The sequence below is a fragment of the Natator depressus genome, chromosome 8, assembly GCF_965152275.1.
Source record: "Natator depressus isolate rNatDep1 chromosome 8, rNatDep2.hap1, whole genome shotgun sequence".
NCBI lineage: Eukaryota > Metazoa > Chordata > Testudines > Cheloniidae > Natator > Natator depressus.
The window spans coordinates 74,478,925-74,623,103 of NC_134241.1; the positions used below are offsets into that span (position 1 = coordinate 74,478,925).

The 144,179-nt window shown below is 43.3% G+C and overlaps 1 protein-coding gene across 1 annotated transcript; it reads left to right on the top strand.

Moving 5' to 3' along the window:
- The first annotated feature begins 9,089 nt into the window (after positions 1 to 9,089).
- Positions 9,090 to 97,439, top strand: HFM1 (helicase for meiosis 1). The gene is made up of 33 exons (XM_074962353.1): positions 9,090 to 9,129; positions 10,085 to 10,144; positions 14,922 to 14,969; positions 16,483 to 16,553; positions 27,691 to 27,823; positions 31,997 to 32,148; positions 33,647 to 33,724; positions 33,875 to 34,036; positions 34,675 to 34,875; positions 34,965 to 35,053; positions 43,718 to 43,761; positions 43,855 to 43,956; positions 47,436 to 47,581; positions 55,989 to 56,083; positions 61,133 to 61,266; positions 67,403 to 67,450; positions 69,801 to 69,881; positions 70,443 to 70,534; positions 70,909 to 71,015; positions 71,105 to 71,152; positions 71,361 to 71,458; positions 71,540 to 71,671; positions 81,568 to 81,653; positions 86,579 to 86,662; positions 89,464 to 89,621; positions 90,545 to 90,648; positions 91,158 to 91,310; positions 91,912 to 92,007; positions 92,440 to 92,558; positions 93,522 to 93,607; positions 93,759 to 93,868; positions 95,170 to 95,412; positions 97,327 to 97,439. The coding sequence occupies exons 1-33, from the start codon at positions 9,090 to 9,092 to the stop codon at positions 97,437 to 97,439; spliced, it is 3,513 nt and encodes a 1,170-aa protein (XP_074818454.1).
- Positions 97,440 to 144,179: the final 46,740 nt, after the last annotated feature.

Genomic DNA, 144,179 nt, shown 5'->3' on the forward strand with positions numbered 1-144,179 from the left:
TGTTTAGCCCTCGTAAGGCCCCATCCTGCAAACATGCATGTGAGTAACTTTCCAAGTCATTTATCTGTTCTCTTGTGCCTTAATTTATGGAGTACCGGCACTGAACATCCGCTATACACTTAAATAAAGAGTTGCAACATATGGCCTACCGCCCATCGTGCTATGCATGAACAGAGCCCAGCTGAACCTGCTGCAAGGAAGGCAAAAAACCCCCAACTGCACATGGCCAATATGGTGGTAAGGGAAAAATTCCTTCCCAGCTCCCTGCAATGGGGCGGCTAGCATAATGCCCACAGTAGATATAGCTAATCACCCGGCAAATTTCTGACCTAAATAGGGAGGGAGGGTGGGTGCTGCCTAGTCTGCTCCGAGTGATGAGGGGAGGGTCCAGCCCCAGGCTGACCTTTTTAAACTCCTCATTCCTAGATGATGAGTGACCATGAGTCATCCACCAAGCTGACTGCTTTTCCAGCAGTTTTACATCTCCCCTCCTCTCCCCAAGCCAGAGAGCATTGCCTGCTTCTCCCAGCCAGCCAGACAACATCCCCCCTTGCTCAAAGTGCAGGGTGGTGATTGTCTGGCTATGCTGAAAGAATGACAGGAGTCATTAGATATGGGTTTAATCAGGCTGCAACTTTATTATTAGAGGTCTGGGACTAACCTGGCGGATAAAATGTGCAGTGCAGGTGAAACCCCCACAGTTAACTGGGAGGGGGAGGGCGGAGCGCTTTTACCAGCCCCCCCCCACCTTTCCGTTCATGTCCCTCTAACAGATTCACTGCCGGGAACCTTCAATTACAGCCAATTCTGGGGGGCGGTGTCTTCCACCAGCTTCCCCCTCCCCTTTTCATCCAGGTCCCTCCAGCAATTCCCTTGCCGGGACCTTACCAACCACTCCCCCTTGTGGGAGGGGTTAAGGTGGACTATAATGATGTGGTGTTGGCTCCCTGCCATACCAATCAGAGGAGTCCCTAACTGTCCCCAGCTCGCTCAATTACCAAACACCTCTCCTTAATTCCTTTTCCAAGCCATTTATCCATTCTTTTGTGCCTTAATATATGGAGTACCTGCACTGAACATCCGCCACAAGGAGGCTCTAGCCATTAGCTTGGCTGCCTCCTTCCCATACCCAGACGAGTTCCCAGACATCTCCCAATGCCCTCTTTTATATCAGCCAAAAATATGGAAGCACCTGAGACTGACAAGAGTACCCCATCCTCCCAAAATAACTGTGGTGCCCCATAGAATATGCCAGGATGTGAACAGTTGGACTACCTGAATACGTAAAGGTACTCGTGTTTAAGTGTTTATAAGATTGGTACAACATTAGGCCCAGGGCACATGATGCTAGGAAAAATGAGAAAATGGGAAGAACTCTACCACACCTCCCTTTCCCCAAGACTATTATCAGATGAACATATGCCTTATTTTTATTTCTTTTAGAATTTGATTGAAAAAATTTCAGACCATTGTAAACATTTTGGAAGTCCTTGAGTCTGTTGTTTCTGCAGATGATTGAATCAATAACCACAGTCTCAACCATGCGGTATATATCACTTTGTTTTTAATATTTAACAGGTTTAATGTTATATAGTAATTTCCACCACATGCAAGAAGGCAGTGGCAATTCATATTAGAGGTTAATGTTTTTCTTATTTCACTGAAACCATGGAGAAGGCTGAGCAAAGGAGACTGAGGGAGCAGTATCACATCTGTATCTCTCAGCCTAGTTCAGGTTGAGGTTTTTCTGCATCTAAAAACTGCTTGTGCAGCTTTGCTCAATTACTAACTTCCAGAGAAATTCTAAAGTTTTAACAGATTTGCATTTGGTAGGGACATGTATTATTCCATTGTTATGTGGATCACTGACCCATGACATTTTGATGTTCATGAGTTTCCAGTCACATTTCTCCAAAACATGCAGGTTTATGACTTATATGTGATCTCTATGAGCTGGAAAGACTCAAAGCATATGGCAGATCAGATGTTAGGCTTCGGGGAAATCAAAAATTAAACTGTCTCGGAGCTGTTGAGAGGCTGCTTTGCTATATATTTTATGTGATTTGTATGTGTGTGTGTGTGTGTTGGGGGAGATGCCACCTAGGGAAGGGAATCTAAAAAAAAAAAGCTTTAAAAAATGAGCTGTTTGTATTGTTGCTTTAAACTTTAAAGTCTGGTCAGCTAAAAGCAGATGTTGCAAACTAAAATGGAAACTTGCCTGAGGCCAGAAAAACTGGCGAAGGCACTATCTAATAGTAAAAAGGAAAAATGCTTTCTGGAATCAAAATACATTATATACATAAAATGGACACTTGAACTTTTTTTCTCTTTATATTTAGACAGATTAGTGCACAATGGTTATAGTTTCCTAATTTTATTTCAGGAAAATGATTCACTATAAATTCTGACTGGATTGTAAGTAGTTTACCGTGAAATCTTTTATTTTATTCTGCACTGGCAAGGAAGGATTCCAACTATCATACTGGAATAGGAAATATGACTGAGCTTACACCTTATCTCTGGCTGCCTCCCCAGTACTTAGATGGAGGTGGACTAGAGACTGTAAATACATGGTGTGGGTTTTGGCATAATTTCACATAATAGTTTTGATGCTCTGAGTCTGTTCCGGACAGAAGTTCTGTGATGGTAATAACTGAGAAACATATACACATAAGTGGAAGTGTGAGTATAACCTTTACTGTGTGTTTTTATAATGACCTGATCCTGTACAATATCTGAGGATATACTTACATTATATAAACATACTTTTAAGTCTTTGAAATAGAAAGTAAAACATTAAAGAATATTTTCAAGAAAGGGGAACCAAAAAGTTAGTTTATATATAAAAAAGCAATTATGCAAAAATCATAAATCAGTATTTGCTAAAATCTTCTTTTTCATCTATTTATGTATGAGAAAATACATATTTACTGTAGCTCTCTCTATAATATATTATTTCTTGGATGTCATAAAGCTTTGAACCAGTTTAAAATTTAGTCTGCTTGAGACTAATTAATTAATTTTAAGTTTATGATTGCAAAAATAAGGCTTTAATAGTGAAGCAACAACTGCAGTCTATAGTATTTTCTATGGAAAACCCCAAACTTTTGCAATTAAAAATATTTTACCTGATATCACTTCAATTTTAATAAAAGATTCAGAGGTTGATTTTCTGTTCAACCTCAGCAGCAGCAATAAATCAATCAATCCATTCCAGGATTAAATGAAAATGTTGCAGATCTTTGCACATTTCTCCCGGAGATATCCTACAGATCAACCTAATGAATCTAATCCAGGGGTTCTCAAACTGCATTGCACTGTGACCCTCTTCTGACAACAAAAATTACTTCATGACCCCAGGATGGGGGACCGAAGCCTGAGCACGCCTGAGCCCCACTGCCCCTGGTGGAGGGGTCACAGCCCAAGCCTCACCGCCCTGGGCAGGGGGCCAAAGCTGAAGCTCAAGGGCTTCAGCCCCAGGCAGTGGGCCTGCAACCTGAGCCCTGCCACACAGGGCTGAAGCCCTCGGAGTGTGGCTTCAGCCTTGGGTCCCAGCAAGTCTAAGCCAGCCCTGGTGACCCATTCAAAGGGGGTCATGACCCACTTTGGGGTCCCAACCCACAGTTTGAAAACCGCTGATTATCAATCAGTCTTTTTCTAGTGCAGCTATTACTGTAGTGTCTAGGAATTATTTTGCTAATGCAAACATTCAGTATGAAAATCACTGTGCTAAATTCTGCTTTCATGAACCCCACTGTAAAAAGGGCTTGTCTACAAATGGAGTTATTCAAGAATAAGCTGTTTCTGAATAACTCCCTCTGTAGAAAAGCCCTAAATCTACTGACACCAATGGAGTTACTCCAAATTCACAGATGTGTAACATTAAGCAGAATTTGGTCCTTCCTTTACTTCTCTTTCTTATTTCAGTTAGCACAATTTGTGTGTATATTACTCGTTTTTCTCTTCTGTGACATATTTCTAGGTAATTTCTCAGGCATTGAACTTGTGTGAAGGATTTGCAAAGAGTTTTTTTTTTTTTTTTTACATTTTGCCCTTAAGATGTTCTGCTTGATGGCCATTCCTATTTCTGGTAGAAGAGGATGCAATAACTGAGGGCCTGCTGTTGAGACAGCTTTGCCACCTGGGCCATGAGAGCTTTGCCACAGGCTCCATCAGATGAGCTCCTCTAACATACAAAGGTATATAAAAAAAAAAAAAAAGCCCCCTCCACCCCATACCTGATGACGCTCTAGATGCCCCTGAAACCACACAAGTTCTGCAGTTTCCAAGCCTGCCTATTTATCCTCAACCCCAGTAAAACCCAGAAAGGGGGAAATAACAAGCCACCATTTATCTCTGCCCACTTCATGAAGTGGGTCATCAGAGAAGGGAACAACTCCAGGCATCTCCTCCTTCCCGGAGAAGGAGCAGAGAAGAGGACATTGATGCCCAAATCTCCCGTGGCGGCGTGGGACCCGTTTTGGAGAGGATCTTCACATCCCAAGCAAGGTCTGCAACTTCCACCCTACGCCTCTCTCTACCTGACCAAAAGAGGTAGAGAGAAACAAGTTCCCTCTGCAGAGCCAGCAGTAGGGGGGGCGGGCGGAAGGAACCAGAAACGCCATGCCCATGCCCACGCCCACGCCCCCGCTAGCAGGAGGAGAGGCAAAGAAAATGCAGCCCTCCATTCTTCTGCGGGGTGCCGCAATGTTAGGGGTATCCTCCTAGTCACCCCCTCCTCCCTCTCGAAAGCGAGTGATTATAAAGGTGGCATAAGGCGTGATCTCTGAACGGGATCTGCTGAGGGAAAATTCAGGCACAAGCCCCAGCAGACCCGCCCCAGAGCGCCCCGCAGAGCAAGACCCGGGCGGCAGCCCCCGGAGGACGATAGATTCCTGAAGCGGCGAGCTTATCAATCGATCATTCGGTCAGCTTGGCTGGTCTGTGAGCCCGAGGCGGGAGTGGGATCGATCGAACCTTAAGGCGCTCGCGCGCTCCGCCCTTGCCCTAGTTGACGCCATTTTGTGCGGTGGCGGGAGAAGTGGCCGGACGAGGTATGATTCGGCTCCCTCGTGACTGGGGGTCGGGCGGAGTCGATGGCTGCGCTGTCCGGGAGTGGCCCGAATGACGTCACCAGAGTTCTGAAGGCGAGGGAGTCGAAGCCCTTTCACTCCTCCGAGCAGCGTCATGCAAAGGCTCCTCAGCTCCCCGGGCTCTGCTCCTGGGCCTCGGGAGGGGTGGCTGCGCTTGCTGCTATGGGGCCCGGAAGCTCTGTAGCCCAGGGGCTCTGGTGACCGCTCTGTTAAAGCACCAGGGCCCCCAGCTCCTGCAGGCAGACTAGGCTGTCGCAGTCAGCGGCAGGCATCGTTTGTGTGGCGGGTGGCGGAGCCCTGCATGGTGCGGTGTGTGAGGGTTGGCGGCCGGGGGAGGGGTGGAGTGAGTGGCCTCCTTCCCCTATGCTGCGGAGGGTTTACATCAGTGGTTCTCAAACTTTTGTACTGGTGATTAAGGTTGCCAACTTTCTACTCCTACAAAACCAAACATGCTTGCCCCACCCCAGGCCTCACCTTTTTGTGAGGCCCTGCACTGCCCTCTCACTCACTCCATCCTGTTTGCCCTCTGTCGCTAACTCTGCCAACTCTCACTCTCTTATTTTCACCAGGCTGGCTTGGGTTTCGGGTGTGGGAGGGGGTGAGGGCTGGCTGAGGCAGGAGGTTCAGGTGTGGGGAGGGGTGAGGGCTCTGGGCTGAAGGTGTGGGTTCCGGTGTGCAGCAATGAGGGTTCAGGGTGCAGGAGGGGGCTCTGGGCTGGGGCAGTGGGTTAGGCTGTGGAGAGTGAGGACTCCAGCTGGGGATGAGGGATTTGGGGTGCAGGAGGGGGCTGCATGCTGGGGATGAGGGGTTCAGAGGGCAGGAGGGGAATAAGGACTGGGGCAGGGGGTTGGGGCGCTGTGGTGAGGGATCTGGCTGGAGGTGCAGGTTCTGGGGTGGGGCTAGGGATGAGGGGTTTGGGGTTCAGGAGGGTGCTCTGGGCTGGGACCGAGAGGTTTGGAGCGTGGGAGCGGGATCAGGGCTTGGGGCATGGGAGGGGGTCAGGGGCGCAGGCTCTGGGTGGCGCTTACCTCAAGCAGCTCCCCGAAGCAGCGGCATGCCCCCCCCCCCCCGGCTCCTATTTGGAGGTGCAGTCAGGAGTCTCTGTGCACTCACTGCCTTGTCTGCAGGCGCAGCCCCTGGCTAATGGGAGCTGCAGAGCCAGTGCTTGGGGTGGGGGCAGCATGCGGAGCCCCCTGGCTGCCCCTACACGTAGGAGCCAAAACGGGGACACACATACACATTTTATTTGGTTAGAAAGCTTTCTTTGTTCTTTGCATGTATGTATATATACAACACAACTTTGTGCAGTGTTTTACAGTGTAATGAGAATTCATGTCTGATCTTGAGCAATGCTGAAACCTACAGCCACTGTCTTTTCATTGGATAATTTATTTTTTGAAAGACCAGATGCAAATCAAAAGTAAGTTTGTTGAATGATGTACTTTACTGGTTCTCAACCTTTTCCATATCTTGACCTCATGTTGCAACAGAGAAAAGTTTTGGAATTTCCCCTTCACCTCTAGCTGTAAATAAAAAAAAAAAAGAGAGAGAGAAGGTGTGATGCTAATGAGGGTTGTTAGTCCCAAACTGGGAACACATAATATTCTGAAATATTGGTTAAAGTACACTGAACAATGTTACTTTGTGCTTGTGTTTATACTGTATACAGTATGTACTTCTAAGACCTGGACTAACAAAAGTTTTGTCTTAAATTTACTATGACTTTTTAAAAAAATGATTATTTATAGGCGAAGGAACAATCAATATGGTACTTATAATTAATAACATTAACATACATTTGGTGGGAAATGGTTAAGGAATACTTTTATCTCATGTACCTTTGTTACAAGCAGATATTTAGAACATGAAGAGCCAAAAAATTGGTATTTTGCACCTGCTCCATCTGTTACTAGAATTCCAACCACTCAGGAGTTGCAGAAGGAATTGGAAAAAAATAACTGTCTAGGTAAAATGTTTGATATTCATTTTTAATATGAAATACACTGGTGCTCATGTGAAGTATTATAGACATGTAATTTAGAAAAATAATAGTTTGGATTCTGAGGGATGAGCATGCTCTTTTTGTTGTTCTGGTGGTGCAAAGGAAGTGAAAACCAGGCACGTCCTCTCTGCTGAGCATTCAGAGCCTTTACTTTAGGGGTTTCATGGTGGTCATGCGCAGCCCCTGGTATAGAGGTGTGGAAGGTGGTGGTTTGGAGGAGAGCAGGGCATGACCAGACTCCGTTTACTTTGGATTGTGGTAAGGTGCCATGGGAAGGAGCTGTAAGAGTATGATGGCCCACACATCAGCCCAGTGTTCAAGAAATGCAAAGGTGAGGTGGTATAAAGCCACCTTTGCCCTTCTGCTCACCACGGACCCCCCTCTGGTTATGCCTTCCCAACTGCCCCACTAAGGAGGCACAGCTTAGAATTTGACCTAAAGATATACAGTGAGTAATTATTTTGAACGAGTGTTCAGGGTCTCTACCAGGAGAAAATTTTCTCCTCAGATTCTGGTGTTATACGATCACAAAATAAACTTGTACAACTCTCAGCTGCTGTGACTGATAGGTTCTTTTTTTGTTTTGTTTTTGTTTTTTGAATTGTGGTGCTAAGGCCCATTTCTTCATATGCTTCTGTACATGAATAATCCTATTAAACTCAGTGGCACTACTCATTGAATAAAGTTACGTACATTTGCAAATGTTTGTGTTTAACAAGCTTAACTGGCCTTTGTATTTTTCACTTACAAACATATGACATTGACATTAATATAGGATGGCAACAATACTGGGCCAAATTCTGCTGCTCTTACTCATTAATTATACATATACCCCAAAATCTCAGTGACTTCATTGGGAATTTTTAGTGTGCAGGGAATACGGGAGAGGGTTCATAGTCTTTAATCTTACTAACAATTTAAGGATTGCTCCATTGTATCAAAAACCCTTAGTTTACTTCTGGCTGTTATGCAAGCATTGGAATAGAAGAAACAACCAACAAAGAAGTCCTTTAAAAGCAATACTGGCAAAGATCATAGGCTGAATTGGCTTCTGTGTAAGTTGGGGGATATGAAACTCCACAAGATCCCAATCCTGGTGTTTCCTCCAAATTGTTTTGCAAGAAGGAACGGGTTGACAGAAGTGGATCTGTACTCCTGAGTCATTGGGGTGATCAGAATCTGTACATACCTTGGGATATCTAGTAGAAGCCAAGGCTGTCTGTGTGGAAGCCCTGTGCGTGCACACTTGTTCCCACCTGTGACTCACACCAGTCATATTACTAAATTACAGTTTGCAGATCTCCTGCAGTAGCCTGGCATCTTTCATATGTGTGTTCAGTTTTTTGCAGTGAGAAGGTAATGTCTGATTTCTCCAGAGCTGCAAGATTCTTATGTATGGGGCTTGAAAGGTCTTTGTGACCAGGGGAAATCTGTCTTCCACCTGCCATGTAGTTTTGAGTTTTCTACTCCATTTTGTTCCCCTCTGTTTTATGTAGCAGAGGGTAGCAAGTAGCCCAATTTATGTCGGTTTTTGATTGACAACATGAAGATGAGATACATCTGCATTGAAAGACAGTATATATAATAGGGTACTTAAAAGAAAATAACACTGTCCATACGGACAATATATGTGAACTTGGTCCTATTTTATGCGGAGATTTAATGCACTGACTGAATATTATAGAGGGAATAATGTGTTGGCTTTTATAGATGAGACAGAGAGGCAGAAGTTTATACCACATTTTAAGAGGGCTGTTGAAGAACCAAATGGTAAATCATCAGTATCTGTCCATTTTGACATGACCTATAACAAGCAAGAAGTACTTAAGTTAAGTTTAGGAGAGGGAGATAAGTCATTTGCAACATGAAAGTCTGGAATTGGTTTCCTCTTTTCCCTGTTCTGACCACAATAAAGATAAAAAATGAAATCAGGGCTTGTCAACAACCTGGTAGAAATATTTCAGAAAATAAAATATTAATTAACTTTCAAAAAGATGGTGATGATGAAAGTACCAGCTCAAAATTCAAAAAAAGGTATGTGTTTCTAGTCAATTATCATAATTCATCAACTATCAGAATCATATTATTATTTTAGATACATTTGTCAAAGACTGAGTTTTTGATCCTTGAAATGAAAGTACTTAATAGAGCTCCAGGCACTAACGCTATTATTCTTTTGCATGTAATTAAAAACAGATATTTCCTCCTGGCAATATTTTAATACCTTAATTAAATTTTCCCTGAGCTCAACCCTTCTACAAGAAAGTTAAGCATGGAGTAGATTTTGTTATTTTAAGGAAATTACTGACTAACACAAACACCCCTAGATGAATGTAGCACTAACTTGTTTATTGCTGTATGAAATTGAAAGCCAATTGGAAGACTAGGAAAAACAGCCCTCCATGCAGCTTTATTGCTGCCTAAGAGGAGAGGTCATACATATAAACCATTCTTCTTTCATGTCCAGCTATTCCCAGTCCTCAGGTCTTTAAATTTCATTCTTTCATCTGTGCGGTAAGTGGCAATCTAGCATTAGAATCCAATATTTATTTTGCATGGCAGGATAGATGGGTTTAGTAGCCTGTCCATTGTGATTCAGTTCTTAAAAATCTGGCTAGAAAAGAGGACTACTTTCTAGGTAGACAAATTTCAGTTGGATCAAGCAAACTTAGACATGCTTATGAGAAGAAAAGATTTTGTTTCCTACTATTTATATTATCAAAAAAGTGTATTCTTTGAAAATATTAGGACAATTGTAATAAAATATATGAAATCTCTTATTAAGACTTTTGAAGCTTATTTAAAACAACTAATTATACATATACAAATATAGATTACAAAGACAGTTCTGTGATGAAGGAAGTTGACATTTATTGTAATACAATTAAAAAATATAAAAGATGAAAAAAGTTATGGAAAAATAATCATAGTATGTAGATATCTCAATATTCAGATTTTGGTGTAAATGATGTTTTTTCCACTTCTGAAGATGTAAAAGAAGTTAAAGTACAGTCATTTCCTGATGCTTCAAAGACTTTTGGCGTGGAAGGTAATTATAATTATTCTTTGTAATATTTCGGGAAAAAAATATTTACTACACTCTTGATGTGATATCTGTATTAATAATGTATATTCATGCTCTCAGATGAAGAGGAATTCAGGATATGTACAATAAATGTTAAAAATATTTGGGTAAGATGAAGTAATGAGGAGATGGTGAAGGTTATGTGTAGACCACCAAATCAGGAAGAAGGAATTAACTAGGTACTCCTAAACCACAAAAGTCACAAGGGCTTATAATAATGAGGGACTCTTATTTGTACTGTGACAATTGCATACTAGGTGCTTGACAGGCAAATATATGAAGACAAGGGGGTGGGATTTTAAAAAGCTCCTTAGTGTAGTCAGTGAAACTTTTGTTCTTAAGTCACTTAAGCACTTTTGAAAATCACCTGATGTCTTTGTCCCAAAGAGTTTGCAATCTTAAAGCCTGGTTCTTTGAGGTGGTAAACGCTTTAATCTTCCATTGAAATCAACAGGAATTGAATGGTGGCTGCTGAATAACTTGTGGACATGACTCAGTACCTCAGTGGATCAGGCTTTGCAAAGAAAAAGAACAGTGAAAAGGAAGCAGGAGAAAGTAGTGTGACAAAGCATTTTGATAAAATAATAAAATATGAGCCTTGTAGATTTTATAATTTTTGTTGATTTTTTAAAAAATCAATAAACTAATATCTTTTTAAAATACTTTCAGTTTTAGATTGTGAGCTTTTCAGGGAAAGGACGGTGTCTTTCTCTGTGTGTGGACAGTGCCTGGCACACTGGTTGTTAGTAGAATACAAATCATAATTAAAGATTATATTGACAGTAGGGCCGTCAAGTGATAAAAAAAAATAATCGCGATTAATTGCGCTGTTAAACAATAATGGAATACCATTTATTTAAATATTTTTGGAGGTTTTCTACATTTTCAAATATATTGATTTCAGTTACAACACAGAATACAAAGTATACAGTGTTTACTTTATATTTATTTTTATTACAAATATTTACACTGTAAAAAACAAAATAGTATTTTTCAATTCACCTAATATAAATACTGTAGTGTGGTCTCTTTATCGAGAAAGTTGGACTTACAAATGTAGAATTATGTATAAAAAATAAATGTATTCAAAAATAAAACAATGTAAAACTTTAAAGCCTACAAGTCCACCTGAAAGTGAGAGCAGGCATTTGTATGGGACTGTTGTAACCGGCGTCTCAAGATATTTGTGTGCCAGATGCGCTAAAGATTCATATGTCCCTTCATGCTTCAACCACCAATCCAGAGGACATACATCCACGCTGATGACAGGTTCTGCTCTATAACAGCCCTAAGCAATGCGGACTGATGCGTGTTCATTTTCATCATCTGAGTCAGATGCCACCAGCAGAAGGTTGATTTTCTTTTTTGGTGGTTTGGGTTCTGTAGTTTCTGCATCAGGGTATTGGTCTTTTAAGACTTCTGAAAGCATGCTCCACACCTCATCCATCTCAGATTTTGGAAGGCACTTCAGATTCTTAAACCTTGGGTCGAGTGCGGAAGCTCTCTTTAGAAATCTCACATTGGTACCTTCTTTGCGTTTTGTCAGATCTGCAGCGAAAGTGTTCTTAAAATGAACAATGTGCTGAGTCATCATCCGAGACTACTATAACATGAAATATATGGCAGAATGCGGGTAAAACACAGCCGGAGACATATAGTTCTCCCCCAAGGAATTCAGTCAGAAATTTAATTAACGCATTTTTTTTTAATGAGCGTCATCAGCATGGAAGCATGTCCTCTGGAATGGTGGCCGAAGCATGAAGGGGCATACGAATGTTTATCATAACTGGCATGTAAATACCTTGCAATGCCATCTACAAAAGTCCCATGCAAATGCCTGTTCTCACTTTCTAGTGACATTGTAAATAAGAACAGGTTTCAGAGTAACAGCCGTGTTAGTCTGTATTTGCAAAAAGAAAAGGAGTACTTGTGGCACCTTAGAGACTAACCAATTTATTTGAGCATAAGCTTTCGTGAGCTACAGCTCACTTCATCGGATGCATGCCTTATTGTAAATAAGAAGTGGACAGCATTATCTCCTGTAAATGTAAACAAAGTTGTTTGTTTAACGATTGGCTGAACAAGAAGCAGGACTAAGTGGACTTGTAGGCTCTAAAGCAGGGATTCTCAAACTGGGGGGTCCTGACCCCTCAGGGGGTTGTGAGATTATTACAGGGGGCTGCAAGCTGTCAGTCCCCACATAAGCTGAGGATCCATCTGTCAGCCCTGCAGAGGGCTGACAGATTGAGCCCTTCAGAGCTTGGTGGCCAGAGAACAGCGACTGCTGGCTGGGCACCCAGCTTTGAAGGCAGTGCCACCCACAGCAGCAGTGTAGAAGTAAGGGTGGCATGGTATGGGGGGGCCATCACAGCCTGAAATATTTTCAAAGGGTGTCCCATCAAAAAAAAGTTTGAGAACCCCTCCTCTAAAGTTTTGCATTGTTTTGTTTTTGGGTGAAGTTATGTAACAAAAAAAATCTACATTTGTAAGGTGAAATCTCTTTGTCGTGAAAATGCAATACAGTACTTGTATGAGGTGAACTGAAAAATACTATTGATTTTGTGTACAAATATTTTCACTATAAAAGTGATAAAAATAATATAAAGTGAGCAGTGTACACTTTGTATTGTGTTGTAATTGAAATTAATATATTTGAAAATGTAGAAAAACATCCACAAATATTTAATAAATTTCCATTGGTAGTCTATTGTTTAACAGTGTGATTAAAACTGTGATTAATCGCGAATAATTTTTTTAATTGCGATTACTTTTTTTGAGTTAATCGTGTGCGTTAACTGTGATTAATCGACAGCCCTAATAGATAGTTAATAAAGAATCATAAGCCTTTCTTGAAAAGTAGGATTTAAAGAGGTACTTGGAGAAGATGTTGGAAGTATGAATGGGAGTTATAGGTAAAGGGGACTTCATGGAAGAAGATGGACAGGCAAGAATAGTTGAAGGAAATAATGGGGATATTGGCTATGTAATTTGGTTAGAATTTGGTTGGATCTGAGTTACTACAGAGAATTCTTTCCTGGGTGTCTGGCTGGTGAGTCTTGCCCACATGCTCAGGGTTTAGCTGATCACCATATTTGGGGTCAGGAAGGAATTTTCCTCCAGGGCAGATTGGCAGAGGCCCTGGGGAGTTTTCACCTTTCTCTGCAGCGTGGGGCAGGGGTCACTTGCGGGAGGATTCTCTGCACCTTGAAGTCTTTAAACCACGATTTGAGGCCTTCAATAGCTCAGACATAAGTGAGAGGTTTATTGCAGGACTGGGTGGGTGAGATTCTGTGACCTTCGTTGTGTAGGAGGTCAGACTAGATGATCATAATGGTCCCTTCTGACCTTAAAGTCTATGATTCTAAGTGAGGAAAAGGGTAGACCAAAAGGTGATGTTAGTAGCCGGGTCAGTAGGAGACAGTAGACAAGCAAGTAAAAAAATAAGCTATGCAGGGCCTTGAAGTAAAGACAAAACTTTAGGGTCTGTCTTCATTACAAGCCTAACCATGCATGGCTATCTGACATTATTAGGGGTTTCTATGTTCTAATATTTATTTTTGTTTGGTTTGCCAACTTCAAAAAAGGGCTAAGAAGAAATATGTGAAGAATCAGTTTGAATCAGAAATACTGATTCTGCTATAATGGAAAAACAACATAATATAGTACATCAGTGTTAAATCTAATGCTATTTTTAGAAACATTGACTTGCAAAATTCACACTTCACTGTGGCAAAATATAAATGTTTCAGTTATTGTATATACTTATTGTATAAGCCTTTTGAAAATAGCAGATGGATGTAGACTCCTTTCCTGACTGCAAGAGACTTCAAAAATTTCACCGTATGCTTCTGTATTTTGTGGTCTCTTATTACAGGCTCTTCCGTTTGTATAGTACCTACATTTTTAATCTTAGTACTGATACAAATGCATGTTCACATGATAGGATGGCATAATACATTTTAATGTACGGCTCTGTTTTGTAGTAATTTGTGTGGCTCATAAGCCCTTTCTATACCTTGGTGCTATGAAGGAAAGTATAACTTAAAGACAGTGTGGTCTTAATCCTGTAGCCTTTCTATGCACGTAACCCCCATTGAAATTACGGAGCGTTCTTCATGGAAGAATAAAGGATTGGGTTGGTGCATAAGGGCCCATGAACAGGGACACTTGTGGAAAAAAGATATAGAATAGTTGAAAGCTTCAGAAGGGCATAAAACTCAAGACATAGTAAAAAGTTAAATCCTTATGTAGAGGAAACCTAGGAAAATAAATAAATGACCCATTGTGGTTGCATCAGGAAATTTTTAAAGGCCTGTAAATTAAAAGGAAATCACATAAAACTGTACAAAAGAAATAGCAGAGTTCAATATAATGTGATAGGAATGACAAATTCACTAAGCAAAGACACAAAATGAGCTATAATCAATAAAGGATGTTAAGGGGAATGCATATTCAAGTACCCCTTACAGTAACAAGTGACTAACAACTACTGCTAAACCCTCCATGACAAGTTTGTGACCTTCCCATTACCCACAAGCTGTGGAAACCTGTACAGATCCCTCCTAGTGACAAGCCCATGACCTCCCCCTCCCAGCTGTCAAATCCTCCCTTATCATCCTATGCCCAATTACAAGCCTGCAACTCTCCAAAGGATGTATATACAAGATTTAGGAAAATAATTTTTAAAAGTTATTGGTAGAAAACAGTGTCAGTTTTTATAAATCTGGTTTTGTTTCTTTAGGAACTGTAGAAAAAGATTTGGGGTTTTTGAGGGCTGTTACAGAAATCCGTATCCTTTTACTTACTGTTACGGGCTTAGAAGTTTTATGTTTTAAATGTATTTTACAGTATTACTTTTGATTCCCAACAAAATCTGGGAATCAAAGGGTAAAATATTCTTTATGCTTGGTACCTCTAAAACATAGTGAAAATAGGACAATGGGATGATAATTAATCATTCATTGCCTGAGCAATTTATTCTTAGATCATGTACTCATACTTGTTTATAAAAATGATACATTTAAAATATCAATATAAAATACAGGTACTTACCTAATTCAAATATAAAACTTCAAATAAAGCTGAAGCAAATTAGCATATAGATGTGTTTCACTTTTGCCATTTTTGGTTCTTTAATATTTGTTTTCTAATCCTCTGACACACTTCTAGGCTAAACATTTTCAAAAATGGGTGCCTAAAATTAGGCTTCTCAAATCCATATTTAGGCAACTAAGTGACCAGACTTCAAAAGCACTGAGGTGTCAGTGGATCTAATGATATAAGTGAAAGCTCCTGGATGCTGAGCTCTTTTACAGGCAGGTTGTTACATAACCTTAGGTACCCATTTTTTAAATTCTTGGCCCTTATTTTCCTAAACACTCAATCAGCATTACATACTCTTCTTTACTCAGTCTTTGATTACTCTTACATATTGATTGATGTTTCCTTTTCTTGTTTGGTGTTTTCCTTCAACTAGTTCTCAGAATAAAAACAATATTGAAACAACTAAACCTGTTGTTTTTGTTGTTTGAAAATATACAATAACAATAACAGAACTGTATATACTAATCAAAGTTGAGCAAAAGTATTTAAAAGTTGTTAGTTTTAAGAGACTGTATTTGAACCCCACATATGTATTTTTTAATTGGACAGTACCTATGCGTTCTTGCACTTTTGCCCTCTTTTGGCTTTTCTGGGCAACGTCCCCTCTTTTGTGTATGTGTGCGTTTGTGTTTTGTGGAGAAAAGTAAAGAAGCATAAAGCTACATATACAGAATAAAGAAAACAGCATGACATTCATTTTATGTTTATGTATTTTAAAAAAATAAATGTGAAGTAGAGGTTTTGAAACCTTGTTTTTAAAAAATGTTAATCAGTTTAATGCTTTTGAATCTGAAATGTACACTCTCTCTCTCTCTCTCTCTTCCCAGAGCAGGCATGGACAGGCAGTGAATACTCTACTTCACCCTGCTATACATGTTTTGTGGAGTAAAAGAGAGTTTCAGTCTTTCTTCAGAGGGACCACCTCTAAGGATTATTCTGTTTTCCTTTTAGTTCTTAGTCTCTGCCAATACATTCCTAAAAGTTACTGATGTGGGGGTTTTGTGAAGTGGACTCCTGTTCACAAGGAGTTGAACTGAAACCATCAAATCATTTGAGTTACATTTTGGAAACTGCCTGACATGTTTGTAACAGTGGAAATTCTTTATTTAGGTTTTAATAAAACAGCTATTATTTTCAGTTAAAAGAAAAGAAAGATATGTTTTACGTTCTTAACTGAATGGTTTGAACATGATCTTAAGCTGCTCAGTTTAGAAGTATTTTCAAGGAATTCCCATATTTTAACTACATACAGTCCAAGGCTTTGGATGATGTAAGTAAAGAATATTTCTTAATTATGTCTGCAGATAGTATTTAATATATTAAATATGTTAAATAAATTGAAGTACCATTTTGTTATTTACAAGTGTTACTAGATAAATTGTTAGTGAGGTACAGAGTATTGCAGCAGTACCCATTTCAGGAGCAGGTAAGCAGAATAGTAATGCAGCGCATCTAGAAAAAGATCCAGGATTAAATTTCTTTATCCATTTTGAATATAATATTCTAGTAAATTGTGATTTCCAGAGTAGTTTCACATGTGGACTCATAAGAATGTTTTTTCCCAGAACAAATATCAAATTTTGAAATTAAAATTTGGGAAGTCAATAACACAGTTATGTCTCAGGGAAGACAGTCTTTTAGAAAATACTTTCTTATCCTACATCTAGGGTTCTTCATCATTTAGGGAGTCTTGAGGATTTTCCAGTTTTTCCTTGCTTTTATTCTCCAAACCTCAAGACCCTAAATTGAAACAACTCATAGAATATAAGGGTTGGAAGGGACCTCAGGAGGTCATCTAGTCCACCCCCCTGCTCAAAGCAGGACCAATCCTGAACTAAATCATCCCAGCCAGGGCTTTCCAGCAGAGGAAGACACTATAACAGGTTTTGCAGTCTTGTGGTTAAAATGAGCAGAGGGGTTTGCATTGGAGATTTAGGTCCCAATTCAGTGAGCATTTTAAGCATATGCTGTAAGATGGATTGGAGTCTTAGGGGATAGCCATGCAGAACTCATATCCATTAGTTAAAATTTTCTTCAGAGCAGCTGATAAGATTGTTTTGCCTCTGCAGACACTAATCTTACATTTAAACTCGCTGCATGTGAACCTTTAAAATCATGGGGATTGGTATTCTTTTTACATTTGCAATCTCTTTCCCCTGTTTTTTTTCTCCTGTTGAAGTGCATGTCTATTTTATACATACCAGTTAGATGGCCTGTTGCTCAGTAAGAAACCCTTGTTAATTAATACTGATTCTAATGAGTACCTACAAGATATATTACACAATTTTTTTTCTTATAACTTTCATGAAAATCAGCCTTGCTTGTGGCCATACTTTGCCATTATTCTGCATACAGTACTTCCATTGAATTGAAATCAGTGGAAGGTTGCATAAAAACCATTAGTTCTTCTTTGAGTGCTGTCTCTGGGTGCTCCACTTAAGGTGTCGGTGCATCCTGGTGCTGTTGACTGGAGATTTTTGGTTGCAGTGTTTGGTCAGGATGTGTGTGCACAGAAGCTGTCTCGCGGCGCCATTGGAGTCTTGTCTAACGTGCACAGCCTGACCCCTTCAGTTCCTTCTCAACAGTCCTCAGCTGAAGACTGAACTTGGGGCAGTGTGTCAGCTTCTTCCCCTGTAGATTAAAAAAAAGAGAAAAACTAGTTAGATACCTTAGATAAGTTAGTTTATAGTTCATAATAGTTCGTTCAAAAAAATTTTGTTTTCCTGTTTCCTTGCTCCTTTTCAGAGCACTTTCTGAAGCATGCCTGGTTTCCCCAGGCTTTAAAAGTTGCGGCTCCTGCAGCGAAGCGATGTTGAGATTGAACAGACGCTCGCTGTGTGTGAGATGTCTTGGTGAATTGCACATACCCCAAAAGTGCGTTCGCTGCAGCAACCTGAAGATGAGAGCAACTGGGACCTTTGCCTCAAGATGATCTTAATGGAGAAATCATGACTACCAAGCCCAGAAACGGGCCACCAAAAGCCCCTCTCTAAAGGCTTTCTGACCAGGTCAGAACTGACAGAGCACGGCTCGATCCTTTAAAGAAAAGAGGTAGCGAGTGTCAACCTCTCTGCAGAGGGAACCACATAAAAAGGAATGGTCCTCTGCGAGATTGTTACCTTTGGTGCTGATCACCAGCTTGAGTCGATCAGCTCTCGAGTCAGCACCTCCTCCATGGCACCAACTATGTCAGCACGGGAATCGGCACCAGTACCGATCATGCTGCCACCTCCGGCACTGACAACAAACTCGGGACCACCAACTTCGTTGGCACCGCCACTTCTGGCAGCACCAACTGATATAACCACAATGGGACCACCGGTACCGACAAAGGTGAGCCACAAGGCGCTTGCACACTATTCAGCTCCTACAAAAATCACATCATCGGAACCCTCGGCACCACCACCATCGCTAAGTTTCCTGTAACCCGCATGGCTGCACAGCAGCCTATTAAGCACCGCGTAGGCGCTCAGGGAACTCGCCCGCCCGGGACCTGCCATGGCCAGGAGAGGGGTGTCCTTCCTCCAGCCCCAACCCAGGACCAGAGCTGCCACGGCCGGGGGACAGGAGCCCTTCCCCCAGCCCAAACCCAACCTGGGCCTGCCGCAGTTGGGGGAGGGGCACCTATTCTGTAGCCCAGCCCCGGAACTGCCACAGTGGGGAGAGGCACCTTTCCCCCCCAGCCCAGGTGCTCCTGTGGGGAGAGAGAGCTGGGGGGAGTCCTCTCTCCCTGCTGTAGCCCCAGGGCAGCCTGCACCCCAAACCCCTCATCCCCAGTCCCACCCCAGTCCCCACACCCCCAGCCTGAGCCCTCACAGCCCTGCACCCTAACCCTCTTCCCCAGCCCTGAGCCCCTTCCCACACTCTGAACCCCTCGGCCCCACCCCCACCACATGAATTTTGTTATGTGCACCAATATGGAAGTGGTGTGTCACACATCACCTCCATATTGGTGCACATAACAAAATTCATTCTGCACATGTGTGGGAAAAATTAGAGGGAACACTGCTCCATCAGCACCAAAGCAATTCCTCACACAGAGGGATATCTCTATCTTTGGTACCCCTATCACCAGTTCTTCTCGGCCCCGACAGATCTCCCCCATGAAGCATCACTACACAGCCCGCGTCTCCCATGGCACTGTCGGCACCAAGTGACAGGGCAGATGAGGATCAGGAGAAAGGGGTCTTCTCACCACAGCACTCCTCTCCTACTCACCGCAGACCAATTGGAGGAACACTTATGGTGGCTTTTGACCCTCAACACCCCACTCACCCATAGTATGGACAACCCTGGATGTGTTCCCCATGCAGTGGCTGCCATGGGACCAATGGGCAGCATATAGAACCCACTATGCCAGAACCTCATTGCCACCCAAAGGCGAACTTAGGTCTCCTCCACTATCCCCAGTGATTGCAACATCCATTGCCCCAGAGGATATAGCAGAGGAACTCGAGGAAGAAACAGGTAAAGAAAATGTATCACCAACTCACAGCTCTTCTTCATTTCCTGATGAGGCTGTTATGCCACCTCCACCTACAAAGGTGGATGATTTTAAACAATTTCAAGAACTGTTTAAGAGAATTGCGCTGAGCCAGGACATACCCACTGGAAGAAGTCTAAGAAAATCAGCATAAATTGCTTGACATTTTGCAAACCTCGTCGTCAAAAATTGCACTCCCAGTAAATGATGCCATTCTGGAACCTGCAGAAGCAGTGTGGCAGATGCCAGCCACCATTCTGCCTGCATGCAAAAGGGCCAATTGAAAATATGTGCCAGCCAAAGGAATGGACTTCCTCTTTTCCCATCTGCGACCAAACTCACTGGTAGTTGACGCAGCAAACCATTGATCCAAACAGCCTCACTCTAAATTCTCACCTCTCAATAAGGACCATAAAAGACTGGACCTCTTAGGAAGGAAGGTCTACACATTATCCACTTTGCAATTTATGGTCACTAACTACAGCGCCCTCCTGGCAAAGTATGACCACGACAACTATGGGAAGCTGTTCGAGTTCACAAATGATCCTCCAAAGGACAAACAAACACAATTCAAGACCCTACTAACTGAAGGATAATTCGTGTCCATGACTGCCTTACAGGCTTCCCTGGACATTGCTGATACGACAGTGTGTGCCACAGCAGTTGTAATGTGCAGAGCCCCTTGGCTCCTGTCTTCTGGTATCCCAAAAGAACTACAGCTCAAGGTGGAAGACCTCTACTTTGACAAAGAAAAACTATTCTCATTTAAGATTGATTAGGTGCTACACTTCATGAAAGACTCACGTGCAGTACTCTGTAGGCTGGGCTTTTATATACCGCTTGCTAAAAGAAAGCAACCTTCTTAAAAGTTACCAACCTTATCACCATTTTAGGGACACACCATTTAATTGTCAGAATCCCAGACCTTATGAAACCAACAGATAGAGAAACAGACCACAAAAACGTCAACCATCACAACCCTAACCAGTGGTGTCACAACCACCGCCTTATAAACAGCAATTTTGAATTGTTGGTCGAGGGTTGGAATGACCTCAAGACAGCGCCCATATGGCCATTGCCTGAGATCTTTTTAGCAAGCATAGAAGTCCACCACGAAGGACCGTTGGGTCCTAGAGATCATAAAATTGGGCTCTGCCATCCCCTTTATTTCTTGCCTACCTACCCAACCTCTTCCCCGTCCCTCTTCAGGGACCCTTCTCATGAGCACCTCTTAAGGCAGGAAGTAAGTCATCTACTGCAACTAGGTGCTGTGGAACCAGGACCTATGCAATACAAGGGAAGGGCTTCTATTCCCACTATTTTTTGACTCAAAAGGAAAAACTCTACAAGTTAATCTGTTCCCAGAAATTCAAGATGGTCACATTAGGCACAATAATTCCAGCGCTGGAACAGGAGGACTGGTTTTCATTGTTGGATCATATTAAAGAAGTTCTGTATTAAAATCACAAATGAGTTTGATTCCCCATAGTTTAAATTCCAGGGTATTACTAATTAAGAGGTCTCTTGGGTTTTGGTACTGTTTCTCTCCCTCTATGTGTGAAACTTGCAAGCTGCTAATTGTGTTAGTACATTCTAAGACAGAATCTGTTCTCAAAGCAATTCACAGAGACTCAAAGCAATACTCTAACAACAGAAACAGCACCCAGAGACTCCCCGCCCTTTTGTTGTATTAACAATTGTGATTAAAATAGAGATAGAGGATGTATGTGGACGGATGCTTGGTGTGGATAACAACTGAATGATCAGGGAGGTGCCAGCCTAAGAATCCAGTGTCCATCGGCTGAAGAAGGCGTCAAGTGGAAATAACCAGAGGACCCCCGGAGGGCAGACTGGAATCCACCCAACAGCCTCAAGAATGGGAGAACCAAAGAACAAGATAACTTCTTGGAGCCATCAGGAATGTGCTATCTGCTGATTGATTCAGCAACAGCATGATGAAGCAATTCCCATAGACTGGCATAGGAAGAAATTCCTATAAAAATAGACTCTTAAAAAGTGAGAACTTTGGGGTCTGATTCTGCAAACCAACTTCCAGGAGCATCAGATGAGCATCTGACAAGGCCCTGCTCCCTCCTCATGTCCAGGCCACCTGGCCAGTGGCTTGGCATGAGCAACTCTAAGGCTGGTAACTATGATGACAACCTTGCAGAACCTCTGTGTGTGTGTGTGTGTGTGTGTGTGTGTGTGTGTGAATGTGTGAATAAATATGAGATTGAATGGAATGTTATAGCTATAACTAACTGCTTACTATGATAACAACCTTGCAGAACCTGTGTGTGTGTGTGTGTGTGTGTGTTGTATGAATGAATAAAGATGAGATTGAATGGAATGTTACAGCTGTAACTAACTGCTTACTATGATTCTTTCTGTATTCACAATAAATGTGGTATTTTGCCTTTTTCCCTTTAATAAGATCCTGCTGGTTTTTAATTTATTGGTACAACATCATCCCTCAACCTACAAGACACATATTTCCCCATTACTGTACACTCAGCACACAGACAATTCCTCTGCTTTACAGTAGGGCATGAGCAGTACTAATACAGGGTGCTCCCGTTCAGCCTGTCCACTGCTCCTAACCCCTTGCGGTCATTGCCATGCACCTGCATAAGCAAGGGATCATGTTTTTCCTTTTTCTAGACAACTGCCTCCTATAAGGCCGCACTCCGATAGCGCTGACAGAAATCACCCAATGGACTTACTGCCCTCTTCCAAACACTAGGGCTGCAATTAAACATACAAAAATCAACGTTGATGCGCATGCAACAGCTAGACTTAATCGGAGAACACCTTGATTCAGTTCAAACTAGAGCGTCTCTACTACAGAACAGATTTCTGTAGATGATAAAAATCTCATAGAGATAGTTTACACCGCTCCACGAATCACAGCAAGAAGCTGTCCACAGCTGCTAGGAAATATGGCAGCCACCACATTCGTCGTAAAGCATGCCAGACTACACATGCACTGTCTCCAAGGCTGGCTGAGTTCAATATACAAACCCATCAAACACAGCCTGAACAAGACCTTAACGCCACCTCCCAGAGTCCTAGAATCCCTTCAGTGGTGGACAAAGCAGGAGAATCTCTGCTCAGGGATCCCCTTTTATCAAGAACCTCCCTCAATAATTATCACAACGGACGCCTCACTGATAGCTTGGGGTGCACACCTGGATCATCCTACAATCCAAGGCAGATGGTCAGCAGTGGAGATACATCTCCATATCAACTTACTAGAACTGAGAGCAGTACGGAACACCAGCCTCCATTTCCTTCAGCTCATAAAGAAGACGACAGTACGGGTGATTCATGCAATATTGCATGTATGATCTACATCAGTCGACAAAGGGAGAGTGCAATTCCATTCCCTCTGTACTGAAGCCATAAAACTATGCAACTGGTACATTCATCACTACAGTGACATCTCAGCCTCCTACCTTCCCAGATGTCAAAATAGCACAGCGGACACTCTAAGCAGATCGTTCTCCCAAGAACACAAATGGGAAATAAATCCCAAAGTCCTACAACATATATTCCAATGATGGGGGTTTTTCCACCATCAACTTATTTGCAACATCACCAAATCACAAATGTTCACTGTTCTGTTTGAGAGTGGGATTAGGCCCTTGATCCTTAGGGGATGCCTTCCTCACATGAAACACAGTGCTCCTATATACATTCCCACCAATTCCACTAATTCCCAGAGTCCTACACAATATTCAGAACGACAATACCAAAGTCCTACTGATAGCCCCGATGTGGCCCAGACAGTCCTGGTATCCTTACCTGATGCGCATGACAGTTTGTGCTACATGAACTCTCCTTTTGAGATCCGATCTCCTCTCACATGCCAACGGTCAAATCATCCAAACCGAGAATCTCCATCTGAAAGCGTCGCTCCTTCAAGGTTCCAGCAACATGAATTATATTGTTCGGAGCAAGTCCAACACATGGTATTGAACAGCAGACATACATCCACACGGAATACTTACCTACAAAAATGGAAAATATTCTCCATATGGAGTCAGAACAAACAATTCACTCCCACCACTATCACTAGTGCTAGAATATCTCTTAGAGCTAAAGAACTCCAGACTGTCAACAAGCTCTAAAGTACATCTCGCAGCGATCACCACTTCCCATCATGAAATCAATTGGATTCTCGGTATTTGCACACCTGACCACCAAGGAGTTTCTCACTGGCATACAGAATCTCTACCTAGAAGAATGCCAACCCATGCCCAGTTGGGATCTAAACCTAGTTCTCAAAGGCCTAACTAGACCACCCTTTGAACCGCTGGCCACTTGTTCCTTGCAGTATTTGTCAATGAAGGTGGAATTCTTTGAGGCTATCACCTCCGCAAGATGAGTAAGTGAGTTAGGTGTACTAATGGCCAATCCACCATATGCTGTCTTCTTTAAAGACAAGATCACGTTGCGACCTCACCCAAATTCCTCCCCAAGTAGCATCATCCTTCCATATCAACCAATCTATTAATCTCTCCACATTCTATCCCAGAACACACGGAAGCACGTAGGAGGCCATGTTACACACTGTAGACCAGGGATAGGCAAACTATGGCCCGCGGCGGATCCGGCCCACGACCTGCACCATGTGGCTCAGCCATGCTCTGGGCAGGGTGCTTGGTTGGGGGCTGGACCACGTGGTTCGGCCCTGCTCCGGCGCGCTGGCTTGGGGGGGCCGCACCATGCGGCTCAGCCCCGCTCCGGCCGGCGCGCTGGCTTGGGGGGCCGCACCATGCGGCTCGGTCCCGCTCTGGCCAGGGCGCTGGCTCGGGGGCCGCACCATGCGGCTTGGCCCTGCTCCGGCCGGGGCGCTGGCTCGGGGGCCGCACCATGCGGCTCCTGGAAGTCGCAGTATGGCCCCGCTCTGGTTCCTACGCCTTCCAATGGGAGCTGCAGGGGTGGTGCCTGCGGATGGGGCAGCGTGCAGAGCTGCCTTGATGCTTCTTCGCATAGGAGCCAGAGAAGGGACATGCCACTGCTTCCGGGAGCCACTCAAGGTAAGTACCACTCAGAGCCTGTACCCTCTGAGCCTCTCCCCAGGCCCCAACCCTCTGCCCAAGCCCTGATCCCCCTCCCACTCTCCAAACCCCTCGATCCCAGTGGTGCACCCTCCTGCACCCCAAACCTCTCATCTCCAGCTCCACCCCAGAGCCCACACCCCCAGATGGAACCTGCACCCCTTCCCGCACCCCTGCCCCAGCCGTGATCCCCCTCCCGCCCTCCAAACTCCTTGGTCCCTGCCTAGAGCACCCTCCTACACCCCAAACCTCTCATCTCCAGCCCCACCCCAGAGCCCGCACCCCAACCGCAATTTTTTGAGCATTCATGGCCCACCATAAAATTTCTATTCCCCGATGTGGCTCTCGGGCCAAAAAGTTTGCCCATCCCTGCTCTAGACATTCGAGCAATAGCATTTTACCTGGATAGAACAAAGTCTTTCCTCAAATCTGTGAGGCTCTTCATCTCGACAACAGAATGATCTGAGGGCTCAGCTATATCTGTGCAAAGACTATCTAAGTGGATCTCAAGCTGCATTTGCTTATGTTATCAAACAAATAAGGGAGCCACAAAGGAGATCAGATCCCATTCTACTTGCTCCATGACAGCATCCATAGCTTTCCTGAACAACGTACCAATCGCAGATATCGGCAAAGCTGCTACATGGGCCTCAGAACATACATTCTTTAAACACTATGCAATTACACAAGACTCCCGAGCTGATGTCATACTAGGCCTAATGGTCCTTTCCTCCAATATGCATGTAACTCCAAAGTCCCACCAACCATAGGGGTCACTGCTCTACAAACACCTGAAGTGGAACACTCACAGGGACAGCACTTGAAGAAGAAGAGAAGGTTACTCAACTTGTGCAGTAACTGAGGTTCTTCGAGATGTGTCCCCCTGTGGGTGCTCCACTACCCATCCTCCTCCCCTCTACTTTGGAGTCCTATACAAGGACTCTGGGGTAGAGAAGGAACTGAAGGGGTTGGGCTGTGCACATGCTGGACGAGACTCCAATGGCTGCAAGACAGCTTCTGCACATGCACATCCGGACCAAACACTGCTACCGAAAATCTCCGATCAACAGCGCTGGGACACACTGACACCTGAAGTGGAACACTCACGGGGACACACATCTCCAAGAACCTCAGTTACTGCTCAAGGTGAATAACCCTCTCTCTTTATGATTTAAGTAGTTCATGAATTTGGCTTAGTACTTTTAATCATGAAATGATTTAATTACAAAATAATATAGTTCATTTAGCGTCATATATCATAATAATAGTCATTGCAATTAACTGTATATTATAGAAATATTATGTTGAACTACAGAATATAGTTACTTGTTTTTTATCAACTGGCCGAGCTTGTAAGGCCTGATTCATCTTGATGACATTTTTCTGATTTGGATGTAATTTGATAACTCCTGAACATTTTATCTGATCAATTCTAAATTTTCAGGGCATATCATAGGCATCCATGGGCAGAACCCTCTTAATTTTGGTGACGGTCAGAAAACTAGAAGCGGAAAATGGGGGACACACAATGCTCCTGGCATCTGATTAGCGATTTTTGATTAGCTAGCACCTTCTACTATCTCTCTAATTGTCTATAGATCAAAGAACTATTCATTTTAGTTCTGCCCATCCTCCTAATACAATTTTAAAATGCTGACACCCTGAAAGAGAAAGAAAAGGAGAATAAGAATGTTGGAGGGGAAGGGGAAATGGGGAGGCATGGGAGAAAGGATGGAATGGTGATACAGGCAGAATCCCAGGCATGGAGGGTGGGGTAAAATGAGGGACCCTGGAATGGGGGGTGCACAAAGAGCCTTTGGGGTGGGAGAAATGGGGGGCACACAGAATCCCTGGTGGGAGGAGAATGTGGGGGAATGAGTAATGGGGGACTGAGGGTGCACACAGCGCTCATAGTGAGAGATGGGGGCAGGCATCTCTGGTAGGGAAGAGAATTGGGGGCACACAGAGGCCACGGCAAGAAGGAGGAGGGGATGGGGAGGTTCAGTGAGTCACTAAAATAGAGGGGGATGGGAGGATGGCATGCAGGTAGCTTGTGTGGGAGGATGTAGGGTTACAAGAGTTCCTGGTGAATGTAATGAGCTTGTTCTACGGAAGCAACAAAGTGTGCAACTCCCTAGTATAAAAATAGCAAGCAAGTTTTCCAACACTAATTTTCAGCAGCAAAAAGGTAACTGTTTTCCTTGATTCAAGTAAACTTAATGAGTCTGCTGAGAAACTTTCTTTTAATATTTTAAATGAATATGTGCCTAAATAGGGAACTATGTTCACTTATTTTCTTTTTATCATATTTGTCTCCATACAAGTTGTTTAAAAAGTCAGAATTCTGTTAATGTGGTCTTTTTACCAGTATAGGCATTAATAGATACAGAAATGATAAAAAGACTACAGGAATGTCTTTGAAATTTTTATAACAGCAAAATTAATACAACTTTATAATGAGCCTCTCTTTGCTAATAGTTGAACACTGACAGTGGTCTATTTGTACAGCAGTAATTTGAGTCTAGAGACTGGCATTTCTGTGTTTGTGACTACGGTACTTCACTACATCATAGTTATAGGTCTATGGTATCTCTTTAATAAATATTTCAATGGCAGCGAGAAATAGAAAAAGACATTCTTTATTCTTTTGCTATTATTTAAAGTTAAAGTTCTCCTCTAATACAAAGTATCTAATCTTTAGAAAAACCATGGTGTGTCATACCAGCAGTCATTCACTGGTACATATATCAATTTAATAATCCTTCCTGTGTAATTTTTTTCCTTCACAGTTCTGTCAGAATGTATGAATAGATACATTTGAATAGCTTCATTATATTTACTGCTTTCTAATTCTTTCCTAGATTCTTTACACAGATAGGAACTTTGTGATTTGTGCTCCGACTGGTTCTGGAAAAACTGTAATGTTCGAACTAGCTATTACAAGATTACTAATGGAAGTGCCGATGCCTTGGTTAAATATTAAAATTGTCTATAGTGAGTATTATGCTAATTTTAAACAGTTATTAACTAGTAGCAATGATAGAAAATTATTTCAACTTTTACATTTTGTTATGTACACTTAATGGTTACATTTAGTAAGCTTGAACTTAAATACGTGATGACAACTAAGGGTATGTCTACACTACCTGCCGGATTGGCGGGCTACAATCGATCCAGCGGGGATCGATTTATCGCGTCTAGTCTAGATGCAATAAATCGACTCCTGTACTCCAGTGCCATGAGGGGCGCAGGCAGAGTCAACGGGGGAGCGGCAGCAGTCAACTCACCGTAGTGAAGACACCGCAGTGAGTAGATCTAAGTACGTTGACTTCAGCTACGTTATTCACGTAGCTGAAGTTGCATAACTTAGATCGATCCCCCCCAGTGTAGACCAGGGCTAAGTGAGGCCTACTTCATAAAACTTATGTATTATATTGGGGTTGTTGTTATAATCATGTATTTGTATTACCATGGCAACTATTATTATTATTCTTTGTATTGCATAAGTGAGATTGGGAATTTATTGCATAAGTGAGATTGGGAATTTATTAGGCTCTGCATATACACATAGTAAAAGACTGTCCCTGCCCTGAAGAGCTTATAGCCTGAACAGACAGAGGCACTGGGAATGCTTTGCTCAGTGCTGCAACCAGGAATAGAACCAAGGTCTTCTGAATCCTAGTCCATTGGTCTGTCCACTGGACCACGAAACTGCCTTCCCATTAACCATTTCTTCTTATCTAATCTATAGGACAAAGCAGGCAAGGTTAGGAGTTATTTGCATTGATTTAATTATAACAAAAATAAAATGTAATTAGTATATTTGATGGTAGTGACATCTCTAGATCTGTCATTCTGTTTTTCTTTTTGGAGAAAGGAATTTTGTATCTTCATGTAGATGAAATGAGACTGGTGATTTTTTCCCCTACCCTTGATTTGTCCACATTGTAAAGCCACATGCAGTTTGGTACAATTCAACATATATTGGTAGTCTTATCTTAAATCAGGGGTTGGCAACCTATGGCACACGTGCCAAAGACAGAATGCGAGCCGATTTTTAATGGCACGCTGCTGCCTGCTGGGTTCCAGCCGTCAGCCCTGCTCAGCCTGCTGCAGAACCCAGGCCAGCAGCAGGCTGAGCAGGACTGGGGCCAGGACCCCGGCAGGCAGCAGCGTGCCATTAAAAATCCTGCACGCCCTGGCCCGCTCTTCTCCCCCCTGCCTCCCCCGCAGGGAGTGGCAGCGGGGAGAAACTTGGTCCTGCTGGCTACTACTGCAAGGCAGGCAAGGTCCCCCCTCCCCCGCCTCTTCCCCCAGCGTGCTGGGTTCCTGCCTCTCCTCCTCTCCCTCCCTGCCGCCGATCAGCTGATGGCCCTTGCGAGGGAGGGGGAGAAGCCAAGCTGCAGTGCACTCACTGTTTCGGGGAGGAGGTGGAGAAGAGGTGGGGATGGGACTTTGGAGAAGGGGGGTGGAATCAGGGCATATCCCCTCCAGCCCCCTGCCGTGAGCCGCTCTGGGCAGGGGGCTGGGAGCACCCCCATGATCCTAGCCCATGCCCCCAGCCCTCTTCCCTGACTCCGGCACCCCCCCAACCCCATGTCCTGACTCTTGCACCCCCCACATTCCCACCCCCACCCTGAGCACCAAACGGGAGCTCGTGCACACCCCACCCCCCCACATTCCCACCTGCACCCATTGCACCACATGGGAGCTTCCTAGCTAAGTACTCCACACCCAAACCTCCTGCCCCAACCTTGAGCCCCCTCCCTCATTCTAGCTCTTGGCCAGGCCCTAAACCCCAACCCCCAGCCTACTCCTTCACCCCCAGCCCTGTGCTCAGTGCACTCCCACCCTCAGCTCAGTGCAGAGAGAGAGGAAGAGAATGGGCTAGAACCAGGGAGAAGGTAGGTACCCACTCTGTGTGGGCAGGGCCATGATCCCAGATCAGCAGCGGGCTGAGCCGCTCAGCCCACTGCCGGTCTGGGGTCCCGGTCGCTGGCCCCGCTCAGCCCGCTGCTGGTCTGGGGTTCTGGCTGCCAGCCCCTTGCCAGCCGGGGTCCTGGCCGCAGGCCCCACTCAGCCTGCTGCCGGCCTGGGTGAACGGAACCCCAGGCTGGCAGCGGGCTGAGCTGGCCGGCGGCGTAAGATCAGCATTTTAATTTAATTTTAAATGAAGCTTCTTAAACATTTTGAAAACCTTGTTTACTTTACATATGACAATAGTTATATAATATATAGACTTATAGAGAGAGACCTTCTAAAAAATGTTAAAATGTATTACTGGCACGTGAAACCTTAAATTAAAGTGAATAAATGAAAACTGGGCACACCACTTCTGAAAGGTTGCCGACCCCTGTCTTAAATGGTCAACTTTGCATTTACAAAGGTTACTAGCTTAGCTGGGTGAGGTAATATCTTTTATTGGACCAATTTCTGTTGGTGAGAGAGATAAACTTTCTAACTTACACAGAGCTCTTCTTCAGATTTAAGAGCTCTGTGTAATCTTGAAAGCTGCCTCTGTCGCCAAAGGAAGATGGTCCAATAAACGATATTATCTCACCCATTCTCTAACATCTTGGAACCAACAAAGCTGCAACAACACTGTATACCACAAATGTAGTACTTTTTTAGATGTGTGTATTACAGTTCCTTACTGTCAGTAGATGGAGACAGCTCACTTGAAGTTTAGAGTTATGATACTGTTCTTTATCAAAGGACCTTTCCTTGTCACAATCAGTGCAAAGTGGATTTAAACTGTGGAGAAGGGAGTTCTCTGCTGGTGGAGATAGTTCTATTGCCTTCTGCACCATGGAATAAGGAGAGAGAGAGTGGACATGTCAGGGGCATAAGATCTGTGAGGGAGTTGTCCCCCTCTACTTCAACTGAGGATGCCTCTGGGTCTGGGTGGCTGAGGACTAGGGGGCCACTGGTGGCTCCTTCCCCCTCCCTCCCATTTCCCACCTCCTAGACTTGGGAAGGATGGAGAAACTGCACCTCAAAATTGTTCCTGGTAACCCGTGATTTTCCTGGGTTTATTTTTGCTTGTGGCTTAACCAGAATTCTGTGGTAGTGATTTCCTAGCAATGCAGACTACTGACATGCTGACCACTGAGTCAGGAAATAGATTTATCTGAACAGCTTTACTCTTGGTACTTGCTTCCCCCCATTCCCCCTCTCCTGCCTTGCCAGTTGATGTATATTGTTGTGGTTGCTTTTTTCCAACTGGACTCTGACTACCTAGCCTAGAATGCAGTCACAACAGGACAAACTTTATTACTCCTGCTTCAGTGTCATTGATGGATCACTTCTTTCACTGGTTAAAGATGAGACACAGCATTTTCTATATGAGCTACCCATCCCCATAGGCTTATATCTGTTGCTACTTGTATGTCAGTGTGGGGAATCAGGGACCTTTCTTTTTTGATATTTTAGAAATGAGCCACCACCTAGGGAAGGTATGGTTTGTGTTGGCATCGTCAGGAAAAACTGTCAGTGTTGCAGAACACTAATTGTATGAATCTGTGGTGGATGATGACTTCAAGGCTTGCTTCTCTACACCCCCATGATTGCAAATAGCTCTGTACTGAGTCTAGATGGAATCCTACAGGAAACTGACTCTAACTCTGGAGTTTGTGGATCATGTTTTCTATTATGAAGACTCTTCCTGTGTGTGTATTAAAGAGTAGCCCAGAAAAATCAAGCTCTGATTTGGAGTGAGATTGTCTTTTGTATATTAATCTATTATGTGGCTGCTAGGAGTGCTTTTCCTGTGTTTTCTTGTGTTTGTGTGAGAGTCTGGCTCTGTCAACAGAGTGTTTGTTCTCCTGTGGGAGTCAGAAAACAACCAAGGATTATGAGAGGGCACTAGGCATTTTGGTACAGAGAGCTGTGTTCAGAGGGATGTTCAAGTCTTTTGTCTCTCTTTTGGGCAGGGAAGAGCTATAACCCAGAGATCAGAACTGGTCTAGGCAGACGAGAGTAGTGCCATCATTAAATCAATGGGTAAATTTTAATATATATGTTAATTAAGTTCTTCTGGTTTTAGCTTTCCTCAAGAATTTTTTCCCAAAACTCATGCATTTAGCAGCTTAAGGAATACATTCAATGTTTTGTTTTAAAATCCTTTACTTTTCTCAGTGTAATCCCTCAATTTTGTATTCTTTTTAGTGGCTCCAATAAAAGCTCTCTGCAGTCAGCGTTTTAATGATTGGAAAGATAAATTTGGACCTATAGGGCTCAGCTGTAAAGAACTGACAGGAGACACAGTGATGGATGATTTATTTGAAATACAACATGCTCACATTATTATGACCACACCAGTAGGTTTCATATATAACTTGTTATTTGTTTCATTGATTTTTTTCTAAACCAAAAATCTGAAGAAAAATGTAGAAATAATTTGCTGCACGTAGTCTAGCTAATGTATGTATGCTTCCAGGGCTTCCCCTCATTTTATAGAGATTGGAAACTTTCAGTATAATTGTAAGGTCGTTTCGCTTGCCTGTAAACTGCCATGCATACTTTAGTGCTATATTTGTCCTGGGGGAATTCTGTGCCACTGCACAGGTGCAAAATTTGTGTCCCCCACAGATTTCTTTGTTTCCCCGCAGAAAAATGACTTTCTGACAGGGAACCAAAGGGAAGCCACAAGAGCAGTCATGCGACTCTCCCCAGCAGTATGTTTCGGGTGCCCAGGGCAGCCGGCAGAGAGGTAGATCACTGTGGGGCAGGAGGCAGGAATGGGGAAGACCTGGCTGGTGACTCCTATCCTGCACTGGGCTCAGCTGCTAGTCTGGGCTGGGCTGGGGAGGATGGGACTTCCTCTTCCCCTGCATGGTATCCGGAGCCGGGTCAGACCCACCCCCAGATTCCTCCCCCGGCTGCAGGAAGCTCTGCAAACTCCCCATCCCGCTTTCTGCAACCATCGCTCCTCAGCTGCAGGGGGAGGAATCCCTGTTCAGGTAGCTGCTCCCTCATCCACCCAACCCCCGTGCATCCAGAACCTCTCATACCCAGACCTTCCCACCAACCTGCTCCCCCCAGCCCTGATTAGCCTCACTCCTCCTGCACCTGGACCACCTCCACACTGAGACCCATCCAGACCCCTCCCCGCTGAACCCTAGCCACCTTCATTTGGACCCCATGCAGAGTCCCATTATCATTGCACCCAAAAAACCCCAACAAGCCCCTATGCATCCAGATCCCCTCCATAACTAGATTCCCCACTGAGCTTCCCACACCCAGATTTCCCCACACAGAACCCTCTCAACCCACACCTGGATCCCCCCACACTAAGCCCCTCCACACTTGAATCCTGCCTTGGTGAGCTTGCCTGCCCACAACTGATGCACCTGGCATGGAGGGACAGGGCCCTGTGGTATTTCTGGGGAAGGCCTGGTCCTTGCACTGTGTCAAGGTTGGGTGCAGCCTCACCACTGAGTCTGTGTCTGGGTGGAGGGAGCTGCACGGTGATCTTCCACCTCTGTGCAGCCAGTGGCCTGTGCTCCCCAGTGCCATGCTGGAGTCTCCACGTTTATTTGACAAATGAAATTTGCAGAATTTTAAAATATTGTGCGCAGAATTTAAATTTTTTGGTACAGAATGCCCTCAGGAGTACTATATAAACAATAATTAGTAATAAAATAATTATGTGTCAGATGCAAAATATATAGCATTAGCTCATCAGAACTTTACTGATTTTTTTTTTATCATAAGAATTTGGTCATGTTTATGGTCTGTCTCTGCTACTACTTCCGGAATCTGTTTTTCATCATTTCTTCTGCCTCTTCCTGCCCCCCCCCCCCATCTCTTCCCCAGGAAAAATGGGATAGCATGACTAGAAAATGGAGAGACAACTCTTTAGTCCAACTGGTACGACTGTTCCTCATTGATGAGGTACTGATTTTTATAGTCTGTTTGTACCTGAGGAAAAAGAAAACTTTTAGGAAGTATAACAAAGTTATATATTTATTTTAACACATTTGTGGGTTAGAATGCAAAAAGTAAGCAATGTTATTTCACAGATGTCTTTTATTATTTTAATAGGTACATGTTGTGAAAGATGAAAGCCGTGGTGCAACACTTGAGGTTGTAGTCAGTCGGATGAAGACTATACAGTCTTCCCTTTCGCGTATCTCAGAGAATCCTGACATGCTTACTCCCATGAGATTTGTGGCTGTTTCTGCAACAATCCCAAATGCTGAGGATGTAAGGGTTACATTTTAATTACTTTTTCAAAATATTTTTAAAATACTTGTTTCTTTGACATCAGTTGTAAAAGCAGAGGTCCTTTAGACTATTCACTTCATTTGAGAATCCTGAGGAACTTCATTTGAGAAACGTAAATAAAGAAAAGTGATGTAAAGCTGTAAAATCAGCTTGACATGAATTTTAAAATAAAGTTGTCATTTCTGGGCTGTCAGCTGAAGGCTGCTGTCTTGATGAACACAGATATAACTTTTGGCCCCAACAATATGGAAATATCAACCAAAAATTGAAAAAGTACTTCAGTTTTATATTTTTAATAAAAATTTTAAGGGTGAAAACACAAGTCACAAAAGCTTAGGGACAGATTTTGATTTCAATAGTACCAGTGTAATTTGGAACAGAATTTGGTCTGCTCATTAGTGAAGAAATTATTTTCAAGTGTATTAATTAGTTTAGACGTGGCAAAAAGGATTTAACATGTAAACTCTCTTTGTCAATGTCATAGGGCATGTGGGGCAGTAAAAATAGTTGCTTCCCAGTTCTTTATTATGTATGTTCCGTAGTTTGAAGAGAGCATGTATAGTAACAGAGGCATTATTTTCAAGCATCATTTTAACTTGTTTCCTTGTTCTTTAAAGATTGCAGAATGGCTTTCAGATGGTATGAGACCTGCTGTATGTCTGAAAATAGATGAAAGTCATCGACCTGTGAAGCTTCGCAAAATAGTTCTTGGATTTCCCTGCAATAGCAACCAAACAGAATTCAAATTTGACTTAACACTTAACTACAAAATAGCTAGTGTTATACAAACATACTCTGAACAAAAACCAACCCTTGTGGTATAATATGTTTTTCTCTTAATGCTTTTGAAATTCTTGGTTTTCTTCTTAGTACAATTAATACAAAAATGGTATTTTCTTATTTATAGTTTTGTGCCACAAGAAAAGGAGTACAGCAGGCTGCTTCAGTTCTTGCAAAAGATGCTAAATTTATTATGACTATGGAACAGAAACAAAGGTATATTTATATTTCTTGTAGTTGCTAATCATAGAAATGTAGGGCTGGAAGTTCGATAGGTCATCTAGTTCAGTCCTTGCACTGTGGCAGGGCTAAGTACTATCTAGACCATCCCTGACAGGTGTTTGTCTAACCTGTTCCTAAAAACCTCCAGAAACAAAGATTCCACACCCTCCCTAGATAATATAGTTCATGCTAAACTATCCTTATAGTTTAGGAAGTTTTTCCTAAATGTCTATCCTAAATCTCCCTTGCTGCAATTTAAGCCCATTATTTATTTTCCTGTCCCCTGTGAATATAGAGAACAATATATCACTGCCTTCTTCATAGTAACCTTTTACATACATGAAGACTGTTAGGACCCTAGTCGGTCTTCTCCAGACTAAACAAACCCATTTTTTTCAGTTTGTCCTCATAGGTCATGTTTTCTAGATTTTTAATATTTTTTGTTGCTTTACTCTGGACTTTCTCCAATTTGTCCATACCTTTCCTGAAGTATGGTGCCCAGAAATGGACAGAGGACTCCAGCTGAGGCCTTATCAGAGCTGAGTAGAGTGGAAAATTACTTGTCTTGCTTACACCACTCCTGATAGTACATCTGTGACAAAGTGTTTGGCAGCAGCAGCTGTACCAGAATTCTGATTACTGGATCTCCAATTATATCACCCTGGAGTAAACTTGAGGGGCAAATATTTGCCTAATTGATAGACTAGGATGGGCTGAGGAGAGCCCCAAAGGCTAATTATCTTAGCCCAGTAGGTAGAAAAGGCACAGACATGAAATGCTCAGGGAAGAAGAAAGAGACTGATAGGCTTTTGAGAGCCAGAGCCAGAAGAGATCTCTCAAGGGGAAGATATCTTCTGTCTCCCCGAACTTGGCTGAGTGAGTTAAGGGCTGTATGCTTGTAAATGTAGAGCTGCACAAGTTTGTAAAGGTGGTGGGGAGAACACTGTAAATAAATTGCACAAGTTGTTTGAACAGAATGTCTCTGAGAAGTTTGCATCTACAGGGGAGAAAGGAGCAGGATGCTACCGTGTCACAACATCCCAGAATGATGTTTGCTTATTTTTTGCAACAGTATTACATTGCTGACTCATATTTACTTGGTGATCCATTATAGCCCCCAGACCCTTTTCTGCAGTACTCCTTCCTAGGCAGTCATTTCCCATTTTGTATTTGTGCAACTGATTATTCCTTCCTAAGTGGAGTACTTTACATTTGTCTTTATTGACTTTCATCCTATTTATTTCAGACTTTTTCTCCAGTTTGTCAAGATCATTTTGAATTCTAATCCTGTTCTCCAAAGCACTTGCAACCCCTCCCAGCTTGGTATCATCCACAGACTTTGTAAGTGGACTGTCTATGCTGTTCTCCAATCCATTTATGAAGATACTGAATAGAACGGGACTCAGGGCAGATCCCTTTAGGACATCACTCGATGTGCCCTTCCAGGCTTGACCTATGAACCATTGATAACTACTCTGAGCACAGTTTTCCAACCAGCTGTGCAGGTTGGAAGTAGTAGGTTCATCTAGGCTATAGTTTCCTAGTTTGCTTATGAGAAGATCTTGTGAGATAGAATCAAAAGCCTTACTAAAGTCAAGATATATCACTTGTACTGCTTTCCCCCCTTCCACAAGGCTTGTTTCCCTATCCGAGAAGGATATTAAGTTGGTTTGACATGTTTTTCTGACAAAGCCATGTTGACTCTTACTTACCACCTTATTCTAGGTGGTTACAAATGGATTGTTTGATTATTTGCTCCATTATGTTTCTGGGTACCAAAGTTAACATAATTCTGGTCTATAATTCCGTTTGTCCTTATTCCCCTTTTTATTGATAGGTATTATATTTGACTTTTTCCAGCACTCTGTGATCTCTCCCATCCTCCACTAGTTCTCAAAGATCGATAACGGTTCAGAGATCTAACGGTTCAGAGATCTAACTTGTCCAAGGGTTGTGTCAACAAAACTCTGTAGTGTAGACAAGTTATGCCGACGATCAAAAACTACTATAATTACATCCCTTTTGCATGTTCACACAACGCTTCTTCTGTTGGCGGAGCACGTCTATAGTTGGTGCTCTAGCATTGACAGTGAGAGCAGTATGGGTAGCTATCCCACTGTGCTACTCGCCATCTTCTGCAGCTAGAAGTTTTGGGAAGGTCAAGTGAATCACAGTCCAAGTTCCCTCTAAGCTGTGCGGCTGCACAGCAGGCAATGAAGAGCTGCGCAGGCGGGGGGAGGCGCCTCTCCCATAGCCCCAGCCCCGGAGCTGCCGCAGCCAGGGAGAGGCACCTCTTTCCCAGCCCTGGAGCTGCTGTGGCCGGGGAGAGGTGCCTCTCCCCTGACCCTGGGTTGCTGCAGCAAGAGAGGACTGGGGGGAGTCCTATCTCCCCGTTGCAGCCCAGGGGCAGCCTGCACCCCAAACCCTTCATCCCTGGCCCCACCCCAGAGCCTGCACCCCAGCCAGAGTCGGAACCCCCCCTGCACCCCAACCCTCTGCCCCAGACCTGAGCCTCTTCCCCCACCCTGAACCCCTCATCCCTGGCCGCACCCCAGAGCTCTCACCCCCCCACCCCAACCCTCTGCCCCAGCCCTGAGCCCCTTCCTATACCCCAAACCCCTCAGCTCCACCCCCACCCCACATCACCTCCATATTGGTGCACGTAACAAAATTCATTCCGCACATGGATGTAAAGCATTAGAGGGAACATTGTTCACAGTGCATTATGGGTACGAACTTAACGTCCCATGATGCAGTTTTTTCTGTCCCATCATTCCATGGGCTTCTGACTGCGTTTTGTGCCATTTTTCAGCTGCTACTGTTTACTGTGTGCATGCCATGTCTGCCTGAAAGGGTGGATCCTGCACTGCTCTCGACTTTTGTGGTCACTGTAATGAACACTTTGCGGCTAGTCATGCCATATATCATGATCTCCCAGTCTGAACAGGAATTCTAGGTGCCTGATCTTCTGTGTGCCATGGAAAGAAACAATATCAGATTACTTTTGGCATTCAAATGTAGCAATAGTAAAAATAGGAGCAGCTGCGCACGGTGGACTGTCACTTTTGGACTCGGGAAACAAGCACTGAATTGTGGGATTGCATCGTTATGCGGGTCTGGGATGACAAGCAGCCACTGTAGAACTTTCAGATACAGAAAGGCATCTTCCTGGAACTGTGCATGGAATTTGCCCCAGCACTGCGGTGCAAGGACACCCAAATGAGAGCTACCCTTTTGATGGAGAAGTGTGTGGTGATCGCTGTGTGGAAGCTGGCAACTCCAGACTGCTACTGGTCACTCACAGATCAGTTTGGAGTTGGGAAGTCAACCGCTGGGGCTGCGTTAACGCAAGTGTGCAGAGCCATTAATCCCTGCTATGAAGGACTGTGGGATTCTTGGAAACGTGCATGAAATAGTGGATGGCTTTTGCGGCACTGGGATTCCCTAACTGCAACGAGGTGATAAATGGCACAGATATCCCAATTTTGGCCCCAAACCATCTTGCAATGGAGTACATCAATAGAAATGGGTACTTCTCTATGGTATTGCAAGTGCTTGTAGATCACTGTGGTCATTTCATTGACATCAGTGCTGGGTGGTCAAGGAAGGTGCATGACGCACGCATCTTCAGGACTGTACAGCAAGCTGCAAGCAGGGACTTTCTTTCCAGACCAGAAGATTCCAACGGGGGATGTTGAAATGCCCATAGTGATCCTGGAAGACCCAACGTACCCCTTACTCCCATGTCTCATGAAGCCTTACACAGAAAATCTGAGCAGCAGCAGCAAGGAGCACTTCAACAATAGGCAGAATGACTGTTGAATGTGTGTTTGGCAGATTAAAATCTTGCTGGCACTGCCTTTATGGCCGGTTAGACCTAAATGAGGAAAATATTCCCATGGGCATAGCAGCCTGCTGTGCGCTGCATAGTATTTGTGAGGTTAATGGGGAAAAATTCCCCCCAGAATGGAGTGCAGAGGCAGATTGTTTGGTGGCTGATTTTGAGCAGCCAGGTATCAGGGCTATAAGCGGGACACAATGGTGGGGGTGGGTGGGTATTCGAATCAGGGAGGCTTTCAGGCTCCATTTTGACAATGAGCACTAGTAATGTGACTTTCTATAAAGCACTCTGCCATGCTTTGTTAATTTCCCACCTTGCAAGAAAATTTTGATAATTGCTTCCTGACCATGATTTGTAGTCTGCAAATGTTACAGTTGCCACCGTGTATTAATTCTAGCAGCAACCATTGTGTGTAGGAGACAAATAAAGATTGATTATCTTTAAGAGGGTATGTTTTTATTAAATATCAATTAATACACACAAAACATTTGGTTGAAAGGGAGATAACAGTGAAAGGCAGTCTCATAGCTGTTTGTAACTCCAGCTATCATTTTGGAAGCCATCTGAAGGGATGGAGTGAATGGGGTACTGCAACAGGCTGGGAAGATGCAAGGAATGTGCGGGAGAAGTTTGGGGTGGGCATGGAAAGCAGTTCTGTATGGGCTGCAGGGAGGGACGAGCAAACGTGTATTAGGCCTGTAGTACAAATAGGGACTCCAACATCTCTGTATGCACCTCCATCACTTCTGTCAACTGCTCCTGACCCATTAAAATTTACTCCTGACTCTCCTCCTCCTGTCTCTCTATTTTATAATTTTCATTTACTGGCTCTTTCCATGCCCTGTGTTCTGTTTTTCTGCATCTGAGGATTGGAGCATCTCTTGAAATAAAGCAGGAATATTTTGTCAGCAGAGGAAGCATTGTAATGCGTATAGTTTTGTCAATGAAAGCTGGCTTTTGTCAACCAAACTCTGTTGTGTAGACAAGGCCTTTGTAATTCTTAACTTGTTCTTTCCCTATTTTAGCCTCAGATCCTACCCCATTTACACTGATGTGCACTATGTTAGGTGGTGTTGTCTGCTAAACTTTTTGGTGAAAACTAAAACAAAAAAGACATTTAACACTTAGACCATTGCTGCATTTTTTGTTATTGTCTTTTCCTCCTTGTTGAGTAATGGGCCTAACCTGTCCTTGATCTTTCTTTTGCTTCTAATGTATTTGTAAAATGTTTTCTTGTTACTCTTTATGTCCCTAGCTAGTTTAATCTCTTGTTGTGCCTTGGCCTTTCTAATTTTGTTTCTACATGCTTGTGTGTTGTTTTTTTTATATTCATCCTTTGTAATTTGACCTAATTCCACTTTTTGAATTTCAGATCATTGAAGATCTCATGGTTAAGCCACAGTTGCATCTTATCATATGTTTCTTATGCATTGGGATAGTTTGCTCTTGTGCTGTTATTAGTTCCTCTTAAAAAAAACTGCCAACTCTCCTGAACTTTTTTCCCCCTTGGACTTGCTTCTCACGGGATCTTACCTACCAATTCTCCGAGTTTGCTAAAATCTGCCTTTTTGAAGTCCATTATCTTTATTCTTCTGTTTTCCCTCCTACCATTTCTTAGAATCATGAACTCTCTGTCTTTTCTTGATCACTTTATCCCAAGCTGCCTTCTACCTTCAAATTCTAAACCAGTTCCTCTCTGTTTGTCAGAATCAAATCTAGAATAGCCTCGCCCCAGTCACTTTCTCCACCTTCTGTAATAAAAAGTTGTCTCCAGTGCATTCCAAAACTTGTTGAATAATCTGTGTCCTGCTGCATTATTTTCCCAACAGATGCCTGGGTAGATGAAGTCTCCCATCACCACCAAGTGCTGTGCTTTGGATAATTTTATTCGTTTTTAAAAAAGCCTCATCCACCTTTTCTTCCTGGTTAGGAATTCTATTGTAGATCCCTACTATGACATCACCCTTGTTTTTTACCCCTTTTATCCTTACCCAGAGACTTTCAGCAGGTCTGCGTCCCACTTCTACCTCAGCCTCAGTGCAAGTGTGTACATTTTTTATATACAACAGCTCCTCCCTTTTTTTCCCTGCCTGTCCTTCCTGAACACATTGAAACCTTGTTTTCCAGTATTCCAGTCATGTGAATTATCCCACCAAGTCTTTATGATGCCAGTTATGTCAGAATTGTGATTATTCACTATTATTTCTAGGTTTTCCTGTTTATTTCCCATACTTATGTTAGTATTCAGACATCTAGAAGGGAAATCTATTTCCTCTTGTCTGTCCTTTGTCCCTGCTATAATAAAAGCATACATGTATTCTAGTCATTCTGTGGGCCATGTGAAGAGGGTTGGTTCAATACAGTTTCTAGTAGAGAGGTATCTATATCTCAAAATCATTATTGCAGTTGGCCCCCTTGCTGGGAAATTTCACTAGTGGCCAGGGACTGAATGGACCATGCAGACTGGATTGTGGAATTTCTCGCCACTAGAATGATCTCTCCAGAATAGTGCTGAGATACATTTATAGGACTGTGTAATCCAACTTGCATTTCTGTTAGCTGAGCTATACTTATTTCCTCTAAGTAAAGGAATCTCCTCTTGAAGGATGTCTTTTGGGTACTTTTCATGAACATTAAATGCATTTAATATTTTAAATTACCTGTTTTTTGAAGAATAAAAACATTAATTTCCAGTGAGCATTCAAAGACTTACACATATGAATAGTCCCGTTGGATATGGTTTTGTTGAACTTATCACAGATACACGTACTTAATTTAAGATACTGTAAGTCTTTGTGGGATCAAGTCCTTAGTAAACACAGTCTTAACATCTGTTAGTGATTATTTATTTCACCAGGTAGTTATATCAAAGCTAAATTTTCATTTGTACAACTCCTGTTAGGAATAATAGGAGCTGTGTGTCTTGTTCAATCGCAAATGTATTCATTAGAGCCCAATTCAAGAAGGATGCTTAAGAACGAGTTTAATTCCCATTTTAAATCAATGGGATTTAAGCACATGCTTAAGTGTTTTCTGTAAAATTGATGGACATTTGCACATAGTTAAGTGCTTTCCTGAATTGAGGCCTACATGTATATTTTAAGACAGTACTTACATTAAAGTTTATTTGAAGGCTGTTTTTTTAAAACAGATTTCAAATTGATCTTGAGATAATAATTATGATACAATTCTGTGTTCAGAATTTCAGACACTATTAAGCAACTATTAGTAGCCTTCCTTTATATTAATGTCTGAGAAGTTCTTGAAACTCTGAGCCCAGTCATTATTATTATTATTATTACTATTAATCAGTCAAAACTCTTCATTGAAATCAGAGTAGTTTGAAGACGTGAATAGAAACTTTGCTTGAGAAAGTACTCCAAGATTGTGCCCATAAATGTTTCTTCCCCAAGTCCAAATTCATCAATATTCAAAGAATATTGACATGAATAACCCAACATTTATGAACAGGCTTACAATGCACTGTGTTTTTACTGTGGGAAAATAATCAAATCCAAATTCTTCAATAACTTATTCAGGGCCAGATGCTCCTCTTCACTTACGCTGATGTAGTGGAGAGAAACCTGCACACAGGAAGTGAGGTGCAAAAGAAGAGTCGCTCTTTAGCATTCTCTTTCTTTCCCCAAACCTATGGAAGCCATATTAGAGAACTACTGTGATGTTGGGACTTATAGTGAACTCTCATGAGGTTGGTTAGGAGGCGGTCTGATCTGGTGGAGCTGATGGGTAACTACTCGTGGCATGCTCTCCTCCCAGATTGATGGAAACATTCCTTACAAATCTGTAGTTGCTTTAATGCGACCCATTAGAAGCCCCATAAACTCATGTTGCTGCTGAGGGTGATTGTCATACAAAAGGCAGGGATCAGTGAATGAGGGACAGTGGCTTCAAAGAACAGTGTGAAGGGGCAGTTGCTTGTGATTGGTTCCTTGGCAGATACGCAGTTTGGAGGTTACTCTCCATGCTTTCTCCATGGCTCTCTTCATAGAGTTTCTGGCACTCCCTGTCATCCTCTTGTAGATTTTACCATGGGAGGGTGCAATAATGAAATTTAGGTTTTGCCTATAAGGAGGGTTATCGTGTGGCAACCTGGGGTGTAAATGTACAGTGCACTTGCCTGCTGTGTACTAAATTGTATGTGGATCTGTTGCTGTGCACTAAAACTTCCATAGTGCTCTTAAGACTTACTGCTGTTTGAATCAGCAGTAAGTGAAAGTGCTCTACAGAACTTTCACTATGTGGTAGTAGGATCCACACAGTCAGTTAGTGCATGGAATGCTGAAGTGCTGTAGATTTACAACCCAGGTTCCTGGGTATTAATTCTCTATCTAGACATACAGACATTACTCAAACAATGGGAGATTTGCCTGAGTTTGGATTACAGGATTTAGTCCTCTGAAAACAAATAGATTTTTGTTTCAAGTATCCAAAAGGTAATTATAAGTGAGAAAATTAATTAAAAATTATGCCATATACATTGACAGTGACCTTTTAGTATTCTAAAATGTAGATATGAAATAGGAGTGTATTGAAAAACACAAGAATATGACAGAAATAAGGACAAATGAATTTAAACAGAAGGACAAATGAATTTAAACAGAAGAATAAATCTTATAAACTCTTAATGAGTGTAACTGCTGGAATCAACGTTTGTCGTTATGCAGAGTTCTTCATAGGATATCGTTGTGCTTTTTTTAAAACACGTTGGTATGTCTTCATATTGTATATAAATAAGTAAAAATGCTTTATAATTTTTGGTTTAAAAACTACTTATTGTTTTTGTCTCTTTTATGTAGATTACAAAAGTATGCAAATTCAACAAAAGATACCAAAGTGAGAGGTAAGTACAACAATGCTAATTTTTGCCAACATGAATTAATAATATTTGCTTGACGAAAGGTGGTAAAGGCAATGGATATAATATTTTTTTCAGATCTTTTAATGTGTGGTGTGGCTTATCATCATGCTGGTATGGAGATATCTGATAGAAAAATAATTGAAGGAGCTTTTACTATGGGAGACTTACCAGTACTTTGTAAGTAAACTTAAACTTTTGAAAATCAAAATGTTGTTACTATATTTTTTCTTTTTAAAATAGTGAGATTCATATTTGGAAAAAGTAAATGTTATGATTCTTTTTCTTTTCTTTTTATGTCATGAAATCCATGATGATAGAGCAGAGGGGGGCAAACTATGGCCCAAGGGCCACATCTGGCCCCACAGGACCGTCCTACCCAGCCCTTGAGCTCCCGGCTGGGGAGGCTAGCCCTTGGCCCCTCCACTGCTCTCCCCCCTCCCACGCAGCCATGCCGCCGTGCAGGGAGCTCGGCTTGCACCCGCCCACCTCCCAGGCTTTCCAATAAGCCAGTCCTGCTGCTCTGAGCGGCATGGTAAGGTGGCAGGGAGCGGGGCGGGGGTGGGGTGTTAGATAAGGGGCAGGAGGACAATGATAAGGGACAATGAGCAGGGAGGGTTGGATGGGTCAGGGGTACTGGGAGGGGGCGGTCAGGGGATGGGGAACAGGGGGGGTTGGATGGCATGGGAGTCCTGGGGGCCTGTCGGGGGCGGGGGTGTGGATAGGGGGTGGGGAAGTCAGGGAGCAGGGGGGTGGGTCCCCAGGGGGCAGTTAAGGGTGTGGGTTGCGGGAGGGGGCGGTCAGGGGACAAGGAGCAGGAGGGGTTGGATGGGTCGGGGGTTCTGAGGGGGGCAGTCAGGAGATGGGAAGTGGGAGGGGGTGGATGGGACGGGGGCCAGGCTGTTTGGGGAGGCACAGCCTTCCCTACCCAGCCCTCCATACAGTTTTGCACCCCGATGTGGCCCTTGGGCCAAAAAGTTTGCTCACCCCTGTGATAGAGAGTATGGTTCTGCAGCCTGTATACGAGTAGGTCAATTTGCTTCAATAAGTATTTAGGACATTTTAAGTGCTACTACAGTATAAATGATACTAATACTCACATGAGGCTGCATGACTGGCTCTGTAATTTAGGGTTTGATCCTGCATTCTTCTTACATTCATAACTCCCATTAACTTCAGTTTTTCTTTTCCCTTCAAAAATAAATTCTGTTCAGAATATTACTTCTTCATTGAGGAAGAGTAATACCAGTTGAAAATGGAAAGCCAACTTTTTAGTTCTAATCATGTTATCCTATTCTTCTTAAAGAAAATGGACTAAACATGTGAAAAATATTATCTAAATATGACAAATTCTTCAAGTAAATCAATACACTTGTGATTTACTCAGGGGTGAAAGTAACTTAAAGGACTTACTGGTACGCAGGGCCACCAGGCTCCTGGGCAAGGTGTGGGTTGGGGGCAGCTTTGGGCCCTGGAAGGGGTGGGGCCTCGGGCGTAAAAGGCAGGGCTCGGGCAAGATTCCCCTAGCCAGCCCTTCAGTGCTGCTTGGCCTGCGCTGTCCGGGGCTCTGGCGGTGATTTAAAGGGCCTGGGGCTCTGGCCACTGCCGTGGTAGTGGCTGGGAGCCCTTGGCCCTTTAGATTTCTGCTGGAGCCCCGGGGCTCTTTAAATCACCGGGTCCTGGAGAAGCTGCCCCTTTTCTTCCCCCTCTCCCATCAGTAGCCCTGCTGGTATGGTGCTTAAAGCGCTGCCATGGCAGCACTTTAACGTCAGCTGTGTACCGGCCCATACTGGCAGCCACTTTCTTACCGGTACGCTGTACCGGCTTACTTTCACCTCTGGATTTACTAATATGTCTTTTGTGTTTGACACTGTCACAACTGTGGATAGGTGGCCAGACCTAGTAGTCAGACCCTAAAGTCCACAGTTACAAAACAGGAGTCAAGAATCAGTTGAGTTGGGATACTGGGAGATCAGAATCAGGAGACAAACTAGAGATCAGAACACGAGTCGGGAACTAGAGTCAGGTTGGGTCAGGATACCAGATGTAAGGAACCGTGGACTAGAACCTAGGTCTGCAGACCTTGGGATAGCTGACATTCTCAGAGTACCACAGGGAAGGCTTGCAGAGCCACATCCAGGGAGCATTGTGGAGAGTAGACATTGCCGGAAGTACCTCCCAAAGGATCCAGAGTGAGAGTACCCTGCAGCCCTCTGATTGATGAAGCGCACTGTATAACCCAGGCAGGTACCCCAGGAAGTTGTCTGGGCAACCACACAGACTTCTGGCCTGCTGCAACTCCAGACTTCACCTCATCTTCTGGTCTCTGATTCTAGCCTGACCCTGACTCTTGCTTATTGAACCGAGCTCTAGCGATTCCTCTGATCCCTGTTCATTGACTTCCATCCTTGACATGTGAACCCCAGCCCAGCTGTGATTGCTAGGCAAGACTGCCTACAGCCTGGTCCCTTACACCAGGGAGTCAGGAGCAGGAGACAAAATGGAGATCAGGAACCACCAGTCAGGTACCAGGAGTCAAGCAGGTCAGAATGCCAGGAGATCAAGCTGGGCAGGCAAGCAGGAGTAGGAAGGGGGTGAAGCCTTGTTTTTCAGAGGGTTTCCTGTTGCTGTCTTAAGTAGGGCCAGTGGACCAAACAGCCACTTGGGGACTCCACAGATCAGACATTAGGGGCAGAATCTCAGCATTGGGGGTGGGCTTCGTTGTTCTCATGTCGGCTATTGCCAGATTACTACCATGTGGAGGGTTGGAGCCTGGTTGCTCGTATTCAGAGTGGATTAAGCTTTTGTGGTGCCTGGGGCCCTGGGCCAGAGCAGTCTGCCCCCACCCCTGCACTTCTGCTGCGGAAATGGAGTTGGGGTGCAGGGGCTTGCCCCGCTCTGCCTGCCTGACATTCCTGCCGGGGAGTGGGGTTGGAGCATGGGGACTTCCCCTGCTCCCCGGCAGGAGCACCAGACGAGTGGAAAGGGGCAATTCTCTGCACCCTGACTCCGCTTCCCAGCAGGAGCGTGGGGACCCCCATTTTTCCAGGGCCCCCCTACTGGTCCATTGGCTAATCCACTATTGCTCTTATGAACCTTGTGGGCCTGAAGTTTGAGACTGGTGGGTCATGAAAAATACATTGTTGTGAGAATAATTATTTTAGTACTATAGATGTGCATGTCACTTTACAGGCAAATTAAAAGTCCCGAAAACAGTCTTTAAGTATACCAGTCACTACAAAACAGGATGAAGTCATGGCTATATTCAAACAGTTCCTGAACTATTTGTATTGAATGATTAGCAATTACTTCAGTGTGAGTTTTGGAGCATGAGGAATGAAAGATTGGACCCTGATTTACCTGTAAATGTTAACAAATATTTAAATACAAATACGTTGGATATATTTAGTCTTTAAGGGAGCATTTGACAATACAGAAATCATGATCAGATATACTGCAATACTGTATATGAATGTGTATACAGATTATGGGCCAATCCTATGAGTTCTTCAGTGCCCTTTCCTCCCATTGACTTCATTAGAATTGAGAGTGCTTAGGACCTCACAGAATTGGGCCATATATTTGCTGCTTTATTTAAAATCTTGCTAGTATACCGAATACTGTTTGTTATTAAATTAATATGCTTTAATCTGATTCAGTTACTACTAGTACCTTAGCTATGGGCGTAAATTTACCTGCACATCTGGTAATTATAAAATCTACGATGCACTATGTTGGAGGAATGTTTCAAGAGTACAGTGAAACAGATATTCTGCAAATGATTGGGAGAGCAGGGAGGCCTCAAGTAAGTTAACTGTGCATTTTATATTAATGCTTTCTAAATCTGGATTAGTAAAAGCTACAGTATACACTTGATGATGAGTAAAAAAAACAAACAAAAAAAAAAACAACCCCCACAATTTAAGGGATAGCATTTGCTTTTTAAAGATTTATTGGTAAGTGAATTATTGAGTTAAAATAATACTGAACAAAGAGAACTGTGTGACACTGTAGACAGATCAGTGATCTCCATTGATCTATGTGCAACTGTAGTCCAAAAAGCAAACAAGATGTTGGATTGCATAAGAAATGGAAAGTTGAATAATATGGCAAATATTATAATACCTTTTATATAAATCGTGCCGCTTCATCTGGAATAGTGTGTGCAGTACTGAGAAGGATATTGCATATTATTTAAATAGAACTAAAAGTTTTTGAAAATTATCTAGATTATTTGTGTGTTATGCTAAAAATCACACGGGTCATATTGTGTCTCCCTAAACCACTGGTTTTCAACCTGTGTTCTGCAGAACGCCAATTTCCAAAGGGATCCACACCTCCATTAGAAACTTTTAAGAGGTCTGCAAATTAAAAAAGGTTGAAAACCACTGCCCTAGACTGTTTCTAAATGGATTAAATAATGTATTGTAGAATGTTACACGTTAGCAGACATTCCTGTACCTATGATGGTATGATCTCATTCTACCAGAGCTGTGGCAGCCTCTTTTGCTTGGCTTAAGCAAGTCCCTGTTACTGAAATTTCCAGTGCTGCAACGTGGAGTTCTTCGAGTGCTTGCTCATGTCCATTCCAATGTAGGTAGTTCTGTGCTTGCCCTGAGCACCGCCACTGGAAAATTTTCCCTCGGTGGTATCCATCAGGTCATCTCTGCTGCCCCCTGGAGTTGCATGCTCCTAGCGCCAGTATAAAGGGTCCTGCCAGGACCCGCAGCCCTCTTAGTTCCTTCTTACTGCCTCTGACGGTCGCTGGAACTACCTTATCCTTGCAATCTGCAAGTACACCCTCTGTGGACTTTTTCAACCCTATATTGTATATAGTTATCTCTTGTTGTTAGTAGTTAAGTTTCTGTTTTTAGATAGATTAGCGGAGTTAGTCTCTGCCTGGTGCCGGGGCATGCCTCAGTCTCCAGGTTTTAAGTCTTGTGCCTCGTGCCACAAGCCTATGCATGTGAGTGACACCCATTCCAGTTGCCTTAAGTGCCTGAGGGAAGCTCACATACAAGAGCATTGTAAGATCTGTAAAGACTTCAGGCTCTGCACTGAAAAGGATAGACACACCAGACTGAGATTTATCCTAATGGAGGCAGCGCTAAGGCCTCCATCGGCACCGGACCACTCAGACTTGGCACCAAGCACTTCAGCCTCAATGAGAAGTGCTCTGGCTACTGTTCGAGATTCTCAGCGCTGCTCTTCATCACCGGCACTGAGAAAAGATGCTCCTTCTACCTATCAAGAGCCTTGGCACCATGCACCATCTCCGGTGCCAAAGAAAAGTGCTCTGGTGAGAGAATCTCAGTACCACACTCTACCGAGGAAGAAATAGAAGAAAACTGATAATGGTCCATCCCCATCCCCAAGGTTGGCAGGGCAGGGAGACACTAGTAGAGTGCGAGTACCGTTGAGTCCCGTACCAATGAACTCACCACTGCAGCAGAGCCACTGGAGATACTGTGTTGGCAGAACCATCGACATCAGACACGTTTGCTGCAGTGAGAGACCTACTCTCACTGCTAGTACCAGCATCTCCAGCTATGCAGGAGCTGACAGCAGCAGCACTAGTGGGAAGGACCTCAGCGGCACTGAGGGCCCAGGTGCCTTCAAAAGAGAAACGGGCCATGATGGCCCATTCCTGGTCTCCTCCCTCTCAGCACTGCTCGCTGGCACCGATCAGCACCGTTCCTCCCTGGTCTCCAGGAGGGGAGTTTTCGGAAACAGAGTCAAAGGACGAGTCATGCAACTCTTGCAGGAGCTAGCTCCGTCACTCCAATTAGCACTATCTGGCCATGGACCCAAGCCAAGGCATCCCATCCACAGTTTGGCTCCCGGAGCAGTGGCAGATGCAGTTCAGTGGCCATTCTGGAACCCCTGGGCTTTCCAGCCAATGCAGAGGACTCATTGCAGAAGGTCCTACTCCGTGGTGTCTGAGTTCAGAGCACTTCCACCGCTCCACTCAGAGCAGGACCCAAGCTTCAGTACCGAGGCCGGTGTCAAATACCAAGAGCCAGCACCTTGAGACCTGTCTGGTGCTGAGTGTGAAGAACAGTTCCCCCTACCAGTACAGGCTTCCTCCTCTTCTTCTCCTGATGAGGCTGTGGTGTAGGAGTGGATGTAGCACCTTCCTAGGATGACTACAAGGCTCATAAGAAGCTCCTTAAGAGGGGGCTCAAAACCTGGGGATCCAGGTAGAAGATATCAGGGAGTCTTCCCATGCCCTGGTAGACATTCTAACAGTCACAGCACATCAAGAATGTCATTGCCCCTTAACAAGGCCATTATGGACTCCAGCAAGGCATTATGGCAGGTCCCAGCATCTCTTCAGCCAACAGCAAAGAAAACTGAAAACAAATACTTTATTCCAGCTAAGGTTTGTGAGTTTCTTTTACACATATCCACCACTGGGCTTTTTGGTTGTGTCAGCAGCCAGTGAGCGGGGACAACAGGGGCCAACCCCCAAGGTCAAGGATGCCAAAAAATTAGACCTTTTTGGCAGAGATCTATTCAACAGGTGGCCTCCAGCTCAGGATCATGAATCAGCAGGCATTCCTGGGCAGGTACAGTTTTAATTTCTGGGACTCCGTGCTGAAATTTAAGGAGTTATTACCCCAGGAGTCCAGACAAGAATTTGCAGCTCCTGTGAAGAAAGGCAAATCGGTGCAAAAGCATCCTTGCAAGCAGCCTTGGATGCTGCAGACTCTGCAGCTCAATCTATGGCCTTAGCGGTGGCAGTGCACAGAAGCTCAATGCACAGAAGCTCAATCCTCGGGCCTGCTGCATGAGGTCCAACAGACCTTGCTGGATCTTCATTTGTGGGAACATCACTCTTTTCTGAGCAGACTGACTCCAAGCTGCACAGCCTAAAGGACTCAAGGGCCACCCTGAAGTCTCTAGGACTTTATACACTGGCGTCCACAAGGAAACATTATAAGCCTCAGTGGGCTGCTTGACTCTTCCCACTGCCTGCCTGGCAAGACTAGCACAGGGAAAGAGCAGGGGCTTTAGGAGAAGACCTCTGCCCCAGTCCTCGTACTCGTCTATGACTTGCTCTCCCTTCCCCCCCAACAGTCTAGGAGGTCCAAGCAGGCCTTTTGATGGGATGCTTGAGGACAACATACCAGGATAGAATTTGGATCCAACCTATCCAGTTTTTGTGGACCATTTATCCCATTTCAATGAGGCGTGGGCCCGCATTACAACAGACCACTGGGTGCTAAGCATAATAGCAGTGAGATACACTCTTTAGTTCAGTTATTCCTGCCCTCCCCATCCCTTTTCAGGGACCTTTCTCATGAGTAACTTCTAGCCCAAGAGGTGCATTCACTCCTAAGGGTGGAAGCCATGGAAGAGGTTCCACCAGAGTTAGAGGGCTGACGATTCTACTCCTGATATTTCATTATCCCGAAAGCCAACGGTAGTCTCAGACCAGTTCTGGACCTGTGAAAGCTCAACAGATACATGAAGAAGCCAAAGTTCTGCATGGTCTCCTTGGCTTCCATCATCCCTTCCCTGGATCCAGGGGACTACACAGCCCTTGATTTGAAGTATGCTTGCTTGCTTCCATATCTCGATCTTTCAGGAACACAGAAGGTTCCTCAGGTTCATCATGAACCATGTGCACTACCAACTTGCAGTTTTCTCGTATGGCCTGCCAGCAGCCCCTCGAAGTGCATGACGGTTGTTGCAGCCTTCCTGAGGAGACAAGGGGCTCAGGTCTACCATTACCTTGGTGACTGGCTGGTCAGAGGTCAGACCAATGGCCAGGTGGAGTCTGACATAAAGTTAATCCAGTCAACATGCAGGACTTGGGTCTGCTGATAAACGTGCAGAAGTCTACCCTCTCCCTGGTTCAGAGGATAAAGTTTATTGGGGCGATCCTCGACTCTGTCCAAGCCAGAACCTTCCTCCCAGAAGCAGGGTTCCGAGCAATTGTGATGCTTATAGAGGACCTCAGACATCACCCCATCACTACAGCGAGGAACTTCTTGAGCTCCTGGGCCAGTTGGCCTCATGCACATATGTGGTGCAGCATGTGAGACTTCAACTAAGACCTCTCCAGGCATGGCTGGCGTCTGTAAACTCGCCAAACTGACACCATCTGAACACAGTTATCACAGTTCCCTGTCAGTGATCACCTCTCTTAATTGGTGGTTAGACCTGCTGACCCCAACCATCAGTCTCTCTCATTACAGATGCTTCAGTGATGGGCTGGGGTGCTCTTCTGGGTTCCCTCAGAACTCAGAGCCTTTGGTCTCCGGAAGAGCTCTCGCTACACACATCAATGTCTGGTAGCTCAGAGCAGTTCGCTTGGCATGCCAGGCATTCCAGCCCTATTTGGCGGGCAAGAACGTGTCAGTTCTCACAGACAACATGATGGCGATGTTTTATATCAGTTGGCAGGGAGGAGCATGCTCCTCTCACCTGTGCCAGGAAACACTTCGCTTGTGGGAATTCTGCATAACCACTCGATTTACCTCCAGGCCTCCTATCTGCTGGGATCATAGAACGAGCTAGTGGATTACCTAAGCAGATCTTTCTCCAACCACATGAGTGGTCCATTTGTCCAGATGTTGTGAAAACCATTTTCCAGAAGTGGGGAACTCCCCAGATAGATCTGTTTGAGACAAAGTACAACAGGAAGTGTCTCCAAGTCTGTTCCCTCCTGTGTCACAGCCCTAGATCTCTCGCAGACACTTCCTCCTCCCCTGCATGGGTGATCTCTTCTACGCGTTTCCTCCCATTCCTCTAATACACAAGGTCTTGCTGAGAATCAGAAAGGACAGAGCATGGGTCATCCTGATAGCCCTGCCTGGCCCCATCAGCATTGGTTCGTCACATTGTTAGCCCTTTCGATGGAGATGCCAATTCTACCTCTGTATCCAAACCTGACCTCTTAAGACAAGGGCCACCTGCATCACCTTCATCTCGAGTCCCTTCATCTGACAGCCTGGAAGCTCCATAGCTGAACCCCTCAGAGCTAGCACGCTCGGGGCAGGTTTGCAAGGTACTTTTAGGGAGCAGAAAGCCATCCACCAGAGCTACTTACCTGACAATGAAGAAAAGGTTCTCGATCTGGTCTACACAGAAGGGTATCTCATCTATGCTATCAACAATACCATTTATTCTAGACTACTTACTACACCTAAAACGACAAGGTCTAAGTAGGTCATCTGTCCGTAATCTCAGTTTTTCACCCATGGATGAATGGCCATTCCGTGTTTTCAAACACCATCTGTAATTGGTTCCTTAAGGGCCTTGAGAGATTGTACCCCCAGGTCTGGCAACCAATCCCTCCCAGGGATCTCAACCTGGTATTGTCAAAACTGACAGGACCTCCATTTGAGCCACTGGCAATATAGTCTCTACTCTACCTGTCCTGGAAGGTGACCTTCCTGGTGGACATTATTTTTGCCAGAAGTGTTTTAGCGATCTGGGCCCTTACTTCAGAACCACCATAACATGGTATCCTTCAAGGACAAGGAGATGGTATTCTAACTCATTCTAACATCCTCATCCAGCTTTCCATCCAAAGGTGGTTTTTCAGTTCCATAGTAACCAGGATATCTTCCTAACGGTCTTCTATCTGAAACCACATGCCAACAGAGAAGAACAGAGGTTCCACTCGCTAGACATCAGATGTGCACTGGCTTTCTACCTAGAAACGACTAAGCCATTTTAAGCCATTCTCTCAACTATTCATGTCCTTTGCAGACAGGATGAAAGGTCTTCCCGTCTCAACCCAGAGAATTTCATTGTGGATCACATCCTACATCAGCACATGCTATCACCTGGCAAAGTCCCTGCCCCAGCTGCCCTGACAGCACATACCACAAGGGGCCAAGCATCTTTGGCAGCATTTGTAACACAAGTTCCTATCCAGAACGTTTGTAGAGCTGCAATATGGTCGTCAGTTCACACTTTCATTTTTCACTGCCCCATCACCCAACAGGCTAGAGATGATGCTGGATTTGACTGAGCGGTGTTGCAATCAGCAGGTCAATAAACTCTGAATCCTCCACTTGCAACTGCTAGAGAGTCACCTACATTGAAATGGACATGAGCAAGCACTCAAAGAAGAAAAATAGTTACTAACCTTTCCATAACTGTTCTTTGAGATGTGTTGCTCATGTCCATTCCAAGACCTTCCTTCCTACCCCTCTGTTGGAGTTGGCCAGCAAGAAGGAGCAAAGGGGGTTGTGGGTCAGCAGGACCCTTCATACCGGTGCTATGAATGCGCGACCCCAGGGGGCACCAAAACCAACCCAATGGATACCTCTGAGGGAAAACTTTCCAGAGGCGATGCTCAGAGTGAGCACACACCTACCTACATTGGAATGGACATGAGCAACAAATCTCTAAGAACAGCAGTTGTGGAAAGGTTAGTAACTGTTCTTTATGTTCACATATTTAGTAAACATTATTCTCTCAATTTGGCTTCCAGGGCAGATGTTAGATGGCACAGCAGTGCTTCAATCACTATTCAGTTAGGAGTCTGTTCCCTCTTTTAGGTTATTTTAAGTACTGTTTATAAAACTACCCGTGAGTGGGAATACACAGAGCCATTTGAACAAGAAATGAAGGTTACTTACTTGTAACTGGAATTCTTTGAGATGGCTCTGCATATTCACACTTTCCTCCCGTCTTCTGCTCGCTCTTAGGGTCCTATTGTTCTGTATTTCTGGGTTGGTGGCAGAAGGAACACAGGTGGTAGAAGGCGGTGCACCCTCTTATATAGCCTCATCCTTAGAATATTGAGAAATGTGGAGAGGAGTAATAGGGAGGGTTGCGTGAACATTCTAACAGACACTGCTTGGAGAAGGTTCTACTATTAGGCACCACTAGGAGGCGCAATACCCATAAGTGTGGGTAAGCGGAGCCATCTCAAAGAACTCCAGTTACAAGTAACCTTCACTTTTTTGAGACTTTGGCCATTAGTATATTCCACAATCCAGCCTCCTTCCCCTGTGCTATAGAGTCCTGTATAGTTGGAATTCTCTGGTGGTGAAAGAACTAAGTGATGGTTGGCCCACTCTGCTCTGTATGCTGTTGGTAAGGGGCATGAGAACACTTCGGGCATGTGTACCTCCCAGTGGATGCCGCTGGACAAAAGACTCCGGTTTCAAGCTTCTAGAGCGCACACAAACGCTATTGGAATATATATGTGGACAAGACGTCTTTAAGAACTCCAATTACTGTACATATAAGTAATTCTTCTTTCCGTTGTCCATTTAAAAAAAGGATACATGATTTTGCTGCTAGAGGTCCTGATTCAGAAAGATACTTAAAGCATATGCCTAACTTTAAGCATGTGCTTAAATTCTTATATTGAATCAGGAAGAGTTATTTGATTAAGGGCTGTTTTCATAAGTACCACATTCACCAATCCAAATGAAAAAACTAGTTGATTTTTGTATGGGAATTTTCTAATATACAATTAGCTCTATATTTCCAGTTTTGAACAAAGCAAGTGCGAAAGTGAAGGTTGGGTGCTGAGTACATGAGGTAACTTGATAGTGAGTAATGAAGTCAGTAGGGAATTTGGTGTATCTCTTAACGGTTCATTTCCATGCTTTTTAACATTTGCCAATAATTAATGAGATTATCAGGGTCAAGAATTAGTTTTCTGACCTTGTATTTAATAATCATTCATTTAAGAGCTGCTACCCACTTGAGGGAGGAATTGACAATCTTGCTAATCATAAGACTAATGTCCAGCACTGCAGAGTGCATTGAAGGACTACCAAGTGAATTCTCTTCAGTCCTTTTCATTCAGAAGGATTGTGGTGGTGACATGCAGCTTGGGTGAGGTGGGATGTGGAAATCACTTGACTGAGGTTAATAGATTTTTCCAAATGCGTATTTGTCCGCTGAATAAGTGGGATTCTCTTTTGTGTATGCATGGTATTGTTTAACAACTGTGCAAAATTGCATTGATCCTAATACCGTCTATAGTATATGCGTGTTACAGCAAATAGGTTAGTAGCACCAGCCCAAATGCAAACAATTATTTTTTTTAAAGTTCAGGTACTGGTCAATGTGCAAATGGATTTGTCAGGATTTGTCTTTCAGTTGTTGATGTCTTGGCATTCCTCAACAGATTAAACATAACATTTTAAAAATACGTTTTGAATTGTTACCAAAGATATGAAATGCATATTTTAGGTGTCTCCTGCTAAATCTTAAAGTACTTTTTTTTTCAGTTTGACACTACCGCTACAGCAGTTATCTTGACTAGGTTAAGTACAAGAGAGAAATATGTACAGCTGTTAAATGGTGCAGATACAATAGAAAGCAGGTAACTAAGTAATTTTGCAACAAGCATACTGATGAATAGAACAAACAAAATGTATTTTCTTGTTCTTTTGGCTTATCATCCCATGGATTATAAAAGACAGGTTTATGGGGAAATCATACAGAGGTATACCAGAGGTAGAAACTTCATTTTATCTGTTCAGTGTCTGGGAGAATACTAATCAACAAGAAAACCAAATAATATTTAGATGTAATCACAGAAGCTTTCTTGTAGTATTTTTTTTAGAATCAGTTTTTAATTCAGAAAAATAAATTCTGTAATTTGGGCATCTATCCTGTAAATTTAAAACATCACAGAAATCTACCAAACACACCAGTCCTGAGCCCACTCCCTTTCCAGTAGTCCAAGAAAAAAAGATGAACTTTGAAGTGTTCCCATATGTGATGGGGTATACCTACCCCGCACTGGGACGAAGGGGATTAACCCCATGCTCTGGGATGAAGAAGCTGCACCCCGTCACCCCAGCTGAGCATGCTCCAACTGGAATCACAGTAAAAGAGGGAGCGGTTCAGCTCAGTCTGGGCTGACTGAGGAGGAGAGTAGATATGTGCTGCAGGCTCCTGCCAGGAAGCTACTGGAGCCCCAGGCTGCAGAGGCTGACTGTGCTGAAGCCACTGCAGATACCCAGTTCACCGCCGAGGATGACAGAGAAGAGTTTGCTGATGCCGGGAGGCTACCAATGCTGGAAGTGAGGGTAGGAAGTGATGCAGGGAACGGAATGATTGCAGAGAGAGACAGAGCCTGAACACAGGAGAATCAGTTCCTCAGGGCCCTGGGTCGGGACCCAGTGGAGTAGGTTGGGCCTGAGTCCCCTTGTCCTGCACCATACCCACCACTGGATGAGGTCACCGCCCAAAGGAGCGAGCTGTACTGCCTTGAATCCAAGGGCAGCTATTTAGACTCTAGCCTCTGGGCCACGTTGCCTTGTACCAACTGTCAGCTGTTTAGACTCTGGCCAGTGAGCCTTGCTGTCCTAAATCCCAGGACAGCCTGACTGACTCTGGCCTTTGGACCATACCACCCTGAGAAGAAGGGCAGCTATGTAGATTTTGGCCACTGGGCATTGCTGTCCTGAACCTCGGGACAGCATGACTGACTCTGGCCATTGGCCCATATTACACTGAGAAGGACAGCTATTTAGGCTTTGGCCACTAGGTCTCACTATCCTGAATCCCAGGGTAGACCTACTGATACTAGCCATTAGGCCATGCTGCCCTGGGAAAAGGGCTGCTATTTAGACTTCAGCCTCTAGGCCTTATGGTCCTGAGGCCAAGGCTTGCCCTGGTGACTTGGGCCACAGGGCCATACCACCCTAAGGAGCTGATTGGGTATACCCGCAACACCATAACATTGACATAAATACTGCTGGCTGTTGTCGCACTGGATGTGTGAGGTGCTTCACAGTTACTTCAGTTACTGTCAGCAGCTTAATGTTAGAGGTGAGTTCTTCTCACCAGTTCTTTTGGTATATAAATTCTTTTGATTTCAAGTGATTAATTTTGTTCCTAATACCTATGATGTTCCTGTTCTAGCATCCTGGTTTTGTGTGGGGTAAGGAGGTTCTTAAGTTATCCCTGTTTTGAAATGTCTGTCTGTAGAGATGTAGATCCCTGCTAAAGTACAAGTCATGTTCCTTGAAAACAGCAGTATGACACTGAATGAGTTTCTGAATTTGGAGATTGAGCTCCATGTATTTTTCATTAGCTGGAATACTACCCATACCTATACCTAAAAAAGAGAGTTAGGTCTATAGTTCTATCTTAAACATATCAAAGGAAATTGGTTGTAGACACAGGTGAATCGCATCATACACGCATTTAACTTACGTGACTTCGAGTATATGTGCTTGGCAAAAAAAAAAGAAAAATAACAAGATACCTGTAAATAATGCGGGCAGTTTCGCCCACCATTCCACTCAATGCGTGTATGCTCCGGAGTGAGCGTGAGATGGACGTGAATCTGCTGTTCCCTCAGTCGGTCTTGGTTCCCACGTGCCTCTCATAGTGTGAGCATCTTGCCACGCTGAGTGTGATTCTAGTGTTTAAAGATACGTATTTTTCATACAACATGGCCCCTAAACGCAAGCCAACTACTTCATCTGGTGCTCAACTGAAGAAACAGCGATCTGTTCCAACGCTGGAGGAAAAACTGGCTGTGTTGGACTTATTAAGAGATGGTATGTCGGTCTCCAACATGGTGCTTAAATATGGCCGCAATGAATCTAGCATCCGTGCCATCAAGATTCGAGAGAGAGAAATTCGTCAAGCCGTGGCATCAAGTGCTCCAATAACTGCTAAGGTGACGAGCCAGGTGCGTGATAAGACTTTAGTGAAGACTGAAAAGGCATTAAACTTATGGCTGGAAGACATGAATCGTAAACGTGTGCCTATTGATGGCAACACGTTGCGAGAAAAGGCTCTTAGCCTCTATGCGCTGTTCAAACTTCCTGCCGAAGAGGGACAGCCTTCTGATGAGAAGGAATTCAAAGCCAGCCAAGGTTGACTTAACAGTTTTAGGAACCACTTCAACCTCAAAAACGTGCAGACTACTGGTGAAGCTGGATCTGCCAATGAACAGGCAGCAAAAGCCTACCCTGAACAGTTAAAGAAAATCATAGAAGAAAAGGGCTATATTCTGGAACAAGTTTTTAATTCTGATGAGACTGGGCTCTTCTGGAAAAAAAAATGCCCCACCACGCTTACACTTCGAAATCAGAAAGACAAGCCCCTGGCTTCAAAGCAGCTAAAGACTGTGTGACTGTGTTTTGTGGCAATGCATCTGGGCATTTAATAAAGCCGGGCTTGCTCTACAGGCTGCAAATCCCCGTGCCGTAAAAGGCAAGAACAAAAATCTCCTGCCTGTGTTCTGGCAATTAAATAAAAAGGCTTGGGTGATGGCAGCATCGCTTCTGGATTGGTTCCACAAGTGTTTCATTCTGGAGGTCAAGCGGTACCTCGACGAGAAAGGACTCGTTAAAGTGATGTTAAAGTGTTGCTGATCGTAGACAATGCTCCTGGCCACCCTGCGGCACTCTGGTTTGCACATAATGACATAGAAGTCATCTTTCTCCCCCCCCCCCCAATGCCTCCTCCAGCCTCTCGACTAAGGCATGATTCGCTGTTTCAAGGCCACGTACACGAGGCCTACATTGTCACAGATACGTAGCGCTGTGGATGCTGATCCCAATCTTAATGTGATGGAGTGTTGGAAGTCCTTCAACATTGCCAGTTGCATCACTTATATTAAACAGGCAATGGATGCAGTCAAGCCTGAAACAGTCAATGCATTTTGGCGAAACCTATGGAAAAAACGTGTGAATGATTTTAAGGGTTTCCCAACCATTTGATAAAGAAGTGAAACACATTGTTCAGCTGGCCAGGCAAGTGGGTGGTGATGGCTTCGTTGACATCCTTGAGGAAGAAATTGAAGAATTAATTGAGAACCATAGAGCAGTGTCTCCCAAACTTGGGACGCCGCTAGTTCAGGGAAAGCCCCTGGCGGGCCGGGCCAGTTTGTTTACCTGTTGCGTCCGCAGGTTCAGCCGATTGCAGCTCCCACTGGCCGCGGTTCGCTGTTCTCAGCTAATGGGGGCTGCAGGAAGCGGCGCGGGCCGAGGGATGTGCCAGCCCCCCTTCTCGCAGCCCCCATTGGCCTGGAGCAATGAACCGCGGCCAGTGGGAGCTGCGATTGGCTGAACCTGCGGATGCAGCAGGTAAACTGACCTGGTCCGCCAGGGGCTTTCCCTGAACAAGCGGTGTCCCAAGTTTGGGAAACACTGCCATAGAGAAACATTGACTAACGAAGAGTTAGAGGAACTGATACAATCATCTACAGAAGACGAAGATGATGACGATGAACAGGAAGAGCCAGCAAGTTGGAATCTTCATAAATTTGCTGAAGTGCTCCAAGCAGCGAAACACTTGAATTATTTAATTTTTGAATGCGATCCCTCTATGGAACGAAGCCTCAAAATCACGCGTAGTATTACGGACGATTTGAGACCGTATCAAGAAATGTTTGAGCAGCTCAAGAGACAACAGCGACAGTTGCCTTTCACCATGTTTTTCAAGGAAAAACGACCAGAAGCAGGTGAGCCTACGCAATCAACTTCTCAAGCTGAACCAGAGCCAACCACTTCGTCTACGACTTGCTCTCTGTCACTCAAGCTCTCCATCACCTCCGTCTCCTGGATCGACATCAAGCCCTGACGACCCCTTGTAATTATCCCTGTAATTAAAAATAGTCCTGTAAAATTATATTTTGCATATGTATTCTTTATAATATACTGTACATTACTGTATACATTATACATTTATACATATTACTGTACAGGGTTGTATACACAAAACCATGTACAGTATACTGTACTTTATGGGCGATATAAGGGATTTTCAAGGGTAATTTTGACTATATGCAATTTTCACCTTACGTGCTGACTTTAGAACCTAACCTCTGAGTAAAATGCGACTCGACTGTATGTGGTGAAAGTATTAAAAAAAAACCAAAGAATAGAACACAGAAAGCTCCCAGGACATGTCTTTGAAGTTTGATACAAAAGAGATTCCGGAAACACTAGCCTATAATGCTCAATTGATGGAAGGCCTACAGGAAGTGAGAGACATTTAAAAATAAGAACATTCAGAATTACAGTGGAATTTTAAATGCTAAAATTGAAAATCTTATAAGGTAAATCTAGTTAAGACTTAAACTCTGATATTTCCCATAATAACAAGAATATAATGCAACATGCAAATATAGATAGTTTTGTTTCTTGCCAACAGCCAACACCAAAAATCTGTGTTTCTTTTGCTAACTGGAGCCCATTCCATAACAAACAGCTTGAATTCCTGATCATTTAAGTATTTTTTACCTTTTTATACCAAGTACCATAAAAAGCCGCAGCAATAAGTGGACTGTTTACTGTAAAATATAATTTATTATTGTTTGTAAAAAAAATTGTTTGATACTTTGATTAATGCTTATTGTAATTTAATTTTATTTCTAATTGATTTATCTTTTGTTCCTTACTAGTTTGCACAAACATCTTGTTGAGCATTTAAATGCAGAAATAGTGTTGCACACCATCACAGATGTGAAAATAGCTTTGGAATGGATACGATCAACTTTCCTATACATCCGAGTTTTGAAAAATCCAGTTCATTATGGTTTGTGGCTTTGAAATTGACTAGAATATGATACTGGATTATATGTCATGTCTAAGATAAAGTAGGTTACAGTAAACTACCTGCATTTTTGGCAAGTAATTTTCTGTTTGTGAGAAATGATAAAAAAAGATTAGTGTTACTTGTTTTCTCTTGTCTTTTATGGGCTGTCATTTCAGTAGGGATTGAAGACAATGAAGTTGTTAAAGGTGACCTGGAACAACTTTAGGAAAAAGCATTTCAACCATGTTAACATAATTAGCAGGCATTTCAACATATTTTAAACTTGTACTACTTTTTCATTAACAGGTCTGCAAAATTTCAGCCTATGATTACCAACTTCCCACTGTGCTGAGGTATCACAGCACACACAAAGCTGGTGGCATATTACCATTGCTTTTCAGCTCTGAGTATTGAGTGTGCCTCCAAGGAAAAGGTAAACCAACTTTTATTGAATATTGAGTGGTTTTTCTTTTTAATATCCTTATTTTATAGAAGATAAAATGAGGATATTAAAATTCAGAAAACTGCTTCATATTGAATAAAAACACATCTATCTTTTCCCCCAAAGGCAGATTTTCTGCTTCAGCACTGATAGTACAGGCTGCTGACCCAACCAGCATAAGGCATTCTATGGTACTTAGCAAAATGGGATGTCTGTGATTGTGATTGTGGAACAGTTGCTTTGTGGCACTGAAAAAGAAAATAAATAATTGGTAAATTTAAATCTTTTTGGTTGACATGTTCTCAAGTGATAAGTGTTTGGACATTCAGCAGCTGTTAGTAAGGTACTCCTGACTCCTTTTTTTATATATATACATATATATATGTCTGTTTACACTTTAGGATATTGTTAATACCATTGTACTATCATGTGAAAAGCTATATAAAAATAATACGAAGATCACAATGCCCTGCAAAACCAAGGCCATTATTAGTTAAAAGTATTACAGTAGATGCCTGTCTCATTGGTACTATCATAATCCAAATAAATTATGTTCACCCAGATTTCAGTCTTTTGTTTCCTAGTTTGGTAGGAAATGCTCCTACCACATAAGAGATGCTCCTAACTTGTTGGGAGGAGGGAGGTTAGGAAAGCTGCATATTGTTGGAGGAAATTCTAACTAGGAAATTTTTGCTAGGAAGCTGTGCTGATGACTTTGAGGAACCCTTGCTCTTGTTTATGGCCGATGACTTCAGACATTTTCAAGACCTATTCTGCAGGATTGCAGACCCCCTGCAGATTCCTTTGGAGAAAATCAAGGATTAGCAACATAAGATGCTTGATATCCTCCACACTCCCTCTTCCTTCAAGATTATATTACTGATCAATGAAGCTCTTCTGGACCTCGCAAAAGAGCTCTGGCAGATCCCAGCATCCATCCATCCGACTTGCAAACCCGCCGACAAAAAGTACTACCTTCCAGTGAAAGATGCTGAATTTCTATTCTTGCACCCTACCCCAAATTCTCTGGTGGTCAGTTTGGTGCAAGAGAGAGGCCAATACCAACCCTGTGCTAGTCATCCAGACAGGGATTGGAAATGCCTAACTTATTTGGACGCAAGGCATATTCATCAGCCATGCTCCAGTTTTGAATCTCAAACTATGAGGCTCTGATGGCTAACTACTTAAACTACTCCAAATTGGAGGATTTCTGTCATGACTTCCCAGATGCCAAGAAAGAGCAATTTCAGTCCCTAATATTGGAAGGATACCTTCTAGCCTGTGCAGCCCTACAAGCCTTCTGTAGACCAGGGGTCTCAAACTCAGTTTACCTTAGGGCCAGTGCCAGTCCTCAGATCCTCCCAGCAGGGTCAATAATGTCACTGAAGATGGTGTTCAGAAAAGAAAACATTTATATTGTATTTTTTATTTCAAATTTCTTAGAAATAATAAAACTGTTGTACAACTTTATACAATTCTTCACCTCCCAGAGAGTTTTTAGTGTTGGCCACCCACCTGGCAATGCTTCAGTTCTGTCAGTTTGTTGGTGTTTGGCCTCAGTGACTGAGCAGTTGAAACCTTCAGGATTGCAGCAAGGTGTGCATCAGATAGTTGTTTTCAGTATTTTGACTTGTTTATATTCTTTGTGGGAAAAAAGTGATGCTGCCTCAATGGCTAACTCTGCCTGGCAACTAATGATGCTGCCTCCAGGGCTGACCGCCCAGCAACTAATGATGCTGCCTCCAGGGCTGACTCTGCCCAGCAACTAGTGATGGTATTTGCGTCCCTCTCCCCCAGCCAATGGGAGCTGTGGGGGGACGGCTCCTGTAGTTGAGATTGCCAGCAGCGTGTCTGCCTGCGTCTCTCCTCCATGGGCCGCAGTAGGAAGGTTTTCGGACCACAGATGGCCCACAGGCCAGGACTTTGAGACCCCCTGCTCTAGACACTGCTGCCCGATCCATTGCAACTGCTGTGGTCACGAGGCATGCATTATGGCTCCACCTCTCAGGTTTTCCTAAAGAGTTACAAACCATTGTGGAAGACTTACCTTTTGAGAACCGAAAACTATTCTCGGAGCGCACAGACGATTCCCTGCACTCCTGTAAAAACTCCCTAGCTACCCTCCAATGTCTTGGCATTTACACGCCTGTACCGAAGAGACATCCAGGGAAATACCATCTCCCCCCTTACTCTTGATCACCGCAATATACTCCTCAATGGTACTATGACACCCAGGGCTGAAAACAAAGGCCTCCCTCCAAGTGTAAACAACCTATTCCTCAGGGGGCTACCTCTTACACCCCCACACTGAAGCAATAATTTTGAAAGTGTATCAAGGCCCCAAGAAGCCTCCCCCTCTTCCAGTCATTCCCACCATCTTTGAGGTCCCACCAGTTTAGTGACCAACTAGCTCTTTCTCTCCCATCATGGAGACTAATCACCTCAGACAAGTGGGTTTTAGAGATAATTTCAGGAAGGATACTCCATCTCCTTTATACCTTTCCCACCCCCCGTCCTTCTTCAGGGACCCCCTCACAAACCCATTCTAGGGGGAGAAATAAATCATCTGCAACTGGATGATTGATGCAACTGGAAGCCGTAGAACTGGTCCCTTTCCAACACAGGGGACAGGGTTTCTACTCCCGTTATTTCCTCATCCAGAAGAAATCCGGTGCCTGGCGACATATCCTGGACCTTCGCAATCTAAACAAGTTCATCAAACTGCAACACTTCAAGATGATTACCTCTCCACTATTATCCCAGCACTGGAACAGGAGGACTGATTCTCTGCCCTTGACCTCCAAGACACATGCTTTTATATTGCAGTACACTCTGCTCACGGACAATTTTTGCAATTTGTCATGGGCGACAACCACTACCAGTACAAGGTGCTTCCTTTTGTACTATCGACTGCCCCTTTGGTGTTCTCCAAGGTCCTGGCAGTAGTCGCTGCCTACCTAAGGAAACAAGGAGGCATCATCTTTCCATACTTCCATACTCCATACTTTCCATACATCTTTCCACAACTGTCTCCTCAAGACCCCAACTGAGACCGACATTCTCCGAGCCATCTACAACAATGGACTTGTTTATGAAACTAGGCCTCCTCATGAACCTAGAAAAGCCCACTTTAATGCCAGTACAATACCTGGAATACAGAGTATGTTCATTATGGCCCAAATTCTGCCCTCAGCTACGTCTGTAGAACTCCACTGGAGGTAAGTGAGCTGTAGCTCACGAAAGTTTATGCTCAGATAAATTTGTTAGTCTCTAAAGTGCCACAAGTACTCCTTTTCTTTTCTCCTGAATGGTTCTCTGAATTCCTACCACCTCACAGATCCTTGGTCGTACTACATCTGATATCCAATGTGCGGGTTTGCCCCCAGACCTCTGCCAGAACGTGCCTCCAACATCTAGGCCACATGGCAGCGGCCACTTTCATGATCAGGCACGCAAGACTACACATGCAATGTTTTCAGGCATGGCTCCATACAGTATATCACCCCAACAAACACAGCCTCCACAAACTCTTATCCATGCCAATAAGAGTCAAGGACTCACTACTTTGGTGGATGGAGCCCGACAGTGTCTGTGTTGAAGTTCCTTTCCTCCAACGACCACCGACCATGATCCAAACAACCGATGTCTCCCTAATCAGTTGGGGAGCACATCTACACAATCACACAGTGCAGGGCAGATGGTCGTTAACCGAATCCACTCTACACCTCAACCTCCTAGAACTATGAGTGGTCCGCGATGCTTGCCGACATTCCCTCCCTCTCCTTGAACATCACACCATCAGAGTCATGACGAACAATCTCGCCTGTATGTTCAACAGACAAGGTGGAGCATGTTCTCACTCTCGGAGGCACTCAAATTGTGGAACTGGTGTATGCAGCACAACATCACCATTTCAGCAGCATACCTCCCTGGATACCAGAACATCACCGCGGACACATTGATCTGGAGATTCTCCCAGGATCATGAGTGGCAACTGGATATGCGAGCCCTTCAGCCCATCTACAATTGATGGGGATGTCCTATCATAGATCTTTTTGCTACAGCAAAACTCCCTCAATTCTGTTCCAGAGCAGGACTGGGACACGGATCGCTGGGAGATGCATTCTTCATTGCATGGAGTACACCACTCCTCTGTGCCTTCTGTCCATTTCCCCTCCTATTCCAGATACTTCACAAAATACAGGAAGACCGAGCTCACATCATTCTTATAGCTCCAACATGGCCATGACAGGTTTGGTATATTTATCTCCTTCACATGATAGAATGCCAACCAATCTCTCTCTGTCCAACACCACAGCTCCTTTCACAGGACGTATCCTCCATCCCAATCCACAGACACTCCCCTTCAAAGCCTGGCTCCTCCATGGTTCCAGGATTCAGAAATAACCTGTTCGGATGCAATGAGATACTTCTGAAAAGCAGGCGTGACACAACGAGACACACTTACATTCACAAATGGACTAAATTTCAGTGCTGGTGAACCTCCCACCAAGTTGACACAGCATGTGCTCTGCTAGCATTTATCCTGGACTACATGTTACACCTTTAAACAACCAGGATTATCCACCAGTTCCATTCAGGTACACCACGATCAGCTTCAAAAATGGAACACTACATACTTTGAGGACCACACCCTGAAAGAAATCTTTCCCAACCCCCCACTTCTGGCCTTCAAACTCCCATCCAACCTCACCAAGCTCATCATCAGAAGCAAGCTCCCCACAGTCCAGGAAACACCACCTGAAAGCAGCGCCAGACCCTGCCAGAACAACAGATGTAAAACCTGCAGATACATCTCCACAGCTATGATGATCAATATCCCCCCAATACACTTTTCAAGATCCATTGGTCCTACACATGCCTATCACAATATGTGGTGTACCTGATCCAGTGTATCAAATGCCACAACAACAACTATGTGAGTGAAACCAGCCAATCACTATGCTCTCAAATGAACTCCCAAAGAAAAACGATAAAAGACAAAAACACCCTATCACGTGTAAGCAAACACTTAAGTGATAGCTCTATATCTGACCCCTCAGGCCTCATCATCAAAGGAAACCTGTAAAACACCTTCAAAACATGAGCCTGAAAACTTTAATTCTAATTCTTCTGGACACTAAAAAACAATGGACTTAATAAAGGCACTGATTTTATGGCTCATCACAATTTTTAACGCACTCTGCTGCCTACTAACCCTCCTTTGTCCTAAAACTGGTGAGGTGTTCAGTGTCATCTTCATTTGAAGTGGTCTCCTACAACATTAGTCTGAACAATCTGTCCGACCTTCTATGTAGCTGTGACACTCTGGTTGCCGTTTCCAGACCTGAGTAAGGAAGATCTCTGTGAAGCTCAAAAGCTTGTCCCCTCTACCAGCGGAAGTCGATACAATAAAATATATTATCTCATCCACCTTCTCTCTCATATCTGGGACTAACACAGTTACAACAACACTGCAAACTTAAAATGGATACCATTTCATATATATGCAGAAGTTGGTCCAATAAAATATTACCTCACCGACCTTGTGCCTCCATTTTAAATGTCAATTAGTTTGAAAGGTACTTAAATTGACATTTTTTACAGTCAGTAAATTGTTTTGGTAGACAGTAATGTTGAAAATTAAATGCATGATTGTATTCATTTAAAAGGCCATTTTGCCTTTTCCTCTAGGTTTCTCGTGTGGATTAGACACAGTTGGAATTGAAGCAAAATTACAAGGTCAGTGCCCTTTCACCTTTCTGAGTACAACATGACATTTTGGGCCAGATTCTTCCACCATATCTGAGTAGCTCTGTTCATTTCCGTGGAACTACTGATGGAGCAAGATACTACTCAGTGTGATTAAGGTTGGCTGACGCTAGCCTTTTGTGAATTGTTAAAGCAACACTATTACTTTCATTTAACTTGCAAGCTATTCCATATCAGAAATACTGGGCTTTCCAAATATGATTCTTTTAGCCCCAAAAAATTTCATAATATGGAGAAACAATAAATACTTCTCTTCCCAAGTTCTTGCCCACATGCACAGGTATAGAGCTTCTTGTATATCCTGCTCATAAATCAAACTTTGCATACAGTTAGATTCATTTCATTTTGAATGCTTTTCATTTTCCTTTCTTTTCTTCCATTGATTTGTCATTTGATTTAATTTCTTTTTACATTCTTTCAAAATTTTCTCTACAGAAATTTAATATCAGATTTCCTCATTCCACAAATTGGGGTAACTTAAATACCTGCAGCTTGCCCAAAAGCAATTTAAAAACTGCATGATTGATGCAGATGGGGCAGCATTAGTAGAGACTGTGGGGGAACTTCATACTGCCTTGTATTATAGAAAACTTTGCATCAGGCCTCATGACTCCCTGAGGAAGGTGGGAGGAGAATTTTGTATAGGTCAAGGGCATGGTATTTTATGGCCAGTGGGAGTGTATCCAGTGAGCTATAGGAGGGCCTTATATGCTGTTCTTTCACGTTACCTATATTGGTGGCTGTGATTTGGCTATGTATACAGTCTGGCTGGTTTAGACTGAGGATTCCATTCCCGAGGACTATGAGATTTTTCACATGGAGCAAAGCCCTTTAATGCATATTCTACTCTATTGCTAAATATTTAGCATTTATTGCTTGATTTATTCATTCTGTTTAGGTATGCCAGAAGAAATCTTACACATCTTGCAAGGTTTATATGCATAAAGTGCTCCATACCTTATTTAGTCATATGTCAAATCTATTTGATTTATTGGGTCTTCTAAGAATTATTTTGCTATGCTAAAATGGTTCTAAGCTGGTTTATACATTTATTCATATAGCAAGTAGATAAAGCAATGCCAAGAAGTAAGATAATTCAATCAAGCAATTAAGGGACCTTGTATGCTGTATTGTTGTTAAAGTGGACATGTAGCATCTGACTTTGCAAATACAAAAAAGATCAAGTATATTCTTCAGTTCTCAGGTTTTTATAGAATAGTCTTTAACTATTACCTAAAGAATTTTTAAGAAGATGGTTTTATCGTGGCTTGAACATAAAATAAGGATTTATTTTAGGGCTCTTTTAATATTAAAATTACTTCTCAGTTTATGACAATACCATCAAATTACCCAGATGAAACTCAACAGTTTAGGGGTCAGCCCCTCCCATCTTTAAATGATAAAAACAAATATGCTATACTTTCTTTCATACTGTCTACAACATAAGAATTATATGAAATACAAAATAGGTATGATAATAGAACATTACTTGCCAAGATTTTAACCGCACCAATCTGGAAATTCAACTTTATTATTCTAACAGATATTGTAACTCAGCCCTCTTGCACATATGCAGTATTTTGTAGTAATGTATATTCTGTTAATTATAATTATGTTCATATATATGTATGTGTGTATGCAATGTGGATGATTTGTGGTTGCTATGGGAACTACAACTTTGAGTTTCTTGCCATGTTTGCATTGAAAAATCTCAACATTGTATTAATGTCATTTTTGCACTTAATTTTCTTGGTTTTGAAAGAGATAAGAACAAAGGAAACACTTTGATCATCATCATTCAATATCCACTGCCAGTGACTACATAGGTTCATTTGAATTTGTAACCATTGAAATAAATGCAGGCACAGTTACTATAATGTACATATACGATTAAACAATCACACGTGCATTTGAATAGCCATGCCTTGCTACGTGGTTAAAAATTAGTGAAAATATTGTATTGTGTTGGGTGATTACTAGTGGACTCTCAATCTTTTCAGAGCTTAAGCTGACATTTTAAACTTCTCGCATCTAGTTTCTTTCACACTTTCTACAGTTTTAAAATGAGGTTGGTTGGTTGGTTTTCGTTGAATGTATAGTTGAGCTTCAGCCTACCCCAGTGAATTTAGTAAGAATTTTTGCCACTGACTTCAGTGGGAGAAGGATCACCTGCTTAGGCCTTCCATTGGGTTAAGTGGAATTACTCTGGTTTTACACTGATGTAACTTAGACCATAATCTTTTCCTTAGTATGTACAAAAATATCGTATTTTTTTCCTGCATGTTCTAAAGATAAATTTCTCTTTTCAAACTCTGGACAGAATTGTGTTTGAAGAATTTGAACGATTTGTCATCTCTTGATTTGATCAAGATGGATGAAGAATTTAATTTCAAACCTACAGGTAACATTTACTTCATAATATAATTTAGACTATAGTATTGAAAACATATTTTGAAAATATATTTATAAGGTTTAAAAATTATTCTTGATATGAGTTTATCATAGGACATACTAAAGGGCACAGCGATTGGCCAGTGAACAGAGAACCATTCAGGAGAAAAGAAAAGGAGTACTTGTGGCACCGTAGAGACTAACAAATTTATTTGAGCATAAGCTTTCGTGAGCTACAGCTCACTTACCTCCAGTGGAGTTCTACAGATGTAACTGGGGGCAGAATTTGGGTCATAATGAACATACTCTGTATTCTATTATCTGAACTGAATTTAATTTAGCAAATGATAGAAGTTGTATTCTTAGGACCATATACTGATCTGGATCCCTGTGCAAATCCTCCTATTAAATCACTGGAAATTCTGCTGCGGATCAAAAGATGGCCTGGTGGCAGTGATCTATGTATAATAGTATAAGGAAAATAAAAATGCAGTTCTGTTGCTTAGAAGAAGCAAGTACACTACACTTCTCTTCAAAAAATGCAGTAAATATTTTTAATCTTTATCTACAGAGACTGGAAAACTAATGGCTTGGTACTATATTGCATTTGATACAGTGAAACAGTTTTCCACAATTAATGGAACAGAAACTTTATCAGAACTGGTAATTTAATTTCCCTAAGAATATATATATGTATATATATATGTACATCTGTAAGTTTAAAACAGAATTGAAGACAGTTTATATTTTTCCTTACACCAAAGAATTATGATGTTCAAGATGTATAAGATGTGTCAAAATGAATTGCAATATTATTTTTTCGAGGGTTTTATTCTCTGAGATCTTCCAGTTCTCCCATCTTACTCTCCTCAATTACGTAGCACTGAGTCATCTTACCCTTCTGAATGAAGGAATTCTGAAGCAATTCTCTATATATAACATACTATATTGTCTTGTGCTATTACTTCCATTATATTTTACTACTAACGACAATTGCATGAAAACAGGATCTGTTAAACAATATTAAATTGTTACAGATCACAATGATATCCGGCTGCGTTGAATTTTCAGATGTCAAGTTAAGAACAAATGAGAAGAAAATATTGAACACTTTGAATAAAGACAAGAACAGGATAACTATCAGGTACAAAAACGTCAGTGAATTAATGTTCAGAAAGAAAGTATTTTTTAGTTAAAGTGAATAGGAAAAAATCAGTGTGTTTTATTATACAGGTTTCCAATGGAAGGGAAGATAAAAACAAGAGAAATGAAAGTAAACTGGTAAATATTTTGTGTCACATCTCATTGGCTTGAAAATAAAAGCCCTGATCCAAACTCCTATTGACTTCATTGTGTGCAGGCTCATGCCTTTAGATGCCAAACAATGTTGCTTTTTATCTTGAACTTGCCTTTGTTTTTCAGTGGAGTCTTTGACTTTTGTTTTATTATATTTTGTGTGTTTATATACTAAGAAATATTTCTTTTTCAGTCTTATCCAGGCTCAATTAGGATGCATTCCTATTCAAGACTTCACTTTGACACAAGATACAGGCAAAATTTTCAGACATGGCTTAAGAGTTACTAAATGTATGTTAAAATTCAATGCATTTTGATATATTTAATAATAAACTGTATTATATTATTAAATATATTTTTTTTCTTTCTTAGGGTTGTCTGACTTTCTGGCATCACGTAAAAACAATTTTCCTGCATTATTAAACTCTTTGATTTTAGCTAAATGTTTCAGGTGCAAACTGTGGGAAAACTCTCTGCATGTATCCAAACAGCTTGAAAAAATTGGTAGGTACCAGAAAGAAGCAGTAATTATAATAGTGTGTCAAAGTTCATCATTAACTTCACTATAAACTTTTAGAAGATCTGTTTTCTGGACTAAATAAGTCTCCCAACTTTTCATTTGCCAGAATCATGGTAAGAAAGACTGTTGCAAAGATGATTATTTGACAGACCAGTACAAATTCTTTCAGAATTAGTAAATTCTTAACTGGATTAGTAACTAGAATGAAAACTTTTATCTTGGAATAAGAACAAAAATACACTAGAGAAAACATTTCTGGAACTTTTTCCAGAGACTTTATAGTATCAGATTCATGTTTATAAAGAAAATTTAACTATCCATTCTCTTGGCAGAAACAACTGATATTTGAACTTTTAATTAAATCTTTTTGTAATTTGTGATGTACCCTGCAAAATACTGAATTTCTACTGCTTTGCTAATAATGTACACAACCCTGTCCTATTACATTACAGTTTTCCTCAATGGTAGACAGTCTTTTCACTGAAAATCCACACACACGGGGCGCTTTCAAGGATGACATAATTGTGACAAATGTAGTATGTTAATGATGTCTGAAAGGCTTTAAGACAACTTATTTATTTACCTAACAACAGGAGATTACCTACAAAATAAATACAGGACTGACGCTGCTGTAATCTAACCTTGCTGCCTGAGTCTCTGCAGCTGATTCTTGGTGCTGTGTGGGAGACAGGAAGAGTGGTACCACATAGAGTCCTACAGAATGTGTAGCAGCTTCTTGCTACAGTTTGGCTCTTTAGGATACACCTTCTCTTTTAAAAAAATTCACCATATTTTCTAACTGAACAAATTCTATCAGTGATTTAACTTAACATTTTTAATGTTATTTTTACAATATCAACCAATCTAGTTAATCTTCAGCACTTTTCTGTATCTGCAGTAATTGGGGTTTCTAGGCATTTCCATGTCTTAAACAGTCTGTTCACTCTCTTTGAAATAGTCTGAAACACAGTCGATCCATTACACTTTTTTGTGTTTCCCGTGATTTTTCACATTGCAACTGTGTTGCTCTATAATTGAGTAGTGCTAAATAAATTGCCTTTTCCCCTTCACTCTACAGAGTCCACATTCTTCAAATCTGTTTTCTTGTGTGTGTCAGGAACTAGATATCATACTGAATTTCATAAGTTTTAGCCAGATGGATGCAATCTGTATTCATGAACCGTGGTCCATTGCTATCATTGCAGTCCTTGAAATTCCATGAGATGTAAATACAGACTTAGTGATCACGGTTGAAGCTGTGGTATCTTGAAGTATCAATCTGGAAAGTGGTTAAAATAGTCCATTATGATCAGGTGGTCATGTCTTTCCAGGGCAAACAAATCCATTCCGACTTTGCCTTCGACTATTGCAGGTTGTTCATGTGGTGTCCTGTTTCTTTCCCCTTGTGTATCTCTGTATTTCAGGCAGGTTCCACACTTGCTCATTATTTCATCCACATCACTGTTTATATGTGGCCAGCATATTACTTCTGCTCTTTTTAATTTAGTCATTCCAAGGAGTTTTGGTGTGGGACTTAATTATCATTTACAATAAGGTCCCTTTACAACGCACTGGGAGTGGGAGTAAATGTACTTTGTAAAGTGGCCCTCATGTAAACGAGAATCAGGTCCATAGTCTTTCCAGTATTTTCCTTCTTATGACTATGGAAATTACTGTTTTTGTACATTTCATGAGTACTCCCAAAATCACTGAGAGGTTCATTTTTATATGGCGAATATGTATGTGTGGAAGTGTTTGACTCCATCCAGTATTTAGAGCATGTATTACTGCTTGTATTGTTTCATCCTTAGCTGTTTCTCTTTCCTGCTCATCTTGTATTTGTGGCAAAAGGGCATGTGGTGCTTTTATTGGGTTCACACGAACTGGTAACTGCTTATTCTAGATCATCTATTTGGGAGGTAGCAAAGAGAACATATGCTCTTGACAGAACATCTGCAATTACTAGATGATGTCCTGGCCAGAACTACAGCATTAAACTATACTTTTATACTTTCATGGTCTGTCTACACTGCAGTGAAACACCTGCAGCTGGCCCGTGTCAGCTGACTCGGGCTCGGGTTGCATGGCTAAAAATTGTAGATGTTGGGGCTTGGGCTGGAGCGGGTCACAGATGCTGGGCTCCAGCCCGAGCACCAACATCTACACTGCAGTTTTATAGTTCTGCAGCCTGAGCCCTATGAGCCCAAGTCAGCTGCCATGGGCCACCTGCAGGTGTTTTATTCCAGTGTAGACATATACACAGAAGTAACTTCTATATTTTTCTTTAAGTACTTTCTTGTGTGTTGTAGTCAGTGGGTTAAGGTCAATTTCAGCTCCTCAGCTACAGTTGTACAGAAAATTGTGATACTTTGTACAGCCATATAAAAGGCCCATATATTTCTCTCTTTCAGTTTCCTCTTGTAGGTTTTTCTACTGCTGTCATAGCTCTTGCAGCATATTTTATTGACAGCCATTCATTTTCATGCCTCTGTAGCAGTAGAGCTTCTAGGTTCCTTTTGAAGATACTCTTTCGGTGGGTCAAACAATTGCCAAATTAGAGTTGATATCAATACTTTCTTCAAATTCTTGAATTCTTTCATACTCTGGCAGCTAACTCCATTTTTTATCTTTGTGAAGCTAGGTGAGTTATTCGAACTACATAGTTGGGTGTGAATTTACTGACACAATTGAACATGCATTGTGGTCTTGGATATATTTATTTTTATTAAATTTTTGGGTCTGTGTATGTCAGTGTTGCATGAATCTTAGAAACTTCAAGCTTTGTGGTCAATTTATCTCCTAAATGTGTGATTTTCTATTTATTTTTTTTAATTGACATTTGGCCTTGTTCAATTTAGGACGGTTCTTAATGCTTCTTGCATTTTCTAGTACCCTCCACATTTCTCCCTGATATTCAGCAGAAATGCTGCTTCAGGCTATTATATCCAATGCCAAATTTCTCCTCACTTCTTCTGGCAGGCAGGATTATGACCAATCACCATCCAGGATTTTTCCACCTCTTCTGTTTCTTCAGTTTTTTAGCTGCTTCACGCAGGGTAATATGCAAAAAGGCAATTTCTATGTCTGCATCTTGTTCTATTTGTCTCCCAACCGGAGAATGAAACAGAAAAAGGGGGAAAAAAACGTATCCTTATAGTAACGTTTTTTCCTTCCTTCTTTGACAGAACCTCCCACTACTTCAACTAGGCAGTGGCTAAAGCAAGTTCAGGAGTTGTGACAAACAAAATTTGTCAGCTAGTCCACTTCCTTAAAGGGGGATAAAAGCTCACCCAAGAGGGTAGAGACATTTGCTGAAGTAACAGCAAACTAATAAAGTGATTGATGTGTCTCTGGAGCTGCAAAAGACAGCCTGAACAAAGTTATCACAAAGGGGAGGGAGGTCTGTCTGTTAGAGGCTCTCCCTAAGTCAGACCTGGAAGAGGTGCTTCAATACTTCATTGAGGGAAGGGATCTCAACAAGCCCCTTCCTTTACTCTTACCTATGAAGTTCTTGACACAAACAAAGAGTCCTCCTTGGCTGCTAAATCTTACCAGGAGACTAACCTTTCCTCCCAGAAGTTATCTAAAAAGGCTTGAGGGCTTCTAAGTTGCTTATTCTTAGCCTTCTTTCACTGTTCCTAGAAAATTGTGATGAATGCCGATGCTTTTTCTTCTAGTGCTGGTCCCTATGTGAATTCCACACGTGGGTACACTTGCGTACCATGTGCCCAAGTCCAGAGGTTTTAACAAGTTGTGTCTGTTGCCTCACACACGTGCAGTAGGTCTCCTTGTTCTCCCAAATGAGGGTATAAGAAGCATGTGGGTCAGTGCCCCCCAGTTCCTTGTTACCACTGCATGGCATGAGGCAGAATCCATAGCCCTCTCTTTCTTCAGCTTTTCAGAGAACCTGTAAATAAAATTGTAAATATTTATTCTTCCTAGATTTAGTAAAGTTATAGTTTTAGTGTATCTTTCTTCCCCTGACTGGGGATTCCCTCCCCACAATCTGGGACTATGCCCGGAGTCCTGGGCTTCAAAAACTGTGTCTTCTGCCCTAGATCCTTCTCTGTTACTGACAAACAGCAACACTATCTCTACTGTCTGAGTGAGACACATATCTCTGCAAAGTGAAGTATTTGTCACTTGTTTCCACCAATGCCTTGTAGAGCCTATGAGGTTTGCCTTAGGAAACACTTGATGGAGAAGGCCATGAGGCCTCTTTCCAGTCTGGGCCAGGAAGACATACGTAGGAGCAGAACTTTTGGCTTCTAAGCCCAAAGACGCTTCAGGTCTTCCCATGTGTGTAAAGGGCACTGTTATGGGCACAAGGGTAGATCCCCGTCGAGGACTATCCATAAGAGACATGATCCTTCCCTGAGCCCATCGAGGTCAGGTATCTTCCCCAAGAAACTGGCTCCGCTAAAACCTCCTAGATTGCAGGGTAAAGTGTGTAGGAAGAAGGATCTGACATTTCCATCAGTGATTCTGTCACCAAAGCATAAGGACTTTTATCTGCCAGTTCCATCTACAAGTGCGGGTCTGGACTTCTTGGTTCCTACCTGTCCACCCAAAGTATGTACTACACCCAGGGACACACTGGTATTGTTGGTGCCAACCACTGGGAACTGTTGCACACCGGGACACGCAGAGACCTACATGGCACCAGTGGATATCTTTTCTACTTGCAGTCCCCCCTCTTCTCTGGCCCAGCCTTACTAAGAGACAGAAGATACTACTTTGATTTCCTCTTAATCCTCTCACTTACAGCCGTCAGGCAGGATTGCCCTGGTACTGATGTGTCTGCCATTTCAACAAGGCCAATCTTCAGATTCATGCTGGCCCCTCTTACATCCCTCCTGGAGAGAGTCAAGCCCAGACAGGCAATTCAGGACTTACGGCCACTACCCTTATAGATATGACTTCCCCAGAGACTGATGGTACCCCATGCCATAGGGTCCCCCACAAACAAGTGACCCCTCATTCTGGCCTTATTGGGAGCCGTGGGATCCACTCAGGAGTCTTTCTGCTCTTCTTTCACCAACAACTGGATCTGTGAGTGTATGAGGAGGATATTGAGCCAGAATCACAGGTACCAGCAGTTCAACAGGATCTCCTCCTCCTACCCAGATGAGGTGGTCTCTCCTTCCCCATCCCCACCGAATAACCATAGGCAATACCAGGAGTTGCTGCAAAGAGTGGTTAGCAATCTCTAGATACCCTTGGAGGAAGTCCAAGACCCATACCACTGACTGCTGGACATTCTGCAGCCTCAGGGCCAAAGTCAGATGGCCCTCCCAGTTAACGAGACCATATTGGAACTGGCAATATCAATCTGGCACAGCCCAGCATCCTGTAGCCCCACACCTAGGAGGGCTGAGAGGTACTATTTCATCCCAGAAAAGGAAGCCAAATTTATGTAGACTATTGGGCACTAAGCCAGGTGACATTTCATAACTGGTATCCCCCACCCTTCATCTTCGAGTTACTACAACATGTGCACTCTACCAGAATTTTCACCAAACTGGGCCTTCGGGGTGCTTACAATCTAGTACACATCCGGGTAGGAGATGAATGGAAGAGCGCTTTTAAAAACCTCTGTGGGCACTTTGAATATTTAGTAATGCCATTCAGTCTGACCAGTGCTCCAGAGATCTTTCAACACTCTGTGAACAATGTATTTAGAGACATCCTGTAGCAGTATGTAGTCATCTTTCTTGATGACTACTTGTGTTTTCAGATAACCCTGATCAGCATTGTTACCATTTGATTCCATGCTGGAAAAGCTATGAAAGTATAGGCTGTTCATGAAATTGGAAAAAGGTACCTTTGATCAGTCCTCCACAAAATTCTTGGGATACATCCTTTCTCCAGATGGATCAACAGAAGTTAGAGATCATCCGCAGGGGGGCAATGCTCCGGTCCCCCCATGAGTTACAGCCTTTTCTGGGCTTCTTGAATTTTTACCAGAATTTAATTCCGGGCTTCTCAGGGCACATAGCCCCCATGACCAACCTCCTTTGCAAGGCCATCACATTTGTTTGGACACGCGAAGCTGACCATGCTTCTGAAGAGCTCAAGGCTGCTTTCACCACCACTCGCATTCAAGCACACTTGGCCCTCACCCAGGCATTCAGAGTGGAAGCCAGTGTTTCCAGTGTAGTCATTGGAGCCATACTGTCTCAGAGACCTGGTCCACAGCAAATGTTACACCCCTGGTCCTACTACTCACCCCTGCCAGATGGAATTATGATACATTAGATAAGGAAATGCATTAAATCAGCCTTTGAAGAGTGGTGCCATAACCTCAAGGAAGCCCAGCACCCAATGCAAGTCTTTTTTGATCTTGAATATCTGTGTGCGGCTCGAGCTTTAAACCAAAGACAGCTCAGGTAGGCATTATTCTTTCTCTGTTTGATTTTTGTCATCACCTATCAACCAGGAATGGGAAAGCCGATGGCATATCCTGAAAGGGAGACTATTGCTAAGAGAATGCGGAGCCTAATCAAGAACCATCCTCTCTCCTAAAACCTCACAACTTCCTTAGTGCCACAGTACACCAGAACTTGCTTCATCTAATCCGATTCACTTCACAGGGCAACTTGTTAGCTCAGGAGGTGACGGAACAGCCTGAGCAAATGAGACCCAGAACAAAAATGCAGTGCTCTACACCGGATAGGATCACCTACATTGATGGGCGCATATACATTCCACCGAGGCGCCCCTGGCTAGAACGGCTACTCACACCCACCTTTGCCATGACCGTCCATTGGGTCCACACACCTTTCACACACCTTCCCATTTCTTCTGGTGGCCCCGTAGGCAAGCTGAAGTCCAGGATCACGTTGACTCTTGTGACCAGTGTGCTTACACCATGATGCCCCTTGATGCCCTAGTACTCCAGAGACCCCACCTAGACCCTGGGCCTCCGTCATCCTGGACTCCATAGTGCAACTCCCTTCCTCTGGCCACACAGTCCCCTTAACTGTTGTAGACCAATTGATCAAAATGGTGCATTTCATCCACTGTATCGGCCTAACCTCTGCAGAAACAATGGCTCAATTCCTAGCAGTTCATGTGATCCATCTTCATGGGCTTTTAGACTGTAGCACTTTGGACCAAGGCCCTCAGTTGGTCTTATGCTTTTGGCATGAAGCCCTCTGTCTAATGGATGTTCACACTTTTATTTCCTCCATGTACCACCACCAGACAGATGGGCAGAGAGAGAGGGTGAACTAAGTATTAGAGCAATACCTACAGTGCTTGGTTAACTACCATCAAGATAACTAGTTCTCCCTCCTTTTTTATGCTGAGTTCTCATACAACAATGCTGATTATGCCTCCACGGGGCAGAGTGCCTTCTTTGCAAATTATGGGTTCCAACCTCGCTTTCACCTAGCTTTGCCAGCAGCCTCCCCGAACCCAGCAGCCGGTGACTGAAACCAACAAATTCACCATATACAGGAGAAACTTAAGGATCACCTTGAAGATGTGAAAAGGAACTACAAGTATGCAGTTGTTGACACCAGGAAGACCCAGCTCTCATGATGGGTCAAAAGGTCTGGCTTGCAGCAAAACACCTCTGTATGAATAGGCCATCCCATAAGCTAGACCACCAGTTCCTCAGACCCTTCCGGATTTGTAAGCAAATCAACCCTGTCATTCAAATGGCAGCTCCCTCAATCTCTTGAAGGTTATTAAGTTTTCTGTGTATCCCTCCTGAAGCATTACAAGATGGACCCCTTTCTTGATTGGTCCCAACAGCTGCCCCCACCAGTCCAGGTCCAAGAGTATTTAGTCCATGCTATCCTGACTCTAAACTGCAGAGGGGGAGAGACTGTACTACCTAATCATTTGAGAAGGCTAGGGTTAGGGTTAAAACACTCTGGGGAACCTGCTGCCCATGTCCATGCCCCTGACCTGCTAAAAAGGTTTCATCAAGACCCCTCAGATAAACCAGGCCCAGTGCCCATCTGGAGGAAGGATGCCTCTGGAGAAGGGGATGATATAAGGATACAGGGACTAGAACCCAGGTCTTAAAAATGTAAGATGGCTGACAGTCTCACAGTGCTACCAGGAGGCCCTGCAGAGCCCTAGTCAGGAAGCACCATGAAGAATAGGTGCTGCAGGAAGTACTGCTCAGGAGACCTCGAGTGGCAGTAACCTGTGGCCCTCTGATTGTTCAACCACCCTATTTAACCCTGGTGGTTGTCCCAGAAAATTTTCTGGACAGCCACACAGACTTTGGGCCTGCTGCAACTCCAGACCTCACCTCGTCTCCTGATTTCCAGTCTCCAATCCCAGCCTGACCCTTGCTCTTGCCTCCTGACTCTAGCCTGGTGGCACCTCTGATATCCAGTCTCCAATTCCAGCCTTGTACTACCTGTGGTCTCCGATCCCGGTCTGACTTTGATCCTGACTCTTTGTATTGAACCCAGCTCCACTGATTTCCTCCGACCCCTGTTCACTGGTTACCCACCCTGATGTGTGGACCCCAGCCCATCTGTGACCGCTAGACCAGACTGCCTATGCCCTGGTCCCTTACAACACATTTGCTGGACATGCACTAATCCAGGCTTCTGCTGCGGATTCAGCAATGGGATCTGCAGTACCGCAAACATCTTTGCTGCCTGCTTCCTCGCACCCACCTCCAGTATGAGCTCAGCTTGCCCAACAGCCACATGTGGAATACACATAGGGACCAGGACTTGAAGAAGAAATGGAGGTTACGTACTGTAACTGGAAATTCTTTGACATGTGTGTTCCCTATCTGTAGTGCGCTACCCGTCCTCCGTCCCCTCTGCTTCGGATCTGATTAGATTCGCAGTAAGAAGAGGAACTGAAGGGGCAACAACCTGCACTGCCTCTTATGCCCTTGCTTGGGAGAACGAGGAGACCTACTGCACATGTGTGGGCCAACGGACACTGCTTGTTAAAATCTCGCACTTGGGCATATGGTGTGCAGCATGCGTAACCACGTGTTGAATAGAGATAGGACCACACATCTCAAAGAACTTCCAGTTACAGTAAGTAACCTCCATTTCTTTCAAGTAGACTTTTCTGTCTCAAGTTATTTGTATTCATTCCATAGTTCCAAGGAGGAATTTCCTGATTTGGAATCTAAGTGCTGACTCCCAAACACCACAAGGGGAGACTGAGGAATTGGCAATACTTGCAGAGGCATGTTTTTTTTCAGAATTCCCTGCTAGCTTATCCTTTAGTCCAATAGATCACAGAGACTGCCTGTTCTTTTCCTGATTCTAATCAGGTGTTTTGCTAAATCTGTTCAGGGACTGTGTATTCTCCCAGAAGATTTTGGAGACAAGTGACTCTCCCTAGAGTGGATTTTAGTTATATCTTCCTCCAAAAAAAATAGACTTCACAGGGATTTCTATCATATGCTTAAAGGATCCCCTGGGTAGTCAACAGGAGTCTCTTGCATGGAAGCTTACTTTATTTCAGTGCCGTGCTGTTTATTCATTTGTGTGTCCACATTAGTTATTTGCTGACTGTTGGAGTTTTTCCTGAGTAAAGCCTGCAGGAATTGGCCCTTGATCTGCCTTTCTTTGATTCTATAACTTAGTAAAAGACATTGTCATTCTCAAATGTTTTATACTTCATTTTATTGCTTTTATGTTTTGTTTATGCTGTTGTATAAATTGAACTACACAGTATTAAATTTTCTGACCACCTGAAGAAAAATAAAATTGACTATTGTTGAAAAGAAAACATTGACAACCTATTGAAAAAATGTTAGATAAAAGATCTCTTGTTAAAATTACTTATGCTTTATATTTATTTACTGTAATGCAGTTGTTGAAAGTAATAATTTGGGATTAGGAATTCTGTATAAAAATATTACAACATTTTTCAATTTTTACAGGTGTAACACTGTCAAATGCAATGGTAAATGCAGGTCTGACATCATTTAAAAAAATTGAAGATGCAAATACAAGGGAACTTGAATTGGTATTTAAAATTTTATATGCATATTTATATAAGGAAAATGCTAATGTTTAATACTTAATGAGTTATAGACTCCAATGTTTTAAGTGGTTTATTCTTGTTCAGTATCACACTAGATTAAAGGAATATGCAATTATCTGACAGAGGTAGTTGATTTTTTTTCCTGAAGTTGGTTATTAAGTTGACGTTTTGCTTCAATTATAAGTTACATGTTAATTTTACTGACATTTTTGTATTACTATATGGGGGAAGAGAGATTCACCCTAGAACTTCCCACTAACTAAAAGAATAATAGCTCAAATTCAGGAATTTCATCATTATCCTTTTAGTAGTGGAAAGTTATAGAATGAAATCCTGGCCCCACTGAAGTCAATGGCAAAACTCCCATTGAACCTCAATGAGGCCAGGATCTCACCGCAGATGTGGAAAGATGTGGGATTAAATTTTGCTGGGCTCCTGATGCACAATTTCTTTGGCATTTCTGCTTCTTAAGTGTGATAGCATCCTCTCCCCACAGTGTATAAGGAGCTCTTTCATATCTCCAAATTGTGTGGACTTCATTAATACTCTTGTTTTGCATTTGGGAATTTGTTAGATCTTAATATGCCTTCTCTCCCTGTTTTTTCCCCCTGGTTACTTGTGTTTCATCATTTAAGACATTGAAGTTTAGGACAGTGTAGTACAGATACCTAATATAGGCGCTAGAGGCAGCTTTTTGAGGTCTGGCTCTACTCCGGAGAGGAGCAGCAGTTTGAAGCATTTCTGGCCTTTTGGTTAGGTTGCTATTCAGGTTACCATTGGAGGTAGGGAGATTGGAATTTTATTTTTTATTTTTTTTAATGACTCAGGTGGCCTTACTTGGTTCATTGTCCTTGGTTTAAAATTTCTCTCATACATAGTTTTTATAGTATGATAAAATAATAGTAAAGTTGCAAAGTCAAGTACTCCAAAGTCAGAAAATGCCAGAATTAAGATTGCTTGTGCAACCTTAATTTGTCTCCCTTTTGTTTATGCGTTATGATACAATATTTAATTATATGATCACGTATTACTTTCTCTGCAGAAATCCCTATCACATTCAGTGCGGTACTGCCTGGCTAAGGCAGGCTATTACCTACCTGTTCTGACAGTGCTGCGCCCTGGAAGTGGCCAACAGCAGATCTGGCTCCTAGGCGGGGGGGCCAAGGGCCTCTGGGAGCTGCCTGAGCACCAGCTCTGCACTCCCATTGGCTGGTTCCCGCCCAGTGGGAGCTGTGGGGGCAGTACCTGTGGGCAAGAGCTGCGTGGAGATGCTTGTGCACCTCCACCTAGGAGCCGGACCTGCTGCTGGCCCCTTCCGGAGTGCATCGCGGTCTGCAGTGCCGGGACAGGTAGGAAGCCTGCCTTAGCACTGCCGCTGACCAGGAGCCACCCGAGGTAACCCTGTGCCCGAATCCCCTACCCCAGCTCTGAGCCCCCCCAAAATCTGGAGCCCCTTCCTGCATCCCAAACCCCTCATCCCCGACCCCACCCCAGAGCATGAACCTCCAGCCCAGAGCCCTGACCCCCTCCTGCATCCCAACCCCCTGCCCCAGCCCAGAGGCCCCTCCCACACTCTGAACCCCTCATTCCCGGCCTCATCTTGCAGCCCTCGCCCCAGCCCTGAGCCCCACCCACACCCCAAACCCCTCATCCCCAGCTCCTTTGGGTCATGGGCATCAACAGTTTTCTTCAACTGGGTCACCAGAAAAAAATTTGAAAATCACTGTTCTAGACAATACCCTGCACTACACAGCTCTGATTCAGTCCAGAGGAAGTCCATCCTGTGCACTGAATGAGGCAGGGGTCTCAGGGAAAAGATATGTGGTCATGTAATCCAAGACCATATCGTGAACCATATGTACAAGAGTGCCAAATTAAGATTGCAAAAGATGACTTTTTGTGTGCTTGACTTTGCAACCTTTTTGTTCTGTTAACATAGTTTTTGTGTGTAATTTCCTAGATTTTTTTAAAAAGCAAACTGAAAAAACAAATACCATCATGTGTCTGCTAAACCCAGGGTTGTGAGTTCAATCCTTGAGGGGGCCATTTAGGGATCTGGGGCAGAAATTGGGGATTGGTCCTGCTTTGAGCAGGGGGTTGGACTAGATGACCTCCTGAGGTCCCTTCCAACCCTGAGATTCTATGAATTGATTCTATGAATTGATTCTTCATATTGACATCCAAATGGTTCATCAACAGGGTTAGAACCTCTAGATCCCCAGCACTGACCTCTGCCACTGAAGCCAACAGAGTAAATGATAGCAGATGATAACCTACTCTTGCTATGTGAACCAGCACTAGAGGGGGATAAGACACATTTTACCAGTATTTCATAGATAGTTGCTCTCTTCCATTCTCCTTGCCTATTCAGTCCCAGTCTCCACACCTCAGGCTTCTTGTCCCAGTCTCCTTGCTCAGCCAGTCCCTGCCTCCCCTCCCTCCAGTTCTTAGTCCCAGGCTCCAATTAGTCCAAGGCTCCCCCCAGATCCCAGTGTCAACCCACAACTGCCAGTCACTGTTTCTCTCTCCCCTTCCCCCACTTTCAGCGTCAGTGTCACCAAGCTTCTTGTCACAATCTACTCCTTTCCTTCCCCCTGGTCTGGCTCTTGTTCTTTCCGCATTCAAGTCAGGCAGCTTGCTCTCTCATGCTGCCTGGGCTTAGCACAGGGTCCTTGAGTGCCCATGAGAGGCAAGCTCCCTGTTCTCAGTTTTGGTGCCTGATCCTCCTTCCCCCCCCCCCCCCCCGGCACATAGCAGATAGGAGCAGCAATTACAGAGAAAGCGTTGTTTCACTCCTGTATTCCTGTGTTCAGGCATGCTCTGTTGCTGTTTGGGCATGGTGCATGCCTAGTTTGGATAGCACTAGGAGCTGTGCGGGGACGGAGGCTGCATGCTCATTGAGGAAGGACTATTCTGAGATTTTAGCTACTAAACTTTAAGAAGACTCTACTGAGCATGTGAGAACTGAGATTTTGCAAAGGTTTATAATTTGGCCAAGTGTGGGTGGATTTTCACATGAACAGCAAAATGCACATCCCTAACACAAAGGCCACTCTTGCCAAATGTCAGTTTCCTGCTCCAAAGTCTGGGGGTGATAGAGCTTCTCAAAGAAAAAGTCACCAGAATTCTTTTGACATAGGGAAAAAAAGCATTGTTTTGCAAACCTCATTCTTGGAAGAAGATGAACTGTTTTAGCTGAAACATTTACCCTCCTGCCCAAAAAGTTCAGCCTGTGACAGACACCAAAAAATGGAAAATTTCAGCCTAATGGTTAAAGTTTGACAGAGTTTTAAGTGACTGAAAATAGTGTCTTATAATCGAAAATGTCAGGAAACTTTAATAGGTGATGCTACTAGCCTATAACATTAGGACAATGTACATTTCCTTAGGGCAGAGGTTCTCAAACTATGGCCCGTGGACCACCAGTGGTCCGTGAACTCAATTCAGGTGGTTCGCAGATAGTTTCCTCTAAGGTGTGCGCCTAGGCAGCTGCACACAAGACAATGAAGGGCCATCCACCTAATTAGTAGAGTTGCGGAGGCATGGGTCCACAAATTAGGTGCCTGTACCCGGGAGAAGACACACATGTAAGGTGAGGTGGTGGCCTTGAGAGGAATAGGGGATAGGTGGGAGGGGGAAGTGAGGTGAGAAGAGGGGGTAGGGGGAATTTGGGATGTGCAGGGCTGCAGCAGCCGGAGAAAGAGGCGACTTTCCCCAGCCCCAGGGCTGCGGCTGCAAGGGAGAGATGGCCCTCCTTCCCAGGCTCAGCTCTGTGGCTACTGTGGCGGGGAAGAGACCCCCCACCCTCCTTCCCAGTGCCAGCTCGAGGGCTGCCGCAGTGTGGGAGAGAGGGCACATCCATCACATTAGAAAAGTAAGACTACTGATATTAAACTATGAGTTGTGTGCTTTTATTTATAGAACCAAAAAACCCGTTTGTTTTTTTTACGGTAGTTAGCTATCAGTACAAACAACATTTGGAAAGATCATTAAGTGGTCTGCCAAGACCCTCAGCAATTTTCAAGTGGTTCACCAAAAAAAAAGTTTGAGAACCACTGCCTTAGGGGAACCCCTGTGGATGCTGGGTCATCTAGTAACTTCTTTTTATTGTGGTATTGCCAATCCTGCATCTAAAACAACTCCTTTCTCGTACTCCACAGTAATGTAGAGGAACTATGGTCCTTCCAAAATGACAATAGATGCTCTCGATGGTCCCAAAACACTTATTTGTATGACTGGAATTATGCTTGGACTTCCATATATGTGCTATCTCAGTTTTCTCTCAAGAATAGACCTTACCCAGGACTAAGGTTCCCCCGCCCTTACTCTGAATAGTATAATTTATCAGATAAAGTTGTTCATATTCATTCTAGTGTGATCTGATCCATTTTAATGGGGGCAGTCTTCTATAGCATTTTTTTTATGTGGGCGGAGGGGGTGGGGGACTAAGGAGTTTAGTAGGTTCCAAGTTCCTTGCCTGTTGAGGATTATGAGAGAGGTGAGAGTCAACCTCTGAGAGACTATTCTGCTTGTGTCTGAACAGTTATTGTACATCAGAGCAACTGATATTTTTTCTTGTCAATTCTTTCCTGGTTGGTGAAGTAATAACTTCTTCCAGTTAAGACATTCCTTCATCAGGATGAGGAAAGAAGAAATTATACCATCCCTGGAAAATAATTATCCCTCTTTAATAATAAGTACAGTATTTGCAAATTATGGGCCAAATCTTCAAACGATATGGAAACCTCCAACTTCTTTGATATTAAGGGTAGTTGTAGGTGAATAAGAACTGTCCGTAGTTGATCCTGTGCATTCTCTTGTTAAACTTGTTTATTTGAAAGTTATTTTTATTACTGGTGAAACATGATGACTTGTAATATATCAGAAATAAAACTAAATATTTGCAGATTTTAAACAGACATCCTCCTTTTGGAAACCAAATAAAAGAATCTGTGCTACACCTGCCAAAATATGAACTTGGCATTGAACAGGTAAATTCTTCCAATTGCTTTACTGGGTAATGCTTTTTATGATTGTTTTGCTTTAGAATTCTGCTAACATAGTAAAAATAAAATATTTCAATAAAATATTACAATAGTAAATGTGTAAGTTCCACATTGGGAATATGAAATGAGGCATGCCCTCTTCAACCTTTTTCCATGTGTTGTTAAAGGCCTGCCCATTTAATTTATATATATTGTTTCTTCCTAACATTGTTCTTTGTGACGTCTCTATGGCCACACTCCACATTTTAGGAAATATTGTCATAAGAAATCAAATGTTCCTGAAACACAAGTTCATTCAAAGACTTCTTGAGTTAGTTGTCTACATTCTACACAAAATATCTGATCTCTTTCTTTTCTTGTTTCTTCTGTTTGTCAGCAATCTTTTTATGTTAAAAGATGCGAAAGGAGACAGTTCACCTATTGATCTAGCTCTTTTGAATATGTAAATCTGACAGCTCTCTTCCATCTTAAATATCAAACATGAGGCAAAAAGAGGTCAATAAGAACTTTTTTCTGTTTTTAGATATCAGATTCAGGAACATACAGAAACAATAGCTGATTAGAATCAAATAATTGATACCATGCATATCAAAGGAGTCATGATCTAATGCTTTGGGTGGGAGACAGGAAATCCTGAGTTCTGATACTCACTCCCTCTGTGGTATTGGGCAAGTCACTTAACCAGTCTGCCTCAGCTTTCTCATCTGCAAAATGTGGATAATAACACTTAATTGCCTCATAGAGTTGTTAAGACAATTAGTTACAGTTTGTACTTTGAAGATGAAAAACTTGATATAAGTTTAAAGTGTTATGACTATTATTATAATAATGATCAATTCCGTTTTAGTCTGTCATTTTGTAGATTAGCACAAGTACTTGAATAATGTATTAGTAATTCTAAAATCCTTTTCAGAAGGAAAAGTTAACAATGATAAATGCTGCACAAAGATCGGCCTGCATTATTAAAGTTTTTTTCTCCTATAAAATTGAAGCAAGAAGTATCTAGTTTTCTTGCTTCATCCCCAGACATATTTACATATGAATTAATAGGAGAAAAGGAGGATTTTTCTTGTCATATTCGGTATTCTTTCCTGTGAAGCTAGGATTTTGACACATATATTTGTGTCTGATGCATATTTTGTTTATGCCAACAATAGAGGATCAGTATTTAATGTATTTACTCTTTTTCACCCAAGATTTATTGTGATTATATTTTAATTTATATAATCCAAATTGGACCCATAATAGCTGATATCAGTAACTGAAAAAAACCAAGACATCTCAAATCAGCATTTGAAATAGCATTATATTGTTTATGAAAAATATACATACATGTAAAATACACTTTGTTTTTACCATAAGTTTCTCCAAAGCAATTATTTCCCATATTTTCCATAACAATTCTTCAAAATTATGGGCACAGTTCATTTTTCTAGAATTTGGTGATCCTGTTACTGTCTTCCATTAACCACTGATTAATCCTTTAAATGGTATAATTAGTACCCAGCTATTAAACTTAGTAAAGGGATATGGAAGCTTTGACTGTTAGATTACCAACGTGAGCCAGACTGAACTATGCAGTGTTGTAGCTGTGTCAGTCCCAGGATATTAGAGAGACAAGGTGGGTGAGGCAATATCTTTGATTGGATCAACTTCTGTTGGTGAGAGAGACAAACTTTTGAGCTGCTGCTTCTACCAGACCTGAAGAAGAGCTCTATGTAAGCTTATGCTCAAATAAATTTGTTAGTCTCTAAGGTTACACAAGTACTCCTTTTCTTTTTGTAAATACAGACTAACACGGCTGCTACTCCGAAACCTATGTAAGCCTGAAACCTTGTCTCACTCACGAACAGAAGTAGGTCCAATAAAAAATATTACCTCCTGCCCCTTGTCTCCCACATAGAACTGGCAGTTGTGACTGTAAGTCATTATAATAGGAAGGTTCTTTAGGGGTTTGTGAGAAAGAAGTTGATGGTCTCAGTCTAATTTGTCATGAAAAAAGTCCACTCTCAAAACTGCCATGATTAGCACTCATCATTGCAGTCTTAACATTAGAAAAAGAATGGAGACCGAACTAGCTTCACTCACCTAAAGTAGTCTCCTTCTAAATCAGACAGATACACATTCGAATGAGGAACAGGGCAGCGCTGAGAGAGCTTGCCTCACTGCTGTCTGTAATGAACTTGTTATTTGGGAGAATGGAATAATAGTTGATTCCCTCGCATCACCAGTCTGACATATTTTGAAAACATTAGGATTGCTTAATAAAGTTCTAGTAAAATAGGTATTTTACAAATTAAATATTTCTAGAAAGCACCTGGTTTAAAGACTGTAAAACATGTTGAAATGCTAGTATAAACAGGGCATGAATCTTTATTTCTGGTGTTTGAACTCCAGCAATGGATACATGAGGAGCATTCATATCTATCTTTGGATTTACTAGTAAACAGACTGTTCCACTAGAAATCACTGGTGGGCATCCCTCATAGAATCAGGTTTCTATTTTCCTTGGCAGTGAACAGAAGGGGTTTGTCTGTGCTGTTCCATTCATCTTTGGCTAGAAGTGCAGAGCATCTTTGAACAGTCATTCAAACTTAGAATCTCGGCAATGAACTCACGATGATAGCCCTTTCTGATTGTGGACAAAATAAATGTGTGTTCTGTTGAAATTGCACCTGTCCAAATTGAGCCTTTGTTCGTGGTGTACAAATTCATGAAAAGGAGTGTGGCTTACTCTGAAGTGTTTTTACTGGTTATATCATTTTATGTATGATTTATTTTCCTAGCTTGCAAAATATAGTGATACAGTGGCTGAAATCTTAGTGACCATCATATTAACAAACTTTGAACAGCTTCAGATTAAGAGAACTGCACCAGATTTTCACTATGTAACCATACTCATAGGAGATGCTGATAATCAAGTGGTTTTTAAACAGAAAATTATGTAAGTGTGATCAGTCATGTTATTTACATCTTTAGGAATGTCATTTTGTATTATTTCCATGAAGAGTCAAATAATATATAGTTGGTGTAACATTTTTTTATATTAATGAGACTAACGAAATATCATCTGTTATTTTAGTGGAAGTCCTGCTGCAAATGGATTCCCTAGGCCCGATTCTCTGTTGCTCTGTGTCCTGTGCAAAATGCGTATAAAGTGCTTCCTAATTTTGTAGCATTTTACAGTTGCTTTGCACTGGTGTAAATGGCTAAACAAGGCGCAGTCCAATAAAGTCAGTCCCCTTGCATATATCATGCCATTCTAAATATCTGTGCAGTTGTGTTATCAATTTTATTGATTATATTGAAGCCAAAAGCATCCAGTTTTAATATAAATACACAAAATTTACATTACTTAATGCTTATAGAAAGGAAACTTTTTGAATTGTTACTCATGAAAATTAGGTACTGAATTATTTACATAGGCAGCACTTGCCTACCTTCCCTACACAGGTTTTTTTCACCTGGCGGAGGAATTAGACACTCTCTCTCCAGTTGGATGAGCTGTACATGAAGGGAATGGGAAACAAAGATAAAATAAATCTTCTCCAACTAGATGACCTGCACCTGGGTCCTGATCAAGTCCTCACAAAGAGGAAGGCGTGCTCTTTCCACCTTGCAAAACTGGAATGTCATCTCAGGACCTTGGCTATCTTAAGGCTGCAGGCCCTGAGGGCACATCCTATTGGAATGTTTTTGAGACCCCTCATCAATTTGATCCCCTGAATCAAAACTGCTCTATGGTCTTTTACCAGATTTCCATACTGCTAGCATCGCAAATAACGTGACTTTTTTTCGTAAAATGTTTACCACTATCTTACTGTCCATTGTGTATACTTAATATCATTATATTATTATATGTTGCAGGGATTCTGTCTTGCTGAAAAATGGAAATTGGACTAAAAAAATTGAAGTGAAAAGAGCTCTTAAATCTGAGGAACTTAGTATGAATTTAATTAGCTCTGAATATGGTAGGTTTATTGATATGATTAGTACTTTAAAATATATTTTTAAAGATGTTGAATAAATAGTGAAACCAGTTTCCTTTATACCAAGCCAAAACTTCAATAACAATTAATTAATTTAAAAATAAAATTCTGTTCATTGTTTTATTGTATACTATGCTAAAAGCATCAATTATGAGATTTTTCTAATGTAACTGTTTCATGTTAGTGTCATATACATTGCAAGTCATCTCTCCTTGCTCCCTAGGATTTAACCTGAGCCCTTCTCCCCAAAACTCTTTAGAAGACGACTCCAAAACATTTCAGCCCATACTTATTCCCATCCATCCCCAAAGTTTTCCAATCTCCTCTCCATCAGTTGTGAGCCACATACCAATTCATCATATCAGATTTGCCTGATTTAACATGGATTCTCTTAATGGCAAATCGCTCCTTGTCTTTAACCTTGTGTAGATGGTAATATAAGAAAATATTTTTCTATTTACATAAACATTTTTGTGTTCCATTTCTAAAAGTTGGGGTGGATATTCAGCAAAACTATACAGCCTTTTACTTAGGACCAAAAAGGTTTGGAAATGAAGTGGTTTTACAAAGAAAATTAGAAGCTGAGTCTTCACCTATGTATCATGCCTCTTCAATAAGATCAACAGGAGCGAGAAAGGATACAGGTAATTAATAATACTCTAAAGAATAGAGTCCCATATCCTGCTCCTGTTGAGGTCAATGGACGTTTGGTCAGTTACTTCAATATGAGCAGGACTGGGCCCCATATTTGTTCATCTTTCTTCACTTTTGGGTAAAATGTTGTATGAAACCACACTACAATATATTAAGGAATTTAGTGTATTGTGGCTTTGAATCCAGTATAGACAGTTAGGACTATTTCCATCAAGTCACAACAAGGGCATAGAGTGTTGCTGTATTGGCTCAACAGGTAGTGAAGTACATTTCCATAGGGAACTGAATTAGGGAGAGAAGTTGGACATCTAGTACCTCATGCTTTCAGAGTTTTAGGGTGGTGTTGACGTGATGCTTACAGCTTTTAGTCGGAACAGTTATTGCTTTGCTATGAAAACAGTCTTAGCAACCCAAAGAGGAAGTCTCTCTGACAAACATGAAGCAGTTGACTTTTTTGACCCAAAAGTTTTTTGAGGGTGAACAAAAATCTAGTGTCATGGATGACTTTGTTCCTTTTTCTCCCTGAGAAACCCTCAATAAAATCAGTGAAATAGAAAAATGGCAGCATTTCTTCTTCTTCTATTACCTCAGGAGGTGCCTGTAACCGAGAGACCACCTACATGAAACTTGGGAACAGAGAATGCAGCCATCACTGTAAAAATAAAGATGTATGTGGACACGACTGCTGTGAGTTTCATGAAACCTCATTATTTCTAACATCTAAATTCAAAGGATCTAATTCCCTCATTTACACAAGTGTAAATTAGGATTAATTTTGTTGATATTAATGGTGACATTGGTATAAAAAGAGTACACAGCAAGAGAATCATGCTTAAAATGTCACTATGATGCAATCTAAAAAGTAAAAATTATTAATAAATAACTGCAGTATAATTATTCTGTAGCAAATACAACGAAGAGTAATATTTTACAGAATTTGATAGCAATGTCAAGCTTTTCATATTTTTGTATGAAAACAAATGCATCAAAAATTGTCTCTTATAAAACATCTAAGATGAAATCTTAGCCCTGTTGAAGTCAGAATTCCCATTGACTCAAATGGGGCCTGTATTTTACCCCTAAAATTTAATCTGAAGAATCTTCTATTCCTTTTCTTAGGTAAAATTGGAGTTTCACAGAAATCTGAGTTAAAGAGAGATTCAAAGTTTTCTTCATACCTAGCTGATTTAAGGAACAGAAATGCAATTTCATCAGTTCCCCCAGTCAAACGACTAAAGGTTCGTTTTAACACACGTTCCTGAAAATTTTTTTATTTAATCTTATTTATTGAATATATAAGTATTTGTGGGTTGAAGGTATTTTATTAATCACATACAGACACATAGGATCAAATGTGTCCCATTGCTTTGAAATATGGAAATAGCAAAGGAACACAAAAAAATAAGAAAGGCCCAGTAATCTTGGAAGGGTGTAGCTGCTAAGTGGTATGCTTCCCATGAGCCTGTGGAAGCCTTTTTCTGCAAACACTGCCTGATTTGTACTCTGCAGATTTAGGAAAGTATGGTGGACGAAGTAGCAGGCGTAGCTGGAAGCCACCACTCTATGTGGCATCCTAAGGAAATACTACCTGAAATTATAAGTAAAAATTAATACTGGTGTCCTGAGAGAATTATGCTGCCAGGGGAGATTTTAAGAGTAACATTATTTTTAGATTCTTAGACTCTACAAAGTATCAAGGCTAAGCGCTTTGCCCCCTGCAAATCTCTCTTCCCTATGGGAAGAATGTGGCATCTGAGTTTTTGCAATGCTTATTTCCCCCTCCCTGCAGGTTTTTCTGCAGTGGAGGGTGATTTGGCCCGTAGATAACAGAGAAAGAAGTGTGGTTAACAGTCTGGTCTTGCTGAGATATTTGCATTACTCCAAGATCTCACTGGCTAAATTGAGTAATGTGATTTATAAAACTTTTTAAAAAATCTATTCCATCAGGTAGCTGCACATTTCATGCATTAATTCTATAAAATATGAATAATAACTTTCTTCCTATAAGAAAAGGAGTACTTGTGGCACCTTAGAGACTAACCAGTACTCCTTTTCTTTTTGCGAATACAGAGTAACACGGCTGTTACTCTGAAACCTTTCTTCCTATAGTGGCTTCCCTATTTTTTGGAAAGTGCAAGTGGTGTGATGCAGACTATTAAAATACAATAATACACTAATCATCTGTAATAATCTTTTTTTAGATGCAGATACAGTTAAATAAATCTCAAAATGTGGATCTGAAACAATTTGTTTTTACACCAAAATCTTTGCTGCCAGCATTGCCAAGGTATTATATTATTGCTATAAGTAAAATAAAATTTAAAACCTGCTCAGTTTAAATTCTCTCACTGGCATAAGCAGTGAAAACCTGTTTTCTGAATCAAATTATTTTTAATTTGCAACTTTCTTGTGACTCTGTTTTACTGATTTGTATGAAGGTCTGACTACACACAGTCTTCTGCCTCAGCTTCACGAGAACACTGGAATAATGTTAACATCCTTGGTAGACCTCAGAACCAACTGCAATCAGAGAGTTATGAAAAGAGTAGTAAGTTATTACTAATGTATGAGATTTTCTATGATTTTTTTCATTGTTTTGAATTAAATGTTTCTTGCAAAATTAAACCTGTTGAAATCACTACAGCAACCACCATAGTGCTGCAGGGAACTGCATAATTAGGGTAATACAATATGTTCTGTCAAGGCAAGGAACTTGATTTGACATTGGCTTTTCTTTTAAAAATCAATTAAAGTTTCAAGAACAGATCTCAGCCAATAAATGTCCCTTAAAGGAAAACTGTACTGGTTAGTTCTAATACCTTAGGGCCCAATTCTGTAAAAACTTATTACTGAGTTGGATGCTTATGACTGTGCTTATTCCCATTGATGCCAGTTGTAATGCATCAGATAGTTTACCTCTATCTCCTTCTGTTTTCCACACACGTTCCCCATCATCAGTGGAGTATCTGAGTGAAAAGTGAGCATTATGCTTTGTATTGTTCGGCTCTTAAAACAGCTAAATTAACCTTTAGTAAAACCTCTCTATTTATATTAAAAACTAAAGTTTTATTTTAATACCTTTCAAGGTTCTAATTGCTCCATAAATGTGAGTATATATCAATAATCAATGAAACTTTACTGCTGCTTCCCATCATTGTTGATGAAGGTCCCAATCCTACCACATAAACTATTTTCATTTACATACACTGCATGTTAAGTGCTTTCCATTTCTAGTGCACGGCGATTTACAGTATACAATTGTGTTCTATTTCCAGTGTTCAAAAGGTAACAAAAGAAATAGAAAATACTGCTAACTTAAATGTGTATCTCCAGAAATGTACTGCCTCCACATCTGGTTATGCTCATTTCTGCTACTCAAGCAATGAAAGGAAATGAAAACCCTTCTGCATAGTACTCTCAAATAATGTTTTAGTGCAGCTGTCTCTACATATTTTAGTTAAATGCTTTTAAAATTAATTGTTTAAAATGTGTTAGTCTGCTGTGATTAGTTTTGGGGAGTTGAGAGGGAGACAGTGAGTAAGACTAAATAGAGTGAATAAAGAGCAAATGAATGGGGTGGGAAGGTAAAGGGACTGGGCTTGTCAGTGTTAAACTTGCACTCTATCAAACCATAATTCTCACACTTGAAAAAAAAAATTAAATCAGAGGTGACTTGAAATATTCTTTATAAGGGTCCCTTGCTGGAATTTGGTGTGAAGATGACTGTTTTCTTAAAATAACGTTGAGAAAAAGTGCGTAGCTAACATAGTTTGCTTTTTTTATAGGTTGAACAAATACTCTTAAGCATGCAATCCAGAGTTTTACACCCCTATTATAATTGCATTACAGATTTCTCTTGGGAACATTCTGTGACTGTAAGTGAGGAGAGCCATCAGACAATGACGTCAAAGAAAAATTTTAAAGAATCTTTAATGCATAATTTGACTAATGCAGATAAAAGCAGCTCTTGGTTTTCAGAGGCTTTGAATGTGAACTTTGAATTGGGAGATGAAGTTTGGGATGATTTTGATGATGACAAATTAATACATGCTAGCAGCTTTTTCACTGGTGTGGAGAGTAGAGAAGATTTAGGTAAAATTATTTTGGTGTAACCTATTGTTTATAATTGTCACTGTATGTACCAAATGGACAGTGCACCAGATAATCTTCCTCAAATTAACTCTTTGCCCCCTTTTTGTTAAAAGTAATTGATTATGATCTGAAGTAAAATTTAACTTAAAATCTGTGGGTAACTTAATTGACCAGCTGATTTAGAATTGTTGTTTAAAGACAGATTTTTCATTCAAGATTATTGCAGCCTAAATATCAAAGAGTTTTCTACTCAACCTTCATCACAGTCTCAGAAGTTGGGTGTTTGTTAAAATGATGAGCAGGGAAATAGTTAATGTTTTCACTTAAATTGTTTCCAATTTGGTACAGTTAATTGTAGACCTTACCAACAAATTATAGACTCAGCACTTGCTAGCCCTCTGAATCACCATAGACTTCAGAGATTTTAAGATAAATAGATTTTGCCTTTTTCCAGCAAGCAAGTTCTACTGTCCAAATGCTGTGAAATTACTTTGCAACTGCCAAAGATTACTCCCTTCCTGTGGCCTGAATTACAGACACCATATCCACCTTTTCCCCATACATTATATCATAATCAGGTTCATGGACCTGATTTCATGTGTATTATTCCCTATTTCACAATCACAGTGAAGCAGGTTCTTCCTGATTGAGTCCATAACTAATCCCTCTCACAAAGACAGATGACTGGAAGATCCATCCACAGTATTAGATTAGAATACAGGTTGCGAGAAGGGAAAGTTTCCTTTCTTCCACTGTCTCTCCATGTAAATATTCACTTTTTAGGCCCTTTTCTATAAGGTGCAGAGCACCTTCAAATCTCAGTGAAGTAAATGGAATTTGCAGAATTGGGCCTACTCACCAGGGCCTGGGTAGGGTAGCTCTATCAGGATGCATGCTTTAAGTTGGGAAAATAATGGTTTCTGAAAATTAGGAATTGTTTTGGCCCTTCTGCTTTCTATGTTTCAGTAAGCAGTGTGGTTTTGAAAGCAAAATAAACCTTTGTTAAAGTGCATATTGAATTAAGCATTGCTTGTTCTCACACGTGAATGTAACCATATTAAAATAAATGCACTTGCAATGTATTTCCTTCTGTTCTTCTGTAGCTATATATGTGCTTAAAATCAATAGAAAAGAAATATAAGGAAACAAGTGTATTAAAAGTCTCCAAATTATCATGAAAGTCAAATGATAGACCAATTCAGAATTCATGATAATTTTGTAAATATGTGAATTTGTTGGTTTTTTTATTTATGCTGCAGTGTGGATAAATGTTAACTGTAAAATTAATGAACTTAACAGGCAAAGCACCAGAAAAAAATGGGAGTTTTACAAATGTTAAGTTAAACTCTTAAAATAGGCTGCATCTACACTGACAAAAACATGACCCTTAATTCACCCCTGTTGGTAGCAATGGCAGGAGCTGTAGCATAGATAGGGCTCAAGCAGGCTAAACTGTTTTCACCACCATTTTGTCTATCCCCACTCTGAGCAGAGTTGACCAATACAATGGTAAAGACACCTGTCTAAATTAGTTTCTTCTTCAAATGGTGGTCCCTATGTGTATTCCACATGTGGGCACACAGGCGCATCATGCACTTGAGACCAGAGATTTCTAGCAAATAGTGTCTGTTGGACCACACCTGTGCAGTTGTTCTCATGTTCCATACTGAAGGTATAAGGGGTGGTTTGAACTGACATCTCTCCAGTTCCTTCTTACCTCAGCATAGCCTGAGTCAGAATCATCTGTCTCCAAAGAGTATTGTCTACATCTTGTACAGAGTTCTAGTATTTTACCATTTTAGTAGTTTCCCCCACCTCAGGGACCTTTCCCATTTTTCCCTTTGGGAGGAGGACTGTGCCCAGAGTCCCAGGTTTTTAGAACTGTCTCTCTTATACCTGCTCCTTCTCGATCAGTGATGAACACCAATGCTGCCTTTACTGCCTTGGGGAGGCTTATATCTCTGCCAAGTGCAGCAACTGCTGCTGCTTCCCTCCCTGAAACTGAGATGGACGAGAGCTTTGACTGAGAAAGTACCTTATGGAGAAGGCCATGAGACTCCCATCAGATCCAGGCTGGGGAGAACTCCCTGTACATCGGCTTCAGGCTGTGAGCAGTGCCCCTTTGAGGACAAGCTCTGGAATAGAGACTAGAGTTGTTAAGCCCAAGGAATCATTACTTTAGGGCTTTCATGAGAGTAAGGGGCACTCTCACAGACATAAGAACATATCTCCTAGATCTGCTCTTAAAAGAAAGGCTCCCTTTCTGTCTCTATTCAAGTTATGTGTATCCTAAAGACTTAGGTCCACCTAAATCTTCTGGCCACAAGAGTAAGGCGCAAAGGAGAAAGGATCCGTCGGTACTGGCTCTGGCTCCAACTCATAAGCTGGAAGATAAGCACCAACTGAAATCTCCAAGTTGGACTCCTCTTTGATGATACCGATTGACTTCCATCAGGGTCCACTGACGACCATGCCCATAGTCACACTGGATCCATCGGTTCTGGCTACCATAATGCTTCACACCCAGGGACAGACTGAAACTTAACTCTCTGAGGGTGAGATAAGGCAAAAATATCCTCCAACCTCCTCCTCTTCTTCGAGTGCTTGCTCATGTCCATTCCATATTAGGTGTGTGTGCTCGCCACATGCACTGGTGCCGGAAGTTTTTCCCTCAGTAGTATCCATAGGGGACCAGCTCTGGCACCCTCTGGTTCCCCCCACCCTCAGTTCCTTCTTGCCGTCAGTGATGGTGCTGGAACGTCTGCTGCTTCAGCTAGCATTGTGCTCGTTCAGTGTTTCTTATGAACGTTTTCCTGTAAAATAGTTGTACATAGTTAATAGTTCCCTTAGTGTTGATTCTAATTTAGCCGGTCCTGGACGGGACTCAGCCTAGGGACAGGGCATGCCCTGGTCCCCATGTTTTAAGACTGTGATAGTTGTAAGCAGCCTGTGCCCATCAGTGACCCGCACAGTAGCTGTTTAAGGTGTCTGGGCGAAGGGCACATAAGTGACAAGTGTCACACTGGTAAATCCTTTAAACCTGGTCAAAAAAGGAGAGAGACCTCCTTCTCAGGGCGCTCCTGATGGAGTCGGCACTAACTCTGGCACCAGAGCAGAGGTCTGACTCGGCCCCGAACACCGCAGTATCGGTGCAGAGTGCCCCGCCAGTGCCGTCTACAAGCTGGCACCGATCCCCCTCCCTGGATCTGGCCAAGAAGCTGAAGAGGACCATGAGGGGAAGATCTCCCACTTCCCATAAGGGAAAGGAGAGGGCCAGAGGAGAGCAAAGACCCGTGCTGGGCAGCTCAGCACATCCATCAGGGAGTCGGGCCCCAGCTCAAGTCGAGTGGTCTAGCCCATCCTGTAACATGCCTGCCATGCCGGACAGTGACGAGGGCCTCCGTCAACTAGAGGTCCTGTCGACACCCGACGCCCTGCAGGCCGCGCAGGAGATCCCGACGCTACCGGTGCCGCCCACACTGGCTCCAGCAATACCCCAGTGCAGGGGTAAACCCACCTTGAGACCTCCCTGTGTGTCCCTTCCTCAGCAGCACCGCTCCCCATCAGAAGAAGGGAGTAGCCCTCTTCTTCTTCAAGTGCTGTCCCTGTGGGTGCTCCACTCTAGGTGTCGGTGCATCCCGGCGCCATTGATCGGAGATTTTCTGTAACAGTGCCTGGTCGGGACGCAGGTACTCAGTTGGTATCTCCTGTCTCGTTGGAATCTTCCTGAGCGCCTGCGTCCCGCACCCCCCTCAGTTCCTTCTCAACTGTCCCCAGCTGAAGACGGGACTCGGGCAGTGCTACGTCTCTTCCCTGGTCTCTGTAGGAATAAAGTATCAAAGAATATAGAAATAGTCATTAGTTACATCCCAGTTGTTTCCCTTCCTTTAGTGTAGTTACATAGTTAGTTACTTAGTTAAAAAAACCAACTTTTCGCTTCAGGCTTGTCTCCTGCTGAGACACTCTCCCCTGCCATTTCTAGTTCACAATGCCAGGGGCTTCAGGATTCAAAAAGTGTGTTTCCTGTCAGGACTCCATGCCATGGTCCGATGGGCACTCACATTGTGTGAAGTGCCTTGGAGAAACCCACATTCCCGCAAAGTGCCTCCACTACGAACCTCAAGTCAAGGGCTCAGCACGACAGGGACCTGTGGCTTAAAATGCTTCTGATGAAAAAATCCCTGCAGCCACTTTCGGAGAAAGTTAAACCTGCTCCCCAGCCAGATCCAAACCAGTGGAGAGCATTGCTTCACCCTTTTTGGAACAGAGGCAAGAAGTACAGCAGTCTCATAGGAGAGACTCTGACAAAGGTAAAGGATCTCCTTTGGTAAAGGAGACTCTGACAAAGGTAAAGAGATCCTTACCCTCTGTGCTGACAGCGCCACAGACAGGCGCCTCAGCTCTTTCTAAAGCCTCAGCTGTGGCTCCCACAGACCGCAGAGGCAGGAACCCAACCTCCCGTACCGGAAAGGTCTCCGTGGCACCGAGTGCCTCAGCACTAAAAATAGCCATGGTGCCAGCTGTGCACTCTGCCCTGGTGCCAACAAGGACGTCAGCACTGACCCCTTCCGCGCTAAAAATAGCCGCGGTGCCGACTGTGCGCTCTGCCCCAGTGCCAGAAAGAATTTTGGCACCGGGCCTGCCTCCTGCCCCGGCACCAGCAGCGGACCCCCTGAAGGGCACCGCCAACAGACCTGCGGCACCGCTGACACTTCCTCTTCAACTTGCAAATGCGCTAGAGCACAGACCAGGCTCAGCGCAGCCCAGGGAGCAGGAGCAACAGTTCCTCACTCAATGTGACTTCTCAGTGCCACCTGAGCCTAACTCTCTGTTTCTGGATACACAGGGCTCACTCTTCAAACAGTCACTCTCACCACCTGAACTCGCTACCTTCAGTGACAGCGAACACGATATACAGCAGCAGGTGGAGTTCTCCCCACCTGCCTCTCCTCCTCCACCGGACCCGCTTCCACCTCAGGCTACAGTCCTCAGCTACCAGCCTCAGTTTCCCTACTTCCCTTCCCTCCCCCCGTGGATGGCACCTGGGTTCTCCTACCCTATGCCTTGGCCCCAGTGGTACCCTTGGCCACATCCTCCTACCATACATCCTCAGACCTCTTCCACGAAACCGCTTCTGTGCCTCGATCTCCAGCTCTGTTCACTTCTAGAGTACCTGAACCCCCTCCTGAGAACATGAGCTATGAACCATATCCTGACTCACCGACCCCTAATTCTCCATCTGCTCCAGACAGAGCCCTCTCCCCCCCCACCTCCCGCGTCCACAGAACGTGGATGACTGTAAACAATTTCAAGAGCTTTTCACAGGATCGCTGGGTCCTCGAAATAGTTCAGTCCGGTTACTCTATCCCATTCATATCCTATCCTCCTACCCTTCCCCATCCCTCTTCAGGGACCCCTCTCACAAGCAGAAGTGGCTTTGCGTAGAAGTGGCTCACCTTCTCTACTTTGCGTAGAAGTGGCTCACCTTCTCTAGCTAGGCACAGTGGAACCTGTGCCGATGCAACACTGAGGGAAAGGATTCTACTCCCATTACTTCCTGACCCAGAAAAAGACCGGGGGATGGAGACCTATACTAGATCTACGCTGACTGAACAAATTCGCGAGGACACAAAAATTCAAGATGGTCACACTGGGCACAATGATTCCTGCACTGGATCAAGGGGACTGGTTCACAGCCCTCGACCTACAGGACGCTTATTTTCATATATCAATTCATCCAGCTCACAGACACTTCCTACGCTTCGCAATCGGTCACGACCATTTTCAATACAGAGTTCTTCTTTTTGGCCTCTCCACAGTACCAAGAGTCTTTTCCAGAACTCTAGTCCTGGTCGTAGCTCACCTCCACAAACATGGGATCACGCTTTTCCCCTACCTGGACAATTGCCTCATCAAAGGCAACTCCTGTGGCGAGACACTTCAAGCTACCGGTTTCACCATCTCCCTCTTTCACAGCCTAGGCCTCCAAATAAACATCCAAAAATCCACCCTGATACCTACACAACAGATCGAGTTCATCGGAGCTCATGTCGACTCAATCCAGAGCAGAGCCTCGGTCCCATATCACAGATTCCTCACTATCACGCAGCTCATACGCACGCTCTCTATTTGTCCCAGGACACAGGCAAGAATCTATCTACAGCTCCTTGGTCACATGGCAGCCACCACCTTCATGGTCCAATATGCCAGGCTACACATGAGATGTCTTCAGGGCTGGCTCAATTCCAATTTCAAACCCAACAGACACACCTTAGGGATGCTGCTAACTCCTCTTTCCAATGTTCTAGCTTCCCTACATTGGTGGACAAGACCAGAAAACCTCTGCAAGGGGGTTTCCTTCCAGTAATGATCCCCAACACTCATGCTCACCACGGACGCTTCCCTAATCGGTTGGGGAGTGCATCTAGGGGGACACAGGGCACAAGGCCGGTGGTCCGAATCAGAGATGCACCTACACATAAATCTCTTAAAGCTCAGAGCAGTGAGGTGAGCATGCCTTCACTTTTTTCCCCTCATAAAGAACAAATCTTTTTGGGTCTTAACAGACAACATAACATGTATGTACTACATCAACAGACAAGGGGGAGCACGATCACATTCACTTTGCATGGAAGCCATCTGACTATGGAATTGGTACATACAACATCAAATACAAATCATCACTTCCTACCTACCAGGCTGCCACAACACTACTGCCGACACACTCAGCAGACACTTCTCAACAGAATACGAATGGGAACTGCATCCCGCAATACTTCAACAGCTCTTCTCCCTCTGGGGCACCCCGTCAATAAACCTCTTTGCCACAACCCAGAATCGAAAATGTCGGCTGTTTTGCTCCAGAGCGGGACTCGGGACTGCATCCCTAGGAGACGGGTTCCTCATCCCGTGGAACAACTCTCTCCTCTACGCTTTCCCACCAATCCCTCTGCTACACAGCGTTCTTTGGGAGATAGTAGATGACACGGCCTGAGTCATCCTTATTGCCCCAGCTTGGCTAAAACAGAAGTGGTATCCTTACCTACTCCGCATGTCCTCCTGTCATCCACGGGCTCTCCCCAACAGGCCAGATCTCCTTTCCCAGGACAACAGACGGGTTCTTCACCCCCAGCTCCAAAAGCTCCACCTGACAGCCTGGTTCCTTCATGGTTCCAAACCCATGAACTAGCCTGTTCTGAGCAAGTCCGATACGTCCTCCTGCACAGTAGAAAAGACTCCACTTGCAAAACTTACCTGCAGAAGTGGAAGCTTTTCGCCCTCTGGCGCTCACGTAATCACTTAATGCCCAATACGGTGACCCTCCCTAACATTCTAGACTACCTCCTGAGACTAAAACAGGACAGACTTTTGCTCAGCTCCATCAAAGTACACCTGGTGGTGCTTACCACCTTCCACGACCTGTTAGAAGGTTATTCACTGGTTACCCACCCCACCATAAAACGATTTCTCCCAGGCCTGCAAAATCTCTACCCTGTAATTTACCAAACAGCAGCTACGTGGAATCTTAATGTCGTTCTTTACGCTCTCATGAAACCTCCATTCGAGCCTTTGGCTACCTCCTCTCTTTTCCATATGTCCGTTAAGGTAGCTTTCTTAGTTGCAATAACATCAGCAAGGAGAGTAGGTGAAATAAGCGCCCTGATGACCCATCCTCCCTACACAATCTTCTCCAAAGACAGTGTCACTCTGAGACCACATCCTAAATTTCTCCCTAAGGTGGTATCCACCTTCCACCTTAACCAACCGATATACTTGCCTGCTTTTTATCCCAAACCTCACAAGACTCCACACGAAGCATCCCTGCATATTCTTGATGTCAGGCGAGCAATTGCCTTTTACTTAGACAGGACTAAGCCATTTCGTAAATCTCCACGACTCTGTCTCCATCACCAAAAGATCGAAAGGTACGGCTATCTCTAAACAACGTCTGTCCAAGTGGATCTCTGACTGCATCAAAATATTCAACCGCCCAAAGGCATTGGAACTCATTCCCTCGAGCTATGTTGAAATCCGTTGCCTTCCTACATAACGTACCCATTTCTGACATCTGTAGAGCGGCTACATGGTCATCTGAACACACGTTTGCCAAACACTATGCTATCACGCAAGATACCACGGCAGACACCATAGTAGGCCATGCAGTACTCTCTACAGTACTCACTGCTGCATCTCCAAAGTCCCACTGACCATAGTGGGTACTGCTACACATTCACCTAGAGTGGAGCACCCACAGGGACAGCACTCGAAGAAGAAGGGGAAGTTACTCACCTTGCAGTAACTGAAGTTCTTCGAGATGTTTGTCCCTGAGGGTACTCCCCACCTCCTCCCCTCTACTTTGGAGTACTAGTATAATCACTCCACGGTAGAGAAGGAACTGAGGGGGGGTGCAGGATGCAGGCGCTCAGGAAGATTCCAATGAGACGGGAGATACCAACTGAGCGCCTGCGTCCTGACCAGGCACTGCTACCGAAAATCTCCAATCAACAGTGCCAGGACGCACCAACACCTAGAGTGGAGCACCCACAGGGACACACATCTCGAAAAACTTCAGTTACTGCAAGGTGAGTAACTTCCCCTTCAGGCTCCAGACCTTGGACACCAACAGCGGGATTTGAGGCACAGCTTGCCGATAACCTGGCACAGAACTATGGCAGCACCTTGCACCAATCATGCAACCAATCGTTTGAGTGGAGCCACCAGTCACTGATCCGCCTGTTGCCAAGACGCGGAACCCTGAGGTCAGGGAGATCTGATGACAGGCTCGTTCCAGCTGCCAGTCCCACTCTAGATCCCGTTACCGGTCGAGCCATATGAGGCATAGTTTGCTGGATTACCAACGCCAATTTTCCAAATACTGCTGGTCCCCAAGGTCCTGCGCGAGGAACTTGTCTCGATCTGACAGGTCTATATCTAGGCATAGCGGCTGGCGCTGCACAGAGAAGGACCAACGGTCTGCCTGATCATGGTCGCCTGACAGCAACCACTCTGCTTCCGGCTCTGGCACCGAGCAGGAGTCCTTGACATCAGAACAAGCCCCAGTGCTGGTGGTACGGTCTACATCATCAGCACCACAATCGACCCCATGGCCCCAAGGCAAGGCCGGCGGCCTGATACCTCTAGAACTCTTGGGGGTTTACCCAGCCTTCGCAGGCCATCCGGTCAGTATCGGGGAGCCTCGGATAGGCCATCGGCCTCAGCATCCTGCCCTCCCCTGGAGGTGGTGGCCCCACAAGAGGACCCCCCCAGGCCCATGAGGACCCAGGGAAACAGCCGGTGGGACCACCAGGGGATATGACAGATCCTACTGCATCGGCTTCTTCCTCATAGTCTCCGGGCAAAGCTATTACGGGTCCCCCTCACCTAGTTCCACAAGATAATGCTAAGGCTCATCAGGAACTATTGAAGAAGGTTGCCTCTAACCTGGGGCTCCACGCAGAGGAGCCAGTGTACTCCCTGTTGGACATCCTTTGCTCTATGGCACCTGCTAGGGTGGCTTTGCCCCTACGTGAAGGGGTACTGAAAATTACTAATGCCCTATGGCAAACCCCCTCCTTCCTGCCCCCCATTTCAAAAAGGGCTGAATGCAAATACTTTGTGCCAGCTAAAGATCACGAGTACCTGTACACTTACTGGCCCCAAACTCCCCTGTAGTTGAGGCTGTTAATCAGAGGGAGAGGCAGGGTCAACCCAGGTCTACGCCCAAGAATAAAGACTTGAAAGACTGGATCTGTTTGGGTGAAAAATGTATTCGTCTTCCAGCCTTTAGTTGAGAGTGGCCAATCACCAAGCCCTCTTTGGTTGCTATGATTATGACAAGTGGCAGGCCATGGCCAAGTTTGAGTTTTCATTTCCCGAAGGGTCCAGAAGGAATTCCGGGCGATCTTCGAGGAAGGCACAGCTGCAGCCAGAGCTGCCCTCCAGGTAGCTTCAGATGCAGCAGACTCCGTGGCTCGCATGATGGCTAGACCCGCAATAAGCAGGGTGGCAGGCGAGCATTTTGAGGGTGCGCCCAAGGATGACCTACCGGACTATACCCCAGATTCCCGCTTTTCTCCAACCGCCTTTCTTTTCCTCCCTGCATGGACCACTATAACTTCAGACCACTGGGTCCTCAATACAGTGGTGTAGGGTTCTATCCTCCAGTTTCTTTCTACCCCTCATTCCCACCCCCTTTCCCGTCCCTCTTCAAGGACCGACTCACGAGAGAGTCTCCTCGCACAGGAGGTAGAAGGGTTGCTGCAGTTGAGGGAAGTGGAGGAGGTTCCTCACAAGTAAAGGAACAAGAGGTTCTTTTCCTGGTACTTTTTAATCCCAAAGGCAGTCTATGGCCCATCCTGGACCTGCGATACCTCAACAAATACCTAAATAAATTGAAGTTCTGCATGGTCTCCCTGGCCTTCATCAACCCCTTCCTGGAGACTGGTATGCCACCCTCGACTTGAAGGACGCATATTTCCACATAGCGATGTTTCAAGGTCACAGACACTTTCTACGATTTACGCTGGGACCCGACCACTATCAGTTTGTGGTCCTCCCGTTCGGCCTAGCGACAGCACCAAGGGTGTTTACCAAATGGGGGAGTCTCTGCGTTCCCCCTGACCATGGCCAGGGTTTGCCTGTGCATGCTGGGCCACATGGCAGCACGTATGTATGTTGTCCGCCATGCCAGGCTCCAGATGCAGCCCTTACAGCAGTGGCTGGAGATGGTCTATTCCCAGTCCAGAGATTATCTGGAAAAGGTCATGTCCTTCTCACTGACGATACTTACCTCGCTGCAGTGGTGGACCAACCCCAGAGCGGTCCTTGAGGGAGTTCCATTTGACAACCCTTGTAACTCGATCAAGTTGATATCGGATACCTCAGACCTCGGCTGGGGAGCGCATCTCAACGACTTCCAGACCCAGGGCATGTGGTTCCTGGAGGAGATGATGTTGAATATAAACGTCAAAGAGCTCAGAGCGGTCCACTTGGCATGAGAAGTCTTCTTAACGCACCTGATGGGCAAAGTGGTGAGAGTGTTGATGGACAACACAGCCTTGATGTTCTAGATCAACAGGCAAGGGGGAGCACGGTTGTCAGCTCTCTGCCAAGAGACATTCCATCAGTGGGATTTCTGCATCAGCTATGAGATCAATTTGAAGCTTGTCATCTCTGTGGCATCAGAAACATGCTGGTGGATCACCTCAGCATGTCCTTCTCCGTCATCACGAGTGGTCGCTCCACCCGGAGGTAACCTGCATGATCTTCCAGAGGTGGGGGGTCTCCCCAAGTGGACCTGTTCGCCACCAGACAAAACAAAATGCCATTGTTTTTGTTCTCGGCAGGGTCTGGGCAAGGACTCTCTCTGATGCCTTCCTCCTGTTGTGGTCAGGGAGCCTGATGTACGCATTCCTGCAGATTCTGCTTATCAGCAGGGTCCTGGTGAAGATCAAGAGAACTTATGCCTTGTCTATCATGATCACCCAGCATGGCCGTCCTAGCACTGGTTCGGCACATTAATGATGGCAATGGGCCCTCCCTGGCCTCTGCCCAACCGACTGGACCTGCTGTCTCAGGACCACAGGCATCTCATACATCCCGACCTCGCCTCCCTCCACCTCTCAGCATGGATGCTGCATGGCTGAACCCGGAGGAGAGGACCTGCTCTCATGAGGTCCAACAGGTCCTCCTGGGAAGTAGGAAGCCTTCCACTAGAGTGACTTAATCTCGTCCCCTTGGCCAGGTTTCCTGCTGGGTATCCGAGCATGGTATCTCTCCGTCGCATTCATCTGTACAGTCTATCCTAGACTACCTTCTCCATCTGAAGAACCAGGGTCTGGCACACTCTTCAATCAGGGTGCATCTCTCGGCCATTTCTGCCTTCCGCCCTCCAATCCAAGGTCAGACGGTGTTCTCTCATGACATGACATGTCAGATTCTTGAGAGGCCTCGAGAGGCTCTTCCTGCCGGTCCGGGCTCTTGTCCCACAGTGGGACCTTAACTTGGGTCTTTCTAGGCTCACAGGCCTACCCTTTGAGTCGCTGGGCTCCTTCTCCCTTTCCCACCTGTCATGGAAGGTCGCCTTCCTTGTACCGGTAATGTTGGTAAGACGAGTCTCAGAGATTAAAGCCCTGACGTTAGAGCCACGTTAGAGCCACCATATATTGTGTTCTACAAGAACAAGGTTCAGCTGCAACCACATCTGGCCTTTCTGCTGAAAGTGGTGTCTTCCTTCCATGTTAACCAGGACATCTTCCTCTCAGAGTTTTGTCCCAAGCTGCACACCTCTAGTGAGGTAAGGAGGTTGCACGCCCTGGACATCAGACGTGCCCTGGCATTTTAGCTGGAGTGTATCAGGCTTTTCCGCAAGTCAACCCAGCTCTTCATTGCAACAGCGAACAGGATGAAGGCCTTCTGGTGTCCTTGCAGAGGATTTCCAACTAGGTCACCTCCTGCATCTGGACCTGATACGAGCTGGCACAGGTCCCACCACTGCCAATCGTGAGGGCCCACCTTGGTCTTCCTGGCGCACATTCCTATCCATTCCAATCCAAAGTCCCTCAGGAGGAGAGTGTCCAATTCCAAACTCTTATTGATGAGGGCAAACTGGTAGCTAAGACCTCATTTCAAGCGGCATGGACACGGCTGACACCTTATCCAACCCCTGGCCCCGGCCCCCTTACCATGCCGCTCAGAGCAGCATGTCTGGCAGCCACGCCGCCCGGCCAGAGCTAGACACGCCACCACTCTGCCCTGCAGGAGCACAGCCCAGCTGCCCAGAGCACTGGCGGCATGGCTGTGGGGGAGGGGCCAGGGGCTAGCCTCTCCAGCCGGGAGCTCAGGGGCCTGGCGGGCCATAGTTTGCCCACCTCTGCTTTAATGAGTAGACAGATGAGCCACTACACCCAGACTCCAGAACAGTCCTATGCATCCTGGGTAGTTATACCCCGGCCCCGAAGAGGAACCACCACAAATAGATGTGTAAGCCAAGGCCTCTTCACCAGCCTTTCTGTCACCAGCACCTATATGATCCATCATGCAAATTCCAGAAAGTAGAAAGACCAAGGTACGTAGCCTCCTCAACCTCAGCCACTCAAACCCATCCGCTGTCCAGGGGTTACTTTTGATGGGAAGCTCTAGAACTGCGTTCCATTACTGATGCCATCGCTTGCCCCCCATCCTCCCGCAAAGTTTTGGCGTCCATCTTCTGTACTTTGCCCACAACTGGAGGCCAATATCAATGAAGAAATGGGTACTAGATAGCATCCACTCTGGCTACATTGCTGAGTTTCTTTCCCCTCCTCTAAACAAACCCCCTTCCTGGCCCCTCCTCAGGGATCTCCTGGGGAGATCCTCTGCCAGGTGGTGGATTTTCTTCTCCAAAGAGGGTCTATAGAGTGAGTGCCACCTCAACATCAAGGGAAACGGTTCTACTCCCACTATTTCATACTGTCCTAGAAAAAAAGGAGTCTGGAGACCCCATGCTTGACTTATGTCAGCTAAATATTTTTATTTGCAAATTGAAATTATGCATGGTTATGTTGGCATCAATCATCTCCTCTCTGGAGAAGGGTGCATAATTTGGGGCTCTCAACATAAAAGATGCTTATTTTCATGTGAACGTTCTGCTGTCCCACAGACGGTTCCTCAGATTTCTGGTAGGACAAGAGCACTACCAGTTCAGAGTACTTCCATTTGGGCTAGCAACAGCATCCAAGGTATTCATGAAAGTCATCTCAGTGGTGGCAGCTCAGATGAGATGAAGCAGTTACAGCATCTTCCCATACCTGGATTATTGGCTCTTAACAGGCAGATCCCGCTGGGAAGTTCAGTTAGCAATCTTATCTTTGGTCCACCTTCTGGCACCCTTAGGAATTTGCATAAACAAGGAAAAGTCTTCTTTGACTCCCATAAAAATCATAGACTTTATAGGAGTGACCCTAGACTCCACCTCAGTAAGAGCCTACCTCCCTCTCAACAGATTCGAAACCATGAGCAGCCTGATAAGACAAATCAACTGTAGATCTCGAACCACAGTCAAGGTCTGTCTTTCCCTATTTGGCCACATGTCCTTGTGCACTGATGTAATGCTGTTCACTAGGCTTCACCTCCGTTGCCTACAGGCTTGACTTCAGTCTGTTTACTCTCCAGACAGAGGCAACATGAATACCAAGCTAACGATCCTGGCCATGGTCATGGCTTCCCTTGTATGGTGGACAAACCCAGAGCAAGTGAATGCTGGAGTCCCTTTCCTTCCACCCAAAACTTCCCTCATAGGTTGGGGAGCCCACATAGGCACTCACACTCCACAGGCCAGGTGGACTCTTTGGGAGGTCAGGATGCACATCAATCTTCTAGAACTAAGGGCAGTCCGACTGGCCTGCAGTGTCCTCTTTTATGGTCCTGACATATCCAAATGATATCTGACAAAATGACAACTGTTTCTTACGAGCACCCCTCGGCTGATGGTTGTTTGCTGGGTCTTAAGCAGCTCATCCCTTTGGATGAGTTGCATACATTGTCTCCCCTTCCGGGGTATGCAGACTCTAGTTCTTTCTCACAGCCCTGGAATGGGGCCGTAGCACAAAGGCTTTTTTCCTGGAGCCACTACCTTCTTTAATAGCTCAACAGGGACCTACCTCTGTACCCTTGGGTGGTGTCCTTCTAGCAGTCCTCGCCTGGGTTCAGACTTCAGCCAGATCAGCAGGACCAGTCACAATATCCTCGCCTGGTCTGGCTAGGTGCTGGGCTCAGCCTGCCCACACTGACCTGTCCATAGTCCTGCTGCTCTTCCAGCCAGCCAGGCACCCGGTTCTCCCTCTTTGAGCTCCAGGCAGTAACTGACTGATCTTCCTCTGCTGCTACCTTTTTATATGGTCCTTCTGGCCTCTGATTGGCTGATCTCTTGCAGCCACTCTGGGCTGCCTGGAGGACTTCTCCTCTGCTCTTTCCTTGGGTGGGGTGAGGCAGGACTGTGAGGCCTCCAGCAGGGGGCCTCTGCACGTAGTCCACCCTGTCACACTTCTATGTAAACAAACGAAGAGAAGTAAAATCTCTTTCACTCTGTATAGAGACGGTACACTGGTGGAACTGTTGTATCAGGAACCACATCATACTCTTTGCGATGTACCTCCCAGTTGCGCAAAACTCTGACAATCTCAGCAGGCATTTCTCCACAGACTACAAGTGGGACACAGTTCAGGCCTGAATGAAATCTTCACTCAGTGGAGAATGCCATTCTGGGACCTGTTCGCCACCCAGATGAACAAGAAGTTCAGTCTATACTTCTCTAGCCCAGCACTGGTGTGAAAAAGTTCCTCCTCTGCCTTGGTGGGTCCTGCGCTTATTGGCGGATTTTCTCGCCTCAGAGATTCACGGCAGCCCTCAATTTGACCACTTTCGTGGCTCAAATTTGCCATTCACTCAGTTAGCCTTATCACTGGCCAGCATGGGGAAAGGAGGAACAACAATCCCCGCAGTCTCTGCTGATCCACCTAGTGGATCGGGGAACAGGCCAGAGACCTTCCCCTCTGGTGTAACCCACAGTCCAGTTCAACTCCTCTGGTATCAAGTAGGGAGTTGGGGGGATGGAGGGAACCTCGGCTCGCCCTCTACTCTGGGTTCCAGCCCAGGGCCCTGTGGATTGCAGCTGTCTACAGTGGCTCCTGTAACAGCTCCATGACACTACAACTCCCTGGGCTACTTCCCCAGGGCCTCCTCCCAACACCTTCTTTATTCTCACCACAGGACCTTCCTCCTGATGTCTGATAATGTTTGTACTTCTCAGTCTTCCAGCAGCACGTCCTCTCACTCCCAGCTTCATGCGTCTCTTGCTCCCAGCTGCTCGCATGCACACCACAAACTGAAGTGAGCTCCTTTTTAAACCCAGGTGCTCTGATTAGCCTGTCTTAATTTATTCTGGCAGCTTCTTGATTGGCTGCAGGTGTTCTAATCAGCCTGTCTGCCTTAATTGTGTCTAGAAAGTTCCTGATTGTTCTGGAACCTTCCCTGTTACCTTACCCAGGGAAAAGGGACCTACTTAACCTGAGGCTAATATATCTGCCTTCTATCACTCTGCTGTAGCCATCTGGCCTGACCATGTCACACTGGGTTGGGACTCCAAGGGCAATGCCCTTCTATCCTGGACAGACCCAGAGGTATGCCTTTCCTCCAATCCCACTGCTACTGCGGGTTCTGCAAAAGATTCATGATGTGACAAAGCTAGAATCTTTCTCATCACATCCAAATGGCCCAGACAACTCTGGTTTCTGGGCCTCCTATGAATGTCAACCTATCCTCTCATCAGCATCCAGCCCTTCCCAGATCTGATAATTCAGGAGAATGGCAGGATCAGACATCCCAACTGGACCCTCTGCATCTCATGGCCTGGTATTTGGATAGGGATCAGGCCTAGAGCATTCATGTGTGGAGGCTGTTCAAATTATTCTTAGACACAGCAGATAAGTCTCTACCAGAAACTGCTATCTAGCTAAATGGAGGCATTTCTCTATTGAGGTGCAACATAAATAGTTAGCAGGAAGGCCTGCTGATTCTGGGGATGTTTTAGAATACCTCCTCACTCTCAAGACATCAGGACTTTCCAGTAGCTCACTGTGGGTCCACCTTGCAGCAGTCGGTGCCTTCCATCCTCCAGTAGAGGGCTATTCTATTTTTACTCACCCAATAATGATCAGATTCCTTATGGGAATCACAAGGACCTTCCAACCAGTAGTGAAGCCAACATTGCAATAGGACCTCAGTCTTATACTTTCAGTATTTACCAAGCCACCCTGTGAACTGTTGGCCATGTGGTCGATGTCCCTATACTTGAAGGTCACCTTTCTCATTGCCATCACATCATCCAGAAGGGTGAATGAACTGGGAGCACTTATGGATGATCTACCATACACCACATTTCATAAGGAGAAGTTTTCCCTTCACCTTTCCCCAAAGTTCATCCCTAAGGTAATTTCTGAGTTTCACATAAATCAGTCTATTCACTTACTCATATTCTTTCCAAATCCTTATGTTTCCAGTGAGAGAAAGGAGACTTCATTCCCTTGACATTAGATGGGCTCTAGCAGTCTACCTTCAAAGAGTAAAACCAATCAGAAGAATGTCTAGATTTTTTGTCACTGTAGTAGAGTGATCATGGGGACAAGTATTATTTGCTCAGAGACTCTCTAAGTGGATCTTTGATTGTATCACTCTTTGTTATCAGTTGGCACATCTCCTTTCTCTGGAGGGAGTGAGGACCCACTCCAGTAGAGCACAGGCAACCTCAGTAACATCTCTTCAATAAGTACCTATACTGGATATTTGTAAGGCAGAAACCTGGAGTTCCATCCATACCTTCACAAAGTATTACACCTTATTCCAAGCCTCTTCTGCAGATTCAGCAGCTGGGACAGCGGTATTACAGACATTATATCAACTGCATCCTCACACCCCTTCCTCTTTGAATATCACTTACCAGGTCTGGAATATACATTAGGGACCAGGACTCAAAGAAATGGAGATTTCTTTAAGTGCTTCCTCATGGCCATTCCATGCTAGGTGTGTGTATGTCATGTGCCAGATTTTTCCCTTCATGGTATCAGTAGGACTGGCTCTAACACACCATGGAACTGCGTGTATATGCGCTGGTATAAGGGGTGCTGCTGGCTCTGCATCCTCTCAGTTCCTTCTTACCGCCCATGATGGTTGCTTGGAACAATCTTTCTTGCTCTTGCAAGGCTTCTTTCCCAGTGGTTTGGACTTTGTACTATATTGTATAGTTTTTGTAGTTAGTGTATATAGTTCTTACCTAGTGTTAGTGTATATAGTGTGAATAGTAGTCTGTGTCGTTGAGGGACTTTTATCCCAGGGGCTGGGCATGCCCTGGTGCCTGGGCTTCAAGCTATGTGCCTCCTGCTGCAAGCCCAGTAGGTGACCCACATTCGAGTATCTAAAGTGCCTCGGGGAAACTCACATTACAGAGACATGCCAGATCTGCAGGGGTTCAGACTGTGCATGCAAAAAGATAGAAACATTCGTCTGAAGGCCTTACTCATGGAGGCAGCACTCGGAACAGCCTCAGAGCTGAGCTGCTCCGAATCAGCGTTGAGTACTTTGGCTTCCATGCAAAGCGCTCCACCGGCACCATGCTCTTCCCTGCACCATTCTCCATCCCCAGTGCCAAGGAATAAGCATAAGAAATAGCGTGCCCTCTGGTGCTGAAGCGGGACAAGCTGGGAGTGACTAGCGCATTGAGACCCATGCAGGGCCACTTGTCCTCCTTAGAGCCTCTGTGGGCTCCGGCGACTCTACCTAGTCACTGAGTCCAGTCCAGGACCCACCCCCGACTTCCAGGAGCGGTTGTGGGACTTTGCGCCTGTAGGCCCCTTCAACTCTGGAGGCTTTCCAGTTGGCAAAGGATCTGATGTCCCTCCCACTCCCACCCATTCCCCAAGGTTCCCTGACAGCCATGGCTGCTGGGGATAGAAGGGATCAAGAGGCGGTGAGCTCCATCGTGGCACCAACCATCATGGAATCACCCAGAGGAAAACCCTCTATGGTCCCATTGCAAGAGTCTCTAGTCCATCATTGCTCACCGGTTCCCTGGCACCACCTGGAGGCAGACGTGGGTATAGCTCCTGCATGGTCTCCGAGGGAAGACACTTTGAGCCATTAGTATCTTATTCCTTACTGCTTCTGTCTTGGAAGGTCACTTCCTGGTGGTAATCACATCGGTCAGAAGGATCTCCGAGATCAAAGCCCTTATGTTAGAACCCCCTTATACAGTGACAAAGGACAAGGTCCAGCTGTGGCCTCATTCAGCCTTTCTGCCAAAGGCGGTGTCACAATTCCATAACAACCAGGACATTATTCTGCCTGTCTACTTCCCAAAATCTCACAAGACCACTGAAGTATGTCGGCTCCATACATTAGACCTTCTAAATTGAGAGGAGTAAGCCCTTTGGCAAAGTCTATGCAACTCTTTGTAGCAGTAGCGGAAAGTATGAGAGGGCTGCTGGTGTCATCCCAAAAAATCTCGTCCTGGATAATGGCCTGTATCCAGATTTCCTACGAGCAGGTGAAGGTTCCGTCTCCAGCCATTGTGACTGCTCATTCCACGAAAGCTCAGTGCAAGGAACACTGTGTCAGATATGTTCCTTGCACAAATAACAATCCAGGACATCTGCAGATCTGCAACATGGTCGTCGGTTCATACCTTCACATCCCACTGCGCCATCAGCAGCAGACCTGTCATAATGCCATTTTCGGAAGAGTGATGTTTCAGTCAGTAGGTCCATAATCTCCAAGCCAACCTCTGAGGGTACTGGTTGTGAGTCAGCTAGCATAGAATGGATGTGAGCAAGCACTCAAAGAAAAAATGGTTGCTAACCTTTTGGAACTATTGTTCTTAAAGATGTGTTGCTCATGTCCATTCCATGACCCACCCTCGTTACCCCTCTGTTGGAGTTATTGGGAAGAAGAAACTGAGAGGATGCGGAGCTTGCAGCACCCCTTATACCAGGGCATACATGCACGGCTCCGGGGGCGCTAGAGCTGGTCCTATGGATACCACTAAGGGAAAAATCTCTGGCAACTGTGCACATGGTGCACATACAGCTGGCATGAAATGGGCATGAGCTACACATCTCAAAGAACAACAGTTACAAAAGGTTAATAACTTTTTTTTCTTACCTGTAACTGGAGGTTGTTTGTGAAGTATCTGTATTCCACCACTCACCCTCCCTCCCCTCTGCTTCAGATCCTTTCTAATTCATGCTAAGAGGAAGACCTGGACAGGTGTCCATCTAAAGCACCTCTTATTCCCTCAGTATGGAGAATGAGGTGAGCAGCTACACAGGCAGTGACAATACTTGCTGGAAGTCTCGGGTACATGGAACACCTGCTTTCCACATGTGGCATAAGGATAGGGACCACTTATCTCAGAGAATGCTCAGTTACAGGTGAGTAACCTCCATTTCCAGATTTGCTACCTGTGGTGAATTTTTGTGTCCCATTTTTGCCAATATAGACAAACAAGAGGACCAAATTTTTTATTATTAGTTGTTATTTTTATTACAGTGGCACCTAGAGGCTCTAACTGCAATTTGGGTTCCATTGTGCCTAGACACTGTATAAACGTATAGTACAACATATATAGTTGTTGCCCTGAAGTGCTTGAAATCTAAACAGCTAAAGACAAACAAAGGGTGGGAAGGGAAATGGAAGCTCACAGAGGTAAAGCAACTTGCTGAAAATAACACAGCAAAGCTAGGAATAGAACATACGTCTCCTGAGCCCCAGTTCAGGTCCCAGTCCAGGGAACCACATGGACTATCAGTAAGTTGATCCACTGAGATCATGGGTTTACACCAGCAGAATATTTGGCTCATTCCTTTTTTTCTATAGTTGTGCAAGACCAACACTCATGGAACAGTAAGAAAGAAATAGCTTCAGATCTTTCGGAGGATATGTGACTCTTCACGTTTGATAGTTTGACTGTTTCCCTCAACATTTTAAAATTAATCAAAAAGCCAAACAAACATTAAAACCTTGATGAATATTAAAGTTCCTGTGTGAGACTATGACTTCTGGAATTCCAGAAAGGATTCATAAGGAGTTCTTTGGCTATTTTGTGACTATATTTTAAAATTATCATTCTAATATAGGATCTGGAAACACCTACTTTCAAAGTACAATAGAATGTAAACCACTGTTCCAGAATTCAGAGAACAAAGTAACAAGTGACATTTCAAAAAAGTAAGTATAATGTATAACACTAGTTATTATTCAGTTCAGTAAAAGCATTGTCTATATTTGAGGGACATATGTATTATTAAATTTGTATCAATGTGTCCTGAGATTTTGGGAAAACTTGAGGACTAAGTAGCTGGAATACAAGCTCTAAAGTCAGAAGTTTGAACATTTTAAAAAACTACTTTAAATAGTTAATTTTTGAATTATTTTAAATAACTTAGAAATTGAAAGCAATGAACTTTGAGAAAACCATTTATGCTTATGCATAAATATCTAAATTATCCAAACTTCCACATTTTCAGTTTTTGCCTGTTACAAGATAAGTCTGATGTTCATCTACAAAATTCTGCCTCTTCCACATTAAAATCACCATCAGAAAAGAAATTATCTGCACAATATGGAAATACAAGTACTGTAAGTAAAGGTATATTTATAACAGGATTTCTTGCAATGCAGTGAAGGGATTTTTTTGGTGAACTTGTTTGCTATAGTCAGCTTACTCAGTTTTGCCATGTTCAGTTTTCTGTGGCTATTTGAATGACTGGCGTGTCTGTTCACGTACATTTTTGTGGAAGCTATCTTAGTTAAAATATCTATATTCATCCATTTTTGGCTTTGTGTGCCCTTCGCTACAAAAAGAAATAGGACCTGAATTTGACCCATAGTTTCCATTATGCAGTATTTTGGAACTGATTTCAACAAGCCAGCTGGTTTTTTAGGCTTTTATTCAACAAAGCACTTAAGCACATGCTAAACTTTAATCACGTGGATATCCCATTGACTAGTGTAATACCAATTGTATATATCAAATCTTTATTTTTAGAGTTTGGAATTCTATCACATTAAGCGTAGCTTTGGTTGCATGCTATGGTATATATTAGAGTTTATTACAATATGGAAGTTTGTCTTAAAATTTGTTATTTTTAATCATGTTTATTTTGTAACCCATACATTTCAGTTCAGCTTCCAAAAAAGAAAACATCCAAATCCTCCACAAGAGTTGAAAAACAGAGAGTTTTCTCCAAACTCAGAAATAATCTCAAGTTCTTCTCAATTCATTGGAAAGGAGAATTTTTTTATTTGCAACAAAGAAAGGAAAAAAGAAATTGATGTCAGGTAATAAAAATAATTTTTATATTCTGTTGTAGATTCTTATCCTTCAAGGTACTGAGGACCTCACAATCTTAGGCCATAGACCAAGCTCTTCTTTCTAACTTACAAGTTTTTATTTTACTAGTTGTAATTAGTTTTTCATGCAAATAGACTTTTTAAAATTATTTTTCAGATACAGATCTTTCCTGGCTGTATTATAAATAATATTCTGATTTCATAGGTTTTGGTATGCAGTATTGTTCACAATTTAATTATTTTGGTTTGCTTCATTTTTATTAGATCTCTTTCAGATGATGAAACCAATGATGTTAAGCCTTTTCTTGGAATATTTGATGGCATTTTCTAAAACATAAACAAGATATATTGTAAGTGCTGAAACATATTATACTCTCATTTCCAGAATAAAAACTTTAAATATAGTTAGAGGATTTTCTTTAATAGCTGTTCATTAATAGCCCCTCTTTGCTACACAGACTAGATAATGAAATTGCTAGCTAATTTATTTACAGAATTCCATGTGTGTTTTATCTTTTTAAAAAATATTAAAATCTTTGTTTATCTAACTTGCTGTTTTTAGGATTGGAATGATAAACATATTTGACAGTCTCTTATTAAAGGGGATAGTTTTCAAGCTAAGCACTTTTGGTATAAATCATATGTAATTTTACCATAAGAACAAAGATGTTGTTTGTAATATGCATCTGCTCACAGAACACATTTTTGTGTAACTGAAATGTTGTTCATTAACAAACTTCTTACGCTATTTGTTTTTATGATGTCTGTTAGGTATCCCATTTAGACTGAATTTTTCATAATACTGATTATTTCTGAAACAATGAGATTTACAAATAAAAAGAAATAGACTGAATAATTTAATATATTCTGTACTCTATATTTCATTCTAAAGCGCTATAAACCTGTAATGTATTTATCAACATTAAAACATTGTATGGCATTTTCCATTGAAAATATCTCAGAATGCACCACAAGAGAGTTTTAAAATATGTCCACAAAGAGTGACTGGAAGTAGTATTTGGGTGTTGACATTGCTACTTAAACTTATAAAATGGGCATTTATGCATTTTAAGTCTGATTTGTACATGTTAATATTGGATTTAAGCATCCTGTTAAAGCACCAATGCTTGAATATTAGGCTTCCCAAATTAATACAGTTATGGAAATATATAATATTCCATAAAAATCTATATTAAGAAAATGTTACCGTTGCACTGTAAAACACTCAAAATTAAGGAAATACCATTGTTTTGGTTTTGTATTTTTGATTTTCTGATCCTTCATAATGTTCAGTTTAGAAAGTGTTCGGAGAATAAATCAAAACAGACCATGAATTAGAAAACACAATCAAGACAAGCAAACAGAAGTTACACAATTGAAAAACAGAGGCAAAAAACTCCCCATTTTGACAGACTGAGGATTTGATCCTATAATATGTTGAGCACTCTGAGTTGACAACTTCAGTGGGAGTTGATAGTGCTTAACGCTTGACCAAAATGAGCAGGATACATTTTCTAATTTTTTTCCCCTCTAATAATTTATCTTTCCCTTGCTATTGGCTATTTTGGCCATGTTTGCACATTGAGTGAGATATTTCCATTGAGTTGTCTTCAGATCTTAGTTGTTTGTAGGTTAGAAAGTGCTTTAAATTAGTATTGTCAATTTAGATTTATTGTGTAATAAGTATTTTTAGTTTTGATTGTACATGCAACTACAGATTCTGATAGCAAATTATTTTAACTGATTTTTTTTAAAAATCATCATTTTATGGAATTATGGTATCCTTCCTTGTTAGGAGACAGCCAACAGTAAGGGAAGGCAAAAAAGCTAAAAACACATATTACATGATAAATCTCAATTGGCAGTGCCAATTCAAAGTACTTTCCAACCTACCAAACATTAGAAAAAGATCTATACCTCATAGGAAACATGGTATTCCTTTCCTACAGAAGGAGATGATATAGGTCAGTATGAAGAGCTTTTTGGTGAGGTGTGTGCGGTGCAGAACAAGACCCATATTATTGCGCCTTTGCAAAATTAGATGTGCCTGTATGTACCCCAAAGTTGAACACCACCTGAATTTGAGACTTTATACTTCACCTGCGTTTGCTAGTTTTATATTGAGAATATTATCTTGAAGATATTATCTTTGAGGTTATTCTCTTTTCCCCTTAAATTAAAGCTTACCCAAGTGTGGGGGGTTAGTAATTATTACTGGAATTTTTACATCTTCAAACTGGTTAATTTTCTGTAGCCAAATTTCAGATTTCTCCTGACAGGTTTTCCTCCCCATATGAATTTTTCATTTCATATGCTGTTCATCAGTAATCTATCCTCCATGTTTTGGGGAATATCATCAGTTTGTCTGTAATTCATGGTCATATTTATTTTGATAGAAAAGGCTTTCATTTCCGTTTTGGTGTATAGTCAGAACACATGGTAATAAACTCATTTTGCTACCTTCAAGACTATTGTGACTATTTTTCACCTCAATTATTAAATCACTTCCTGACTTTCTTTCTTTTCATAACAAATCAATACCTTATAAAATACTTAGAAAATAACAAAACTGTGGTATTGTTGTTAATGGTAACAGTATTTCACAGATCTCAAAAGATATCAACCTTTTTTTATAATGCAGCGTCCTTTTAGTAATGCTGAATTTAAGGTAGAAAATAGAAGAGCTTGCAGTATTTCATTAGATTGTTTCATTTGACACCGTTCTACTTCATTATTCATTTTGGTTCTGTGACTCTTTAAAGTATAATTTCCTTTCAAAAAAAGAGTTAGGAAATGTTAATACATGCTGAAATGTTCTGAAGTCTCAGGAGAAGGAAAGGTGGTTGTTTTTTTTAATATGCTGACATACATTTTCTGATTGTTCTGCTTTCTGATTTATAAATAGTTGCAATACCTGATCAAATCAAACATAGGATTAGTAGGTCTTCTCAGCAGTATTTAGTTCACGCTAGCATGTAATAATTCCCTTTTAAAGCAAATAAAGGTAGAAGGAATGGGTTTGTTGCAGTATCAGCAAAACTTAGCCAAATCTAAGTAAAATTTATCTTACAGTGTACATATCAAATGTGCTGGTAGTCATGAAAAAAACACTGGACTGTTTATAGTAAATACACACGTCTACTTCAAGAACTTTTAAGACTTATGCACAGTGGCATAAGTGCTGGTTGTGACGGGTTGCCCCCTTTCAAGGTGCCACTTGATGTGCTGAGATACCACTGAGCCCGCCTGTTCTGCGTGTATGGGCCCCCTTTAACCTGTCTTGCTGAGCCAGGTTCTTAAGCCTCCTCTAGGACACACACAGGCAGGGACACACTCTGCTGCAGAAAGACAAACACTGAGGTCAGCTCTGGGAAGACTCAGCTTAAGGGACTTGACCCAGCACTCTGGTGCCCACCTCCCCTGGAGTGCAGACCCAAAGGTATATTGTGAAATCCATCCCCTCCCTCAATGTGGAGGAAGGTATGCATAGCCTCTTCCGCCCCTCTCCCATTATGATATGTACAAACCGGATTTCAGAATAAACAAAAAACAGGTTTATTAACTAGAAAGAGTAGATGTTAAGTGAATATAAGAGATAACAAACAGAACAAAGTAGATTACTAAGCAAATAAAACAGAACATGCAAACTGAGCTTGATTCATTAAAGAAACCGGTTACAAAATGTAATTTCTCATTATTGCCACAGGTAGATTACAGAAAGTCTTGAAAGGCAGCTGCCCTGGCCTGCCGTTTGAGACTTCCCGTATTTCCGCTCACAGACTAGATACCCTCCCAGCCTGAGTTCAACCCTTCTCCCCTCAGTTCAGTTCTTGCTTCCAGATATTTTTCAGTTTCTCTTTGGGTGGGGAGGCAGAGGAGAACCCTGATGATGTCACTCCCCTGCCTTATATAGCTTTTGTGTATGGTGTGAACCCTTTGTCTTCCAGTGGAAAAACACTGGCATTCCCAGGGATGGGTCCAGTACCAGGTGACACAGACCCATGTCTCTGCAGGTCTGTGGCAGTCATTACTCATATGTTGTCTGGAGCGTCTACAGGAAGACTAAGCTCTTTTGCAGTCCATTGCCTTTGCTAATGGGCCATCGCCCTATCTGGCTTTTCCATTGTTGTATCTGAAGGATTAGTTGTGGGTGACACCCAAAGTAGCACATTTGAAATACAGATACATGGTCAATATTCCGAACTTCAAATACAGAAATGATACAGGCATACAAATTGGATAATCAGATTCAGTAAATCATAACCTTTCCAATGATCTCTTACATGAGCCATCTTGCATAAAGTATATCTCAGTTATGTCATAAGCATATTTTCATAAAGAATATGGAGTGTAACATCACACTGGTCACATCCTGAATGATGAATTGGAGCTGCTCAGAGGTCTGAGCTGGCTTTTCAAAAAAATTTCTGTTTTGTTTTCATGACCTGGCATACTTTGCCTATATGTAATTTGCCATGATATGGCCTCTTCTTTTGAGACCACTGAGCACCATGCTAAATGTACTGCACCTATGAAGTATCCTGTTATATCTTTGTTAAAGTGAATAATTAAGACTCCAGGTCATATTCTGCCTTCACATACACCTCATGTAATCCTGTTTAACTGACTGACACAGAAATCACCACGTTAATTCAATAGAAATCTTTTATAGAGTTCTTTGATCTTAAATTATTGCTTATCTTATATCTGGAACTATGGCAGGAGTATTGACAAATGCTATATATATTTTTTTTCTCATACTGCAACCTGGCAAGCATCTGTTTAATTTGAAAATCACTAATATTATCAACTTGCAATTACATAGTGCATTTTACACACTATTCACTTTAAAATTATCTCACCTACTTGTGAACTGCCGCCATCACTGGGGTGTAATGCAAATAGCAATACTACATAATAGTTTAGGACAGTAACTGAAGAATAATCTTATATTCATTTGATGCTGAATGTGGATTTTAGATAGGTAAAATATAATTGTTTATTGGAATTAAGCAAGGATATAGAGATTAATACCTTTTCTTACAAAAAGTGCACTGGCATGTTAAGTGTTGACAAATGGACCTTGGTCCTACACCTTATCAAAGGAGACCACCTCCTCCAGCAGCAGTTTCCTCCCACCCCATGGTTGTTGTGGCACTGATTCAGTAAAAACTGATTAAAACCTAAACATCAATATACATATTGATATAGCCCCCATCCCCATGATATCTGAGCATCTGATAAATTAATTAATTTATTCTGACCACACCCTGGGAAGTAGGAAAATATTATCCCCCTTTTGTAGATTTTAACAGTATGGCTTGCCCTGTGGGCTAGAGAGCCTATTGCTAAGGAAACCTGATTACAGCATTAGCTCCACATGGGGGAATCGGACTGCAGTAGAGAGGGGAAGAGTCAGGCTTTTAAGTGATGGCAAAACTTGGGTAAGGAAAGAGCCAGGCAGGAAGCAAGCTCAAAGCAGTAAGGAAAGCTTTCCAGGCAGGGAGTTCTGGAGGGATACTGACTAAGCAGGGAAGAGATGAAGAGACCCAGAGGGGAACTTAAGAGGCTGGGTAGGAAGTGGCCCAGGAAAACTATAGCACAGGTAAAGGAGCAGGCCAGATCTAGCTGTTCAGTACAGGGCCCTGGGCTGGAACCTAGAGTAGAGGGTGAAATTGGGTTCCCCTATTGGCCCCAGGGAAGGGGGCATACAAGCCCATCACAAAGGTTACCCAGCCCAGTGGAGAGGGCTGCAGGGTAAGTCCCAAAAACAGGCTAGGAATAGACCCAGTGATAGAGGAAGGATTTCGTTTGTTTTAAAGACATTTTTAGGACTTTTTAGTTTGGACAGTCGTGACTCCGGAAGGTGTTGACTTAAGACAATGACCCAGCTGGAGGACTAAGTCACTGCAAGAGAAATTGCTGGAGCGACCGTTGGCAGGGAGCGCTAGAGAATTGAGCAAGCTGCTGCACCATGCCTGGCCACAAGGAGGCCCATAGCAGTAAGTAAACTCTGTTACACAGATAAAGAGCTGAGGCAAAGGCCAATTAAGCAATCTGTCCAATGTCACACAGGGAGCCTGTGCAGAGCTAGCAACTGAACCCAGTTCTCCTGCAGCCCAGTCCAGTGTCTTAAGCATGCTAACCTTCCTCTGTAGCCCATTGAAGTCAAAGGAAAGACTCAGCTGACTTTGAGTACACCTTGGATCAGACCAATACCGACTCACTAGTGGTAATTCCTACAACACTTCCTTTCTAAGTATTGGCCATGCCTGATCCTGCTTTGCTTTTGAAATCTGACACAAACAAAACCAACCATAGAATAGCTACATCCTTACTAATGTCACTACATACAACTTTCCTACAGATATTATGGGAGATAATAAAAACACTAATTAAATACAACAGGTGTAATAAGGGCAATTTTACTAAGCTACTAAAAACAAAATGTGAGCTTGAAATGCAATTTTTTGTCTATAATTTCATTGAAAGTGAGTATATTCAAGTATTTTGGGGGAGGGATAGCTCAGTGGTTCTAGCATTGGCCTGCTAAATCCAGGGTTGTGAGTTCAATCCCTGAGGGGGCCATTTAGGGATCTGGGGGAAAAATTGGGGATTGGTCCTGCTTTGAGCAGGGGTTGGACAAGATGATCTCCTGAGGTCCCTTCCAATCCTGATAGTCTATGATTTTGATTTATTGCTAGTATAGAAATGTAGCATTAAATGAGTGACTAGGCTTGGATAAAAGGGATAAAACAACTAATTCTCCAAGGATTCAAGAGAATGCTATGGTCATTATTCAGTGGAAGAGTCTATGTAACTTACATTATAACAATACTGCTTCCCATAATGGAGTAGTGAAAGAAAAGTTCAGTATGACAAGAAGTCAAATTTTACTATCTTACCAATTTGAGAAGTACATGCTGATACCTGTTTTTAATTTAACTTGAGCTTTCATATGCGCCTCCTTGTCCTGTCATATATATTGGTTTCCAAATAAAAACTGAGATTGAAAAGAGCTGCGCCTGAATACGAAGAAAACAGAAAAGAAATCTACAGTATGCACTTTGAAAAGCATGATTATCAAAATCGTTAGTGCGAGAATGTACTGAGGGCTAAATTCACAAAAGGATTTAGGCATTTCTGGTGCATGGGCCCCCTTGGGATTCACAAAACCCCTGCTCAATTGCCCCCAAACACTGTGGGTGCCTAAACTTGCTCTGTGCCTAAGTTTTGCAGTAAAAGTTCCATAGGTGCCTAAGTTCCTGCTTCTGGGTATGTGCACTGCTGCCTTTTCCTAGACAGCTGTGCATCTATCTCCTGTCTAAGTCTCAGAGTGATCCACAGACTGGAGGGAAGACAGATGCTATGTCTAACTCACCTGCGGTACCCAATCTGGTAAGTAGGCTCATCAGAGCTCGCCTACTGAATCAGGCATGGTATGCAAACTTGCTCAGAATGGTTGGGTTGGGTTGAGGGAGGGGATCTCCCTTATACCTTTTAGCCCGGTGGTTAGTATACTCACCTGGGAGAGTCCCCCTGGTTCAAGTCCCCCCTCTGCCTGAAGGAGGGATAAGGGATTTGATCTGTCACCTCTCGGGTGAATGCCTTAACCACTTGGGCTATGACATATTGTGATTGGGTATCCTTCAGTCTCTTCTGCTGACACTGTTCCACTGCGGATAAATAATGAGTCATTGAGAGACTGACTTTGTATCCGGTGGTTAGAGCTCTCACCTGGGAGATGGGAGACCTAGGATCCATTCCCCCTACTCCACTCCTAAATTCCTTTGTGACTGTAGCCCTCAAGGCTTATACATGCTGCCAATCAGGTGTTTGTATGTATATACATATAATATAATCTCTGAATGTAGCAGGATGTGCCATTTTAATCGTATACCCGCATCTCGTATTTAGTTTTTAATTATTATTTTGCTTTCATACTGTTTTAAACATTTTAATGGGTTAAAATTACTTTGTTGTAATTGTAGCAAGTTGCAAATCAGTTGTTAATGTAAGTAGGGGTATTGGTAGTAGGTAGGGTTGCCATGCATCATGTAAAATCAGTATCTTGGCTTAAACATATGGTGACATGATAACAGGATCCAGTCCAGAGTGGTTTTCTGCATGCTACATGTGGCTGACATGTAATGACTTGTACAGTGCAATTCTTTTTGTCAACATTAAATGACACTTTCTGCTCTTACTCAAGGATTTAAAAAAATATTCCTTAGTGTTGGAAAGAAGGCAAAATAAATCCTGTTCAACAGAATAAGGATGCTTTATTTGGATAAATGAAACAGTTTCTTTTATAACTGTGAAACTTCCTATGAAAGGATTAATGTAAATTTCAAAATAAAAAGACGCTTGTAACTGCAAATGGATATGATATATTTGCTTCTCCCCCACCCTGTTTCGAGGCAAAACCTATTTATGAGGCTTTAAGTGCAAATAATTCCCATGCCTTCAGTGAAGAAACAGCTGCAGAATATAGTCTCATTTGCATATAAATGACATGATTGAAGCTCAGAGAGGAATATTGAAAAATTCACATTGCTACAGTGAAAGCTGATAGTCACACACATTAAAGTCATATTGTCTGATTTTTTTTTTTAAACTACTACATGTTGATGTCTGTCTGATCACACTTCCAATAGGATTCAGGCTGTATCAGTTTTACCCACGATAAGATTGTTGAATTTTTAAATGTGAACTTATTAAACTATTACTTTTTAAAATAGGTTAAAAACATTTAGGTCAGCAATCTAAACTGTTTATAAATGGTCTGAATATTCAGCAATCCAAGTGCCCAACCACAAACCATGCACTTTCTTTATCTCCAGTACTAAAATCCTGTGATTTTGGGAAAATACTACTTTTAGATAAGATGAAAGAAGTCCTACCAACTACCTCAGCATTTCACAGGCCAAATTACTAATGGACAGAGTGATATTCATTTTAATACCCCCCAAACAATTTCCTCAGCACATAATTAGGATATGGTTGTTCTCTCTAAAAATGCCCTCCACACAGGGCCAACAGTTGATCTGGTCAGATGTCAGCCCTAAACAAAAATCCACTGTTTCAAAACTAAAGCTATAAATATTTGACTATACAAGCCATCTTATTCCAGTTGTTCCACAACCCCATCACCAATACATTAAAACAAGTTGCAGAATAATATCTATAATTCTAAGTGGAATATTTTGCATGCTGTTTTCATTAACTCTATACAGGATCCATGCTGCCATTGAGTAAGTCCCTATCTAGCTGCTGAACAGCCGCCATGGGAGGGAGTTTGCAGCACCTAATGTTGCTTCAACATCAACTCCCACCCAGAGTTTTAGGCACTGAGAAAAGCAAGATTCTGCAGAGAATTTCTGGTCCACTGCTCCACAGCCCTGCCCGCAAAACCCTGCAGAGCACCAACTCCACAGAATTCCAGAAGAGCATCCTTGGGAAGCCTGCTGGGATGGGGGGAAGAGGGAACATGATGCAGTCAGCATCTCCCCACTTCCATGCAAGTCGAGAGAGTTGCATCTGAGTATACACCCCTTGTAAAGGAGCTTCTTGGGCCCTTGTTGCAGACATGACAAATCCTACCTAAATTATGCCCCCTAGGGAAAGACCCTACTGAGCCAGAGAATGGGGATTTGGCGGAGGAGATTAAATCCCAGCAGGCGTTCCAAACTAATTTTTGGCTCTTGCTTACAAATACCTTCTTGAGCTGAGGCTATGTCTACACTACGGATCTTACAACAGCACAGCTGTACTGCTGCAGCTACACCACTGTAAGGTCTCCTGTGTAACCACTCTGTGCCGGCAGGAGAGAGCTGTCCCGTCGGCATAATTAAACCACTCCCAATGAAGGGTTATAGCTATGTTGGCAGTAGAGCGTCTGTCTACATAGGTGCTTTTGTCAGTGAAACTTATGTCAGTCGGGGGGTGGTTTTTTCACACTCCTACTGACAAAAGTTTTGCCAACAAAAGTGCTAGTGTAGACAAAGCCTGAGTGTCACTGGAGGAGCCCATAGAACTCCAGTCCACAGAGGAGTTAATCAGTTGCAGCTAAGTCTAGTCTGAATGCCTTAGGAAGGGGCTGAGTGCCTTTTAGGGAAGACAGATGGACGTGTCTACCTGAAAGCTGATACAGGGATGTCTGAAGACATAAGAGCTGCCCTGTTTATATTGTTTGTTTTGGTGTTTAAAAACTGTTGATTTACTTGAAGGAATGTAGTTAGCATTTGGTAGCAGGTCTTATTCTGATTGCACAAAAACTGCCTTATAAATAAACTTGAAATCGTGACAGAGGAATTAACTTTTGTAGTCAAGTTACTATGCCTGGATATACAGTTCTCTTGTCTCACAGCAGCATTCCTGTGTCATGTGTATTACATCTAGAGAGGGTTTTTTCTTCCTACCCTGGGACTTTTGCTGAATGTATGTCCACCAGCATTGACCTTATATCAGCCACATTCCTGTATATGCATTAGCACAGTGGCTGATCCAGCCTCAAGCTAGGTTGTTGGTTCAGTATTGACACGCGTGAAATTTTCAGATGGGCCTAAATGATTTAAGAGCCTAATTCTTACTGACTTTCAGTGGAACTGAGGCCACTAAGTCCCACTGAATGTCAGTGAGTCTTAGCCCTGGTCTACACTAGGAGTTGAGGTCGAATTTAGCAGCGTTAAATCGATTTAACCCTGCACCCGTCCACACGACGAAGCCCTTTTTTTCGACTTAAAGGGCTCTTAAAATCAATTTCCTTACCCCACCCCCGACAAGGGGATTAGCGCTGAAATCGGCCTTGCCGGGTCAAATTTGGGGTACTGTGGACACAATTAGATGGTATTGGCCTCCAGGAGCTATCCCAGAATGCTCCATTGTGACCGCTCTGGACAGCACTCTCAACTCCGATGCACTGGCCAGGTAGACAGGAAAAGGCTCGCGTAACTTTTGAATTTCAATTTTCTGTTTGGCCAGCGTGGCAAGCTGCAGGTGAGTGCAGAGCTCATCAGCAGAGGTGACCAGGCAGAGCTCATCAGCAGAGGTGACCATGATGGAGTCCCAGAATTGCAAAAGAGCTCCAGCTTGGACCGAACAGGAGGTATGGGATCTGATCGCTGTATGGGGAGAGGAATCCGTGCTATCAGAACTCCGTTCCAGTTTTCGAAATGCCAAAACATTTGTCAAAATCTCCCAGGGCATGAAGGACAGAGGCCATAACAGGGACCCGAAGCAGTGACGCATGAAACTTAAGGAGCTGAGGCAAGCCTACCAGAAAACTAGAGAGGCAAACGGCCGCTCCGGGTCAGAGCCCCAAACATGCTGCTTCTATGATGAGCTGCATGCCATTTTAGGGGGTTCAGCCACCACTACCCCAGCCGTGTTGTTTGACTCCTTCAATGGAGATGGCGGCAACACAGAATCAGGTTTTGGGAACGAGGAAGATGATGATGATGAAGTAGTAGATAGCTCACAGCAAGCAAGTGGAGAAACTGGTTTTCCCGACAGCCAGGAACTGTTTCTCACCCTGGACCTGGAGCCAGTACCCCCCAAACCCATTTAAAGGCTGCTTCCCAGACCCGCCAGGCAGAGAAGGGACCTCTGGTGAGTGTACCTTTTAAAATAGTATACATGGTTTAAAAGCAAGCATGTTTAATGATTAATTTGCCCTGGCATTTGCGGCTCTCCTGGATGTACTCCCAAAGCCTTTGCAAAAGGTTTCTGGGGAGGGCAACCTTATTCCATCCACCATGGTAGGACACTTTACCACACCAGGCCAGTAGCACGTCCTCGGGAATCCTTGTAGAACAAAGCATTGCAGTGTATGTTTGCTGGCATTCAAACAACATCCATTCTTTATCTCTCTGTGTTATTCTCAGGAGAGTGATATCATTCATGGTCACCTGGTTGAAATAGGGTGCTTTTCTTAAGGGGAAATTCAGAGGTGCCTGTTCCTGCTGGGCTGTTTGCCTGTGGCTGAACAGAAATATTCCCCGCTGTTAGCCACGGGGAGGGGGAAGGGAGGAGGGGCTAACCACGTGGTTGGGGGAGGCAAAATGCAACCTTGGAACGAAAGCATATGTGCTGTGTATGTAATGTTAACAGCACGGTTTACCGTGAAGGAGTGTACCCGTTGTTCTATAAAATATCTTTTTAAATACCACTGTCCCTTTTTTTTTTCTCTACCAGCTGCATGTGTTTCAAGGATCACAGGATCTTCTCCTTCCCAGAGGCTAGTGAAGATTAGAAGGCGAAAAAAACGCACTTGTGATGAAATGTTCTCTGAGCTCATGCTGTCCTCCCACGCTGACAGAGCACAGACGAATGCGTGGAGGCAGACAATGTCAGAGTGCAGGAAAGCACAAAATGACTGGGAGGAGAGGTGGCGGACTGAGGAGAGTAAGTGGCGGTCTGAAGAGAGGGCTGAAGCTGAAAGGTGGCGGCAGCGTGATGAGAGGAGGCAGGATTCAATGCTGAGGCTGCTGGAGGATCAAACTAATACGCTCCAGCGTATGGCTGAGCTGCAGGAAAGGCAGCAGGAGCACAGACCGCTGCTACAGCCCCTGTGTAACCAACCGCCCTCCTCCCCAAGTTCCATAGCCTCCTCACCCAGACGCCCAAGAATGCGGTGGGGGGTGGCCTCCAGCTACCCAGCCACTCCACCCCAGAGGATTGCCTAAGCAACAGAAGGCTGGCATTCAATAAGTTTTAAAGCTTTAAACTTTTAAAGTGCTGTGTGGCCTTGTCCTTCCCTCCTCCACCACCCCTCCCGGGCTACCTTGGTAGTCATCCCCCTATTTGTGTGATGAATTAATAAAGAATGCATGAATGTGAAGCAACAATGACTTTATTGCCTCTGCAAGCGGTGATTGAAGGGAGGAGGGGAGGGTGGTTAGCTTACAGGGAAGTAGAGTGAACCAAGGGGTTGGGGGTTTCATCAAGGAGAAACAAACAAAACTTTCACACTGTAGCCTGGCCAGTCATGAAACTGGTTTTCAAAGCTTCTCTGATGCGTACCGCGCCCTTCTGTGCTCTAACTGCCCGGGTATCTGGCTGCGCGTAACCAGCGGCCAGGCGATTTGCCTCAACCTCCCACCCCGCCATAAACATCTCCCCCTTACTCTCACAGATATTGTGGAGCGCACAGCAAGCAGTAATAACAGTGGGAATATTGGTTTCGCTGCGGTCTAACCGAGTCAGTAAACTGTGCCAGCGCGCCTTTAAACGTCCAAATGCACATTCTACCACCATTCTGCACTTGCTCAGCCTGTAGTTGAACAGCTCCTGAATACTGTCCAGGCTGCCTGTGTACAGCTTCATGAGCCATGGCATTAAGGGGTAGGCTGGGTCCCCAAGGATACATATAGGCATTTCAACATCCCCAATGGTTATTTTCTGGTCTGGGAAGAAAGTCCCTTCCTGTAGCTTTTGAAACAGAGCAGAGTTCATGAAGACGTGAGCGTCATGTACCTTTCCCTGCCATCCCACGTTGATGTTGGTGAAACATCCCTTGTGATCCACCAGTGCTTGCAGCACTATTGAAAAGTACCCCTTGCGGTTTATGTACTCGCCGGCTTGGTGCTCCGGTGCCAAGATAGGGATATGGGTTCCGTCTATGGCCCCACCACAGTTAGGGAATCCCATTGCAGCAAAGCCATCCACTATGACCTGCACATTTCCCAGGGTCACTACCCTTGATAGCAGCAGATCTTTGATTACGTTGGTTACTTGCATCACAGCAGCCCCCACAGTAGATTTGCCCACTCCAAATTGATTCCCAACTGACCGGTAGCTGTCTAGCGTTGCAAGCTTACACAGGGCTGTTGCCACTCACTTCTCAACTGTGAGGGCTGCTCTCATCTTGGTATTCATGTGCTTCAGGGCAGGGGAAAGCAAGTCACAAAGTTCCATGAAAGTGCCCTTACGCATGCGAAAGTTTCACAGCCACTGGGAATCGTCCCAGACCTGCAACACTATGCGGTCCCACCAGTCTGTGCTTGTTTCCCGGGCCCAGAATCGGCGTTCCACGGCATGAACCTGCCCCATTAGCACCATTATGCCCCCATTGCCAGGGTCTGTGCTTTGAGAGAAGTCTGTGTCCATGTCCTCATCACTCTCGTCACCGCGCTGACGTCTCCTACTCGCCCGGTTTCGCTTTGCCAGGTTCTGGTGCTGCATATACTGCTGGATAATGCGCGTGGTGTTTAATGTGCTCCTAATTGCCAAAGTGATCTGAACGGGCTCCATGCTTGCCGTGGTATGGCATCTGCACAGAAAAAAGGCGCAGAACGATTGTCTGCCATTGCTCTGACGAAGGGAGAGGTGACTGACAACATGGCTTACAGGGTTGGCTTACAGGGAATTAAAATCAACAAAGGGGGTGGCTTTACATCAATGAGAAACAAAAACAACTGTCAAACTGAATGCTCCCCTCAAGGATTGAACTCAAAACCCTGGGTTTAGCAGGCCAATGCTCAACCCACTAAGCTATCCCTCCCTCTGGTGTTTCAGGCAGGACTTCATGGAGGGAGGGAGAGAGGGAGGCAGGGGGGAGCAAACGAATACAAAACAAATCTGGTCTATTTCTTGTTTTGATCTACTCCATCTATCTTTTACATCTTTGGCTGGCAGCAGACGGTGCAGAAGGACTGCAAGCCATCCACATCTCCTGGCTGCTCAGCAGAAGATGGTGCAATAGGACTGCTAGCCATCCTCATCTCCTGCCTGCCCGGCAGAAGATGGTACTATAGGACTGCCTGCAGGACTAAAGAGAATGACCTGGTCGAGTCACTCCTAATTTAGTCCCTGCACCCATATCTGCCCAGGCGCTCCTGACCGACCTTACCGAGGCGGCCAGGAGCACCTCGGACATGATGAGGATGGTTTTCAGGCCTAATGTACCGTCTGCTGCCACAAGGCAATGGGTTACTGCTGCTGTGTAGCAGTGCAGTACCGCGTCTGCCAGCACCCAGGAGACATACGGTGACAGTGAGCTGAGCGGGCTCCATGCTTGCCGTGGTATGGCATCTGCACAGGTAACTCAGGAAAAAATGCACGAAACGATTGTCTGCCATTGCTTTCACAGAGGAAGGGAGGGAGGGCCTGATGACATGTACCCAGAACCACGCGCAACAATGTTTTTTGCCCCATCAGGCATTGGGATCTCAACCCAGAATTCCAATGGGCAGCAGAGACTGCGGGAACTGTGGGATAGCTACCCACAGTGCAACACTCCGGAAGTCGATGCTTGCCTCGGTACTGTGGAAGCACTCCGCCGAGTTAATGCACTTAATGCACTTAGAGCATTTTGTGTGGGGACACACACAATCGACTATATAAAAACGATTTCTAAAAAACCAACTTCTATAAATTCGACCTAATTTCGTAGTGTAGACATATCCTTAGATTCTTAAGTTGTTTAGGTACATTTGAAAATTTTACCCAAAAGCAGCACTTACTAAATCACCACTACATGTTAAAATTATTTTGCTCCTAAAAGATATCATTAGAAATTTATTAGCAAAATGTAGCCAATGAAACGGACACACTTCAATTTGTGACATACCGCAGGAATACATTCCAGATTCGGAAGTCTTGTTTAGTGAGAAAACTTCCTGTAAGAGGAAGATAGGAGGCCCAAGTGAATGACTCCCTTTTTCTCTGGGGTATGATTGTCTCAGACAACTATATCAGTGGAGGATTAGACACATTCTCACTTCCTAGAACAGCTTTACTGAAATGACAACATATATTTGGGATGATGGTGATAAAATTGACATTGCATTCAAGAAGAAGATAAAACTGGCTGTTTAGATTGTTGAAAAAACGTTTCAGATAAGCTTGTGGTTCCACAGAAATTAATCCCCACCCTTTGACTTGCTTTGATTGCTATCAGCCAATCAGAAATGCTCTTTCAATTCAAACAGCTAATAATCTCAGTCTTTTAGCTTAAGGGATACAATTTTCAAAATTATTACAGTGTGGGAACGATAAAGTCACGCACGAGGAAGACGGCACTTGATATAATTTATTTTAGATTTCCATCTAGGGTATGTTCTGATGCTCCACATGAAAGTCAAATTGTCCATGTAAAATGGTTTCTGGGTGATAAATTGACCCCCAGGGTTCTAGTAAAATAATAGATTCAGAGCTATAGCTGACTCCCACAATCTATAAAGGCTAGTTATCAGCTTTTTGAAGGATTTGATAAAGAGAAGAAAAAATAGCTTTTGTATACTGACGTTTTTCTCATTAACAGGAGCAATGTTAGGACCACAAATTCCTAGTGGATTTGGTTGTAAATACTTCACTGACATAAGTTTTGGGAGATTGCTGTTCTGTGTGAGTAGGAGTGTATTTGTCTAACTGGCATCTACTGTAATAGACATATGGAACTTGTAATATTTCTGACATACACATACAGCTTTTTAAAGCTGGGGCACTCGCTATGCCACTATCTGTCAAATTCAAGGCCATCGCATTTTAAAATGTATGTTCTATCAACAGTGCCTGCCCTCGTAGAATTTTTATTAGAGAATAATTCTCTCTCATGCTTGGAAAAAAGGAAAACACTTCCTAGTATTATAACTATTTTTTTAAGCTCATAATATAAAAATGGTAAAATGATGCAGAATTATTTGCTGTTTAAATACAGCACTAAGCAAACAATTATCTAAAAAGGAACATGGTGTTATTTCATACTCTGAAAAGATTGATCTGCACATTTATATAAAATGGGCTGAAGTTTGGTTGATTCTTAGGATTTTATTTAAACTTACATATATGTTCTCAAGAATGCCCACCAATGTAGTTGTCATGGTCACTTCTGTGCTATACATTGGTAGGATGATGACACAAAGTAATAGATATACATGCAATAGCCTGGTAAGCCTCTTTGGTCCATTTCACTTTTTTTCCATTTTGGCACTGAAAGTGTGTGATACTTCATACACTGTATGCACTGTTTGGCAGAATAAACTTGATGGTGTTCTTGTAAGAAAGTAAATTGTGCCAGGTGTAAAATAGGTCTGTATAATATTAGTTGTCAGCAAAACTGTTCTGGAAAATATGTAGGAACTTACTCAGAAGGATTTGCCAGTTTCTTAAAGTGCATTTCTTTTGGGGGGTTTGATCTGAGGATCTTAAAAATTTTGTGACTTCCCCTCTGTTTTTGTGTTACTCACTCTGGGCCTGTTTTTCAAGTTTGACCTCCAGTTTTAATAGTCCAAATGTTACCAGTTAAAAATCAAACTATGTGATATGTGAACCCAATGAAGTAATTAGGCACCAAAACGCTAGCATTTGTGCCCATCATTAACTGAGAATCCAAACTTGTGCCTGCCAAATTGTAGACCAGGTTTAAAAATTAGGCCACGCTTTGTCTTCCTGATGCACTTCGTAAAGACAAGTATTTCCTCTTTTGGAGGTGTGATGGTGTGCATTCAAGATACACAGGGGTTTTAATAAATAGTTGTGTACATGACATAAACGTCTGACATAAAAGGAAAGACTTATGAAGAACTGTGAAACGCCTAGCAAATAAGGAGCCAAATCATGTCCCCCAGAGACTGGTAAGTGGAGGTGTCCTCTACGTGTGGATTTCCCTTCCTCCACACAGAACGGGGGATTGGATATCTTCATGGATACTGTACCAGACCCGTCCAGGGTCAGTGTTAGGGAAGGCGATAGAGGCTGGATGGGCTGGGATTGTATATGACCCCTGACCCTGTCTTTTGGCTTCACAAAAGCTACCTGGAAAAATTGCCATTGCTGCCACAGGGAAAATCCATGGCAGTGCAGCAATAGAACTGCAAGGGAGCAGGGGGAGGTCCACCAGGGGTCACGGCCAGAGCAAGGGAACAGAGTCACTGTGTGTATGGCCCTGGTCACTTGCATATGCCCTGGGATCCACCAGTTTTTCCTTGGGACAGGAACCCGGCCCCTTATGCCAAGACAGGGTGGGGTAATGCTTGCAAAGGAATCCTCACAGAAAGTCTGATTTACATGTGTTTAAAAAAAAAATCCCCTCCCACTGCTGTTTGTGAGAGAGGAGTATTTGGCCCAAGAATTTTAATTGTTTATAACTAAAAAACAGAAGGAAGAAGCTAGCGTCAAGCAAAATACTGCCGCCTTCATAGTTACTGCTTTGGAAATGAGCTACTGCACAGGGATTTTCTCCACTTTGCGTTGATTAAAGAATAAGAACATTCTGACATGCACAGTTAAAATGAAACATGCATGTCAATTGGACAATAGTGTAGGTATTACTGAGATACACGTAAGTAACCAAGGTTTTGAGGTACTTCCTATTCATTGGAACTTGTCCATTTTGCTAGACAACACCTTTCTGACCAGTTAATTCTTTCTGTAAGTTTGTAGAAGTTAATGTGACACACATCCACGTAGAGATTAGACCCCTAAAATAGTTAAACTACTCAGAGCATTGATTTGTTGATAATGCTTTTGTGATTAGGAAATGGTGAATGTATGAACTGTAAAGGAGATTCTTCTTCAGTGAGTGTCCCTGTGCTCCACTTTACATGTCCATGTGCCCCTGTGCTTGTAATCGGAGATTTGTAGTAGCAGTGCCTGGTTGGGTTACACATGTTCTGTCCCCATCTCGCGTTGCCTCAGGCAGTTACATAGCACCGTGCGACCAACCCCCCCCTCAGTTCCTTCTCTACCGCCTTTGGATTGACTTGAAGTACTTAGCAGCGCCTCTGTACCTAACCTAAATAGCATAGTTATTCAGTTAATAGATAGTTTTTGATTAGCTTAAAATTGCCTTTCCTTCCCCATTTTTCCCCTTCCCTTTTTATTTTAAAAAAATATACATTTTTCTCTCATATTAGAAAATTAAATTTCAGTTGCAAGTGACCCTTTAGAGAAGAGTAGTTGTTCTCCCTCGTGGGAGAAAACCTTTCTCTGAAGGGCATGCCCACCTTCCCGGGTTTTAAATGCTGCCTTATGTGCAAATTCTCTATCCCGGTCTCAGACGGGCATTCACAGTGTGTCCGCTGCCTTGGTGAGATGCACATCCTGCAGAAGTGCTCACGTTGCCATAACCTGAAAGCCCACACAAGGAAGGCAAGACACTTGCAGTTGAAACTTCTCATGATGGAAAGTCTCTGCACCCGGTATCCGAGCCCAAATCATGGACCTCTCCTGAACAACAGTCTCCCACCGTAGCCTCTGACAGAGGCGCTCCTTTATTGGCTCAGGCAAAAGAGCACCCTGCCAAGAAAGTGACTAAAAAGTGGGCTCCGACTTCTCCTTCTTGGGAATCTGCCAAGAAATGGCATTTCCCAGGTCAGCATACCTCCCCATCGGTACTTACCCACACCAGGACCTTCCACCGCTGAGGTAGCAGGACCATCCGGTACCGTGGGTTCCACTAGAGCAAAAGACCCTAAGTGGTCTAGCTCAGACAATGGCAGCAAAGGGAAATTGAAACCTTCTGCCTTGGCACCATTGGAGCCAATGAGACACTCGGCACTGAATAGCTTGGCACTACTGCAGACCATGGCACCACCTTCTGTCAGCACAACCCACATGGTACAATCCTAAGCACAGATAACAGCACAGCAGCTATCAGTACCACCAGCAACACCTTCAGCAGCACTGAGGCTCCTGGTGAAGCAGCAATTCCTGCACCATAAGGACTTGCTGGTTTCCTCAATGCCAGAATCTTCTCCTCTTGGCACTGACATCACTCCAGTCTGGTCTATGCCGAGCCATCTCCCCACACTGCCCAGATCTCTTCCTTTCTCAAGTGATGAGGATGATGAAGGAGGAATCTACTCCTCTCACCACTCTTCCCACCTCCACACATCTACTGGACTAGGTCCATCACAGCAAAGGGGCTATCATACAGGGCCTGAAACACAGAGTTGGTATGGACACCCATGGATGCCACCAATGCATTTCCCACCACAGTGGCCTTACTGGAACCCCCCAGAAGCATACCCCCCACAACATCACAAACCTCCCAGTCTACCCAGGATGAGGACACAACATTCCCCTTCATCTTCAGTATTGGGACCCTCTGAGCCCCCAGAAGAGGCAGTCGAGGAGTTGGAGGAGGTTTCAGACCAGGAAGATGCACTAGCAGCCAATTTCTCATCCTCTTCCCCAGATGAAAACATCATGCCCCCACCTCCCACCACAGGGGATGACTTTAAACAATTTCAGGAGCTCTTTAAGAAAGTGGCAGACTTGTTGGACATTTTACTAAAGGAAATGGCTGAATCCCAGCATAAGCTACTAGATATTTTACATACATCAACCTCCTTCAGAATTGCTTTACCAATTAATGACTCACTCATGGAACAAGCAAAAACCATCTGGCAGGCCCCGGCGACAATCTCACCCACCTGCAAAAGATCGGATAAATAGTATTATGTGCCCTCTAAGGGAATGGAATTCCTTTTATCACACCTGCACCAAACTCACCAACTATAAGGCATTACTGGCCAAGTACAACAACACAAATTACTCAAATCTGTCAGAATGTATTGAATTCCTGTCGGAAGAAAAGAGAACAATTTAGGGCCATCATTTCCAAGAGGCATCTTTTTGATAGAACAGCATTGCAAGCTTCATTGGGTTCTGCAGACGCCGTGGCGCAGTCTATAGCCACAGCTGTAGTCATGCAACCTGCATCCTGGCTACACCTCTCTGGTTTTCCTAGAGAAGCACAATCAACAGTTGAGAATCTTCTGTTTGAAGGCCCTCAACTCTTTGCAGCCAAAACTGATGACTCTCTTCATATGTTGAAGAACTCCAGAGTGACGCTGAAGTCCTTGGACATCTACATCCTATGAATAAGAAAAAAACAAGGCAAGTACTATGCGTCATAAAGATTTCAATCTGCGCCTTACACACAACCACACAGGCAATACACCCCACAAAGACGGAGATGGGGGAGAGGGCAAAGAGGTGCAAGTGTCAGGCATGGGGACTCTGGGGGAGCAGGGAGGAGCAGGGCCTGGGGCAGAGTGGGGGTTTGGAGCGTGGGTGGGGCCTTGGGGGAGGAGGCCGAGTGGGGGAAGGTCTTGGAGTGGAGCAGGGGGCAAGGCCATTGTCTAGGCATCGGTGGGCCCCCCCACTTCTAGGGAGCTTCTGGCACTCATGTCCAGCCTCCCCAAATGTGTGAGTCACATGCTGCCCTGGCATCCCTACTAGGTTGTGGGGCACACTTACACACTCATGTGGTCCAAGGCCGTTGGTCCCTGTGGGAATCCCTCCTATAGATACACCTACTGGTGTTATGAGTGGTTTGCAATGCATGCTGTCATTTCCTATCTGTGATCAAGATCAAGACTATAAAGATCCTTACAGACAACATTGCTTGCATTTTCTATATAAATCAACAAGGGAGGGGGGCATGTTCACACGCCCTATGCATGGAAGCCATGCTACTTTGGACCTGGTGCATCAGTCACAACATTGATATCTCAGCTTCCTACCTACCAGAATGTCAGAACACCACTCCAGATGCACTAAGCAGAAAATTCTTCCTGGACCACAAAGGGGAAATGAACCCCTAACTACTATGGAATATATTCAAAGAGTGGGCATTTCCAACTATAGACCTCTCTGCAATGACACAAAATGCCAAATGTCCTCAGTTCTGCTCCAGAGCAGGATTGGATCCCCATTCCTGGGCGACACTTTTCTCATCAAATGAAATGCACCCCTACTTTACACCTTACCTCCAACCCCCCTTCTGTCACGGGTAATACACAAGATCAGAACGGACAATTCCAAAGTCATCTTGATAGCCCCCCTACATGGGCTTGGCAAATGTGGTTTCCTTACCTCCTAAAGATGGCTGCGTGCCCATCACACATTCTTCCTCTTCTTCCTCATCCCCTCTCACAAGATGCGGGTCAGGTTCACCACCTGAACCTGACAAGACTCTGCCTCAAGGCATGGCTATTCCATGACTCTGAGAAGCCAAAATGACCTGTTCAGAGGAAGTAAGGGACATTCTGTTAAACAGTCGTATACCAACTACCTAACATACATACCTACATAAATTGAGGTGATTCACTATATGGTGCCAAAATAAACTAATCACGGTAGTCTCCTCTTCCTCTGATACTGAACTATATATTGGAACTTAAGAAATCGGGTCTCTCCCTGAGCTCGATCAGAGTACATCTCGTAGCTATCACAGCATTCCACTGTGACGTGGATGAGTTATTGATCTTCACCCACCCAATCACCAGACGTTTTCCTAAGGGCCTTCTTAACATCTGCCCCGAAATACAAACTCCTACTCCGTCATGGGACCTTAATCTAGTGTTATGGGGCTTTATGGGACCACCTCTTAAACCATTAGCAACATGTTTAAACTAGGAATTTGTTTAACATGTTTGTTTAAAAATGTTTAAACTAGCTTTAAACTAGGAATTTGGGGGAGATGGTTGGGAGATGTCCAGGTAATCTCCACGCCAGATTTTAACATTGAGAGGAAAGAAAATGAAGTAAGAAACGATACAGCTGTGGGTAGGAGAAAGGACATAAGGAGGAATGGCAGTGTGGATACCAGTCTAATAGGTCATACTGATGGTAGAATGTCCGTGTTTAATCGGGTAAAGAAAGTGAGTGAGGCCAAACAGCAAAAATTAAGATGTTTGTACACCAATGCAAGGAGCCTAGGTAACAAAATGGAGGAACTAGAGCTATTGGTGCAGGAAGTGAAACCAGATATTATAGGGATAACAGAAACATGGTGGAATAGTAGTCATGACTGGAATACAGGTATTGAAGGGTATGTGCTGTTTAGGAAAGACAGAAATAAAGGTAAAGTTGGTGGAGTAGCATAGTATATCAATGATGAGGTAGACTGTAAAGAAATAAGTGACGGAATGGATAAGACGGAGTCTGTCTGGGCAAAAATCACATTGGGGAAGAAAGCTACTAGAGCCTCCTCTGGGATAATGCTTGGGGTGTGCTATAGACCACTAGGATCTAATTTGGATATGGATAGAGACCTCTTTAATGTTTTTAATGAAATAAATACTAGTGGGAACTGTGTGATCATGGGAGACTTTAACTTCCCAGATATAGACTGGAGGACAAGTGCTAGTAATAATAATAGGGCTCAGATTTTCCTAGTTGCGATAGCTGATGGATTCCTTCATCAAGTAGTTGCTGAACGAACAAGAGGGGATGCCATTTTAGATTTGGTTTTGGTGAGTAGTGAGGACCTCATAGAAGAAAGAGTTGTAGGGGACAACCTTGGCTCCAGTGATCATGAGCTAATTCAGTTCAAACTGAATGGAAGGATAAACAAAAATTAATCTGCGACTAGGGTTTTTGATTTAAAAAGAGCTAACTTTAAAAAATTAAGGAAATTGGTTAGGGAAGTGGACTGGACTGAAGCACTTATGAATCTTAAGGCAGAGGAGGCCTGGGATTACTTCAAGTCAAAGTTACAGAAGCTATCAGAAGCCTGCATCCCAAGAAAGGGGAAAACATTCATAGGCAGGAGTTGTAGACCAAGCTGGATGGAGCAAGCATCTCAGAGAGGTGATTAAGAAAAAGCAGAAAGCATACAGGGAGTGGAAGATGGGAGGGATCAGCAAGGAAAGCTACCTTATTGAGGTCAGAACATGTAGGGATAAAGTAAGAAAGGCTAAAAGTCATGTAGAGTTGAACCTTGCAAAGGGAATTAAAACCAATAGTAAAAGATTCTATAGCTGTATAAATAAGAAGAAAAAAAGGAAAGAAGAACTAAACACTGAGGATGGAGTGTAGGTTAAGGATAATCTAGGCATGGCCCAATATCTAAACAAATACTTTGCCTCAGTCTTTAATGAGGCTAATGAGGAGCTTAGGGATAATAGTAGCACGACAAATGGGAATGAGGATATGGAGATAGATATTACCATATCTGAGATAGAAGCCAAACTCAAACAGCTTAATGGGACAAAATCGGGGGGGCCCAGATAATCTTCAACCAAGAATATTAAAGGAAGTGGCACATGAAATTGCAAGCCCATTAGCAAGAATTTTTAATGAATCTGTAAATTCAGGGGTTGTACCGTATGATTGGAGAATTGCTAACATAGTTCCTATTTTTAAGAAAGGGAAAAAAAAGTGATCCAGGTAACTACAGGCCTTTTAGTTTGACATCTGTAATATGCAAGGTTTTGAAAAAAATTTGAAGGAGAAAGTAGTTAAGGACATTGAGGTCAATGACAATTGGGACAAAATACAACATGGTTTTACAAAAGGTAGATCGTGCCAAACCAACCTGATCTCCTTCTTTGAGAAAGTAACAGATTTTTTAGACAAAGGAAATGCAGTGGATCTAAATTACCTCGATTTCAGTAAGGCGTTTGATACCGTGCCACATGGGGAATTATTAGTTAAATTGGAAAAGATGGGGATCAATATGAAAATTGAAAGGTGGATAAGGAACTGGTTAAAGAGGAGACTACAGTGGCCTATACTGAAAGGAGAACTGTCAGGGTGGAGGGAGGTTACCAGTGGAGTTCCTCACAGATCGGTTTTGGGACCAATCTTATTTAATCTTTTTATTACTGACCTCGGCACAAAAAATGGGAGTGTGCTAATAAAGTTTGCGGATGATACAAAGCTGGGAGGTATTGCCAATTTAGAGAAGGACTGGGATATCATACAGGAAGAGCTGGATGACCTTGTAAACTGGAGTAATAGTAATAGGATGAAATTTAATAGTGAGAAGTGTAAGGTCATGCATTTAGGGATTAATAACAAGAATTTTAGTTATAAGCTGGGGATGCATCAATTAGAAGTAATGGAGGAGGAGAAGGACCTTGGAATATTGGTTGATCACAGGATGGCTATGAGCCGCCAATGTGATATGGCTGTGAAAAAAGCTAATGCGGTCTTGGGATGCATCAGGCGAGGTATTTCCAGTAGAGATAAGGAGGTGTTAGTACCGTTATACAAGGCACTGGTGAGACCTCATCTGGAATACTGTGTGCAGTTCTGGTCTCCCATGTTTAAGAAGGATGAATTCAAACTGGAACAGGTACAGAGAAGGGCTACTAGGATGATCTGAGGAATGGAAAACCTGTCTTATGAAAGGAGACTCAAGGAGCTTGGCTTGTTTAGCCTAACCAAAAGAAGGTTGAGGGGAGATATGATTGCTCTTAAAATATATCAGAGAGAGAAATACCAGGGAGGGAGAGGAATTATTTAAGATCAGTACTAATGTGGACACAAGAACAAATAGATATAAACTGGCCATCAGGAAGTTTAGACTTGAAATTAGATGAAGGTTTCTAACTATCAGAGGAGTGAAGTTCTGGAACAGCCTTCCAAGGGAAGCAGTGGGGGCAAAAGACCTATCTGGCTTCAAGATTAAGCTTGATAAGTTTATGGAGGAGATGGTATGATGGGATAACGTGATTTTGGCAATTAATTGATCTTGGACTATTAGTGGTAAATAGGCCCAATGCCCTATGATGAGATGTTAGATGGGGTGGGATCTGAGTTACGACAGAGTATTCTTTCCTGGGTATCTGGCTGGTGAGCCTTGCCCACATGCTCAGGGTTCAGCTGATCGCCATATTTGGGGTCAGGAAGGAATTTTCCTCCAGGGCAGATTGGCAGAGGCCCTGGGGTTTTTTCGCCATCCCCTGCAGCATGGGACCTGGGTCACTTGCTGGAGGATTCTCTGCACCTTGAAGTCTTTAAACCATGATTTGAGGACTTCAATAGCTCAGACATAAGTGAGAGGTTTATTGCAGGACTGGGTGGGTGAGATTCTGTGGCCTGCGTTGTGCAGGAGGTCAGACTAGATGATCATAATGGTCCCTTCTGACCTTAAAGTCTGAGTCTATATTCATTACTCCACCTTTCAATTAAGGTGGCCTTCCTCATCACCATCACGTCTGCCAGATAGGTATGGGAGCTAAGGGCCCTCATGACACACCCACCATACACAAAGTTCTTCAAAAATATAGTGACCTTAAGACCGCATCCCAAGTTCTTAAGATTGCCTCCTCATTCCATCTGAATCAGCCCATTCATCTCCCATCGTTCTTCCCAAAACCCCATGGGAATAAACGAGAAGCAGCACTCCGCACCCTGGACATCCAAATGGTGCTAGCCTTTTACATCAAGAGAACAAAGACTTTTCAAAAGTCACCAAAATTATTCCTCTCCATCACAGAACGCTCAAAAGGAGATGCCATATCTAAACAGAGAGGATGCATTGACTTTTGCTAAGTCAATCCCCCCGTTTTAACAGCATGAGGGTTTGTACCTCAAGTATAAGGTCTCAAAAAAGATAATTACATTTACATTTCCAGTTGCTATATAATTGGAATGGGAAATCAGTTGTTTGCCACAGAGTGGAATTGGTAATATTGTTTCAAGTACTGACTAACATCTGTAAACATCTGTGCCTGCACACAGATTCTGACAAGAGATTTCAGAACATATTTCTTTAAAAGGTCAGTGAGGAATACAACCCCCATGATGCACTGCACACTAAGTGTTTTAATATGTCTTTCATATAGATCTCATATTGGACATTTCTCCTTCTTAATTATGCCAACAGTTTCCAGCCTGAGGCACACTGAAGAATCAGCCATCTGCCATGGTGGGTAAAAAATTTACACAAAGAAGGCCCAGAATTTCTTAAGTGATGGTGCCCAATTCCCTTTTTGAATACAAACTACAGAGTTAAAGGCCCTGTCTGCTTAAAAATCATATTGGAAAACAGTTCCCCTCTCAGTTTAGTTTTTAATAGAACCTCAGAAGCTTCACTGTGAAATTCATTTTCTAATTGCATTTGGCTGGCTGGAGACTTGTAGCTGGTTTTCCTGTGTTAATTATTCTGCAAGAGGAAGCGGTTTTTGTGATGCATCCTTGTGCTC

Excerpts from the sequence above, each read along its gene's own strand:
- HFM1 (XM_074962353.1), top strand. The coding sequence starts at position 9,090 with ATGGTGATGATGAAAGTACCAGCTCAAAATTCAAAAAAAG. Across the intron at positions 32,149-33,646 it reads ACATTATTATGACCACACCA|GAAAAATGGGATAGCATGAC; the intron begins GTAGGTTTCATA and ends TCTCTTCCCCAG. Across the intron at positions 47,582-55,988 it reads GGAGAGCAGGGAGGCCTCAA|TTTGACACTACCGCTACAGC; the intron begins GTAAGTTAACTG and ends TTTTTTTTTCAG.